The following is a 144,179-nucleotide window of genomic DNA, read 5'->3' on the forward strand; positions in this document are numbered from 1 at the left end:
TTGAGCCCATCAATATTTGGACATAGATGATGAAGTAGTGGGATATAAATGAATGAGACATCAGAATAGAAGAGTAGAAAAGGGGACCACAAGGAAAGAGGAGGGGTACACTAGAATGGGGCGGGGGATGGGGACAAATAAGGATAATGAGAGGGGAGTATGTTCACATTATTGAAGTTCTGAATTAAAAAAAAAAAAAAGAAGAAGCCGGGCGTGGTGGTGCATGCCTTTAATCCCAGCACTTGGGAGGCAGAGGTAGGAGGATTGCCATGAGTTCAAGGCCACCCTGAGATGACAGAGTTAATTCCAGGTCAGCCTGGACCAGAGTGAGACCCCACCTCGAAAAACCAAAAAAAAAAAAAAAATAAATAAATAAATAAATAAATAAAAAATAAGAAAATAAGAAAAGAGAAAAAGTAAATACAAAAGAGGCCAAACTTGGAGGATATGGAAAAGGCAGAGACATGACTGGAGTGGTAAAGCATCATTGTTACTGCCATCAAGAGGAGCCTCAATTCAACGAGACCCTTGGGCAAGCACGATCCCAAACAAGCTTTACCAGGCCATGCCTCTTACAGACCAATTTCAAGAGATTTTCCAAGTCAGAATCTTCTTGACTTTTGTTCCCTGTTCAGATTCACACAGAAAATTTAGGCTTATATTGAGAGAAAGATCATAGGAATAATCATGTAATTTTTAGTAACCACACAAATTCCAACGTTTTGTTAGTATCTGTGTCTTCTGGTATAAGTGATAGGACTGACTCAGTGTAGAAATTTTATGTTGTGTCATATCAGCTGATATTGTGGGACTTCAGAGACCCACCCACCGCAGCATTAGGCCAAGTTCCAAACTCTCAGTTTTATGAATCATTTGTTTATAATAGCTTTGACATTATATTCCCTTTATTTAATTTTAGTTTCAATTTCTCTGGCTTTTTTTTATAATGAGAACATATTCCTATAAAACATTCTGTTCAAAGAAAAGCCATAATATGACATCATTAGAGGTCTTCTAGAATATACTAAAACCATGGTTCATTTGTTCATTTCAAAGAAAGATAGACTGGATGATAAGCCTGCCCTTGCCTCCTAATGTTCGGTTCACCAGCCTTTTCTTTTATGATCATCCAAAGGACTGGCAGATCTGGTCTGCTTCAGTCTTCAGAAAAGCCCAAACCTCTAAGAGAACCCTGGTAACCTTTACCAAACATAGAACAATTTTGTGTTTGGAGAAAACATTTTCAGGATATTTGAAACTTGGCTTCAGTTTTCTTGGCTTCACATATGAATAGGTCAGAAAGTCTCTCCAAATGTGCAGGGCTGTTGACACAATGTCTCCCTGGAAGCAAATGTAATGGAGAAGCCAGAGAACCTGCCTGGAAGGGATTTAGTAGGAGCATGAGAGGAGAGCAGGACACATGAATGAGAGTCTAGGGAAAGCAAATGAAGAAGGGAGAGGTCAATCTTTCCAATTCCTTTTTGCTACTTCATAGCCATTAGCTAACCTATGCCTCACAAATTGTATTTCAGGGTTGCTCATATAAGGCAGTGAAATTTTCAAAGACCCCTGGCAACTCAAGTGAAAGGCATCCCAGGTAAGGAGACTGAAGCCAATACCTACGCCATGGCCATACTCTTGACTGTAAAACATAAAGATACTCTTTCCTGTTATCATAATGTCTTTCCACACAGCAGCAAGCAGATGATGTTCCTAAGTGATAACTATCTGATATGCACCACAAACCTTCAGTTTCTTCATGTGATCAAGAGTTGCCCTGTAGCTCTTTGTTTATCAAATTACAAATACAGAAAGTAGAAAATGAAACTATCCCAAAAGTGGAAGTCATTTCTCCTTGCTGACGTGTTCAGCTGTACTACCAATCATGTCTTCTATAAAAGGATGCTTGGAAGCTCCTCGGAGACTGAGAAGGACTGACTGGTGGAATACACTACAAAAGAGAATCAGAAATCATCCCTTATGGAAGGTTCTGGAAAGATTCCTGCAAAATATCACATAGATGAAGATATGGGCTTTGCTTTGCCACATCCACTGGTAAGAAAGAGCAGTAAAATATGAGCAAATGTATTTTATTCTCATAATTTACTTGGACAAATGAATTTCTACTGAATAGTATTTCAGTACCATAAAATACATATAGATACAATAATGCCAAAATTGGAGGAATTGTCAAAATACATGAATCTTACTGTTATTAAATTTTTGTTTCTAGAAATTTAGTCATATATGCATCTCATACTTAGCAAATATAGAAGTGAAGATTATTGAAATGGGAGAACTACAGAAGGTATTTTGCTTTGCAAAAAAAAACATACTACAATGTTGTTTTTCACAATAGCATTTTCGATGGGCATGTTAAAAAGGCCACAATTCCACAGAACCACAAAACACAGGAAATTCCCTTTCTCTCCTAATATATGTCACATTGTACCAATTAAATGTTCCTGCTTGATTTGGTTTGTGAGCTGACACACCAAATAGCCTTTGTGTTACATGAATAGTATTGGTTTATTGAGCAAAACTCAAGCAAGAGTCTGAAATATCTTTACTGATTTTTATTCAAGTTTTAGCTACAAAGTGCAATGTATGTGGAGAAAATGTTTGTCATAAGAACGAAATGTCTCAGCTGGACATGATAGTAGACACCTGAAATCCCAGGACTGGGGAGGCAGAGGCAGGAGAATGGCAAACTCAAGGCCAATCTGATCTATAGAGCAATCTCCATCCAGGCCAGCCAGGGTTATGTAGCAAGATGCTGTCTCAAAAAACAAAATGAATTAACAACAAGAAAAACCAACAAAAATTACATGTCCTTTAATGCTATTGCAAAGACTGCCAGGTAAATCATTATTATAAAATTATCAAAATGAAAAATAGAAGAAATAGCTGTGACATATAGACAGAAGATAGCCATCTAGAAGTTCAGGTGCTCACCTACCCCCACAAAGAAGCAGAATAACAGCATGTTGACGCTGAGTGACTCTGAAACCATGCCAAGGAGATGGGAGCCTGAAAGATATGGAGTCTTAGGAGAGTGGGATAATGACTCTGAAAATTACAGCTGGTTCCTTGAGGGGCACTCCCAACACTTCCAGGGTTCAAGGTAACCTGGAGCACAGCACCAGAGGCTGGAGTGACAGGGGTCAGAGCTGGGAGGAACCTGCCCTGAGTTGCGGCACTCAGCCTGACTCTTCCTTGGCCTCTGCCTGCAGCCAACCCCACCAGCTCTATCTCTGGCAACTCTAATCCCTACAATTATCACAAGGCAGGCTGTGGAATTTCCAGGGCAGATGTGTCAGTTTGTTCAGACACCCTAGCAGGAACTGACAATGTCCAGTGCACACCCAGAAAGCAGCCCGATGGAGGAGGACCAGGACAGTATAGGAGGTGTGGTTCAGTGGTTTGTACCTCATTTCAGGATGTTGCCCAAGTATTTGGTTTGTGGGATTCCCCTTGACATGTGATTATAGATGCAATGAGATTTAGGGGACTCCTTTATTGAGACTTTATTGCTTGTGTGTTTGTACGTGGGTGTGCGTGCTTGCACAGAAAAGGAGCCTAGGGTGGGGCCACAGTAGACAGGATGCATGCTGCAGTCCATCTTCCGTCCATGGTTTCACTTTTGCTTCTTGATACCGACGGTCAGCCAGTATAAAAATAACATGAGAACTCACAGAAAAGGTAGTTCAGGAGTTTGAAATTGCTTCATTCTAAGTGGTAAAATCTCATGCCACCCCTCTTCATCCCACAAAGGATAATCTCTTTACCCACTGTCCATTTTACATGCCACCTGCTTTTTCACTTTGTGGTGGCCTGGGTGATTAGACCAAAGGTCACAACCATGGTTCATGTGTTCAAGGAACTCTTGTTTTAGGCTCGAAGCATAAGAACAGTGATATCTCTGATAATTCAGAGAAGCCATAAGTTCTCCTTTTAAGAAGCAAATGTTCTTGATTTTGAAAATTTTTTTTTAAAAAACCTATGTTGAGGTTGATAAATTCTATGGTTAGAACCAATCCTCCAGTGACATAGTAAGGGGAAAAAATCAGGCTAGTTCTGCTATCACACCTCAAATTGCAAGTTATGGCCACAGTACATAACTACTGCTTAGCTCAGATGGAAAAGGTATATAATGTCTAGTGATATGCCAGATCTTTATAAAAAAACATTAAACACAATATAATTCTTAAAATCAGATATTGGGATGTGGAAGGAGTATAGAAAATTGAAAAAGTTAGGATATTTGTTGTTATGATAAATACACACAAAATAAATTATATAAACAGGGTTTTGGCTTTTATTTATTTATTTATTTTTTTTTTTAGGTAGCCCAGGCTGACCTGGAACTTTCTCTATAGCTCCAAGTTGACCTTAAACTTTACAGAAATCCTCCTATCCCAGTCTCTTAAGGGTTGGGACTAAAGATGTGTGCCAGCATGGCTGGCTTTTTTTTTTTTTTTTAATTTACGATGTATCAACAACTTCATGGATGATTAAAAAAAATAAAAGATACATGTACATATATATCATTGATATTTCAGTAAGTGCCTAATTTACTAGTGACATTTAATACATCTAAGTTTTCTTCCCATTAATGGAACTTAAGATCTAGCTGGAAATAAAATAAAGTAAGAGATAATAAATTACATTGCAAAGAATGTACAGCCCATAGACATTAAAATAGAGGAGATGGGGGTCCCATGGAGGAGTTAGGAAGATTTTGGTAAAATCTTGAAGTGAATTTTGAAAATGATACTAAGGGATGTGCTTGAAGACAGAGGAGGAGGGTAGCGCAGAGACGGACTTCTGCCTGGGGAATCTGTCAGGTGGTAAAGCAGGGCTGGTGTTTCTAGACAGGTGTTTGTTGAGGCATCAGTGGGAGTTAGAAATGAGAAGACCACCTATGGGGACCCAATCCTGTTTCACAGTAACTTTCACAAGCAAACTGAAGCCCTGTTTTGTGTTCCTGTTCCAGAAAGAGCTACCTCCTGATTATAGTGCCTGGACTGCCATTGCTCGGGATCTGCCAAGGCTTATTGAGACAGGCCAACTCCGAGCAAAAGTTGAGAAGGTTTGAAGTCTCTGTCACATTTGTCTTCCTGTGTTGTTTTCTTACCAGTTGCTCTTGATTTTGAAGCCTAAAACTTCACCAAGATTGATGTTTGCCAAATCCCTCCATTTGCTCTCAGCTGCCATTACTCGACATTGATGACCTTCAAGGGCACAGGTCACAACGCCTGGGACATTTGGCTCTGGGGTACATCACCATGGCATATGTGTGGGATGGAGACAACGGAGATGTCCGAAAGGTTTGGAGACTTTCTGTTATTTTTCATGCATTATGATGTTTTTCATTAACATTAGAGGGAAATTCCACTCATATTTATTGCATAAATTTCAGTGCTTGCCTAGCATGTGGACAGTCATTAGATCTTCAGAACTGGAAAAAAAAAAAACAAAACAGAAAAGGAAAGAAAAACAATTAAATATTATAGCTATATCTTTATTATTTTTATTGTTGGCATTATCATTCAACAAGGGTTGAACCCACAGGGTCTTGCATCTACTCTGTAAGTGCTGTGCCACTGAGGTACATCCTCAGCACATTCTCGAAAGTATGCAAAATAGGGAATAATGAAAGGAAACAAGCATTCACTGGCCAAGCATGACCTGGTACAGTTACTGTGTTTATTGTGTTACTTATGTTGGCACAGCTGCTCTGACCTGCACGTGTTTACTTATATTGTAAATATTTGGGGGTTACTATACAATCATTTGAAGTAATTATAATTTTTCATTGAGTTACTTAGCTTTCGTGAGTGTACTACCTTTAGTACACTCACGAAAGCTAAGTAACTCAATGAAATCTAAGTAACTAAAGGTAGTACACTTACTAAATCTTCTATAGGCAAATGTTACTTTTTTTTAGAATATTCGTTATCTTAGATGACACTGTAGCAAATGGCCTTGGAAGACTCCTAGTGACAAAGTCCTTATATCTGTTAACACTGAAGAATGTTTTGCTGCCACAGGACCCTTTTTCTTCTTTCTTCTTGTGTGTATGGTGTGTGCATGTCTGTATGCATGTTGTAGACCCACATGTGTGAAAATTTGTGGAGGTCAGAGTTTGGTACAGAGGAAACTTGGAATAGAAAGAAAAGATAAACATAAACAGAAATTATAGAAACCACACACATATAGTATCATTGAAAAATTATGAATTTATCAGGTTGGAGGTCTTAATTGTGATAGAAAAGATAAAATGTATTTTAATTATTATGGTCATGTGACTCTTTAATGCTGAGAAGAATCTTATTTTAAGTAAGGAATTTGTTGTAAAGTGTTTGTATTCAACTAAGTGAACAAAATATAAGACAATATTAGGTGCATTTTGCTTGAGGATAGGCAAGAAACTACTGTAAGATTTTCTATAGTAAATATGTATTGGGATGCTTTTCCCAGGTCAGTTTCAAGTTATTTAGCTAACTTTTTGTTTTCTTTTTCTCCTCTGATTCTATTCCTATATGTCATTGAGTGACAAATTTATTTCATTTTGAAACATGTATGGTTTACAGCTAAAATGTTCCAGTGTCTATATGCACAAGTTCTGCAGTAGGAAGCATATATCTCAGTGAAATTTGATGTCTTGGCATTTTGTTCTATTGGCTAAGCTCATCCATGGGCATACTGAGCCTATCCCAAACCATTCACATTTTTAACTGCCATGGAACTTTTGTCTTGGGAACAGCGTCTGAGAGTCACTATGTAGAGTGGGCTGACCTTGAAGTCTCTGTCTTCTTGCCTCAGCAACCAAGTGCTGAGCTTAAAGGTCTGCTTCAACATTCCTGGAGATGACATGAAGAAGCCATGCATAACAAAACACTTTAAAAGTGAAGCAAGCAGGGAGTATTTCTCTCCCCAGTGAGAGCTCCTGTTATTCTGCTTTTGAACACATTGAGTTCAAAGCTCCTAATTACAAAGGCTTTAAGCAACTTTAGGAGAAGTGATTTACCCTTTTGTAAAAATTGCCAGTAGATAACGCTTGTCTTACATAGACAATCTGCCTAACAAATATGTATGGGAAGGATGGTTGAAGGGCAGAATGAAAGTAATTCATTTGAACATTATAAAATAAAGTTTGCAGACCAGCTCCCTTGTTCTTTATCATCTCCATGACCAGATTAAAATCATATCAACCTAAATCCAAAAGACAAACATTTGCCAATCACCAGGGTTACCTTATGAAATGTGGAAGAGGGAAATTGTGCACTTTAGTTTCAACATGCCATTCATTATACAGAGCAGCTCAAGTTTTGACACTGAGGAAGCAGAAGGCAGAGAGAGATGCTCCATGGGTGAAATATAAGTCCTGTGTTTCAATTCAGGTGCTGCCAAGGAATGTAGCTGTTCCATACTGCAAACTCTCAGAGAAGCTGGGGCTGCCTCCCATTCTGGTTTATGCAGACTGTGTCCTGGCAAACTGGAAGAAAAAGGACCCCAATGGGTATGTAAACTGTTCTTAGAATGGAGCTGGAGTGTGTGCTATGTAAATCAAAACGTTCTTACTAACTCTTTTTTTTAATTATTTATTTATTTATTTGAGAGTGACAGACACAGAGAGAAGGACAGATAGAGGGAGAGAGAGAGAATGGGCGCGCCAGGGCTTCCAGCCTCTGCAAACGAACTCCAGATGCGTGCGCCCCCTTGTGCATCTGGCTAACGTGGGACCTGGGGAACCGAGCCTCGAACCGGGGTCCTTAGGCTTCACAGGCAAGCGTTTAACCGCTAAGCCATCTCTCCAGCCCCTTACTAACTTTTGACAGCACAGCCTCCTTGTTGTTGGGTAGTGTCTGGTTAACATGCAGGCACAAACATAGAGATTCGGATATCCAGTCTGGGATTAGAGCAGCAATGGGAGTGCATGTTATTTAAATCAAAATGTATTTATTGGTTAATAAAATGGCCTTGAGTTTGCTCTTCTCCTGCATTAACTCCTGAATGCTGGGATTAAAAGCAGGTTCTACCACTCCTGGATAACTGGTTTTATTATTGAATTTCATATCAATAAAACCAGCAAGTGTGTCCTGTTTTATGTCTGCATTCCTTTGAGTAACATCTTCTTGATATCACACAAATTAGATTTTTAAGTAGCCAGTTACATTTAAGAGTGAGTGCAGTCGGAAGAGGAAGCAGTAACATGAGTTTTAGAGCAGCCTGCTCAGAGCCCAGGTAGTGGTGGGATCTGATGTAATACAGAGAAAAAGGATTGTAGCCGAGTGGCTGCTGGTGTGGACTTGGAAGGAATAGTCTGATCATGGAAACAGCACAAAAGAAAAAAAAAAAAAACTTGATCTAGAAAAATGTCTTAATAGTAACAAATAAATTTTGAATGTGTGTTATTTAAATGTTTTATGTGATTTTAACCCATAAATTAAATGATTCCAGTGCAATCTTAAGAAATTACTTATGCCTTACTAGTAATGGATCAGTAATCTGCAAGCTTGTAGCAAAAGCACAAATTCATTTGATTTTAAATGGGTTTTCTTTCTCTCTTCCAACTGGCCATTTCTTCATGCCTGCCCTTCTAAGGCCCATGACTTATGAGTGAGTATTTGATTATTCTTTAATCCTAATAATTACTATTCACAATTAATTATTAACATATTCCAAATATGTTAATAATTAATTGGATTCAGGCAAAAAGTAATTTTAGTAATTATCTAAAGGGAAAATAATCCCAGTTCTGGATGTCATATATAACTATAATAATATGACTGTGTCTGCCTGCTATTGTAGATCTGGAACCAAACAGAGCTGCTACACACACCTGCGTGTGTGCAATTGTTATGTATAAATATGAAACTTGCATGCACTGATGTGTCTGTGACCCATGGCTTCTGTGGCTAGAACTATTTAATGATGTTACTTAGTAGCCATGTGCCTGGTCTTTTAAATTTAGTTCTTAAGATTTTTAATGTACTAAACCTCACTAAGACTTGGGGAACTAAGAAAAATAACATAGCTATAAGTCTGCCCAGGTGTAGGTAGACCAATGGAGAAGTACAAGAGTATATGAAAACTGTAAAATTTCATGTGACTGAGGAGGGAGCCAAGAAGATAAAATGTTAGGGGCTTTGATCATATAAAATATTTAAAAGGAAAAAAAAAAAAAAAGAAAGGATGGATACCTGAAGCTTGCTTCCAGAAGCCTGATGAAGATTTAACTAGAAGATACATGATGGGCATGTGTATAAACACCATACTCGACTCTATTATAGCAAGTGGGATGTGACATAGATCTTGTGCATTACCTGACCTGAAGGACAGCTAGATATACCATGAATAACGAACAATGGCAATGACACTGGAACAAGAAATAAAGAAATTGATTGGTTTTAAAAAAAGATCATATATGACTTTGCTGATTGTGATTTGGAGTTTAAAGGGTTAAAGAGTAGCTTCAAATAGTGTGGTTTTTGTACAGAAGGATACTACCCTTGGCCCTACTGGCAGAGAACACTAAGTAAGGCAGTGGCAGATGACTTATCTTGCTCAGGTCCACATGGCAAATAAGCTTCTGGGGTAGTCCCGAGAAAGCAAGAATCTAACCCCTCAGAACTCATGTTCATACGGAAACCATGTCTTTGTCTGTGAGAGTAGGGGTGGAGTAAAGTACTGAAGCTGGAACCCAGGGCTTGTGAATACTAGGCAAGGATGCTGCTACTAAGCCCCAGCCCCAGCCACTAATAAGTCAATTCCCTTATTTAGCAGGTAAATCACTGAGAAAGAGATCAGGTAAAACATGATCACTAAATACATTCAAACAAAACTCTCCTACCTCTTATATCTGCCTCCAAGATATCTCTGTCAGCAAATACACACCTGTAAAAAGTCAAAGAAGCAGACCTATTGGGGGAATTTCTAGTTCTAAGTTCTAGCAGTGAATTCCAGACCCTAGCATAACTTATTTATTATATATGGTCTTGGACAATAATGGAGATAGGAGGGTCTAACATCTCTCTGGCATTTTTTGACAATAAAATGGTATAGATAGACATGCTTGTAAAGTATGTTACTCTGTAAATGTATCAAATTCCTAAACTTTTTGCCTACCTTAATTGATTTTCTTAGGAACATGGACATTTTGTTCTCGTTCCCTGGGGGGGACTGCAGTAAAGGATTCTTCCTGATCTCTCTACTGGTGGAAATAGCAGCTTCTCCTGCCATCAAGGTATGTACATACCCACTTGAGTTTTTCCTGTCCATTCACAGAAGCAGAGCAACCACTTACAATGCAAAAATAGAATAAATTGAGTTTATCCTGATTAAATGTAGCATCAGATCATTTAACTGGGGGTGAGGCATACCAGATTATTTATTAGAAATATTTATTTTTGTACAGCCTGAATATAAAATCTTGGAGCAACAAATTTAAGATGAAATTGGAAACTCCATAAGAAACAAATATCTTCAAAGTAGTATATCATGAATACATAATGACAAAAATTTAATTGTTTTTACTTTGAGGTATATAAATAGGAGCATAAATTTAATTTGCAGATTAAGATAAGAGACATTCATTTTATGCCAATGCTCAGTGCTTGCATTTTCTTCTTTTTTTTTTTTCAGGTGATTCCTACAATATTCAGTACAGTGCAACGTCAGGATCAGGAGGCTTTGCAAAGGGCACTGCTCGAAATAGTCTTCTGCCTGAAAGAAGCTCTGAGGGTGTTTCAGAAAATCCATGGCAAGTATCCTTGGCCCCGCAGCATTCTAGACTAATAGTCAAGTGTTTCTGGTTGTCTGAAGTGAAGAGAGGTGTTGAGAAAAGGAAAATGAAAATTAGTTATCACTTATCAAGTGTGTTTTATGGTGTATTTTATCTCATCAAGTCATTGTACTTTCCCTGTGATATGCTAGATCATATTATCTACATTTTGCAGATAAGGGTAATGTGAAGTCAAAGAGATAAGGTGACTTAAGGTTGTAGAGGTAGGATACAGTGAAGCCAGACTTCCAAGCTAGGTCTGCTTCTAAAAATTGTAAAGGGACCTTTTCAATGTGAAGGTAATTTTAAGTGCTGCAAAACAGATCCAATTTTCTGTTAATTTTACTTCTTTACAAGCTCATGAAGGAAAATAGAGAAAAGCCATTGTTCTCAAGATTTGTTGCAAAATTAAAAGGAAAACAAAGAAAAGCCATAACAAAGAAAAGCCACTGTGCTCAAGGGTTGTTGCAAAATTAAGCCTAAAAAGATCTACAAGACCTTTACCCATGCAAACACAGTGGTTTGCAAAGCACAAACTTGGCAAATAGGTTTATCTCTGAGTCTCAGGTTCTTGCTGGTTGCCTCTGGAGGGAAACACCTTTCAAATACAATAGTACTGAGCCTTGATTTTATGGTGAAGCCCAGAGCCTTGCAAATGCTATGCAGCAGTCTACCAATGAACTCTATTTCCAGTCCTGATGTGTTTCCTGGGAGAATTCCGTGTCCATGAGAGATGCTGACAGTTTAACTCACTTGATGACACATGGTTAAGTAGGAAGGAGACCCTAAACACAAGCTCTTTAGCAGCCAAATAGCAGATGCCATTCAGGGACACAAGCAAGGTATTGAGGCCTTCCTGTGGGAGAGGACAGAGGAGTGAAGGCTTTGTCTGAAAACTTGCCTGATGCTATTCCAGTAATCTGTGTTGAACTCTTGACAATTTACAACACCTTTAGTGCACTGTATACTTCGATGCTACTTACTAAACTTGTTCCATCTTTTCAGAGTACGTGGATCCAAGTCTATTTTTCAATGTTCTTCGTATATATCTGTCTGGGTATGTAATCTGATACTTGAATTTACTTTCTCTCAGTTCATATAAAGCACATGCCAAATTTCTAGTGTTGGTCCCTACCACCCCCTGGATTTATATATCAATTTATATCCTAAAATTCATGTTGTAGGGAAGGAGTGGGCCACCTTCTCAGTCACTGCCCTGGAATGGAGGTGGAAAAGAGTGAATGAAGTGCACTAGGGTAAAGGTTGAGCTCTCCTGGGAGATTATTTATGTTAAAGTTGCTCAGAGTTTTTATTCTTTATCATTTTCTTGAATAAAATGTGTGGGGCAAAGGTGGGGGAATGATGGCATTTAACTTGTCATCTTCAATTACTTGCAGTGTAAGATTCCCTATCTGAAAACTGATAGTTCATCAAAAGGATTATTTTTTTTCCTTTCTGTTCTAGCTGGCAAGGCAACCCTCAGCTGCCAGATGGTCTACTCTATGAGGGTGTCTGGGACACCCCCAAAAAGTTTGCAGGGGGCAGTGCTGCCCAAAGCAGCATCTTCCAGTGTTTTGATGTCCTTCTGGGAGTAAAACACGGCAGCAAGGGAGGTAAGTGGGAAAGGCAAATGCAAGTCTTCTCTCCTATAATGTGACCTTAGCTTCAAACCCACTGTTGGTCTTTTAGGTCAGCATCTCCAGAGCCAAGGCTATCTGATGCTTTTAGGAGTATCTGCCAAGTAGGACCTGCATAGCCATCACCCATTTTATGGAGGAGGAATCAGAACGTTTGAAAGGATGTTCCACAGGCCCCTTATTCACCAGCCAAAAAGTGACATAATATAAGCTCCCACACAAGTTCTTTATCTGTCCATTTTGAGGGCCAACCATTCAACCACAGCTTCCTGGAAAGCAGTGTCATGTGCTCTGAGAGTGTGGGATCAAAGGCTAAAAGTCCCCTGCAAGTGGGGCACAACAGTTGAGGCAGAGAGCTCAGTGTCAGGAGAATGCGGGAACTGCCCCTGTGTGCAGTCAGCTATAGGCCTAGCAGCCTGGGTGTGGTCTGCCCTTGAGGTAAAGATGCTTTCAGTACATGTTTCCTAGTGGCTTCACAAGAGAAAAAGAAAATCTTCCTTCTCTTCTGTTTGCTGAAGCTTCCATTCTACAAACAGAATTGATAGCATTGGACTAGGAATTGTTATTTTTTTTTTCTTATTGTAAACCCATTTTTAAAGGATCCCTTAAATTTATTAAGAGTTAAGATTTATCAAGTGAAGATACAACAGAAAACAAGAGCTGTGGGTGGTGGTACACACCTGTAATCATAGCTCTCAGGAGGCTGAGGAAGAAAAATCACAAGTTCAAGGTCAGCCTGGGCTACATAATGAGACCTGGTTTTGTATGAAGAAAGAATTGAGTAAGAAAGCCAAAGAGAAAGGAAGGAAGGAAGGCAGGCAGAAAAGGAGGAAGAAAGGAAGGAAAGAAAGAAGGTGAAGGAAAGGGAAAGTGGAAGGTGAGGGAAGAAAAAGGGAAGGATAGGGAGCAAAAACAATCTTTATTTATTATGAAAAAGTGAATTTTGCTCATTCCATTTTCATACTGATAAGAGTTTTCAATAATAACCACTGCAAGACTCACAGCTATTTAGCCTCCAGGTAGGATGGCCTTCCCTCACAGGGAGCCTCCTACTGTGGTGGTAGATAGGGATCACCTGTGCTGTCGGCCTTTCTTCCCTATCTTAGGGAGGGTTTCAGCCCTCTTATTACTTGTCTTTCTCTTTGTTCTAGGGTTCCTCCAGGAAATGAGAACCTACATGCCACCAGCTCACCAGAGCTTCCTTTGCTCGTTAGAGTCAGGACCATCGCTCCGTGACTTTGTCATTTCAAGCGGCAATGATGACTTAAAGGAAGTGTATAATAAGTGTGTGGAAGGTCTTGTCTCCCTGAGGGATTACCATCTACAAATAGTGACCAAGTACATTCTGATTCCTGCAAGACAGCACTGCAGGAAAGATGAAAAATCAGAGGAGCAGTCAGACCAGGAAAACAGAGGGACCGGTGGCACTAACCTCATGAGTTTCCTAAAGTCTGTGAGAAATGCAACCCAGGAAGCCTTTCTGTAGGGTGATTGTTGGAGCCAGAAGAAGTGCCTTTTATCAGAGTAATAATCTGCATTTACTCCTGTCATTTCTCTTTACATCAGACCCATGAACTAATACCATGTAATACTATACCAGTAACATGCTATAGAAGATTTTGGATCAATTTTTCTTGTAGGAAATAACAAAAGCTAACTGTGAAAGAATACTTTTAAATAATTTTAGAAATATTGTAATCTATCTTTTTTAATTTATAAGTGGGATATAGTAATGAAATACTTTAAATTAAAATTTATGTAAGATGAAATAAATCAAATGCTTGAATACATTTGAGTATTACCAACTATACAATGTGAATAAATAAATAATTTGTACATAAATGACTCTGGGAGTGGTTGAAAGAACACTTGCAAGAGGTAGATAACAAGGGACATAATAACAAAGGCAGGGTGATAAATTAAAGGATATAAAATAAAGCCAGGTATGAAGGGATGGAAAAGTGTTAAAGATTAGCTTTAAGGAAGAGTTCAGTGCTAACTATGTAGTTAGTAGTTAGTATGGCAAGGTGACTTCAAGCATTACAGTGGCTTAAAAACAATGAGAAATGCTAGAACTATTGAGGCAATAGGATTGGCAAGTGTTGTAGTTATCTTTTTGTTGCTGGGACAAAGCACCCAAAAAAATCAGCTGATGGGAGGAAAGGTTTTTAATTTTGTCTTGCAGTCTCAAAAGGAATCTTTATAGTGACAGCAGCCAATATGGCTGGACATCATCTCTGCTACATCAGGTGGAAATAGCAGCAGAGCTGTAAGACCAGCTTGGCTAGGGGCATTGACTGTAACACACATAAATGTACCACCACCAACTTTCCTCATATAGCAAATTGCTGTATCCCAAATTACCACCACCTGGTGACCAAGTATTTAAAACACATCATTTTATGGGGACATCTGATTCAAACCACCCTAGTTCATCCATCCCTGTCTCCTATAAACTGATGACCATCCATGGTATAAAATGCAATGCATTCTGTCCAACTTTAAAAGTCCCCATAATTTTTTTTTAATCAATCCCAACATAGCACAAACATTTCCATAGTCCAAAGATCTCTTAGACTTGAGCCTATAAAACTCCAAACACATAATGGCACAGAGTAACCAGTCACACTACAAAAGATGACATTTAAAGGAAAGATTGACACCAGTGTAAGATCTGAAGCAAACAGGGCAAATATCAAATCCTGTAGCTCCAAGTCGGACATTATCTGTAATCAGTGATGAAATCTCTGGAGCTCCAATTCCACCATCTGGTCTACTCACAGCCCAGGGAACAATTCCTCCTAGGCTGGAAGCTCTCCTTCGAAGCCATTCCCCCATCCTGGCGTTACAATAAAATCCTGGGGTCGTCATGAAACCCACAGCTCAGCCTTGTGTCTCCACTGGGCCTCTATACAGGAACTCCAACAACCCTGCCTTATATTGCCCAGAGGCCATCTGCAACAGACTCCACTGTAAACCTAATGACCATCTTTTTCTTGCATTTGTTATACTCTCAGAGTACCAGGTAGATTATCAAATTGTTAATCTAGTGGGGAATAAAGCCAACTTTGAAGATCAAGACACTCCTTCAGCATTCAGGCCCTACTTGTAAAAGAATCAGCATTCTTTCTTTTGTTCTAATCTTAATGGTGATAGTCTCTCAAACAATTGCAGCTAAAATAGTCTTCAGCCTAAACTTTCATTTTTTTTGTATGTGCCATATAATCCTGCTCATATCAGTCCATTTCTTCTAAATTCAACCTTGATGAAGTTCTATTTACACAGGCAGAACACAGAAAACCTTTGATATAAACTGCCTCTAGCCCAGTCCAGACAAATCTATTTTATTCTCCCATAAGCCGAGCCTCACGGTTCACAGTTCTTACTGAACTCAGGTCTTTCAACATTGACTAGAATGTTCCTAAAAACTCTGCCTGCAGCATTTCAAGACTTCTCTTAGACCAAAGTTTCAAATCTTTCTACCTTCCTCCTGCAAATCAGGTCCAAAAATCCAAAAGCCACAAAATCAGGATCCTAGCATTAATAGCCCACTCCTATGGTATCAATTTTCTTTGAGAGTTACCTGCTTGTTGCTGGGATAAAGAACCCAATCAAAAACAGATATTGGGGTCAAAGGTTTTTTTTTTTTTTTTAATTTGGCTTACAGTCTTGAGTGAAAGCTTCATAATGGTATGGGAAAGCATAGCATGAACACAGGCTGGACATAACCTCTGCCACATCAGGTAGAAAATAGCATCAAGAGAGTGACCCCAACTTTGGCAAGAAGAATCTGGTTATAACTTCCATAAGCCCACCACCAACAACATATTTTCTACAGCAAGACTCTTCCAGCCAAATTGCCACCACCTGGGGACCAAGTATTCAAATAACATGAAGTTATGGAGGACATCTGATTTAGAACATTACAAGAGTGGCATTCTGACCTGCATGTCGCAATGATCTTTACCTGATCTGCTACATAGGCTCTTGTATCTGGAGGGCCTTTTACTGCCTCATAGTCTCCTTCTGGTGTCTGGAATCTTTAATAGCTTGGGCAAGAGAACTTATATCTTATTTCACCATTGACCCTTCCATTGCTGATTCTGAGATATCCCATTCACTAAGATAGGGGATATACAAAGAATTTGGGTTCTTCTCTCTCTTGCTATGAGTGAGACAGTGATAACTTCAGTTTTTATTGGTCACTAGACATAGTGTTTTCTACCTTGGTCCTGCAACTAGTAACTGTGGGCTTTGTGTATTTCCCTTCCCTTACTGGACATCTAATAAATGTTTCACAAGCTGTCATAGTCCACATGAAGTCTCTTTAGAGTATCCAAGAGAGGGTGTCTAGTGGATGGGAAGATATATGGTCTAGGAGATCAGAAGAAATCACACTGCAGACACAAAGTTGCTAGTTACCAGACTATAGAAGACTGCTGTAATCTTTGGATGAGATCCTAGGGAAGGGGATCAGAGGGAGAAGAGAGGAAGGCCAGGCTTGAACTGTGGAAATCAGCAATGGTATAGTCAGAGATAAAAAGAGATAGATGATAGCTAGCTAGCTAGATGACTAAAAAGGGTAGTCATGCCTTTAGTGGCTGGGAATGATGGCTTAATCATATTTTCTGTGCCTTGGTCCTTGTTTTATCACTTTAAAAAGCATTACACATGGCTTTTCTGAGCTATAGTATCCTGCCCTGAATCATGGGAATTATAGCTCAGAGCTCTTGTGAGAGTTAAAAGAGACCCGCTATAGAAGATGTTCGCCATAAGACATAGGATAAGAAAAACCAGTGATGGTTAGGTATTAATTATTGTAACTATCATTGTTTTTCAATGCAATAAGGCAATGAGAGATACATGAAAAGAAGAAAGAAAGCAGCAACATCAAACATAGGCAGTAATGACAGGTTCCTGTACAGTTAGTGAAGGCAAAGGTCTAGAAAGTCCCCACTGCTTAAAGAGCAAAGATGCGATTAATGAGCAGAACAAGAATATGCAGTCCTATGCAGGCTGCTGGTCATTTAGATTTAGAAGTTTATCAGTTTAGAAACTGAAACTAAGTATAGCCAATGGTGTTAGTCATCAGCATACAAATGATATCTTTAAAATTTAGTTTTGAGCATGTTTTCTTCATGTTCTAAATGTTAACTAGTCCATTTCCAAAAGTTCTAAACACTCAGTCTTCAAGAAATGAAATCTTTTTTTATTCACCAATGCTTCTGCTGTCCTCTGGAAAGCCGATGATGGGGGCCAGAGCTCTGAGCTGCCAGCCCTGCCATCAGGAGACTACGTTTCTATACACAAATGTTGACTAACTTCCTCTTGGTAATCAGGAAAGAAGACAAGCAGTGCTTCTTATAGAGTGTTGCCTAAAGGGTGTTGCTTCTCCTGCTAAGTCCTGTGAGCATCTGCTCCAAAGGGTCTAATTGAAGTCTCAAAAGAGCTCTGAGTCAGAAACTGCTATAATTCCCATAATTCAGGGGAGGACACCACAGCTAAGAAAAGTTACATTAAAGCTAGGCATTCTCTACGGGGTAAGCTTTGAGGGCTAGATCTAAAGTGATCCAAAAGGGCTGTGGATGTACTTCAGTGATAAATCACTTGCTTAGCAAATATGAGGCCCTGGGTTTGATGTCTAGCACCACAAAACTAGAAACAAAATGGTGCATTACAGATTAGTATAAAGGTCTGCCTGCTGTGTAGACTCTCATTCTAATATGTGTGAGCTCCATAATGGCCAAAAAGTAATTTGTTTGCTAATAAATGTTTCTTGAGTGACAAACCTGGGGATTACTGCTAAAGGAAAATAATATTCTGGGTTAGAAATATTATGAAAGGAAAGATAGATGAATACATTAGTAATGATCTAATCAGGTGTGGACAGAAGTACAAGCTGATTGTAGAATTTTGCAACAGGAGAGAATATTCCTGAGAAGTGGGTCATAGAAACATTAACATTTGAGATACTTCTTCAAAAATAAGTTGAATTCAGATATGAGACAGGAATTCTCTTGTACACAGGAGAGGCTGTGACTAATGAGAGAAGGGGAAGTAGCCAAGTCTAATTATTGTCTAGTTAATATCTAATTATTGTTATAGAATTAATTATTTAATGAGCAACAAATAATTTTTTGTTGGCTTGCATAGAGCTGAAAGGTATTTGGTAATTAGATGTAGCCACTCTTCATGCCAGATCATGGAAGTTTGAACTTTGTGTCACTACCAGGGAGGAGTTCTTGAAGGTTGCTGTGGCAGACCCTGAGATATTCTCAGACCTCCAAATAGCATGAGTCTGGACCTTGCAGAAAGAAAGATCACCAGTGATGATCAGAGCCTGGAGATAGAATTGATGGTTACAATCAAATGGAAATGTATAAGAATACTAAAGTAGAAAAAGACCTAATAACATTGTAAAACTAAATGTTCAGAGCTGATGTAGCAAAAGCAGTCAGGGAGTGTAAAAATATATATAATATAGTCAGCACAATGGTGAAGACGCTCAGAAGGACATGACTGTGAGAACACATTTCTAGAAAGAAGGGGAAAATATGAGAAAATAGAATATTATATGGTAGGCATTTCACTTTGATTTCTCATTGTCATTACAGAGTCTCTGGAACAAGCAATACATTGTCCTAAAGACGTCAAAACAGAAGTTCAGAATACTAAGCCTTTTGTCAAAAAGCCACACAGATTACAGATGACGGAACAGAGTTTTGTCCCCTGGTCACCCTGTCTGAGATCGCAGTAGGTACACAATCTGTGTCAGGAGGCAGTGAGTAAAGACTGGAGTGAGTTCGAACGCCAGCTCCGGGACAGCACATCAGAGACCAGCACAAAGTTCTACCTGATATGTTCTATCTGAGGCTGTATTGTTCATTCAACAAACATTTGTTGAGCACTGTGGTAACATTTGACAAGTCATTTCCTCTCTATAAAACTTGGGTAACTTACATGCTCGATGACAGTGTTGAAAAACTTTGTTCTACAACTGTCCTTTCCGTTATTTTATTATTTTATGTTTCTATGATGTTTCAGCAGATTCTTGAGTGGTTACAGGGGAAATAGGTGAAAAATAACATAGTCATCTTTTCATGTGGTGTTGAAGGAAAGAACAAGAAAATAGTTAAGCATGTGAAGGTTGAGAAATTCAGTTTAGAATGTAGAATACCTGAACTTCAAGACTGCTTGGATATTGGACTGTGGGTAGTGGATAATTGTGATGGGTCTTAGTTGTCTTATAATGAACCACAAATAATTTAGGATGCTTTTGGTATATAGCCTTTATTTATTTTTTATTTTTTGGGGGGTGGGTTTCAAGGTAGGGTGTCATTCTATCTCAGGCTGACCTGGAATTCACTATGTAATTTCAGGATGGCCTCAAACTCAATGTGACCCTCCTACCTCTGTCTCCCTAGTGCTAGGATTAAAGGCGTGCGCCACCACACCCAGCTGGTATATAGCCTTTAGCCGAGGCACCTCAATGGGTTTCTCAGCTGTTGAGTGAGTTACCACAGAAGTTCGTAGTCTTAAACCTTAAATTTTAGAGAAAAGGGGTTACAATACATACATATTAGTAGCTTCCAAATAAATTCATTTACAACCTGATGACTTCTGTCCAGAGTCCCTTGAGCTAGAGGCAAGGTCTTCAGAATTTCCAAGTGCAGATCTATAATGTGGAAACCATGGTCTTGGCCTCCATGTCAAACTGAATTCAGATTCTACAGAGGCACCCACAGCACCAGCCTCACACCTGGATCCAATGAGCAGATCAATGGATCAGAAGTCAAAACATCTAGGTCCAGTGAGCTGGCGCTGTGTAGGGTGAATAAGGTGAGTGTGTCCTAATCTGTGCAATGAAACCGTAGGACCCACTTCAGAGACAACACACCTTCTCATCATGCCATGTAAAGTCACCTACATTGAGCTAAGGAAATGGCTTCGTAGTTAAGGCATTTGCCTGTGAAGCCTAAGGACCGTGGTTCTCTTTCCCAGGACCCACATAAGCCAGATGCACAAGGGGGCGCATCTGTCTGGAGCTCATTTGCAGTGGCTGTAGGCCCTGGCATGTCCATTCTCTCCCTCTCTCCATCTATCTGTCTCTATCTGCCTCTCTCTCAAAAAAAAAAAAAAAAAAGAAAGAAAAAATTAAACAATATAAAGTGTTGAATTCAATGATGTATTAAGGTTATTTTCATTTTGTTGGTATTTAAAAATACATAAGTTCTTGGTCTAGAGAGATAGCTTCGTGACTAGGGCACTTACCTACAAAGCCTAAGGACACAGAATTGATTCCCCAGTAACCACATAAGCACAAGGTGGCTCATGCATCTGGAATTTGACTGCAGTGGCTGGAGGCCCTGGAACATCCATTTTCTTTGTCTGCCTCTTCCTCTCTCTCTCAATAAAATAAATAAATAAATAAAATATAACACACACACACAAGTTCTGTTTTAATGCAATCAAAGATTCAAGAAACCATTAAGTTAAATTAAAATAAACAGGAATAGTATTTCTCTAGAGCACGTTGTTTAAGACATGTACCAAGCCTTCCCAAGATTCTCACATACCACTGGAGCCTCCGCCCACCACCAGTGCAACTTCTCTTTTAAAAGCTTATTCCCACCCCCAAAATCATAAAAATAAATAATGAATTACAGCTTATTTTTTTTTTTTTTTTTTTTTTTTTTTTAGTAATTTCAGTCACATTGTTAGAGAACATGAGCTAAATTCCTACAAGGGTGTGAATCTGAGCAGCTATAACCAAAAGTCTAGTCCATTTCCCAGAGTTTAAGAATGTGTGTCTGAGTTTAAAACAAATCTCATTGCATGAATGAGGAATAAAGAGGGGTTTTCTTGGGGTCAGTTTTGTTAGCTTGTTTGTTTTAATTGGTCATCTTCAGTTGTTTACTCGGCCTTGTTAAGAAGCCATTTGTGGCAGCATGGAATTCAGCCTCTGGGCAAGGTTCTACTTTCTGCAAAGTCACCAACTTTCTGGCCCGTACAGCAGTGTGGAAGCTTCCATACCTCTTCTATCTATTTGGCCCATTGCTTCTTTGGTGGCCGTATCAGCGCACATACCTATAACAACATTATGGAACCTCAAAGAGAGAATTTGCAGAGAACACTGCCATTGTCCTTGGAAAGATACCACATTTCTGAAGAATATGGATTTCTTCTTCCAAATGCTCTGGTAAGATGAGAGACTAAGCATTCTCGTTTGTTTGCTTGCTTTACTTTACGTGACTATTATGAGAGTCAGTGTAACTGCCCACTTAACCTGAGGAATATTGTAGTGTGATTACCAGCAACAGAGACATAGTGGCTATGGCAGAGGGTAGCACAAATGCGTTACCATGCTATTTCATTAGATAGTTGCTGGTGAAGACAGAAACATGACAGGCAGAGGTGTAGCAAGGGAAAGACTGGGAGGAAGTAAGTTATATGGATTGAGTCTCAGTAATAGCAGCATGGTGCTTCCAGTCTGAATTCTACCTTTATGATGTAAGGTTTTCTGGGACAGAGAAGACATGGAATTTCTCCACTACAGATCCACTCCCATTTGGAGTATGTAGTATGCAATATTTTTAATATATATTATGAGATTTGTAATATGTACTGTAGGAAGATATATTCTTAAACCACTATGGGTTACTACCAAGAGTGTGTTGATTTGAATTAGGCCATCTTATTTGCTGCTGGTTGGAGAAAAAAAAAAAAGAAAGAAAGAAAGAAAGCAGGACACTGAGTGTTTCCTGTGTTGGCAAAAGGGATTAGATGGTATCAGTAACTTCTGAGATGAGGAAGGAACTTTTGAAAACAAACAGTACTTACTAAACATGTGACTTGTAACGCAATTCTTTTATTTTCCAGCTAGTCCTTATCAACAGTTTTTCTCATTAAATTCAATATGAGGTATAGAATTATAAAACTGTAGCTCTTAGAAACCATTTGGATTAGAGGAAATGACACACCCCATGTTATACTAGTGGCAAAACAAAATTAACACTCAAGACATCTTTTCTTTCTTCTTCTTCTTTTTTTTTTTTTTTTTTTAATGAAGTCAGCAAACACTGGGAGGTCCCACTCAGTTGAAACTCTAGACATCCAATGTTGGAGCTAGTATAATTGCATATTAGAGCAAATATCCTGCCCCAATCTAACTGTTCACTAACTTGTGATTATGAAATACCTGGAGGTCAAAGGGCTTTTATTGAATATCTACTGTGATGATTTTTTTTCATTCATTTATAACAAAGTCTGGGCTGGAGAGATGGCTCAGCAGCTAAGGTGCTTGCCTGCAAACCCTAAGGACCTAGGTTTCATTTTCTAGTAGGACCCAGCTTTGATTCCTCCGTACCAATGTAAAGCCAGATACACAAAGTGGTCTATATGTGTGGAGATGCATCTGGAGTAGATGTGCTGTGACTAAAGTTGCTGGCATGCCCATTCTCTCTCTCTCTTTATCTCTCTCTCTCAAGTAAACAAAATATTTTTTAAAACTTTAAAACAACAACAACAAAAAAAACCCACAAAGGCTTACTATGTAGTACAGGCAGGACGGCAGGATCCCTACTTCACCTGTGATCCCATACAAGCAATTTTTTTTTTTTTTCTCAGTGTAACTGAAAGGATTTAATTGAAGATCAGAACCAAGTCATCTATAGAGAATTGCCTGCTGTGAGATTGTAACTGGGCTTGGGGAGTGTTGCAGTCAGGTTCGCATTGCTGGCAGAAATCACCCAACTAAGAACAACTTTTGGGACAAAAGTTTATTTTGGCTTACAGACTTGAGGGGAAGCTCCATGATGGCAGGGGAAAATGATGGCATGAACAGAGAGGGTGGACATCACCCCCTGGCCAACATAAGGTGGACAATAGCAACAGGAGATTGTTTCAAACACTGGCAAGGGGAAACTGGCTATAATACCCAAAATCCCACCCCCAGCAATACACTGACCCCAGAAGGTGTTAATTCCCAAACCTCCATCATCTGGAAACCTAGCATTCAGAACACCTAAGTTGATGGGGGACACCTGCATCAAACCACCACAGGGAGTTTGGGAAAAGTCCTTGGACACTAAGCCTTGGGTTTGTATATATTTTTAACAAAGAATTTAAATAAAGAGACTGAGAATGATAAACTATAAATGATTACATTTATTCAAGGGTGTCAGGGGATTCTGAGAAGTGAAGGAAGGTGCTGGATACACCCACATGGCCTGAAAGCCTATGAAGGAAGCAGAGAATGGGAATGGAGGGAGGTGTAAAAGGGATTTTTCAGGTTTTTTTTTTTTTTTTTTTTTTTTTTTAAAGGACCAGAGCTTAAAAGTAATAAAGAGTAGAGGAAAAAAATCTCTCCCAGGAGCAGAATGGTCTTACTAGTACTGTGATCCCCACGATTCAGGAATGGAGACATGAGCAGAAAAGAAAAAGTGGAAATAGAGTAATCTGCTCCCTAGTAAGTCTCTGTTTATAACTTTATTGTGACAGGCTTTATCCTCAGGCTCAGGTGAGTCCTCTGTTTTGACTCTCCTCTTGTAGATTTACACTGACTTTTAAGACAAGTCTTGGAGTCTCCATGTCCTCCCAGAACAAGAAGATAGGTTACTTACCAGAGGGCCAGTGGAGAACATGTTAGAACTGTCCCATCACCTCTTGTGTTCCTTTTGATCTGGGTACAGAGGCCAAAATGTTGATCTTTCTAGCTCTGATGACTTGAATGGGCTTTGACTTCTATATATGGTTATTAAAACACTTATAGAGATAGCTACACCAGGGCCAGGGGTAGAAACTTACCTAATGTTTGAGCCATCTGGCGCCTGAAAAGTATTTATTACTGCTGTGATCTCTTGGAGACGTTTGTCCTTTCTTTTATCTTTTTCTATATTCCTGTCTTCTCTTTCTGCATCCCTTCTTTCTATTTCTGCTTCCTTTTATTTTTGTAATTCCAGATCGTAAGAAACAGAGGTTGCAGCCTGGAGCAGCTGTTCTAAGACTTTGGTTTGACTACCTATTTTTTTAAACTTTCTATGAATATCAGACACTGATTGGGTTAAACATTTATCCTTAGGGGAATTTCCTCCTGGAAATTCCTCCTGGAGATATGTTAGTATGGTTTCTAACTGCCTCCTTGAGTCTCAAGAGTAAGGCAATGGATAGCTCTTGTACTTCCTGTATTATGATGGTCCTCAGAGTTTACTTTAGGGGCTTTTCTTTGGCTCTCCAAAGCCCCTTTGATATACAGTAAATAAAATAATACTGACAGTTCCATGCCTCCTGTTTGTCATCCTCATTCCAACTGAGATTATGTGTGGGCACAGTGGGAACACTGGAGTCGGAACTCCGGAATGTGCTCTATAGTGTTCATTTCCCACTGATACTGCCCGAGTCTGTATGTCCTTCAGTAGAAGTCAAGGTCTGACCTAATGTTAACATAATATCTCTTCCAGCCAGGTCATACTGTTTCATAAACTGTTACAAAAGCTCGTAGTAGCAGTCAGGATCCTCAGAGTAACTGCCTAGTTCTAAATGTATCTGTCTTATCTCATTCCCATAGAAATGCCAGTGGACGTTTTCCAAATTTCCGTGGGTCTCCTATAGGGGATATAATCCTGTGGAGGGGTCCTGTGGGTGGTTCCATCAATAATACTTTTTGGGCTGGAGAGATGGCTTAGCGGTTAAGCGCTGGCCTGTGAAGCCTAAGGACCCCGGTTCCAGGCTTGGTTCCCCAGGTCCCACGTTAGCCAGATGCACAAGGGGGCGCACGCGTCTGGAGTTCGTTTGCAGTGGCTGGAAGCCCTGGCGCGCCCATTCTCTCTCTCCCTCTATTTGTCTTTCTCTCTGTGTCTGTCGCTCTCAAATAAATAAATAAATAAATAATTTAAAAAAAATTAAAAAAAATAATACTTTTTGGCTCTGACTGATTCTTCTGGAGGTCAGTAGCTAATGGGGGTGGTTCTAGACATAACACTCTAGGAGGCTAAGGGCTCTCAGACTTAGAAGTCTTGACTTGGCATCAGCAGTTACTGGAGGTGGAGGGTCAGAGATTATTAAGCTATAACCAGCACCTGGGGCGATCAGGTCCGGATGAAAGAATAGCTGTATATAAGATACCTCCATCCATTTCCATGTTTTCCTACAGAAAGGGTCTAGTTGGAGTATCACACTCTACTTAAAACTGCCGTGTGGTGGCCATTTTTCTCCATTTTCTTAAGGTTATTGTTGCCAGTTTTTCTGACAATAGAAAAATTAAAGAATTTTTTTTTTTCTGAGGCTCATTGGGTCTAATTGGTCCCAGTTTTTAAGAAGGCACCCTAGCGGTGACTTTGAGGGTGTCTTGGGGGCTGATCATCCCATATGAAATAAATGGAGGAAGAAAAAAGGAAGAACCTAGGGTGAGGACACATCTTCCTTAGGGTATCTTCTTATCAAGGTTTGAGCATGCACCCTAAGGCTAGAGATTTGAGAGAAGACATTAGAGTTTGTTCCCAGCTACTTCCTGCAGAAGCTGGGGACTTAAGTTCCTATTTCCTCCCTCCAACTAAGAGGAACAGTTTTAGTTCCTGTGTTTCCTATAGCAAGAGTGGTCTGTGTAAGGATACCCATTCTCATCCTTGCTCAGCCATCCCCCATGCTCAAGTTCCTCCGACTCCTTCCCCCAGACCAGCAGACTATCTACAACATGACTTATTGATGTCTCAAAGGTTAGTCAGACACAAGTAGGGATTTTCTCCAGCTCAACCTTGTCTTGGTAATCAACCTGCTCCTAAATTTTCAGGGAGGGGGGTGTTTATTGATGTTTCTTTGGGATCTCTTTCCCATCTTCCATCTGTAGGAAGCTGGGACTGGATCATCCCTGATCTATTAATGTTTCAGGATGAGTTTGAGCCACTGATTTTTTTTTTTAATGTCCTAGGTGTTTTATATGGCTTAAATTTAGTAGTTTTAGGATTAAAGAGTCTTTGTTATTGTTTTTTCCTGTCTTTGTTATTCAGAAGTAATCTCTGGGCCTAATCCCTTCACCACTGGAGTGCTGGGATTAAAGGTGTGATGCATCGTAATCACCAGGATCCTGTCATTCTTAATATTTCTCCAACATATCTTGTGCTGGGATTAAAGGTGTAAAACACTACACCCAGTAGAATCTAGTCATTTACAATAATCTTCTAAACCACTTGGAGGTCATAAAACCTGAATTATAAACTTGACAGTAACAGACCTGAATTATGCTTTTTAGATCCCTCTAAAAGGAAATTGAATCCTTTCATCCAACTTTCTCAATACTTCTTTTATCAGTATACCAAGATATTTTATCATATATCTATTATATTCTTTTTAAATTTATTTAAAAAGAGACAGAGAGAGAGAGAGAGAGAGAGAGAGAGAGAGAGAGAGATTGAGAGAGAGAGAATGGGCACTCCAGGGCCTCTAGCCACTGTGAATGAACTTCAGACACATGTGCCACCCTGTGCATTTGTCTTACTTGGGACCTGGAGAAACAAACCTGGGTACTTAGACTTGATAGGTAAGTATCTTAAATACGAAGACATCTCTCCAGCCCATATATTATATTCTTAATGATTATCCCTCCTTAATGCTTTCAAGAAATATTTAACATTTTTAATACTTATTGTCATCCTCTAAGTACCACTGAAAAAATTCATTTTTTTTCATTTTTTAAAAATATCTAATGTATTTACTTGTAAGAAGTGGGGGAGAATATGTATGCAAGGGCCTCTAGTTAAAACAAACAAACTCCAGATGCATGCACCACCTTGTGCATATGGCTTTACGTGGGTACTGGGGAATTGAACCCCAGTCTTTAGGCATTGCATGCAAGCAGCTTAACTGCTGAGCCTCTCCAACCCAAGCATTCTTTCTTATTAACTATTCTATGACATCCAGTATTCACAAATTCATTTTCTTTTTACCATCATTATATAATACCTTAAAGAGAAACCATAAAGTTATAGAGAAACAACATTAAAAAAGGAGAGACCCTGTTTTTCCTTGTTTTTACCTCCTTTAATGGTTTTTGGGATTTATGACCCAAGGAATCTTCTTCTTTAAAAATATTTATTTATTTGCAGATAAAAAGAGGGAGAGAAAGAAAGAGAAAGAAAGAGACAGAGAGACAGAGAGAAAGGAGAATATACTCATGCCAGGGCTCTTGCCACTACAAATAAACTCCAGATACATGCACCACTTTGTGCATCTTGCTCTACGTGGATACTGAGGAATCAAACCCAGTCCATCAGGCTTTGCAAGCAAGCACCTTTAACCACTAAGCCCCTTTCTTTCTTTCTCTCTTTCTTTCTTTCTTTCTTTCTTTCTTTCTTTCTTTCTTTCTTTCTTTCTTTCTTTTTATCTGTCATCTATCAATCAATTCATCTATCTATCTATCTATCTATCTATCTATCTATCTATCATCTAATCTATCATCTCAGAACATAGTAATCTGTGGTGTGGACAGCTGGGCTCCAGCCTCAGCCCATTAGCACTTTAAATGTCGCAGCTTTGGAGCCAAGATGGCAGCACTTTGGTCCTGCCCTGTCTGGCGAGATTTATTCCCATCTGTGTCCCCTGCCTCCCAGCAGCTACAAAGAGCTGGATATCCCAGTATAAAGCATCTTTGGAGAGAAACCATTTTTCGTTACAGCATATCATTCACAAGTTCAGGCTGAAATTCTGTGAAGCCATCCTAGGAAGATCAAGTGGCAGAGCACATCTTGGATTTACCATGTGATCACTAGTGTAGTTAAGGACACATACTTTTACTTTCCAATCAAAGCGGGGGGTGGGAGGAGGCGGGAGGTGGAAACCATTAAATTTTATTCAGAATCTAAGGAAAATACCAGATCACAAGCAAGTCCATGGGTACCCATGTGGTGGAGACCCAAGATTCCAAACGCAGTGCTTTTGGGGAAGCTAGGGGAGAAAGAGAGAGAGAGAGAGAGAGAGAGAACTGGTTGTATGAGACTGGATCAGATACTTTTTCCCAGTTCTTCTGAAGGAGCTGGTATGACATCCTTTTAGTTCCTTCTTTGTGCCTTCCCCTAGCTGCTGACCCGAAAATAAAGCTACCTAGCTAATTCCCTTTCAAGGTCATGCCACAGATCTGGAAGTCTCTTAGGTGCTAGCAGTGGGGACTACAGAGGGTTAGGTGTAGTGGTGGTCCAGCTCTGCAACTGTGCTCACTGCCACCAGGGTGACCTGTGTGTCTATTTGTTTCTGGTTGAATGTATCTCTGAGATGCAACACTTTCTGTGAAGCACCAGGAAAGTCCTGGGAAATCAGATGAGTCAGCTGTTGCGATTCATGTACTTGGAGTGAATTGCACTTATCATCTCACATTCAGCTTTCACATAGCAGGATAGAGGTCTGGTGCCATGTCCAAAGTGCTGCTGTACAATGTGATGTGAACCACTGTAATGAAGCCACACACAGACCAGAAGTCAGCTTTCCTAACCGTATTACAGTATTCTTTAAAATCTCGATCTGGTTCAGATGTGGTGACATTAGTTTCAGACATGGAAGGCTGAGGCAGGAGAATCAAGAGATCAAGAACACCGTGGGGTACATAGTACAACCCTGTCTCTAAAAGAGAGAGACAGACAGAGAAACAGAGAAGGAAAGATGTTTAAAAAAAAGTTAAAGCAGTTAAAGCACTTGCCTGCCAAGTTTAAGGACCCCTGTTTGACCCTCCAGATCCCACATTAGCCAGATGTACAAAGGTGAGGCAAGCGCAGATCACACATGCCCACCAGGTGGCACAAGTGTCTGGACTTCCATTGCAGTGGCTGAGGCCAATTCTCTCTCCCTGTCTCTCACTCTCTCTTTAAAAGAAAAGAAAAAGAAAAGAAAAGCCAAGCAATAGTAACACCCCCAAAATGCACTCCATGCTGTGTCTAGGACTTGATTCAGGAATATTCCTATCCTCCCTGGCTCACAAGTAAAGAAGGACTAATAGGTAGACATGCTCCTGTTATTAAATATGTACACTGAACTGAGGAAAGATAATACTATCAAGTAGTGAAACATTGGGTAGGGCCACAGCTATGGAGCTCTCTTGGCTGTTTCCTTTTTCATTTTTTTTTAAAGTAAATATTAGAACCACATGAGTAACAACATCAACTTCTCCTTTCTTCAGCCAGATAGAATCTGTTGTTGTTTGGTCAATGTGTACCACTTAGAGAAAAAAAATCCCAGTCTTGAATTTACATGAAAAAAAATCCCCTATCCCACCCTTTTATGATTGCATTGCATTTCCCAGATCTCTCAAAATGTGATTCTTCATTTCAGTTTTGATTTTCTTCCATTCATGTGGGGATTTTACACAACTTTTCTGCTAAGAAGTGGAGAAATAACCTTTTTATTAGTCATGGTCTGATTGCCTCGTAGGTCAGCAGAGACAGTCATCAGCCTCACAGGACAGCGGTGTTGCAAGGGGCCACCATTGGGAAACAGCAGGGGCTCAGACCTTTGCTACAGATAGATAGGCTTTGCTGTCCTCAGATCAAGGGCTAGTGTGAGCAAAATTGTCCTTCATGCCAGCTTAACTCAAAGGATTGTCACACTTATTTTTCAGGTAGTGTTTGTGTTTCTTTCCCTACTTGAAAGTCTGTAGAGAAAATATGGTCAATTTAATGAATAAGAAAATATTCTGGCTTTGGGGAAGGAGATAGGCTTGTTTCAAATATAACACCCTACTGCTTCTATAAACTCAGACATTCCCAATTTCGGTGTCTCCATGTGGAAAATTTAAACCTCACAGACTCATATTGATAAAGAGACCACAAGAATCCCTTGCCAGACATCTGTCCCTCTTTGTACGGAAGACAGAGTAAGATTTCCCTTTAGGCCATAAAGACATAAGGAAATTGCTTGGCAGGAATGGAGGCGCCAATATAGAGACAGCAAGAGGCTAGATTGGATCGGAGAGAGGAGACTCATATGCTGGGCTCTTGATTTTGGATGTAGCGCTTTTTCAGCAATGATACAATGCAACCGAAACGTACAAGGCTCTAAAGGTTAGGCTGGCTTAGGGCAGTGGTGCCTGAGCCTTGTGATAAAATGGCAAGGGAAGTTTTAATAAACAAGTCCAATGCCAGAGCTCCACCCTGTTATTTCTTATGATAGGCTCAATGGTCTCAACCCCTGAGCAGTAGGCTGAGAGAACACAAGAGGGAGCCAGCGCAGTGGTCCAGGCGAGAGGTAGGGAACTGCGCCTGCAAGGAAGGTTGGGACATGAGGGTGTTGTGGCCTGCAGAAATTCCACAACGTGCTCACAGATAGCTTAAATAAAGAAAATAAAATAAAAAAACAAACAAAGGAAAAGAGACAATCAGGATTGAGAAAAGGCCGGAGGGAGCTAGCCATGACAATTTTGGGAGCTTATTCTGTATTCTGACAAACATATATGTATATAAACATATACATAGGATCCCGTAGACCTTCAAAACATTTGGTAGATACACGAAGTCCCAGCTGGCTGGAAGAAATAGTAGGAACTTAATTGCTACAGTTGACCACAATTTTCAGAGTAGGAAGCGTTCAGACATCGCACTGAAACGGGACGGAAATGCTGGTGGTCTCTTGGACATGTCTGATCTGTCAGAATGGGTCTCTTGTCAGGGTTGGTTCAGAGACAGAGAGGTCAGACTGCATGACAGCTCACACTGATGAGGTCTGAAACTGCGTTTGAGCACTGGGCTGAGAGGACAAGAGGGAGCCAGCTCAGTGGTCCAGGTGAGAGACGGGGAACCACTGGCGAGCAGTAGCAGGTGTTTGGACTGGGAAGAGTGACTGTAATGAACAAAGCTGGGACTATTCATGCCAATGTAAGCAACCCAAGTGTCTGCATAGAGAAGTCTAGCATAGGCCAAAACAATTCTTTGGAAGCAAAGACTTCTCTTTCGATGTTTAAAACTTATTCACTTTAGGTAGTTAATTTTGTTTTTTTTATGTTTATTATTGTTGCTAGCAAGACGTTTCATATGGATACATCAGGTATTGGTACCCTCTTTTCCCTTATCTCTGCCCCATTCTGTTGGGGACACTCCTCACTGGGGTTTCAGGTATTCCCCATGGGGTTGGAGTTTATACTTTGTGGGAGCAGTAGTCAGGTATGTGTTTTGTGGGGAGGGGAAAGGAATGCCTCTGGGCATGATATCTCAACCTGTGGTTCTTACAGTCTTTATACTCCCTCTTCCACAAAATTCCCTGAGCCATGGAGGGTGAGTTTTAAGTCTAATTCAGTGATGATGAGCTCTTAGGAGCCTCTGGATCTCTACTTTGGGAGTGAGAATTCTAAAGTGAAGCAATGAAAATTTTCCTGTCTAGTCTGTAAAGAAACTTTGTGCACCTGGGGAAAGAGAAGCTGACCTCTCCTGAGAATGGATGAAAACATCAGTCATGGAAAAATGCATGTCTGCTCTGCTCTGTCTTCACAAAGTTCCCAAAATGTATTGGTTTCCCAGGGCAATGTTTACACAGGACCACATAAGACAGTGGTGGATTAAGATATTAGAAACAGGGCTGGAGAGATGGTTAGCAGTTAAAGTACTTGCTTGCAAAGCCAAAGGACCCAGGTTCAATTCCCCAGGACCCATGTAAGCCAGATACACAAGGTAAAACAAGTGTCTGGAGTTCATTTGCAGCAACTGGAGGCCCTGGTGCATACATTCTCTCTTTCTTTCTCCCCCTCTCTCTCTCTGCGTCCTACTTTATCCCTCCCCCTCAAGTAAATAAGAAAAAGTAAAATATTTTGGAAAATAAAATGTTAGAAAGAGGCTTTCAGAATTCTGGAGACCAGAATGTGTCACAAAAGCATTGAAACATTTCCTCCCAACACTCGAACTGAGATCTGATAGTCCTGGCCTCTCCTAGGCTCTCGGGGTAATGGACACTTCCCTACTTAGAGCATCCATGCGTCACTTACTCTATCTTCATATGTGCCGTTTCCTCTTCTACTGCAGAAGAGTCCAGTGTCTCCTCTTATAATCTTAAAGACCATTTTTTCTCAAATAGGTCACAACATATAAAGGTTTGGTGTGTATGGGTGTGTAAATTATGTGTGGTCTATGTGATGGGCATGTGTGTGCATGTGTAAACCCTGTACCCATGCACAGATGCCAAAGGAGCACATTGGTCAGGCGTCCTCCTCTTGGATCATCTGTGTATTTCTTTGAGATGGAGTCTCTCCAGCAGCCCACTGCTTCCATGTTTCCGGTCAGCAAGCCCTGGTGTCTTTCCAGAGTCCTGCCCCCTCTTCAGGCCCTTGTCCAGTCAGAAGGGACTGGTTGACTCTAATGTGAGACAATGCTGTTACACATAATTAGATAGCCCAGGGCTGAATTACAACTACTGTGATCTCTGTCTGTTGCTTGTGACATGTGGCTTAGCTGGAGCCATGCTCCATCTGCAACAGCTCTGGTGGCATAGGCCTATAATTCTAGCCACTTGGGAGCCTGAGATATGATTATAAGTTCAAGGCCAGTCTGGGTAAACTAATGATAACCTGTTCCAAACTAAATAAATAGATAAATAAATAAAATTAGAGGTGATGTCTCATGCCTGTAATCCTAGCCCTTGGGAGACTGAGGCAGGAGGGCTGTGAATTCAAAGTCATCTTGGGCTACATAGCAGAATTATGCCTCAAATAAAGAAAACAAAGCCCCAAAACATAAAAATTAAAAAAAGTAAAGAAAAGAAAAGCCACTTTCAGACTCCAAAACCATGCTCAGTTCTCACCTTCCTATTCCCATCTACTTGTCCATTCTCCAGAGCAGCCAACACAGTCACTTCCAGGTTTTTTTTTTTTTTGAAAATTCTTTTGTGCGTGCATGTGTGTGTGTGTGTTTATGTGTGTGCAAATATGTGCATGTGCACGTGGCAGTTAGAAGACAACCTTGGATGCCATTCCTCAGGCAATTCCCACCTTTTTTTTTTTTGAGGTAGGGTCTCACTCTGGCTCAGGCTGACCTAGAATTCACTATGGAGTCTCAGGGTGGCTTCGAACTCTCAGCGATCCTCCTACCTCTGCCTCCCGAGTGCTGGGATTAAGGGCGTGCACCACCACGCCTGGCTAATGTCCACCTTTTTTGAGACAGAATCTTTCACTGGCCTGAAACTTGTCAGGTGGGTTATACTTGCTGACCACTGAGCCCTAGGCACTTCTGACTAGGCACACCACCCACACAAGGCATTTTTTTTTTCCTATTATTTCTGGGAATTGAACTCAGCTATTCACGATTCAAGACAAATACTTTATTGACCAAGTTATCTGCCGAGGCCTTTCCTTGCAAAATTATTAAGCTTACATGCATATCAGTAATCCAGTGCTGATAGAACTGGTTTTATTTATTGGGGGGGGATTCTCAAGCTTAAACACTCCAGTAAATATATATATATATGAAATACACTGTATTGGGATTCCTATGGCTGTATGTTTCCCACCCTGAGAGTTGATGCAAGCCCAGGAGCTAAGCTCCCGTCATCTGTCTGTCTCTACCATGCAGTCTAGCCTGAGGTCCACCCACCAGTGATTTCTCAATGTTTCTTGAACTGGATTGACTTGAATTTTTCTGGAGTGATTCTCCCGCTACTTCCCAGAGATGTCTAAATTCCCGAGATGTTTCTATTTTATATTCAGAAAGAACTTCCAGACCACTACAGACCTTGGATGGAAATTGCCAGCCGACTCCCTCACTTGATTGAGAGCCACCAGCTTCGAGCCCACGTAGACAAGGTATCTCTTTTTGTTGCTGTCGTTATTCACATTACACCTGCTCCTCTCACTGTTCTTGTTTCTCAGCCTTGTGGACGTAAGACAGTTGGCCGGGAACAGGATCTGATTTGTCAAGAACTCTGTCTCATTCTTCACATGTGGTGACTCCTTCCTGGTTGTGGCTCCTTACAACTTCCACAGCCTGTGCAAGCAACACTTAGAGCATGTCAAGCCCCCATCACACCTTTGTTTAAAAAGTCATCTGGCTGGGAATTGAAAATAACTTCATAGAAAGTGAGAAGGACAAGCACAGAAATTCTCAGGGACCTTTCCCAAGACACATGACCAGTGGCCTGCTGCCTTTGAGTGAGGTACCTTGCCTTTATCATGAGTATAGTAGACTACTTTAATCCACAGTATTTCTGAGTTATGAAGTCAGGGTCAGCTCTGGGTTCTGCAGACATAATCAAGTCTGTTAACATCACATAGGCACTTAAGTATACCATGTACATGATGAACAATATGTGGCCAGAAGAGCAATTTTTCTTAAGAACATGGAAGCAACAGTACAGCTTCTTGGTTTATGGCAAACCAAAATTACTCCACAGAATTCATAAATACTTCAATTAAGGAATTTTCTGTGAAACCTTGAGAGAGCTAATGGCCTCACAGTTTCACTTCTTTCCTTAAAATATGAAGTAGATTCCATTCCTATACTATTGCATGTGACTTTTGAAAGGGGCTCTCATTGTTTCTCCATATAATGGTTTTAAATATCTATTTAGGACTGGAGAGATGGCTTAGTGATTAAGGCATTTGCCTGCAAAGCCAAAGGATTCAGGTCTGATTCCCCAGGACCCATATGGGTCCTATGCACAAGAGGGCACACACATCTGGAGTTCATTTGCAGTGGCACCCATTCTCTCTCTCTCTTGCCCTCTTTCTCTGTCAAATAAATAGATAAAATTAAATTTAAAATATCATTTATTACTTCCCTTTCTCATTTCCCCCTGCCATAATCATGCCATAAGATTTCAGAGGTGAAAGACAGGCTTTCTACCCTTTGGGGTTCTGCTTTGCTGACATGCTTATATTTAACAGTTTATTATAAATTTGCTTCAAAATATTCACTGAGAATTCCTAGTCTATGAACAGCACAGGATTAAAAGGCTGAAAATGGTGAAGAGACTAACTTCAGTGTCTGTAAAGATGGCAAACTAAAACTTGTCATTTTTTTGCCTGTTGCCTAAAAATATCGTTGACTCAACAAAAGAAATAAGCAAGGCATAAGAAAATATCTATGAATTCAAAAAGCATGGCATCAAGGAACAAATTCTAATCAGTTCTCTCGCAACTGTCCAGGTTTCCTCTTACTTCTCTACTTCTGTGAGGCTGGGAAGGAGAGTCCACAGAAGCAACAGTCTTCTGCTGTAGTTGAAGGCCTGGCACGGGGACTACACACTTACTTTGGATCTGATAAACAATTTGCTTACTATGGTCCAGGAGTCTGTAAGTTTTTGTCCTATCATTTATACGTGCCACTGTTGCTGAAATGCCCCTTGCTGCTAAATATATCACCCAGACTTTGGACCATCAGACATCAACCCAATAGCTCACATGGCCCCAAGAGAAGCACAGATGGATAGCTGGTAAAAAAGCAAGTAAGTCCAGGTAGTGATGTCTACATGTGAAGTGGATGCTATGGAGATAAATTATTGTCCTTTCTGTCCTTCTGATGAGGTCACCCACTACATCTTCCAGGAGGGCCAGGCCAGGAGATAAACCAGGAAGACAGGTGCACCATCACCACCTTCATGCAGGTATGCTGGAAGACAGGTGCTCTGCCTAAGATGGTTAAATGACAGACATAAGGACATTGACTTTCACAAGAGGCAATGTCCAGGGTTCAAAATCTGTGGCTCACAGGGTCAAACTGGAAAAGGCCAAGGCCAAGTAATGCATCACTCCACTAAACTATATGCACACTACTAAGTGTCCTGTACATAAATATAACAAAAACTCCACTTACAGGCTTTGGAGCGATGCTACAGCAGCAGAAACTCCTCAGTGCTGGAGAGCGAGAGCAGACCAATGGAAAAGCCACTGTAAAAGACAGCTTGGCAAATCCTCATGAATTGGAGTCTAATATAGACTTCCAATCTAGTGATAGCATCCCTAAATATGTCCTCCAATACATACAAAGTCTGCATTCACAGAAAAATCATATATAAACATTCATAAGAGCTCTGTTGTTCCTTTTGCCACAAGAAAAAAAAATAATAAATCCATCTAAGGGGCATTAAGAACTTAAATAAAAAAGACAAAACATCATATCTATTTTATCATCTAGTTTGAGTGCTGAGGATGGAATTCAGGTCCACCACTGAGGTGCACCCCAACCCTGATCGTCTTTCTTACATATTTCCAAGACTTTATAATTCCAGTATACTAATTTTTTTTGGTAATAAAGATGACATTTGTTCTCAGTTTGTGGTTTGTTCTTATTTTTAATAATATTTTCATATTTTTCATTATGAGAAGATTTAGCACTTTTACATATTTATTTTCATTTATTAATTTGACATAGGAGGAGTGAGAGAGAGAGAGAGAATGGGAAGGCCAGGGCTTCCAGCTACTGCAAATGAACTCCAGATGCTTGCGCCCCCTTATGCATCTGGCTAACCTAGGTCCTAGGGAATCAAACATGGGGCCTTTGGCTTTGTAGGCAAATGCCTTAACCACTAAGTTGTCCCTCCAGCCCTGTAGTTTGTTGTTACATTTTCTTTTGGCCTATCTGATGAAAAAAGTCTTAAGTTAGGGCTGGAGAGATGGCTTAGCGGTTAAGGGCTTGCCTGTGAAGCCTAAGGACTCCGGTTCAAGGCTTGGTTCCCCAGGTCCCACATTAGCCAGATGCACAAGGGTGTGCACGTGTCTGGAGTTTGTTTGCAATGGCTGGAAGCCCTGGCGTGCCCATTCTCTCTTTTTCCCTCTATCTGTCTTTCTCTCTGTGTCTGTTGCTCTCCAATAAATAAATAAAAAGTGAACAAAAAAAATTTAAAAAGTCTTAAGTTAATGGCATCAAATTTATTTTAAAATCTTAATTATAAGTTTTATTTGGAAGCTGTCCAATAATCCCAGTAAATAAATATAGCTCCAGCACTACAAATAATAAATAAATAAGCTATTTGCTTAACAGATAAATGACCAATTGGTATGAAAGATGTTCTTGTAAATAATTAGAAAAATAAAAATTAAAACTATAATGGACTGACACCATAAAACTATAGAATTAAAAACTGTTGAAAACTGTATATTAGCAAGTATTTGAGATCTCCAGTCTCAAAATCTATTTACATTATCCGGGACTGTTATCCAAGGGTTCCATTGTTGTGCCTACACATTCCGTAGCATTTCTCCAGCAGTAATGAACCGTTATGGCGTAAGGTGCCAGCCACAGCGAACATCATGAAATAACTGGGACATGGGTGGACTGCAGCTCATGCAGTGATGTCGATGAACCTCAAAACCAAAATGTTGAATACCAGCCAGGCAAAGTGGTGCAGAGCTGTAAGAGAAGCACTGGGGAGCCCGAGGCAGAAGTCTCACAAGTTTGGGGTCAACCTGAGTGACACGGCGAGTTCAAAGCCAGTATCGATTGCCACGTGAGATCTCATTTCAAAGAGGAAAGCTGTTCAGTAAGGAAAGGTAATCACAGAGTCCATTCAGTGTGAGTCTATTAAGTTTAAAGCCATTCTAACTGAGGAATACATTATAGAGTGTTCATATACAGTTTACGGGACAGGTAAACTGAAAGCCAATAAGAAATCAAGCTATGCAGCTCATGAGAACTCTGGAGGAGTAGGCAGAGTGGTTGTAAGTTTCTGTCAAAGTCTTATTGGATGTGGGTCTTCTTTAAGCTATAAGTAGATATAACATGTGCTCACTTTATATATACGTGAAAGAAATTCACAGAATACTTCTAATATGTAAGAGATAACGGAAAGGTGCTGTGTAGATATGCTGCCCTGAATCAAGCTGTGAGTCTGAAGAGATGTCACACTCTTTCAGGGAGAGCCTTGTACTATGTTGTCACTTTGAAAAGGAAAAACACATACTATTCCCTCTAATCAGAGTCTAGGAGCTAAAAACTAGAAATTACCTAGTTGCATATCAGCAAGGAAGGTGAAGGCTCCATTGGTAGAGGCCTGCCATTGTGATGAAAACCTCCTCAATCCTGTTTCTAGTTGAATCACCTTTATTCCAAATAATGAGATTTTAGTACACAAGAGACAAATAATGGTGTACTCATTTAGAAATAATTGGCTGAGGAATAAAATATGATCAATATTTTTATTCATTTGTGAAAAAGTATTAAAATAACTGACATTTTTTCAATGTGTCTGACCATAATGTGGTACACTTGATGTTAACCAAAAGGCCAAGAAGCGATTCCAATTATGATAGAAATGTTGCCTTTTGGGTCATCCCAGTGGTCACTGCCATATGAAAAGAGAAGCTTCTCCAACCAAAAGTGAGAGTAGCATTAATATATGAATATGAAAATTAAGTGTAATGTTTTCAGGGCAGTTTGGTGAGAATAATATATGCATTTAGCCAGACAAGAGCAGACTTTATACCCCTAAGGCACAGGACCACCCCTGTCATAGTCTTTTGATTAGGTTTTTAGTACCAGGCATGTGTTTCCTCACATAGAGCAGGCCTCCAGTCCAATTAGAGTGCAATTGGATATCCCCAGAGCAGAAATGCCACTGTTGCACTTGTTTGGTCATTTGGCATGTGTGGCCAAACTTGAGGCTTCCAGTGTCCATTGTTTTCACCACTGATGACTTCTTTCTCCCATAGGGCTGCATACAGTGCCACCGTTTCCAGCTTTCAGTTAACTGGTCTACAGGGAGAAGGTTTTCTGCTCATCACAAGTTTGATTTATCAGTGACTTTGCCACTCAGGCATGTGAAGTCTTCAGCAATAGGGTCTTACCATCTCTTTCTCACAGGAAACCAAGGGTCTTGGCAATACCTTATAATGTTTTGGAGGCAACAGAGACCTCCCTGGAAGGTATCCCATCCCTGGCACTGAAAATTTCCTGGTAACAACATTTATTGTCATTTGTTTTCATGATGGTAGCCATTCTGACAGGAGTGAGATGGAATCTCAGAGTAGTATTTACTTGCATTTCCCTTGTGGCTAAGGATGTAGAACACCTTTTTAGATGTTTATATGCCATCTGTATTTATTCCATTGAGAACTCTCTATTTAGTTCCTTAGCCCAGTTTTTAATTGGGGTGTTTGATTTCTTATTGTTTTCTTTTGAATTCTTTGGATATACTGGACATTAATCCTCTTCAGATGTGTGTTTGGCAACTATTTTCTTTCATTCTGTAGGTTGCCTCTTTGCTCTATTTACAGTGTCCTTTGCTGTACAAAAGCTTTATGATTTCAAGAGATCCCAGTGGTTTGTGGTTTTAATTCCTGAGCAATTGAGGTTACATTCAGAAAGTCATTGCCTATGCTAATCTGTTGAAGGGCTTCCCTTACCTTTTTCTCTAGCAATTTCAGAGTTTCAGATCTGATGTTAAGATCCCTGATCTATTTGGACTTATTTCTTGTGCATGGAGAAAGACAAGGATCTATTTTCATCTTTGTACATATAGATATCCAGTTTTCCCAGCACTACTTGTTGAAGAGGCTGTCTTTTCTCCAATGAAATATTTTTGGCATTTTTGTCAAGAATCAGATGGCTGTAGCTGCCTGGCTTATCTTGGTCCTCTATTCTGTTCCATTGATCTACATGTCTATCTTTGTGCAAGTACCATGCTGTTTTTCTTACTATGGCTTTGTAATATAGCTTAATGGCTTTGTAATATAACTTAAAATTAGGTATGGTGATATCACCAGCCCCTCCTTTTTTTGCTAAAATTGTTTTTGCTATTTGAGGTTGTGCTTCCAAATGAATTTTAGTATTTTTTTCTATTTCTGTGAAGAATACCATTAGAATTTTAATGGGAACTGCATTAAATATGTAGATTGTTTTTGGTAAGATTGACATTTTAGAACACTGATTCTTCCAATCCAAGAACATGGGATGTCTTTCCATTTCCTAGTGTCTTCTGCAAATTCTCACTTGAATGCTTTAAAGTTCTGACTGTAGAGATCCTTTACATCCTGTTAGGTTTATTCCAAGTTATTTTTTATTTATTTATTTATTTATTTATTTTGAGGCAATTGTGAATGGAAGAGATTCCCTGATTTCATGTTCCACATGTTTGTTGTTAGTATATATGAAACCTACTGATTTCTGTGCATTTATTTTGTATCCATCCTGTTATCTTACTAAAAGTGCTTATCAGCTCTAACAGTTTGCTGGTAAAATCCTTAGGGTTCTTTATGTATAGACTCATATCATGTGCAAATAATGATAATTTGATCTCTTCATTTCCAATTTATATACTTTTTATGAAGTGTCTTTTGCTTTATTGCTATGGCTAAGGCTTCCAGTACTATATTAAATAAAAGTGGGGAAAGTGGACACCCTTGTCTTGTTCCTGAATTTAGTGGAAAAGCTTCAAAGTTTTCCTCCTTTAGTATTATGTTGGCTGTAGGTTTGTCACAAATAGCCTTTATTATGTTGAGATATGTTCCTTCTATTCCTAGTTTCTGTAGGACTTTTACCATGAAGGGATGTTGGATTTTGTTGAATGCCTTTCTGCATCTATTGGGATGATCATGTGATTCTTTTGTCCTTCAGTCTATTTATATAGTATATTACATTTATCAATTTCCATATGCTAAACTATCTCTACATCTCTGGGATAAAGCTTACTTGGTCATACTGAACAATATTTCTGTTATATTTCTATATTCTGTTTGCCAATATTTTGGTGAGAATTTTTTGCATCTATGTTCATGAGGGAAATTGGTCTGTAATTTTCTTTTGTTGTTCTGTCTCAGTCTGATTTTGGTATCAGAGTGATGCTAGCTTCATAGGAAGAGTTTGGTGGAGTTTCTTTCTTTTCTATTTTATGGAAAAGCTTGAGGAGCAGTGGTGTTAGTTCTTCCATGAACGTCTGGTAAAATTCACCAGTGAATCCTTCTAGGCCTATACATTTTTAGTTGGGAGACTTTTAACTGCTTGGATCTCCATACTTGTAATAGGTCCATTTAACTGGTTTATCTCATCTTGATTTAATTTTGGTAGGCTATATGATTCAAGGAAATCATCAATTTCTCTCAGATTTTCATACTAGGAGGCATATATATATATTCTTAAAGTGTGTCCTTATGACTTTCTAAATTTCTTTGGTATATGTTGTAATGGTGTATTTTTCATATCTAATTTTATTAATATTTTTCTCTTCTTTCTTATGGTTAGATTTGCTAAGGGTTTATAAATTTTGTTTGTCTTCTCAAAGGACTAAATCTTTGTTTCATTGATTCTTTGGATTATTTTTTCCTATTTCATTAATTTCTGTCCTAATCTTTATTATTTCTTCCCATCTACTTATTTTTGGTTTACCTTGTTCTTCTTTTCCCAAGGCATTAAGGTGAAACATTAAATTGTTTACCTGTGAACTCTCTAATTTCTTAATGCAAGCACTTAGAGCTATAAATTTCCCTCTTAGGAATGCCTTTATTGTGTCCTAAAGGTTTTGATATGTTGTATCTTCATCATCATTTGACTCTATGAATTTCTTGATTTCCTTTTGGATTTCTTCAATGACCCATTCATCATTCAAAAGTATACTGTTTAGTTTTGTTTTTTTTTCCCCAGGTAGGATCTCACTCTACTCCAAGCTGACTTGGAATTCACTAAGTAGCCCCAGGCAGCCTCAAACTCATGGTGATCCTCCTATCACTACCTTCTGAATTCTGTGATTACAGGTGTGTGCCACCACACCTGGCTTCTGTGGTTTTTCTTGTTGCTGATTTGTACTTTAATCCCATTGTGGTCAGAGAGAATACAGGGATTATTTCAATTTTCCTGTATTTGTTAATATTTGCTGTAGGTTTTCAGTATATGATGGAGAACCAAATTTCAAAGGGGAAAGTAGGGAGGGAGGGAAGGTATTACCATGGGATATTTTTTATAATCATGGAAAATATTAATAAAAATTGAAAAAAAGAGATTTGCTGTGTGTCCTAATATATGGTCTATTCAGACAATGTTCCATGTGCTGGTGAGAAAAATGTATATTCTAGAGCATTTGGATATAATACTCTCTAGGTAGCTGGTTACATCCATTTGTTCAAAGACATCATTTCATCCAGATTTTTCTTAGTTTTGCCAGGATGACCTGTAAATTGATGAGAGTGGGGTATTGAAATCACCTACTACAGTTGTGTTTGGTGTTATCTGTGACCTTAAGTCCAATAGTACTTGTTTGATAAAATTGGGAGCCCTCTTGTTAGGTGCATATATGTTTAATATTGCAATGTCTTCCTATTGGAGTGTTCCTTTAATCCATATAAACTGACCTTCTTTGTATTTCCTTACTAATGTTGGTTTGAAGTCTATCCTTTCAGATATTAGGATATCAACTTCTGATTGTTTCCTAGGCCCATCTGTTTGAAATACTATTTTCATCCTTTCACCCTAAGATCTTTTATTGAGAGATGAGTTTTCTGGAGGCAACAGATGCAGTAACCTGCCTTTTAACCAAGTCTGCAAGCCTGTGTCTTCTGGTTGGGACAATGAGACCACTGATATTAAGAGTTATTATTGAAAGGTATGTGTTTATTCCCACCATTCTTCTTGGTTTGTAATGCTTCCTGTTTTCACCTTACTCATTTGTTGTAATGGTTATTTGAGTTCAATTTATTTTTTCCTATTTCCTCATGTATGTGTTTTGCTTTCTTTTCAGTGTGAAGAATTTCTTCTAGTACTTTCTGTAGAGTTGGTTTTGTTGCCAGAAATTCTTTTACCCTTTTTTTATGTTGTGGAATGTCCTTATTTCTCCATCAATTTGGATAGATAGCATTGCAGGTTAAATTAATCTTGCTTGACAGTTGTTATCTTTCAGAACTTAGAATACATCATTCTAAGCCCTTCTGGCTTTTAAAGTTTGTGTTGAGTAATCTGCTGTTATTCTGATGGGCTTGCCTTTGCAGGTGACTTGCTTTTTCTCTCTAACTCCTTTCAATGTTTTTTTTTTTTTTTTTTTTTTTTGTTAACGTGTTTAGTACATTAATAATAACATAGCAAGAAGAGGTTCTTTCAAGGTTTTGTCTGTTTGGTGTTCTAAAAGCTTCCTGTATCTGCATTGGAATTTCTTTCCCAATTTTGGGAAAATTTTCTTCTATGATTTTGTTGAAAATGCCTACTATGCCTTTGGAGTGAAATTCTTCTCCTTCTACTATACAATTGTTATGTTTGACCTTTTCGTACTATCTCAGATATCTTGAAATTCCCATTCATAACTTCCTATTAACTTGGATTTCTCTTTATTGGACTGTATTAGATCTGCCACCTGGTCTTCTTGTTTATATATTCTGTTCTCTCCCTCATCAATTTTACTGGTGAGACTCTGTGGAGAGTTTTTATTTGACTGACTATGCTGGTCAGAGCTAGAATTTCTGCCTTGTTTTTTCTTCTGTATTTCTATTTCCTTACTCATGTCTTGTAATAATATCCTTATTTCATTAAGCTGGTTTCCTGTGTTCTCTTGGAATTCCTTCAGGAGTTTCTTTTCTTCTTTAATTACTTTGGTTTCTTTTTTGATTCCTTTGATTTCTTTGAGTACAGGTAAAATCTTTTTTTTTTTTTTTTTTTGAAATCTTAATCAGACATTTCATCTGAAACAGTCTCATTGGAGGCCATTTCTGATGGATTTATAATTTTTGGTGGGATTGTGTTGCCTTGATTGTTTGTGTTTCTTGTATTATAATGTTGTGATTTTTTTTAAATATCCTGAGTTGATTTGATGCTTGAGTCTTCTAATAATCTGTGGCTTTAGATTTGGAAGTCGAACGTTAGGTACTTTCAGAGTAGGAATTTAAGGTGCTGAGTGCAGCTCTTCTACTCCAATACAGCCACAGAAGTCATCCTAGGTGCTGAGTTAGCCTGCTACTCAAGTCTTCTAGTGGGCTGGGTAAGCATTTTATTGGCAATTTCTAAATTCATCTGAGCAATATACAAAACCAATAAAAACCAGCACATAGTATGCAAGTGTGGGGATTGAAACAAAAAGATAACCTTATAAAGCCACAAACCCTAAGGGTGTGTGTTGCTCTGCACCCTTAATCCTGTCAGCTGGGAGGTTGAGATTTCTGTTCTGAAATGAGTTCCAGTTCAGCCTGGGTCTGAATCAGACCCCACCCCCAATAATGACCGAATGAAAAGACAAAGGCCCTAAGAGTCTGAAAGCATTAAAGGCAACAGTAGTCAACCCCCAAATACAGCTTAATTGAGAATAGTAAAACCAACCAAGAATATGTAACCCATAGCCTGCCCTGACATAGAAAGAGAGATTAGCACTTCCAGTGCAGGCCTACATACCTGCTTTTTTTTTTTTTTTTGTCAGTTAGCCTCATTACCTTTTGGGGTGGCTTCAAATCTCACCAATGTTGAGTACCCACCTCAATTCCTCCACGTTGTGCTGTGAATCTGGTGCTCTGATCAGCTGTGCTGGATGCCCTGACCTTGGGAGATGAATGAGTTCTCTGGAGGTTCCTGGTTCTGACGATTGGGAGATGGGACAGTGCAGGAAGCCTGGAGTTGTACTGGAACTGCTCAGCTACTTGTCTTGTCCATGTCCAGCTGTCTCCCTTTCAGATTTCTTGAATTTACAAGGAGGCTGATGAGGCTGGAAAATCCCCTTGTTTGGTCTCTGCTCCTGCAGCTGGGCTCCCAGTAGGCGTGGGGATTTATGCTGGTCCCATAGCTCGGGTCTATAAGCTCCTCAGTGGGATTCTGGATAATTCCCTCCTTTCTGATAGATCTTAGTGTCTCTTTCTTCTCTGCTGTGGCATAAAACAACAACAGCAACAACAACAACAAAACTACACAGATCTTGAGCAGGTAATAATGGCCATTATGAGGTTGTGAATATAATGACCACTTTGTGTGTGGAAGCATTCATCCCAAACCTTTGGCTCATGAACTCTTTCTGTCACCTTTTCCTAAAGGTTTCCTGAGATGTGGAGGGTGTGATCGACAACTGTCACTTTTTCTCGGCACTTTGATGAGTTTTGAGTATCCCTAATTGTCACTGCCAACTGCAAAAAGAAATTTCTCTAACCAAAAGTGAGAGCAGTTCTGTGGTGGTTTGAGTCAGATGCCCCCCATAAACTCATGCGTCCTGAAGGTTTGGTCTTCAGCTGGTGGCAATTTGGGAGATGGAGGCTTTTTGGAGGAAGTATGGTTTGGGGGGTGGGCTTTGGGGTGATATAGCCAACCCCTCTTGCCAGAGCTTAGTGCACTCTCTTGCTGCTGTGGCACAGGTGATGTCTAGCCTCTGTTTGTGCCATCCTTTCCTCCCATCAGGTGCCTTTGGTCACATGTTTTGTCCCAGCAATGCAAAGGTAACTACAACAAATAATAATCTATGAGCATAAACATAAATATTTGGAAGACAATTTGATGGGCTCAACATACGCACTTAGCCAACACCCAGGATTATATTTACCCCTAGGATGTGTGTGGTCTCCTCATTCATAGCAGACATACGATTATTCCACCAGTGGGACGTCTTGCCTGGCTGGTCAGCCTACCAAACCAAACATTTACTGATGTTGTCTAAGGGGTGATAGGAATCCAAATGGAAAACATTTTCTTATAAAGTATGTATATGTATTTGGTATGTATATATCTGTAACTGATAGCTTTGCAGAAACTTTCTATAACATTTTTTAACTTAAAGTGAATACCTTTAAAGAGATCTCATTATTTTATGCAGTTATCCAGTTGGATAATCATAGCTATCAATGAAGACAAGTAACAGTTTGGTCATTCTGACAGGGGGAAAGAAATGAGAACACACTTTGGGGGAGGGAGAACAGGAAAGGGGTAACTAATAAGACCAAACTAATGATATATTATATATATGCATGAGAATGTCAAAATGAAACCCATTCCTTTGTATGTTAAGCAAAAAAAATAATAAATAAAAGAAAATTAAACTACCAAATGCAAAGACAATGTCCCATGCAAATACTGGCTCTTCATCTCGTAGGTAAAGCACCCTCAAAACTTGCACAGAAATTTCAACAAATGTTAAGGAAATTTGGAGAAAGGCAAGCCCACTGCTATATGGAGAAAGGTGGAGAACTGTTTTATGTTAAAATGAGATCAAGATAACTTGTTTATGCAAAATATGTTCTTTTCATCTTAAAAAGAAGCAAACACATGGAATCATACCCACTAAATTCAACTGAAGGGGAAAATCAGTCTATGACATGCCGATTAACCAAATCTTAGGAAAGCAGAAATACATAGACCACAAAGAACTCAACGCTAAATCAGACTGCTGAAAGTCCTTCAGTGGTTTAGAGAACACTGTGGAAGAGGGGGCAGAATGACTGTAAGAGCCACAGAGTGGGTCAGAACCCAGGAGGCACCATCCCCAGCCACTCCACTGAGGAAGGACCTAGGGAAACAGGAACAGGGGAGAAGGAATGAAAGAGTATAACCTATTATAATACATATATATATATATATATATATATATATATATATATATACACACACACACACACACACATACATATATATATGTATGTGTGTGTATAATTATATATGTTGTATACATATATAATTATTTTTTAAAAATCAGTGGGTGACACTCTCTTCGCCATTTCACATTTTCACAGTAGGTCTACCTCCTTTCCCTTAAGGCTGCTCTATAGGCAGCGAGGGGTCTTGAGTAAAGTAAGAGGACACAAATGCGATTTTGAAGACTATGAAGGTATAAGCATAAAATATCTCAAAAGTTTTTCTATTGATTGCATTCTGACATATATTTGGTATTTTGACTTGATATTAAAACTAATTTCACCTCTTCTTTAGAAAAATATCTTCACTTACTTATTTGAAAGTAGATAAAACATGCCAGGGTCCCTTGCCACTGCAAACTTTAGGTGCATGCACCACTTTGGAATCTGGCTTTATTGGGTACTAGGGACTCTAACCCAGGCGGCAGGTTTTGCAAGCAAGTGCCTTTAACCACTGCTCAGCGCTCTCTCTCCAGCCTCTAATTTCACTTCTTATTTTTTTATAATATGACTGTTGGAAAATTTCAAACAAAACTTATGACTCAGTTCTAGTGGGCAGTGCTATGGTCAGCCCAACAATCTTGGTTTTTCCTGGTGCTATGACCCTGAATGTCTCTGAGTCAGTTTCGTCCTTTGGATCTGGGAAAGATACGAATACAAGCGCGTTTTTAGCGTCATGTGTTAGGCACTCTTTAATAAGAGCCTCACAGTCAGCCTTTATGTAACAGCCACCACGTAACTCAGCGTGTTCCAGGCAGAAAGGCCCTTTGTCACATTCTCAGTCTCCGGGCTTATTGCGGGAGATTCTGAGCTTTGCAGAGGCTGCCCCCTAGTGGCCGTGTGGGGGAAGGACACCCACACGCGCGCTCGCTGGCCTGCTGCAGCCCAGAGGAAATCCGAATGCGGCCACCACCCCGCGCGTAAAACAAGATGCCTGCGTAGGACGTCGAGGACGTCGAGATGCTCCTGGGATGGAGTTCACAGACCGATTGACACTCACAGCGCAGGCAGGACAGCTGGCGCAGGACGGGGGAATTGGTGACATTTGTTTCTTCATTGCTGTCACTTCTGCCTGACTTCATGTAGGATATCACTTTCCAGGAGTTTAAATGCCACGATGGGACTGAGCTTACCCCACAGTAATGTGGGGGGTGGGCCGGGAGGAGAGACACTAGGTCAATGGTAGTTTTAACCAAGGGCCGAACAATCATTTGGTCCAGCTCAGCTGCCATTTTGCAGGGATTTAGTTACATTCCTAACTCCACTGAACTCCACTGCATTTCAAGGCTGTTGCAGGGTTAATTTTTAAGTAAGAGGAGACCTTGTAGGGAACAGGTTTGCAAATGTTTTCTGGGGAGACTCCCACGAAGCCAGTTGACTCAGTTCGCAAGTCTCCAATCTGTCAGGTGATGTAGTCCCACGGTGGCAGGAACAAGGCTCAGGCTGGATGAGCTGGGAGCGGGACCGCATCATGAGGGCCACCTGCCCCAACATGGCGTTCCGGGATCTGAGAAGTCCATGTGTGAGGGCACTTAAGTTTTCTTCTCCTCCTCCCTCCCCTCTCCTCCTCCTCCTTTATTCTATCCTATCCTATCCTATCCTATCCTATCCTATCCTATCCTATCCTATCCTATCCTATCCTATCCTATCCTATCCTATCCTATCCTATCCTATTCTTTTTTGGCTTTCTGAGGTAGAGTCTTGCTGTAGCCCAGGCTGATCTGTAAGTAACTATGTAGTGTCAGGGTGGCCTTACACTCACAGAGATCCTACCTACCTCTGCCTCCAGAATGCTGAGATTAAATGCATGAGCTACCACGCTGGCGACATTTAGTTTTTCATTGGAACTTAACCAGCTTTCTTATAAGCAAAAGATCCCCCAAGTCACAGGACCCCTATCTCTGCTCCCTTCTTTGCAGCTGTAATCTTTGGAACATCTCTCAACAGCTCCCCCTGCTGGACTGCCGATTCCTAGAGGGTTACCGTGAGCAGCGCCTGGCCCATCTGGTCCTGGGCGCTATCACCATGGGATACGTCTGGCAGGAAGGAGAGACCCAACCCCGAGGGGTAAGGGGCTGGGAGAGGCCTGTCTTGTCTTCTGTGGGCAGTTCATGGGAAGACGGGGTTGGATCCCTTTCATTGAAGGATTGCCCTTGTTGCTCGTGCTGCAGAGCGAAGGTTTTAGACTGATGGCTGCTTCTCCCCGTTACTTAGCTTTTGAAACTATTTCCTCTGGGGCTCTCTCCTAAGAATGTGTGCAGAGCCTCTTCGATCTTGGAAACTCGTCAGTTGCCTGAGGTCAGTTGTCTGTCTTGCTTTCACCATCACATGACTACTCACAACACACGGTGCCCATTTTACGGACAGTTGAGCCCAGTAAACTCCGTGTCCAGGGGCCGATTGCAAATCCGTGGAAAACCCGGGTCAGAGCCAGAAGCCTCTTTCCCCAGAAAGACATGTTACCACCACCTTCAGCTTTATTTCTTTAGTACTTTTTTCTCCTGCCTAAGCCCATTGTTAGCCATTAGTAACTTATCTCTCACCTTTTCTGACTCTCCCTGGCTTTCTAGTTTCAGCATACAATTTGTGATCCTTGTCCTGTGGAGAAAATAAATGTTCCTTTTTCGTTTTTTCTACCTTTTTTTTTTTTAAGGCAAAATCTTATGATATATCTATCCCATGCTGAACTAGAACTTGCTGTGTAGGCCAGACTGGCCTCAAACTCGTGATCCTTCTACCTCAGTCTCCCAGGTGTGCTGGAATTACAGGCATGCGCCATCCTGTCCACCCCAAACCCCCTGCCTTTCGATGGGCTGGGCCCGAGGGTGGAACCTAGGGCCTGGCAGTGCTAGGCAAGAGCTCTGGCACCGAGCCCCGCCCCACCCGGCTCCGTCCCTCAAAGGTCAGGATGCTGCAGTTCCCAGGGAGCAGGACAATGACAATGACATGACGCGAGACGCGGTCTCTGCTGCGTTTGTCTGGCCGATCCCACATTTTTGTCCTTCCGGTGAACCCCAGAGGTGGAGGGACCAAGGGCCGCGCCGCGCTCCTGCCGATGCTTCACGGGACCGCGAATCCCGTTTTAAAGACTGAGGTGTCTAATGTTGGAAAGCCAGGCAAGTGACCGAGCAGCACAGCGAGCTCCTCGGGGTGGGGCAGCTGCTCCCTGAACCGTCCTCCCAAGTTAGAGAGAGCTAGAGGAAGGGAGGGCGGCGCAGGCCCCGCGGTTCCAGCCCCCAGCGTCACCCCAGCCTCAGGTCACCCCAGCCTTCCTCCCCTGCGTCTCCTTCCTGGTTTCCGGACTGGGCTCCCCTCGCCTTCTGCGGAAGCACACCCGTAGGTTCAATTTCAGAGCTCTCTCCAGGTCTTACTAATTCCCTATCGAAAACACATTTCTGTCCCACATCCATTTAAAACTCTCTGGAGGGAAAGAATGGAAGAGGAAGAGCTTCTTTAGATCTTTCTATCTTCAAAGGAAAAAAAAAAAAAAAGGAGGGGGTGCTGTGGAGCATAGGAATGTTTTTCTCAAACTAGACTAACTTAGACTTTACCATGGCAAGTGCCCCCCGCCCGGTGGACCTGAGTAGCTTTTCTGGACAGATGTGGGACTGTGTGCAAGGGGCTTCCCATAGGTCAGCAGCTGAAAGGTGGAGGTAGGGAGAAGCCCTTGGGACTTGGAGGACCCCTTTGGGTGTAAGCAAGCAGGGTGCAGTGAAAGAGTGATTTTTATGTCCTAAAGCACAGGTTACTCCTGTAAAGGTTATACAAAATCAAAAGACACAAAGGAGCGTGAATGTGGCCTGTCTTCCTGCTGACTGGAAGCGGTCCTGGGGCTTTGCTTGCCAAGTGCTTCACACTAGTGGAGAGTCTTCCTCAGCCCTCTCTGAGTGTTGTGGTCTCTCAGATTCACACGCACACACAACCCTATATACACATATACTTTATTGTCATCTGTATGCATAGGTATCTCTCACTCTATGTATTTATGTATCTACTCATCCATCTAGAAAAAAAGCAACATTTTAAATTGCTAATCTCTTAACCTCCAAGTTTGGTTTAAACATATTGTTATGTGTTCTCATGAATGATATCCACATTGGTCTGCTTACAGGAAGCTGTGTCCGGATGTGGATGATTCAGGAATCTGAGTTTGGTCTCTGTAGGTCATTTATGACAGATTGCAGCTGAAAAGATGGGAACACAGATAGGGGTCCTGTGACTTGGGGCGGTCTGTGAGTGGGGGATCTGGAACAAGGCAAGCTTGGTTTCCCTCTGCCTCCAGAGGGTGTTAATTGTCTGAGTTTATATATTAAAGGTGCTGCCAAGAACTCTGGCCATTCCTTTTGTTGAAGTCTCCAGGGCCTTGGGGCTCCCTCCTATCCTGGTTCACTCAGACTTGGTGCTAACAAACTGGACCAAAAGGAATCCAAAAGGGTAAGTAGGGGCAGTGATGCTCTGAATGTCCACTGACAGACTCAGGAAAGGGAAGTCTAGTGACCACAACTGCCCTCATCAAAAAGGTCCAGGCCTGAAGCTACTTCACAACCAATCACTTCAGAGTTCCAAAGAAAAGGTGAACTTGAATACACATTTAAACACCACAGACCCCAGAAATTTATTCTCAATATCCTCCAAGCATCCTCTCTTCTGCCCTCCACTCAAGTCAGGGTAGTACTGGGGGTGGCAGGAGGTAATAATTATGACCATGGGTAAAAGGTGATGCAGGATTCACAAATAGGTACTCTAAGTGTGCTTGATTTAGAATTTGCTTAAGTGTGCCATCACTTTAAAAGCTATTTCCTTGTGCCATGCTTTCCCAATTATGATGAAACTTTCCCTGAAAATCATACTTTCCTTCCATAAACTGCTACTGATAGGGTATTTTGTCCCTACCAAAGAAGGTAAATGCTACAGCAAAATATTTTAAGACCAAAAGCAAGTATTAACAAATACAGGAAAAATTGAAATGATTTGTGTGTGTGTGTGTGTGTGTGTGTAGGTATGGGTGGGTGTATCCATCGAGTGTATATTTGTGTGCAGACAGATGTACCTTTTTTATTTTAATTTATTTTTTACACATTTTTGGTTCATTTTTATTTATTTGAGAGTGACAGAGAGAGAAAGAGGGAGAGAGAGAGAGAGAATGGGCATGCCAGGGCCTCCAGCCACTGCAAACGAACTCCAGATGCTTGTGCCCCCTTGTGCATCTGGCTAACGTGGGTCCTGGATATCAAGCCTCTAACCAGGGTCTTTAGGCTTCACAGACAAGCGCTTAACCTCTAAGCCATCTCTCCAACCTCAGATGTACCTTTTACACATTCATGTGGAGGCCAGAGGAAAATGCTGGATATACATCTCTCTTTATCACTTATCCATGTTTGTTCTTGAGACAAAATATCTCTCTCAACCCAGAGCTGCAGTCCATCAGCAAGTCCTAGCTATACTCTGGTCTCTGCCCCCTGCCCATGGACTGGGATCACAGACATGCATTCTCATATTCAGATTTTTTATGTGTATTCTGGGGAGTTGAACTTGGAGGTCTCTGGCGTGAGAGGCCCCATCATGCTTAAATAGCAGTGTTTTTAACTACTGAGCCATCTCCAAAGCTCAGTTTCTTGTATCCTATATAATGTAATAAACCCAGAAATAAGCAGCAAGAGAAACTACAGAATGTAGATGAACTTGAAAGAGATCAAGCAATGCACTCTATTTATTGGTAAGTGTGTCTTTGAAAAAAAAAATAAGAAAAAAAAAGTTAGAATCTTAGAATGGAAAGAAAATGAAAATGTAACATACCAAAGCCTGTGGAATACAGCAAAAGGAGCACTAAGGAAGGCTCATAGCTGAGCACCTCCATTAAAAAAGTAGAGGGATCTCAAAGAAGTAATGTTGTGCCTCAGGGCTTTGGAAAAACAAGAACAAATCTCTAAAACAGTAGATAGGAAAAAGTAATTCAGATCATGGCAGAAATAAATGAATTTAAATTAAACAAACCCCAAGGAAAAGGCATCAATATTGTTTTTTTGAAAAAAGGAACAGGATGGAAAAATCTTTAAAGTAACCAAAAGAAAGGGAGAGAAGACCAGAATTAGTAAATTTAGAGATGAAAAGGGAGACATTGCAAAAGATACCACGAGCTTTTGTTAGGGCATGCATTAAAAACATATATTCCTCCAAACTGAAAATTATAAAAGAAATGGAAGAATTTCTAGGCTCATATGACCTACAACAATTAATCCCAAGTAAGAAAAGCAACTTTAAATAGCAATGAGTTTGAAAATTAATAAAAGAAATCTCCCAATTAAAAAAGTCCAGGTCAAGCTGGGTGAGGTGGGGCACACCTTTAATTTAGAAGGCAGAGGTATAAGGATTGCTATGAGTTTGAGGCCAGCCTAGGACTACAGAGTGAATTCTAGGTCAGCTTGGGCTAGTTAGAGACCTTACTAAAAAAAAAAAAAATTAAAAAAATCCAGGTCAGTTGGACTCATTGTTGAATTTGATCAGCCTTTTCAGAAGAATGACAACAATGTTTCTAAAACACACTTACAGAGTAGAAAGGGAAAGAACATTTCCAAACTCCTTCTAAGAAGCCAGTATTACCTTAATATTAAAGCCAGATAAAGACACAACAAGGACAAAAAGAGAAAAAGAAAATTCTAAGCCAATTTCTTTGAATAAACATTCTCAATTAGATACCTGCAAACATAATTCTGGATAACATAAAAAAATTGGAAAATCAAAAGAGTTACCACTAAAGTCAGAAATAAGACACAGGTCTCCACTCTCTTTATTCTTGTTTAAAATAGTGCCTGAAGTTTTAGCTGGAGCAATAAGGCAAGAGAGGGCCATAAAAGTGAAACAGATAGGAAAGAAAGAAGTCAAAATATCCTTATTTGAAAATATCATATTCTATATATGAGGCTCTAAAAAATAGTCACCAGAAAACTTTTAGTTCAATAAACTCTTTTAGAAAAGTGACGCGATACAAAATTAGCAAACAAATCCAGGAGACTTCCTACATACGAATAAAGAGCAACATACTGAGGAAGAAACAAGGGAAATCATCCCATTTGAAATTGCCATTAAAAAATACCTTGGAACAACCCTAGCCATGTAAGTGAAAGACCTCGACAATGAAAACTTAAAAATTTGTGAGAAAGCAATTTAAGATGATGCTAGAAGATGGAAAGACTCCCCATGTCCGTGGGTTGGAAGGATCAGTGTTAAGCCAATGGCTCGCTTACCAAAAGCCATCTACAGAGTGCAAGCTATCCTTATCTAAATTCCAATGCTGTTCTTCACAGACACATAAAAAAAATCTTAAAGCTTTTTTAGAAGCATAAAAGAAATCAGATATTAAAAGCAGTCCTGAACAATAAATAAATAAATAGATAAATAATGCTGGAGGCAGTGCCATGCCAGATTTCTGCAGCACAGAACCATAGTGACAAAAATGGCCTGGTGTTGACACAAAGCTGACACGTAGGTCAGTAAAACAGAACAGAAGATCTGGATATAAACCTATGAAGCTGCAGCCATCTGATATTTGACAAAGATGCCAAACATTCTGGAGAAGAAACAGCCTCTTTAACAAATAGTGCTGGGAAAACACGGTATTACATGGAAAAGCATGCAACTAGATCCTTATCTCTCATTCTGCACAAAAATCAACTCCAAATGTCTGAAAGTCTTAAACATAAAGCTTGAAATACTTAAACTGTCAGAGGAAAGGGTAGAGAGTACAATACAAAATATAGAGTTCTGAGGATTCCAGTTTCTCAGGAAATATGGCCAACAATCAACCAATAAGACACAATGAAAAAAAAAATCTATATAACAAGGAGTTAATTGAGTGAAAATACAGTTTAGAGAATGAGAAAAAAATCTAGTTATGTAACTGTTAGAGGGTTAATATCTAGAATATATAAAGAATCCAAGAAACTTGGGCTGGAGAGATGGCGTAGCGGTTAAGCGCTTGCCTGTGAAGCCTAAGGACCCCGGTTCGAGGCTCGGTTCCCCAGGTCCCACGTTAGCCAGATGCACAAGGGGGCGCACGCGTCTGGAGTTCGTTTGCAGTGGCTGGAGGCCCTGGCGTGCCCATTCTCTCTCTCTTCCTCTATCTGTCTTTCTCTCTGTGTCTGTCGCTCTCAAATAAATAAATAAATTAATTAAAAAAAAAAAAAGAATCCAAGAAACTAAGAAATCAAGGAACCCAATCAATAAATGGGCAAATGAAATAAACAGTCTAAAGATAAAGTACAAATGGCCAATAAACAATGAAAAAAGTTCAATAGCAGGCTGGGAAGATGGCTTAGCTGTTAAGGTACTTGCCTATGAAGCCTAATGACCCAGGTTCAATTCTCCAGGCCCCACATAAGCCAGATGTGCAAGGCGATACGTGTTTCTGGAGTTCATTTGCAGTGGCTAGAGGCCCTGATGTGTCTATTCTCTCTCTCTCTCTCTCTCTCTCTCTCTCTCTCTCTCTCTCTCTCTCTCTCTCTCTCTTTCTGTAAAAATAAAGTACTTTTTCCCTTCTGGAATCTCATGAGTCAAACCTCCACAGTCCACATTTCTCTGAGCCTTCTGACCTTCCAAACTCCCTCCAGAATGGCTCATTAAGATCTGCATAAAGCAATGTCTAGTCCAAAGTCCCACATCTTACATAGTTCTTCCACAAACCAATTCCAAAGTGTAGGAACCACATAGTCCCATTTGTCACAGAAACAACCCCACTCTTGTTACTAGTTTTCTGTAATAGTTACTTTCTTTTTGCTTGGGAAAAATACCTGCTTAGAAGCGATTTATGGAAGAAAACGACTTACTTCAGATTGTATTCCAGTAGGTGGACTCAGTCCATTGTGGCAGGAGAAGCATGACAACAGCAGGAAGCTGGTGTCACATGGTCACATAAGTTGGTAGAGTGTGGTGATAGAGGAATGCTGAATTTTCAGTCACCTTTCTCCTTTTTCAGGAACCCAGTCTATGAGATGGTGCTGCCTACAGTTAGAGTGTGTCTTCCCATCTCAAGTTATCTTATCTAAAATATTTCTTAACAGATATGCCAAGAGATTTGCTTCCTTTGTGATACTAAACCCTGTCAATCTGAGAACCAGAGAGTAACAATCATAGATGAGATGAAATAATAAATACATATATCTGAATTATTCTTGTCATTGCATTGAATGTTGAATAAGCTAAATTTATGATTTAATGAAGAAAAAAATAGAGAAGGGTAGAAGAAAAGAATGGCTGATGACTGTATTGGAATAAGAAAGATGAAGATAGCCACAGACAGATGAGAGGGTGAAGGGTCCAGATCAGAGATGTGAGGGAGGCTCTGGTGCTTTCCACATTGGCTTCTTGTTAACCAGTTCTCAGGCTTCTTATATGTCTAGGCAGAGTTAGTGCTTTGATGAAATGAAAAATAATATATGCAACCACTCCTCAAGTGGTTAAATATTAGGACATAGCATCAAATGATTAATGTCAAAGAGTGACACAAAAAGTTCAGGAAAATGGGAAAGTAAAAATCAGTGAAGGGTGTGGGTGAGAGCAAAAGTTGATCTAAGGCAAATTTGAAAAAGTGGAATGAGTAGAAAAATGATAATTAAGGTGTGGGCTTGAGTTAAGAGGAACAAAGCAATTCATCAACATAACTATAGGATTTATATTTATGTGAGCTGAGCTCTGGCTAATGTGTTGTCACATGGAGGTTTATAGCTCAGTCACAGGCTGAGACGCTCAAGGTGTTTGCTAATAGGAATGTTTGCATGCATATTGCACATGAGTGAGCCTGGGCACTTGCAGCCCAGATAACTGTATGCATACTTGCTCACAACTGAATTGTTCTTTTCTTTTTCTTTTTGTCAATACTGATAACTAAAATCTGACTAGACCATGGGAAATGAGGTAAGCTGTTAAAAATCTTTTATTCTCTTTAGAATTCATGCTAACTTTAAAATCTTACAACAAAACAAAAACGGAAGCTTCCTGGTCTTTATGGATAGCATCATATCACCTGCCTAACAATGCATGAAAAAGGACAAGGGCATGTGCCAAAACTACCAATCCAAAAGTTAGCAACAGTTGTCTCTACCTTGTTGGGATGAAGGGATTGATTTCCTTGGCCGTATGTTCAAATCTGTCCATAATGAAATGTGAGAACCACCAAATCTCTGTCTCATTAGAGCCCAACAGATTCTTGATTCTTGAACTCAGGTTAACGTCTACATAAGGACAAAAGCAGGCAGGTGTTAGCTGCAGAAGCCTTCTCCCTGCCATGTTGACTAGAGCTCTTTCTGAACACTGGAAGGCTCCATCTTTCCTGGAGAGCAAAGGTGACCTCCAAGCTATGGTTGTCTCCACCATTATCCTGCCTCTTCTCTGTTAAACGTGCAGTGTAAGCCTGGAGTTAGGGGTGTGGAGCAGGGAGATAAAGACAACCCCAAGCTCTGCAAGAATAGTGGAAATCCTCACTCCTGCTGCTTCTTTTGGGCTGAATTCTTAGCTTTTCTCATCCATAAAATGTTGGAGACAAACATGTTCTATGGAGTTGACTGTTTCAAACCATACCTTGGATATTCAAATCCATTTATATCATTAGGTCATTTAAAATTAAAAAAAAAAAAAGATCCCTCCATAAGTCTCCTAGTGCCTATGCTGTTGGCCAGCATTTAATCACAGATCAAGAGGAGTACTTTCCAGACATAGTGTCACACACCAGTAATCCCAGCATTTAGGAGCCTGAGGAAAGAGGATTGTGAATTTGAGGCCAGTGTGGTATACATAGGTACAGCCTGTCTCACAAAGCCAAACAAACGAACAACCTTGTCAAAATAAAAGGAAAGAGGACTGGTCAGAGTTACATAAATGCTCTTGACCTGGCTGTGAACAAACAAGCAGTTTACCTTCCAGAGCTATCTAGCCACCATGTCATATCTGCAATAAAGAAGCATGGGGTTTGCTTGGTTCCCTCTAGCACCAAGCCTGCATGGCTACCGACAGGAAAGGTGGGCATCTGAAGGATCAGGTAGATGCCTCTTCCTTAGAACCACCCACCATGTTTCCATGCTCCTTCACTGGCACAAAGTTCTGGGACCATAAAGGCCATTCTAGAGGTTGAGAGTCCCTAAGTCAGGGGAACTTGGCCTTGAAGTGATCTTCCCTCCTCCCTGATGACCTTCTCCTTCCCCAGTAACCTGGAAACCATCATCTCGTTACCTGGGGGAAAGAGCCTGCGTGGCTTTGTGCTGGTGACAGTTCTGGTGGAGAAGGCAGCAGCGCCTGGAGTTAAGGTATCTTCTCCCTCTGCAGCAAGTTCTTACTTTTAGGCAAGAACTCAGTCAGAGCTTTCCTTCCCAACTCCCCTCCCTTGCAGTCAGTTTCTCCACATAGGTAGACATGGGCTTGCCCTGCTTAGTCCAAGACTGAGGGAAGACAAGATCTGAGTTCTTGTCTCTGGTACCATCTCCCTCTTCTCAACATCTGTAGTGTGTGAAATGGACCATGCCTCCATCAACACAAAGGCACCATTTGCAGAGCACACAAAAGGACAGGGTTGTCTTAGCTGGCTTACTTCATGATACGGTGGAAGAAGAGAGATCAGCATGGGGTGAAAAGAGAAAAGCCATGTTTCATGAAAAGAAATAAGAGCTAATCCATATGTAAAGCAAGCAGAGTTCATTGGGTATATGATAGAAAAGCTAAAACCTGAGTGGTGGGGAGGAGAGTGGAAGAAGATGGAGAGGGAGAAAGGGAGAGAGGATGCAACAGCCTATTTCTTTCTTTAAAAAAAAATTATTTATTTGTGTGTGTATGACAGGGAGAGAGAGAGAGAGTGAGAGAGAGAGAGAGAGAGAATGGGTATGCTAGGGCCTCCAGCCACTGCAATCAAACTCCAAATGTGTTCACAATAGTGTGTGTGCGCTTGCATTACCCTGTGTGGCTGGCATACATGGGATCTGGAGATTCAAACCTGGGTCCTTGGGAATCACAGGCAAGTGCCTTAACCACTAAGCCATCTCTCCAGTATTTCTTTTAGTGTGAAACAAGTGCTAGAAAGTCAGGTGTGGACTGGGAGGGTATGTGCCTTATATAAAGCTGAAAGATCAGCATAAACTTATGGCTTTATTTTCCACCTCCTGTGGTGAACATTTATCAAATTCCTACTGTGTTCACAGGAGGGTGTCCAGTCCTGGCATAATTATTGTAGCACCTTCCTTTTCAAAAGTGAAACCAGGGGCTGTAGCTCAGCAGTCAAGGAGATGCTTAGCATGTATAAGAACTGAATTGCATGTAGAGCATGATCACACAAAAGTGAAAGCCAGTTGCCACCCCAGCCTCATCAATTGGTCTACCCCACTGGAAGATGCAGCACCATAGACTGCCCCTCCACATGCTGCCCAGCAGTCCAGTTGAGGGCGAAGGCCAGCGTAAGACAAAGCTGGTTCTCTGGACCAGTGGCCTTGGAGCTGGGATCTTCAGAACTTGTCTGATGTCATGTAAGAGCTTGGAAGTAATCCTGGAGATGCAGAAGTGGAAGTTACAATAATGTGTAACAAATCCAGAAATGAGAAAAAATGTGAGTGTTCAAGTCCTTGAGAGATACAAGAAATGACAGCTGGTGGAAAGATCCAGAAAACCTTATTGCCTTTGTTCTGTCTGGGAGGAGCTGCCACCTGCAGCAGAGGCTTCCCTCCCCTGGGATGTCAAGACCATTGACTTTAAGGGAACACAACTGAGCTCAGGGTCTGTCTCTCGTCCTCAGGCCTTGGTTCAGGGAGTGGAAGCCATTGTACAGTCCAGCCAGGACGCCCTGCTCCAGGCCCTGCAGCAACTGAGACTCTCCATCCAGGACATTACCAGAACCTTGGGACAAATGCACGGTAGGATGCTTTCTTGTCCTAATCCCCATCCTAAGGGTGAGTGGTGAAATGGCCTGGACATTGGACACACCCTAACTGGGTAATGACACATCCTTCCACAAGATGGCGGTGGTGTACTACCTTTGAACATTTTTCAATTGGTTGATTTTTTTTTTTTTCTTCTTTCTTTTTTAATGGATTTGTCTTTCTTTATATTTCCCCGTGATTACGGTACTTTCCCCTCCACAGGGTCCAGATGTGCGCTGGATATTCTGAGTTCTTGTTAAAATTTGGGAGGCTGGATGGCCCACTAGGGAAGTACTGGCCCTCTGTGTTCTGTCTCCCTGCCTTAGGTGGCTGCAGGAAAGGCTATGATGGTGGGCTGTCTGCCCATCACCTTATGCTCCTGTTTTACTTTGTATTGTCTGCTTCCTGAATTTAATATAAAATAATTAAATACATGCTTTTTCCCTTAACCTCTTTCACTGAGAGTCCTCTATATTGGTTGCATAGATGTAGTATTTTTCAATGTCACATAGCATTGTCTTGTCTAACTAGCCCATGTTTCTTTTGGGTTTTAGGGGGAGGATGCCTGCTTATTTACTATTAAAAGAATACCACACTATTAATGTGGGTAGCTCCTATTGCATGCATTTAGGGGGCTTTCTATGATGGGTGCTAAGGAGTGGAGTTGCTCGGGAGGTATGTGGCCTTTTGTTTTACTAGCTAGCTCAAGTTTTCATCAGAGTGCTTGAACTCAGTAGAAATTTTTCTTCAACATCATGTAATACTGTCAGCTCTATTTATACACTAATTCATTCCTTCATTTATTCAGTTCTCTTTTTCATCAGAGTGCTTGAACTCAGTAGAAATTTTTCTTCAACATCATGTAATACTGTCAGCTCTATTTATACACTAATTCATTCCTTCATTTATTCAGTTCTCTGTTTCTTTTTTATTGCCAGTATGCTCAGTGTAAAACTGTGTCTCATAACGATTTTATCTAAAACTTCCATCATTTCTTCTGTAAGAAGATGTGTGCCTGTCTCGCTGTATATGAGTGTACATGCAGGTACACATGTGCTCTCCCCCGTGTCCATTTTGCCTTAAATACATGACTTTGTGCTTGTATTAAACAGCTACGTTGAACTTTTTTTTTTTTTAATTTTTTATTTATTTATTTGAGAGCGACAGACACACGGAGAAAGACAGATAGAAGGAGAGAGAGAGAATGGGCGCGCCAGGGCTTCCAGCCTCTGCAAACGAACTCCAGACGCGTGCGCCCCCTTGTGCATCTGGCTAACGTGGGACCTGGGGAACCGAGCCTTGAACCGGGGTCCTTAGGCTTCACAGGCAAGCGCTTAACCGCTAAGCCATCTCTCCAGCCCTACGTTGAACTTTTTAATGTTTTTGTACACTCTGGTAGCTGTTTTATTCTTATTTATATGTGCTGCAAATATTTTTTTTTTGTAAGCAAAAGATTTTGATTTAAATATGGTCAGACAGGACTAGAGAGATAGCTGAGTAGTTAAAAGTGTTTGCTTGCAAAGCCTGATGGCCCAGTACCCACATAAAGCCAGATGCACAAGTTGGCTCATGCCTGTGGAGTTTGTTTTTTCAGCATCAGGAGGCTCTTGCATGCTTATTTATCCCCTCAAAATAAGAAACTGTTATAAATAAATATAGTCAAGGAATTACTCACTCATAGAAACATTTATCTTAACAAGTTCTTACATGAGAAAATATAAGCACTGGTCATAAATACATTTTCCTCTAAAATTGTTGTTTTTCATGGTTAAGTTCTTAATTTATCAACAATCAGCTCTATGGAATATAAGATAAGAAATAAATTTGATTTCCCTCCTGCAGGTAGTGCTGACAGTCTGGTGCCAGATTTTGTGAATGTGTGGACCTCTTTCCCAGTGATGTTTGGCTCCCTGTGGGTCATCCTGCCCCACCATTCTCTGCTGCTACTTGGCAGCTGTAGCAGACAGCTTCAGGTTTGCTGAGATGAACTTCCAGACCAGGCACAGTTATGGAGGAAGGGATATTTATTGAAGCCTACATATGCAGAAGAAGCTGGCCTGCCTTCACAGGACCAAGCAGAGAGAGAGAAAGAGAGAGAGAGAGAGAGAGAGAGACAGACAGACAGACAGACAGACAGAGACAGACAGAGACAGAGAAGCACAAGCCAGAAGCCACACAGCACAGAACGCTTCAGGAACTCCAGCTAGGTACCCTTTGCATATCTTTAGATTGAAATCTGAAACCCACCATCACACCTTAAGATCCACCCAGTGACACTGCCTCCAGCCATGTGGCTGCAGATGCAAACTACGAACAATAAAGAAATGAATATATTTGGGGCCATCTATTCAAACTACCACATTCAGCCTTTGGCCCCAATGGATTTGTAAACACTACACATTGTAAATTGTACTCAGTTTAATTTCAAAGGTCCTCACAGTGTTGACCAATTTAAGATACTAAGACCTGTAAAATCAAACAAGTTAAACAATTCTAACATATAAAGGCACAGAGTAAACATTTTCAGCTTGTAGAAGGCATAGCAAGGAGAGACTAAAACAGTGCAAACAAACCATCAAGCAAACATCAAACTTTTACTGTTCAAGTTCAACATAACCAGAGACTGACAGTCTCCAGATTTTCCAATTCTGCCCCTCCAGCTGGGCACAGTAGCCGGGAAGCACTTCCATCCCAGGCCAACAATGTGCTCTGTGGTAGCCCTTGCACAGTCCTGGTATATACAAAACATCTTCAGATCTTCATGCAAACCACAGTCCATCTTCTAAAGGCTCTTTCAGCCTATTAGGGCACCATGCCCTGCCTCATGCCACATCTCAGCAGCAGCTCCTGGGACCATGTGAAATTCACGACCACTCTTCACATTTTTCATGCTCCTGAAACCAATACCAGGTGTGTAGGACACAACCATATTCTTAATTCACAGAAAAAATAAATCATAACCTTGAAAAGCAGGTTCCTTCTCCAGTCAATTCTTTCCAAAGGTGTTTGCATTTCTATGATAGTCTTTCCTCAGGCATCCTTTCCATGATAAAGCATTTGGACCATCTTCCTTTAAGATTGCTAATGTGTTTGACAATAGCAGATTCAGTAACCTAAAACCAGTCTCAGTGCCTGTAATTTTAACTTGCTTGAGGTTTTCCAGCTTAAAATCTTAAATCCTCAGTCCAATATATTTAGCCAAGCACATCAGTCCATTACAAATATAACCTTGATCAAACTCTGGGCCTGGACAACAGAACGCAGCCAGCCCTTATGCCAGTAGCTAAGTTCCAACAAAGTCCTCTGCAGTCTTTCCTTCTCCTTAGAAAACTCATAAGCCAAACCTCGAAGTTCAATGCTGTCTGCACTTAGCATTCTCAGACTCTCATCAGAATAGTCCATAAAACTTGGCTTACCACTCCAGAAGACATCTTCAGTTGTAAGCACCAAGTCCATGCCTATTCCTCCAAAACAAAGCTTCCAAAAGATCAACATCCACATAGTGAGGTTCATCTCTGCCCACTCCTCGGTACCAAGTTCTGTAGCAGACAGCTTCAGGTTCACTAAGATGAACTTCCAGACCAGGCACAGTTATGGAGGAAGGGATATTTATTGAAGCCTGCAGATCCAGGGAAAGCTCCATAAATGGCAGAAGAAGCTGTCCTGCCTTCACAGGACCAAGGAGGGGGGGGTAGTGAGGGAGGGAGGGAGAGAGGGAGATGCACAAGCCAAAAGCCACACAGCACAGCACACTTCAGGAACTCCAGCTAGGTACACTTTGCATATCTTTAGATTGAAATCTGAAACCCACCATCACACCTTATGATCCACCCAGTGACACTGCCTCCCGCCAGGTGGCTGCATATGCAAACTACAAACAATAAAGAAATGAATATATTGGGGGCCATCTATCCAAACCACCACAGCAGCTTCTTGTTATCTTCAGATTCTAGTAGAACAAATTTCTCTACTTTCCTTTTCTCCTAGAGGAGGGCCTTTCTTTGCCTTCCTCATGGAATCACTCCACCAAGGGGCATTTAAATATCTGTTGGGATCTTGCTCAAATCTCATTAAATCTGGATTAAGGTATTATGTCTGGTCTTTCTTGCTTATGAACAAGGCTGGTAGAGAGACAAGGAGCAGCATAAAATCCCAATAGATACTTCTTGATGAGCCATTCCAAATGATTTGCTAATGTTTCTGAGTATTGCTCACTTGTCACACACCTGGAACAGATCCCATAGAAAGCTCCTCTCTTCAGTGCACACTCATAATTGGACATGATCCTTGAATCTAGCACCTTGGCAAACACTATTATTAATCCTATTAATTATCTATTTTTTCTCTGTGGAAATTATATTATGTGAGAAGCATGTTTTATATCTTCATTTATAATACTTACAACTTTTATTTCTTTGTTCTTACTAGGAGATCTAATACAGTATTGAGTGGATTTCTGTAGGTTCCTTCAAGTATGTCCCTGCCTATTCATCATTAGCTGAAAAGTTTTCATTTTATTATTTATATTATGGATATATTTAAAAATTTAGTTATTTAATTTATTTTATACACAAATATATTACATCGATCAGAATGATTATTTGGCTTATCCTTTAATAGACTATGTTTAGTAAAGTGTTAGTTCATTGACAGTGATCACTTCTTTAGCAAAACGTTGAATATAGTACTTAGAAATCTGCATGGGGAAAGAGTGCCAAATGAGAAAGACCCCAAATAAAAGCCAGCACATGGAACATTGCCACCTATGGGAGGAGAGAATGTGACCCCACCGAGGAGCACTTGGAAGCTTTGAGCACTGCTGCCTATGTGTGATGGCAGGAAGAGAAATGGGTGATGGGGGCATGTTACTAGAGAGGCGTCATTCAAACGGCACTTCTTTTTCTCTCCCAAAGAGATGTAAGCTGCGATCTGGATGAGATAAATGTCTACCCATTCTCATAACACAGAGGGGCTTCATTAGGTGAAAGAAAGAGAGAGCAACCCTTAAAAGCTGATCAAAGAAATGTAACATGAATACTGAGGATGTGTTTTCTTACACAGAAGCTGGTAGGAAGTAGGATCCATCCTCCCTCCCCAAGCATAGGCACAGACTCCAAAGTGGTTGTCCCTCCTGCCGGATGTAGCTGGGCACTGAATGAGCTGTGTCTGCCCAGTCACGGCAGAATATGGGCAAGACACCTGTGCCCTTCTCTAACTTGGGGTCATGCCATGACCACACTGATGGGCTTGTGTTCCTCTCTGTGAAGTGGGGTGACCTCTTGGCTTTCTTTTTTTCCCCCATTTTCCACATTCTTTTACATGTCCTGTCTGTTGAAAATAGTACTTTTCGAAAGATGGCCTTCATTTCCTTTTGTTGTTGTGATTAAGTACAGAAAAGAGAAGTCCCACAAATAGAGGAGGCTAGCATATGGAATGGCTTAACAGCTCCATGCAGGCCCAGGGGAGTGAACCCAAAGGAGACATTCCATCTGCTCTGCCTCTGTTTCACTCTGGTCTCTGAACAGATCAGATAGGGGAGGGAGCCCCCAGAGAGCAGTGGAGCCCAGGCACATGCAACCAATTGCTTTTTTCCTGTAGTAAAGTTCACATTTGATTTCTTTCCCAGATTATGTAGACCCAGACATATTTTATGCAGCCATTCGGATCTTTCTCTCTGGGTAAGTACAGTTGGATTTCGTTCCTGTGTGTGGTCTCTGCAACATTGCCTGGATTTGTGAGAGGAGTAACAGACAGTAACTTCCTAGCATATGAAGTTGCCCAGGTGACCCAAGCTGGCAAAGTCATCACCTACATCCACTGTGGGATGAAAGAACCCACACGCCATCTGCATGACAAATGTTAATTAAGGGATGATTATTTAAACTCAGAGGGATTGTCTTTAGGTCATTATATTAACTCAATTTTAGTCTTTTTCTTAGAATCATACCCTGATGTTAGAGGAATGAACAGAACAAAAGAAAGGAAAAGAAGGAGGGGGGAGGAGAGAGAAGATAGACCAGTATGTCTACCCTGGTCTGCCACTTATATGCATGCATCTCTCCCCTTGTTATGGGAGCCGTGGAGGGTAGACAGTAACAAAAACATCCTTCTGAAGTTTCTGGAAGAACTACTTTTTAAATATCTGTGCCCCTTTCATTTTTTTAAAAAATCTTATTACCAAGGTCCTGGTATTGGAAGTCTGGGTCTCTGGGGCCTAACTATGTCATGAAGGCACCGCCCTTACAAATTGTGTTAATGTGGTTAGACAAGGTCTGTAAATAGTTAAGGATGTAGCTCAGATGTATACCACTTGAGCAGCTTGGGTGACACCTGGGTTTCATTCCTAGCATTTTGATAAAGAAATGTTTCAGAAAAGTACAAAATGCCTGAAGAGAAATAGCTTGGCTTTTCACTACTCACCCAACTTTGCCCTTCCCCTTGAAACTTCAAAGACCTCTCTGGGACTTCACCATACTGAGGTGCCAATACCCTACCTTAGAATTCCTCCAGAACTGTGAGGAATGCATTCCACTGTGTCTTCTGCTGTGCAGCAGCAGGAAGACCAAGCCTACATTGTGCCATTCCTCCTGTCATCACATGGATATGTGTTTCTCCAGATGGACAACTCTGCTCTTAGATACGCATCTCTCTGCCACTCCATCTCTCCCTCTCTCTCTCCCCTTCTCACATGCACACATTTCTCCTCTCAACCATTCCTACCTTGAAATGTTTTAATTAGCTTGTCGTTAACTGACAACATTAATTATTTTAATATCTAAGTAGTGAAGAGTGAAAGGTGGAGGCAGTGGATGACTGAGGTGTAAAGTGTGAAGTGGCTGTCATCTCATTTCTCATCTAGTTAACTTAGAGATGTCTGGAACACCGTCAGGAGAAAGAGTCTGAGTTGTTCCTGGACACAACAAAAGACATGTGAAATACTCAATTTCTATTGTTGATCCAGCCTGTTGGTATGAAAATGGTGGGGGCAGCATATATGAAGTATTTCCTCCAGAACAGGTGGAATGTGAGATACTTGACACAGAGTCCAGCGTTGGTGTGGGTACTATCATAGGGGTACAGAATGGAAATGTGGTTTGTGAAAAGTGATGGATATATGACTTGTGGAGGAAAAATGGAAGGGAGCTTTGAGGTTTGGATCATAAATGTACCCCAAAGTGTTACACCCTTGGTTGCCAGCAGGTGGTACTTTTGGAAGGACCTTTAATAGGTGGATCCTAATGAGAGGAAGTTCGATACTCAAGGGCATGCTCTTGAAGGGGACTGTGGGTCCTCAGCCCTTCTCTCTCACTTCCCAGCTGCACTGAGACCGTCAGCTTTGCTCCATCACGTGCTCCCCACCAAGGCCTCCTGTCTGGCCAAGGGCCCAAAAGGATGGAGACAAAGGACAACTGGATTGAAACCAGGAGCCAGAATCAACCTTTTCCTCTTTATAAATTGAAGGCTTCAGCACTTAAATCTGTATTATATGGTAGGAGTGTGTCTGCATGGAGTTGGAATTTGGTAGGGTTTTGTCTGTTTCCAAGCTCATGGCACTGTATGGCAAGTTTACACTGGATCAGAAATAGGTGAAGAATAGACTGAGATTGAGTAATAACATCATTCTAGAATGTCTTTGCATTTCACTTTTCTTTTTTTAGTTGGTTTTTTTATTATGAATATACTTTATATGGACATATCATGTATTGGTACCATCATTTACCTCCTTTCTTCCCCATTCTGCTAAGGCCCTCCTTAGTGATGTTGCTGGTATTATCTATGGGTTGTGAGTTATGTGCTGTCGGATCAGCAGTCCCACATTGGGGAGGAGGCAATACCATCCCAGCCTGTGGTTGTTTCAATCTTTCTGCCCCCTCTTCTGCAAAATTCCCTGAGCCATGGTGGGTGTGTTTTTAATCTACTTCAGTGATTAGCACTCAGAAACTTCTGGCTTTCTGCTTTGATATGTGTTGAGTATCCTCTGCATCTGTTTCCTTCACCCCAGCACTGATTGGCAGGTTTGCCATGGAAGCAGCACTCTTGTTCATCACACCAATTCCTCTGTGGTCTCACCTGCACCTTGACTGAATTGTGAGGGGTGGTTTATCTCTTCAGGTCTCATTACCTTCTGAGGAAGAAAACCAGATTCTCCAATGGAGCATGATGTCAGCGAAAGTGAAATAGGATAAGCATTGTTAATCCAGGCAGATTTTGATGGGTGTAGCCCCTCTTTTGGCCAAAGAGCAGTGGGAACTTTTTGTTAGAAACCATAATCTTTGTCTCCAGAAAATTCTGACCTGGTTCCCAGTTCCAACCATGGGTCCCTTTCCACTGAGCAGATCTCTTAGCCAATCAGAAAGCCACTGGTTACCCATCAAGGCTATGTGCCACTACTGCACTGCTGTGTACAACATGTTAGGCTGGTTTCTTCTGAGTATCTTTGACCCCTGTTAACTCACACCATTGTTGATATTTTCCCTTGGTAGTTCAAAATATGCTTTCACTAAATGGGTAACCATTTGGGGACTGGTTTCCATCAGAATTCCAGCCAAATCTCTCCATGTTCTGTGTCAGCAGCATATGGTGACTTCAGCTATAGGTCTTGCCTTTTACCCCCAGTGGGTATTTAGTGCATTGATAGAAGCCTGTCTTGTTTTGGGGAACTCATAGGTCTCTGCTTAATTTACTAACCTATTTCTGGTACTAGGAATTATAGGCCAGAGCTAAATGATCCAAGATTAGGCTTCAACTCACCCTCTCCAGGGTCCTTATTTTCAGACAATCCCCCATATACCTGTTTAGGGTTAAATCTTTTATTTTGCCTTCAAGGAGAAAGGTTTCTGTGGTAACAATTTATCTAGGGTTTGGTTTTATGTTTGTTTTCTCCGACCTCCTCTTTCTGTCCCCCCAAACCCTTCCCTCCCTATTGTCTGGATATCAAGTTGCCTGTCACTCAAGAGCAGGCATTGATGGTCTATATCTCAATTTGATAAAAGGCTGTATACAAAGCACCCAAAGCCCAAATAATGCATGCTGGGGAAAGGCCCAAGTAGTTCCCATTGAGGGAGAGAACAAGACAGGGCTGCCCACTCTCACTGCTGCTCCTCAACATGGTACTAACAGTCCTAGCCCAAGCAATAAGACAGGAGAAAGATATAAAGAGGATTCAAATTGCAAAGAAAGAAGTCAAATTAGCTCTATTTGCAGATGACATGATCCTATGCATAAATAACCTGAAAGACTCTATCTAAAGGTGATTAACTCTTTCATCAATGTGGCAAGATACAAAATGAACACACAAAAAATACTAGCCTTTCTATATGCATAGGGCAAATAAATGGAGAAAGAAATCAGTGAGGCTCTCCCATTTTCAATAGCTGCCAAAAAAAGAAAAAAAAATCAATTACCTTGGAATAACATGGATAAAGGATATGAAAGATCTATGTAATGAAAATGTAAAACCACTCAAGAAAGAAATTGAAGAGGACTTGAGAAGATGGAAAGGCCTCTTATGCTGCTGGATAGGTATAATTAATATTGTGAAAATGGCAACTCCTCCAAAAGCAATATATAGATTTAACACAATACCAATAAAAATACTGGCATCATTCTTCACAGAGATTGAGGAAAAATCATTTCAAAATTCATATGGAATGGCAGCAGGCTTCAGATATCCAAACATATTCTTAGGAAAGAAGAAAGAGAGAGAGAGAGAGGGGGGGGGAGGGAGGGAGAGAGAGAAAGAGAGAGAGAGAGAGAAACAAAGAAACAAAGAAACAAAAGAAAACACCTCTGGAGGTGTCACCATACCCCATTTAAAGCTATACTACAAATCCATAGTAACAAAAAGACAACATGGTACTGGCATAAAAAAAGACATATGGAACTGAATTGAAGACCTAGCCTTTAGGTCAAGTAACTACAGGTTCTTGAATGTTGACAAAGGAGTCAGCAATGTACACTGGAGAAAAGGCAGCTTCTTCAACAAATGATGCTGGATTAATTGGATAACAATGTGTATAAAATGAAACTAGATCCAGTCATTGCACCATCCATAAAAACAAACTCCATATGGATTAGAGACCTCAATATAAAACCTGAAATTATTAAACTACTGGAAGAAAAAAAATAGAGGGAACTCTCCATAAAATAGAAGAGTGGGAGAAGACTTCCTGAACAATACCCCAGTAGCCCAGAAAATTGAACAACCATTTAACCAAAGGGACTTCATGAAGCTAAAAAGCTTCTGTGCAGACAAACATACCATAATTGGTGTCAATAGACTACCCACAGAATGGGGAAAAAATCATTACCAGCTATACCACTGACAGAGGCCTAATATCTAGAATCTACAAAGAGCTCAAAAAAGTAAATATTAAAAACTCAAGGGCTGGAGAGACAGCTTAGCAGTTAAGCACTTGCCAGTGAAGCCTAAGGTCCCCGGTTCAAGGCTTGGTTCCCTAGGACCCACGTTAGTCAGATGCACAATGGGGAGCACACATCTGGAGTTCGTTTGCAGTGGCTGGAAGCCCTGGAGAGCCCATTCTCTTTCTCTCTCTCTCTCTCTACCTGCCTCTTTCTCTCTCTGTCTGTTGCTCTCAAATAAATAAGTTAAAAAAAAAAAACCTCATACAAATGAAAATACTTAGTAGCAGAGGCCAGTAAGTTAAAAAGGAGACATAAAGGGAACAGAAAGGAAGGGAGGAGGGTACTTAATAGGTTGATATTGTATATATGTAAGTACAATGATTGTGATGGAGAGGTAATATGATGGAGAATGGAATTACAAAGGAGAAAGTGTGTGTGTGGAGAGGGAGGGAATTAACACGGGATTTTTTTATAATCATGGAAAATGCTAATAATTTTTTTTTTAAAAAAAAACCTCAAACAACCCACTCAAAAATAAATGGGGCAGAGAACTGAATAGAGTTCTCAGAAGAAGAAATATAAATGGCTAAAACACACTTAGGGAAATATTGAACATTCTTAACCATCAGGGAAATGCAAATTAAAACAACTATGGGATTCCACCTTACTCCAGTCAGGATGACAATCATTAAAAAATTGAAATGACAATAAATGTTGGTGAGGATTGTAGGAAGAGGAACCCTCATTCACTGTTGGTGGGCATGCCAACTTGCACAACCTCTATGACAATCCATATGGAGACTTATGAAAAGGATGAAAATAGAACTACAAACAGACCCAGTTATTCCCCTACTGGGCATCTACTCTAAAGGCTCCATGCTTCACTGCAGAGCAATTGTCTCAATCATGTTTATTTATAGTTTCTCAATTCATAACAGCTAAAAACAGGAATCAATTCAGGAGTCCATTATTAGAAGAATGGATAATGAAGATGTGGTGCATTTACACAATGGAATTCTACTCAACTGTAGGAAAGAATGGCACAATGAAATCTGTAGGAAAACAGATAGACTAACAGATCATACTCAGTGAAGTCATGCAATAACAGAAAGACAAACTTCACTCATTGCTAAGTCTATACTGAATTTCTGTTGAAGCATAACAAACTTGCAGAGACATAATCCTTCTGCAATGTATTTCTAAACTTCCACTTCTGAAGGTCTAAAGTCCAGAGACCTTAGTGGGCTCTCTGTTAAGGTTTTCATAGGTTGAAATCAATGGTAATTGGCACAGTCGGCTCTTATAAGAGTGTTGAGGTAGGGCCTTACTATGTGCCTGGACTGGCCTTGAACAGGTTATACCTCTGCCTCAGCCATCCTTTCAGGATAGTGCCAACATGCCCGGCTTATGTGGGCTATTAACTGTGACTATGGGATAAACTTTGCTCCTAAATTCATGTAGGTTCCTGACAAAACCCAGTTGCATGTGTGCCTGTGTGCATGTTTCTTAAGCTGAGATTTCCACTAATTTAAAGTTTTCCTGACAGATGCTGCTCTGGGTTCCTAGAGATCTTCTTTATTCCTTATGTGGTTCTCTCTAGTCAAGCAGTTGACATTTGTAATCATTCTAGAACCACAAATCTTTCTGTTTCCTCTTACGGCCACCAGCCTGGGAAATGATGCTTCTGTAAGGTGTCATGGATTCAGCTTATCTAGGTGATTCAGAGAAACTCCTCCTACTAAGATCAATGATCTTAGTTACATCTGCAAAGTTCTCCTGCCTTGACATTAAATATGTCATATAGAGAGGAATGTTCCATGATATTAATAGTCCTCAAAATTTGGCTGGTAATCTTGGAGAACTATTTTTAGAATTCTAAATACCAGTGTTCTTCAAGGGGATAAATTAACTTTATTTCCTTATGTCAGATAAGATGATAAATAGTAACAAGAGAATGGCTCTCTTTATCAAAAGAAGTTCTGAATTTTTATCAAAATAAGTTCTGAATCAATGACACATTTTATCTGTGATCCATATAAAGGCTTTCCTTCTGTGTCTAACTTTCAGAATATTTCCTCTGTGGTTATGTAACTAATACCTAAATGTTGTGGATACTGAAAAACACCTGGGTTGGTGAGAATTACCAACAGACTTGCTTTTAAATGTGTTATTTTTATCCTTTGTTTTTGATTTGTCCTGTGTTCTGATTCATAGCCTGCATAGCACCTTCCAGCACGATGACAGCTAGCCAGCATAAGAAACTTTCAGCCTCATGCTTCTTTCTTTCTTTTTGTTTAAAGTATTTTTGTTTGTTTATTTGAGACGGGGGGGGGGGATGGATATGGTGCTAGGGCCTCTCCTGAACCTGCAAAGAACTACACACACACATATGCCACTCTGTGCATCTGGCTTTAAATAGGTACTTTGGAATTGAACCCAGGCTATCATGCTTTGCAAACAAGTACCTGTGACTGCTGAGCCATCTCTCCAGCCGTAATCTTTGTTTCTTTAAAAACATTTTTATTTAGGATGGGGATGGAGAGACGGCTCAATGGCTAAAGGCACTTGCTTACAAAACCTGATGGCCTGGGTTTTATTCCCCAGTACTCATGTAAAGCAAGATACCCAAAGTGGTACATGTATCTGGAGTTTGTTTGCAGTGGCCATAGGTCCTGGCACTCCCATTCTGTCTCTGTCTCTCTCCTTGCAAATATGTAATCAATAAAATAGTTGGAGGTTTTTTGAGGTAGGGTCTCACTCTAGCCCAGGCTCACCTGAAATTCACTGTGTTGTCTCAGGGTGGCCTCGAACTCACAGCAATCCTACCTCTGCTTCCTGAGTGCTGGGATTAAAGTGTGTGCCATCATGCCCGACAATAACAATATTTCTTAACTAAACATTTTTATTGAGGAGAACTGAAGGATTTCATTGTAAATGAAACATATACCTTTTAGTTCCCACTGATTTAATTTATCAGGGAAGTTATTAGCCCTTCTGGAAAATATGTCACTTCATTTTTTTGTTGTCTTAAACTTCCCCTTTTCTTGAGGCTGCTAGAAATACACCATGAGAAACACTAAAAATAGCCTTACTACAGAGACTGGAAAGGAAATAATGAGGAAACTAGTTTCTGTCATTCACATCTGTCTGGTCTGGGAGTGCCTGAGAGAGTCTCAGCTACGTAGAGAATGATTTCCCTTCCTCAGAGAAGTCTTTCTAAGCTGGAGAGCATGGGGCTTGAAAGCAGATGCACTTCTGTCATCCTGTGGCTGTCACACTGGCACTTCCTGTGTCACCTTCTATAGCTTCCCTCGGTGTGGACTACAGGAAGATAGATCAATATCTTGACCACTGACATACCTAATAGTTTCCTTAAGCTGGCCTGCTCCTTTCAAGGATACATTTATGTTCATGTATTTTGGAAACATAACACTGACTTGTAGAATCCTAAGTTTTTCCATTCATTCATGCATTGACCAAATCTATAGTGAGTGCTCAGCACAGGGCAGGCAGGGTTGGGCGTGCTGGGGACATGGTACTAAGGCCAAGCAAGCACATGGTCCTTAATGTAGCTTGTGTTTTCAGGAGGAGGGATAGATGCTGAATAAATAAACATATGGACCCAATAAAGGCAAGCATACTAAAATATGTGATATGCTAAGAGACTGCCTGGAGATACAAAGTAAGGTATAGAGCATTAAGAATGGAGTGGTAGGTATAGATGCTTAAGTTTCTTGTTTACTTATTGGTATTTTGAGAATGCCACATCACAAATGGCATTTGAACATATACCTAGGGACAACGAGGGAATAATCCATTCATATTCCCATTCCCAGTGACGTCTCATGTTGAAAAGGAAGAAAAACAGGGCTCCAATGTGCAAGGGAGCAAGAAATTTTGTGGAGCCCTGTTAACATGGGTAAAGCTGGGTTCCTTTTTGAGAGCAATGGCTGTCTGAGAAGAATAAGGGCACTATCTTTGGCATTGAATTAGCAGAATATCTGCCAAGTGGAAAGTAGACTGAGAAAAGGGTGTAAAGGAGAAAGGCATTTGAGAAACCATCAGTACAATTTGGGGAGGTGGCTCGGATCATGATGGTAGGGAACCTGTGCAGATATGGCCATGTTCTGCTTTGTACTGAAGTAAAAATTCAGTTTGCTATTGGGGCTACACATGGAATTAAAGGGTGATACTAAGAATTTTTATTGATTTCTCAGGGCAGCTCAGTCCTCTAGAAGGTTAATCACATTCAACTCTAGAGAAAAATTGTAGGAGGAGCAGATTAAGGAGGAATTGGGAGATCTGTTTAGGTCTGTTTCCTCTGTGGAAACACCAAGGAGGCAGTTGGATGTATTAGTCCAGAGCATGAGTAGAGAGAAATGATAGAATGGAGTTGGCTTTTGGATAAGATTAGTTATCATCACTCGGGATGTAAGGAGTAAGACTTCCAAGAACTGATCAGGATAATCTGGGAGTTAGAATATCCCAAGATGGGAATAAATGAAGGAGTTTAAAAGACATGGTCGGTCATGCAGACCACAGACAGGAATCAGGGTGTGTGTGTTTGCAAGTGAAGTAGTGCTGTTTATCCTCCACAGCAATCATAGCTCTCACGTTTCTTTCCCACAAAATATTCCTTCACAATTTTACTAGGCCAAGATCCTGATGTTTGACAGGTAACAAGTCTCTCTGGAGGTCCCTTTAATTCTTCCAACAGTTACAGTACAAACTGGGGGAGCAGAAAGTTTTGTACAAAGTCACCACATAATGAAAAGGACAGCAGGGTTTTCCAAAGATAATGACAACAAGTGAACGTTGTTGACTATTTAATTATCTGCAGGCACTACACTAAGGTTGCTTGAATTAGCTTTTACACTGATAAGATAAATATTGATGCTGACACAAAGCACAGCTCTCATCTCAAAGCAATAGGAGAGTTTGTGTCCTTGAAGCATAGATTCAGGTTGCCTCCAGAAGGACATGTTTCAATGTAGAAATGAATTTTTGAGGCTTTTTATGGTTATAGAATGAAAGAAAATCCCCAGCCAAGGCATTTTCCAAATACATTGGTGGGGACCTCTGGTAGGTGCATTGAAGTACAAAGAGTAAATCTCTAAGTACTGGATAACATCTCTGACATTCTTGGGTTTCTTTTGTGGAAGCTAGCGGTCTGCTCCCAAAAGATTTTAACCTGATAGTTACAAGGATGTTATCACATAGAGTTGAGCAATGAATGGTTAGTAAGGGGGCTAAAGATGACCCAAGACTATTTGTCTGGGGATCTTAAAGATTCCAACTTCCACAATTATAGTGTTCTCTTCAGTCAGCACACACATGCCTGTTTTGTCAGGAAACTCAGGCTCACATTAACATGCCTCATTTGAGGAAAGGACAGCTAAGAGAGGTTAATGGGCCCTGCCAAGGCTCACGGTGAGGGCACGGCAGAGAAGACATTACATTTCTTACCTGCTCCTGCAGCGGGCTCTCTTCCTGCTCTTTTCATGCATCCTCCCTTCTGTACCTGGTCTCTTTCCAGAATACAATAGCTCCTATTGCTAACCATTGAAATTCACTGAAAAATCAACCCAAACAAGCCCCCCGCCTTTCTCCTTGCCATATTTGCAAGCTCCGGGCAGAGAAAAGGACTAGTACAGGCAAGGTGGGTGCATTCGGGTTTACATGCTGGCACCATGTGTCCCTTCTCTTGAAAACAACTTATATCTACAAAAATTAGAGACATCATTATAAATCTCTGTGATGATTCACACTGATTGTCAACTTTACAGGACCTAGAATCACTTTTTTTTAATCTGGATCAAGTTAGTCTCTAGGCATGTCTGTGAGGGGTTGTCTTGATTATGTTAATTGAAATGGAAGACATACTATTGTGATTTGAAAGCAAAATGCTCTCCATAGCCTAAGGTGTGTGTGGCTGTTCCTCAAGCTTGGTTCTGACCTAGTGGAGTCTTTGTGAGGCCTTACTAAAGGAGGTGTGGCCATCGCAGGAGGCCTTGGACTTTTATAATCTCTCTTTTCTGCCCAGTACTAGCTAATTCATTCTTGGTGTTTCCTGTGTGTGCCAATACGTGATGATATGAGTCTCTTTCCTTCTCAGAAATGCTTTTCTGCCATGTCAAAACTTCTCCTTTAAACTGTAAATCAGAAATAAATCTTTTTCTTTCATAAGCTGCTTTTGGTCGGGTGTTTTGTCGCCAGCAATGAGATACTAACTTCTACAGAAAGTTAATAGCAGTAAGTGGAGCTATTGTTATTCTGAACCTTACCATGTGATTTTTAGCTTACCTGGTTTTCAGGAGGAATAGGGAAAGATTTTTAACATTGCAGTAGTAAAGCAAAGCTTAGTAGACTATCCTGGTGTGAGTTTGAAAACAAATGCAAAGATGGTGTCTCACCTTGGAACTGTCATGATACTTGTGACTGCTCAGACTAGGAAAAATTGCACATGAAAATAATAGGTGGAAGTGTAAGAGAGGGAATCAGGGACAAAAGAAAAAATGAGGAAGGGAATGAGGAAAAAGGATTGGAAGAGATAGGAGAGGAGGGGAGACGAGAGATTAGTGTGACCACGAGCCGCAGGTTCTCCCAGCTGCTGTCTGTGGTTTCTGTTAGCTACAGCGCTGTTTCGTGTCTTCCTTGTTGCTGTGCTTGTTCGCCATGCTTGTCACCAGTGATGCCTACTGAGACAACGCTTTTGAGAAGGTGCTCTCATGGATGGCTAGAGCTGATAGCTCTGCAGCTGATACCTATGAATACCATAGTAATCAGTGTTTTGGGACAGGAGGTGTGTGTGTGTGTGTGTGTGTGTGTGTGTGTGTGTGTGTGAGAGAGAGAGAGAGAGAGAGAGAGAGAGAGAGAGAGAGAGAGAGAGAGCATGCAAGTGCATACACTTGTGAAGCTGTACCTGTAGGGTTGCAAGTATCAGGTTACTGAATTTCAGGAGAGCAGAATAAGTGGATACCTTCTAGATTATTATGTTCAGCATGGATTAAGTCATTGCAATGGCACATTTTAATTTTTATTTATTTATTTATTGACAACTTCCATGATTGTAAACAATATCCCATGGTAATTCCCTTTGCCCCCACACTTTCCCCTTTGAAACTCCACTCTCCATCATAACCCCTTCCCATCTCAATTAGTTTCTCTTTTATTTTGATGTCATGCTGTTTTCCTCCTATTATGATGGTCTTGTGTAGGTAGTGTCAGACACTGTGAGGTCATGGATATCTAGGCCATTTTGTGTCTGGAGGAGCATGTTGTAAGGAGTCTTACCCTTCCTTTGGCTCTTACATTCTTTCTGCCACCTCTTCTGCAATGGACCCTGAGCTTTGGAAGGTGTGATAGAGATATTTCAGTGCTGAACATTCCTTTGTCACTTCTTTCCAGTACCATAGTGCCTTCTGAGTCATCCAAAGGTCACTGCCATCTGAAAAGAGAAGGTTCTCTAACCAAAAATGAGGGTAGCATTAATATAAGGGTATGAACATTAAGAGAAGTGCTTACTGGGCAGTTTGATGAGCATAGTACATACATTTAGCCAGACAGCAGCAACATTACACTCCATAGCAGATGAGCCACTATTTCCCATTGGCTCATTTGGCCTGGCTGGCCAAATATAAGGAGTGCAATGTCCACTGTTGAGTATCTTTACTGGTGATTTCTCTCCCATCTAACTGCATGCAGCATGGCTTTTTCTAGCTTTCTGTCAGCTGGTCTACATGGAGGAGGTTTTCAGCTCAGGTCCAACAGGATTTCTCAGTGGCCTTGCAGCCCAAGTATGTGGAGTCTCCTGCAATAGGGTCTTACCATCTATTCCTGGTGGGAAACCAAGGGCCTCAGCAATGGCCTGTAATGTTTTGGGAGCATTAGGGACCTCCCTGGCCAACAATTCACTGTAAGGTATCCTGGCACTGAATTTTTTTTTCTCAATTTTTATTAACATTTTCCATGATTATAAAAAATATTCACCCCCCCCCCACTTTCCCCTTTGAAATTCCATTCTCCATCATATCTCCTCCCCATCTCAGTCAGTCTCTCTTTTATTTTGATGTCATGCTCTTTTCCTCCTCTTATGATGGTCTTGTGTAGGTAGTGTCAGGCACTGTGAGGTCATGGATAGCCAGGTCATTTTATGTCTGGAGGAGCATGTTGTAAGGAGTCCAACCCTTCCTTTGGCTCTTACGTTCTTTCTGCCACCTCTTCTGCATTAGACTCTGAACCTTGGAAGGTGTGACCGAGATGTTACTCAGTACTCCATTTTCTTCTTTCCAGTGCTACGGTACCTTCTGAGTCATTCCAAGGTCACTGCCATCTGAAAAGAGAAGATTCTCTACCCAAAGTGAGAGTAGTGTTAATATAACGGTATAAATATTAAGAGAAACCTGGCACTGAAAATTTTCTAGTAACAATCTGTGGCTCCTGAGTGTTCCATTGTTCAAAAAAAGTAGGTCTCCCTATGACTTAGTTATATTTTCTTAGATTTTGATTATCTCTCACTCCATCTTTCCTTTACTCAATCTCTTCCCCTGACCTCATTTAGGCCTTTTCTCCCCCATTAATCTGTTCTTCTACTTACATATATACAATACCATTCTATTAAATTCTCCCACCCTGCCTTCCTATTCCCTTTATATCTCCTGTCTAGATTACTGGCTAGTCCAGGCTGACCTGGATGGAATTCACTATGTAGTCTCAGGCTGGTCTTGAACTGCTACCTCTGCCTCTTGAGTGCTGGGATTAAAGGCATGTGCCACCATGCCCAACCAATGGCACTTTTTCAACAACTATGTGGTTGGACAATTCCAAAGATTCCTTTCTAAGCAGCCATTACTTCTGTGGAAGAATTCTTTATATATGGAAAAGAAGAATTGTGATAATCATGCATGTTATGAGGTCAAGGTAACACTTCCTTTTGTTCCTTCAAAGAGTGGCCGACCCTTCATGGGCTACTGCTGGCATCACGCCCCTTCCTTGCTGGCTGTTTCTACATGAAAGAAGATACTGATGGCTCCAGCTCAGAGGTCCCCTTCATCTCTTGACATTTGCTCCTGCTTAGGTGGAAGGACAACCCTGCAATGCCCACGGGGCTGATCTATGAGGGCGTGTCCACGGAGCCCCTGTGGTACTCTGGAGGGAGCGCAGCCCAGAGCTCAGTGCTTCATGCCTTCGATGAGTTCCTGGGCATTCGTCATTGCAAGGAAAGTGGTAAGCCAGGAAGTTTCACTTGCTTTTTATTTACTTTTTTCTCAAGAAGAGAGATGGGCCGAATAGGGAGGCATGTTTGCTAGTTGATAAAACCAAGACTGAAAGAAAATGTGACAGTCTGTACATCTCTATACCAGCCAAAGCTGTCCTGCCAATTGCACCGCGTCACATAAGTTAATATTTGAATACCATACCTCAGCAGAATCCTGTGTAAGTCCAAGATTAAAACACTATGGTCCCTGCTTCTACTCTCTGTGACTGGGTGATGTGGGATTAGGCCATATATATATTCTACAATGGGGGGTGGATCTGGAATTCTAAGGCTATGAGGTTGTGTGGCTGAGTCCCAAGCCCGTGGGCCTGGACTTCCCCCTGTCCCACAAAATGCTAAAAATTACAGCCTTTCTATTTAGTACAGAAATGTCAGGTATGTATTATGTTGGAACCTTGAAACCAGTTACTGCTTTGCCTGTGTATTTTGATAGCTATAAAAAGTTAGTCCTGGGCTGGAGAGATGGCTTAGCGGTTAAGCGCTTGCCTGTGAAGCCTAAGGACCCCGGTTCAAGGCTCGGTTCCCCAGGTCCCACGTTAGCCAGATGCACAAGGGGGCGCACGCGTCTGGAGTTCATTTGCAGTGGCTGGAAGCCCTGGCGCGCTCATTTTCTCTCTCTCCCTCTATCTGTCTTTCTCTCTATGTCTGTCGCTCTCAAATAAATAAAAAAAAAATGAACAACAACAAAAAAAGTTAGTTCATAGCATTAAAAAAAAATGACAAAAGCTGTCTGATCTCACCCACAAATGCCAGTTCTCGGGCTGGAAAGTTGGCTTAGTGGTTGAGGTACGTACCTGCAAAGACTAAGGACCCAGGTTTGATTCTACAGGTCCTATGTAAACCACATGCACCTGTGTCTGGAGTTTGCTTGCAATGATTGGAGACCCTGGTGCATCCATTCTCTCTTTCTCCCTTTCTCTGTCTTTAATAAATAAATAAAAACAAATATTTAAAACATTTTGAAAAGTCAGTTCTCTAGAATTGTCATGACTTCAAAGAGTTCTGCATCTGATGAGGCTAACCATTGATCTAATACACATCATGTTAATTAAGCAGTGATCACTAAAACAATTCCACATTCTTTATCTTTTGCCCTGCACACACACTGTTTTTCTTTCCTTGCTCCCTACCAGCAAAAGAAGAATTTAAGAAACAAAATGCATTATAGTATTTAGCTAGTATTTAGTATTTAGAGTTGAAAGGCTTGTGTGCTGATTGTAGCCATCCCTCAGCACCGATCAGGAAACCGTTCACGTATATACCTTGACTAGTAGATTTATTTCCAGCTCAGTTATCTGAATATGTTCATTTCCTTTTCTCTTCCCCATCCTCGTCGATAGCCAGAAATACACATTTGAGTATATGGCATCTAACAAGCAAAGGAATTGGTGGTAGACTGGGTTAGGTTCCATCTGCAGTTTCTAGTCTAACCCTTGTGTCGGGAATAGTGAGCAAACTCTCCTGTGTCCTCATGTGGGGCTAAAATGTTACACTGGCTTGTTTCTTTCAGCAGACTTTCTGCACAGAATGAGGGACTACATGCCTCCTTCCCACAAGGCCTTCATTGAAGACATCCGCTCAGCTCCTGCACTGAGGGGCCGTGTCCTGGCCTGCGGCCCTGGGCCTTGCCTGACCGCCTATAACCAGTGTTTGCAGGCCCTGGCGGAACTGCGCCGCTATCACATCACAGTTGTGGCCAGATATCTTGTGACAGCTGCAGCCAGAGCCAGGAGCAGGAGCCAGGGGGATCTCCTGAGGCCGCCCAAGGCCCTGGAAGACAGGGGCACAGGGGGTACCCCAGTGCTGAGCTTCCTGAAGAGCGTACGGGAGGCAACCTTGGATGCCATCATATGTCCTCGTGCCTAGAAAACCACTTTTGTTCCAGCAGGGCAGAGCCCTCATGTGAACAGGAACGGAGAGTTTGGGTCAGTGCTCTGCCAGGAACCACCCAAAGTGACCTCAGCCCTGTGTCTCTTCTCCACAGAAAACAATATTCACTTTTGTTGATATTCCTGATCCTCCTGTAGCTTCTCAGAATGTTTACCTAGCCAGAGCTAGCCCCCAGTCACTGCCACCCAGGAAAGACTGGTGACCTGTTTCTATTCAGGACCCCACAGACATGATGTGCCCTGCTCACTGTGCCAAATCAGAGAAAGCCAAACTCTGTTTAAAAACCAAATCAAGATCTCCTGGGCATGGTGGTGCATGCCTTTAATCCCAGCACTTGGGATGATAGAGGCTACCCTGAGACTACATAGTGGATTCCAGGTCAGCCTAAGCTACAGTGAAACCCTACCTCAAAAAAAACAGAAAAAAAAAAAAAAATCAAACTGGTGTGGAGATACATGCTTTTAATCACAACACTCAGGAGGCAGATATAGGAGGATTGCCATGACTACAAAGCCAGCCTGAGATGATATAATAAATTCTAGGTCAGCCTGGTCTAGAATGAGACCCTACTTTGAAATAAACAATAAAAACCTAATAAAGCTGCACAAGGACATATTACCTTATCATTTTGTCCCTCCTTCCTCCTCTATCTACTTTCTTCCTCCCTTATTCCCTTCCTCCCTTCTCCCTCTTTTCTTCCTTTTCTTATGTTTAAAGACAAGAGACAAGTTATCACTACATGGCTAGGTTATGCTGGAATTTATAATCATCTTGCCTCAGCTTCCTCAGTATTGGGGTTACAGGTGTGTGCCATCATGCGGCTTAATTAATTTTTTTTCTTTTGTTGTACTGAGAATTGTACCTAAGGCATTACATATGTCAGGCAAATACCTTACTACTCAGCTGTATCCTAAGCTCTTTTTGTGCTTTTAACTTGGAAACAGAATTTCACCAAGTTGCCCAGTCAGATCTTGAACTTGCAATCCTCCTGCCTCAGCCTCCTAAGTAGTTGGAATGATAGCTGTGAGCCACTGGGACCTGCTGCTGACTTCCTCTGCTCTTCTTCACTCCTCCTTCTCTCTGTCCTCCTGTTTGACTTTTGTGGGGAGCATTTTTTGAAACTGGGTCTTGCTTTGCAGCCCAGGCTGTCTTGAATTCTTGCCTAGGCTTTCCCGGTGCTGGGGTTATAAACAAATTCGTTTAAGAATTCATTAAGTTCCTGTTATGCTCTTGAACAGAGATTAGCACAGATCTTTCTAGTGCCCTGAACCAACTTCCCACCCTCTCCCTGCATACAGAGAACTTTGCATGGCTGCCGAGAATTCTTCCGTGGAGACCTGTGAAGAGGTTGGTGACAGGCAAACTCAGAAGTCACCAGGATGAGAACAAACAGCTTATGATATGAAACAGATAAGACTTTCCCAAAAGAAGATTTTATTTTCCTTAGGACACTAGAAAACAGTACCTGGAAATTTAACAAGTTGACCATTTGGAAATGAGCCAAACAGGAATAAATAGTAAATCCACATGTTTAGTGCACAGATAAGTGTTAGTTTCTACCTCAAAGTCTCTCCCCTTGAAAGCAGAAAACTAGAATCTCTGTCATTTAAAATAAATTCCACTAGTTTAGGGTTTTACTTTGCTTTGCGTGGTTATGTGGGCATGTGCACACATGCATACTGGGATAGGATCTGATTCCAGGAGCCTATCTTGGGTTCTGGCATCTTGAGGGCCTGAGCATTGGCAGGTTTCTTCCAAGTCTTGTCCCCGTGTGGACTCTGGGGACAGGCAACACACAGACTCCCCTTGGCTTCACAGTCCTGTCAGGCCACTTTGAGGACAGCTGCCTCCTCCCCACAGGCCCCAGGACCAGCCCCCACAGACTCTTCTCCACTCTGTGCTGTCTGTGACAGAGAGAGAATGGTGTGCTCTGCCTGTCTGCCAATCCTGTAAGAAGATGTAAACAGCTCCTGCACCTGGGCACTGGGCTGCCTTCCTGTCCTGTATCACCTGGGTTCTGTCTGGTGAGGACTGCAGGTGTAAGTGCACGGCTTAGTTCTTAGAGACACTCACCATTGTTACGGCTCCTCTTTCTGGTCCTTGTGGCCAAGTGCAGGACCTGACAGTGCCCTGTCGGCCTGAGAGCTGCTCCGTTCAGACCCTCAGCCCCAAAGGCTCATCCTGTGATGCCTTCACCTGCTGCCCTTGCTGTGCATTTAAAAAAAAGTCTCTTTTGAGTCTCAAAATATGAGCATGGATATTCCTTTTTCTTTGATTTGCTTTGGGGTGGAGAAGCCCAGACGGTCCACTTCCTAGTGGCTTGGGGGAGAAATAGAGCGACCTACTCTCCACCCCTCTGTTGTGTTCACATGCAAAGAATGGGACCATTAGGGTAAGACCTGGGTTCTAGTTCTGATTTTTCTTATACTTAAATCAATGTGGTTTTCAATTTCAGGAAGCCTGATCCTATTCTCTATTTTGTAGAAAAATCAATGTAATTATTTCTCAGTGTAGACATAAATTACAGAAAGATATAAATATTGTGCAGGAGCAGAATAGGAAAATGATCAATACAAGCTTAGTTTATTTGGAAACAAGGCTCAGAGTGTGGTACCGGCACCCCTTTGGGAGAATGCGTATTCCTCAGGTGTGTGCGCATAGGCTGCGGAACCATCTGCCATTGTCAGGATCTGGAAAACAGGATCTGTCAAAAGCTTCATTGGATGGGATGAAGCCTGGATTTGGATTCCAGCATTCGGTCACATGTTATATTAACAATCACAATTGACTCCATTACAGAAGAAGGAATGTTTATAATTACTGTATGGTGCTCAGACACATGGTCTATGACCTTCACACTGCTTAAGTTTCTCAGCCTAGCAACATAGTCCCATGGAGAATCATCTGTCTCCCCTCATGGTCATGGGCTGAGGAACTTGCAGTGTGTCGCCAAGCTGGGAAATAGCATGAGAGCGTGGTTCCTCTAGATGCACATTTGCAGTCACACAACTGTAAAAACAGAAAGTCCTAAGTGGACCGTTTGTGCCCAGGGATGGTTGTGGTGCTGCAGTCTGTATGTACATATTCTTGAGCTGGAGAGAACATGTCTGGGTCTTCCTGCCAGCCAGAAGCGAAGGAGCTGGAAGTCACCCCCCAGTATGCAATAAAGTAAAGGAGTAATGGTGCCGCAACAGCCACAACATGAGCCAAAGACTCATGGCCAGCCATCAAGAGGACATTTGACTTTGAGAAAGAATGTCAGCCTGATGTGGTGGCACATCCTGTAACGCTAGCACCCAGGAAGTGGAGGCAGGAGAGCAGAAGTTCAAGGCCAGATTGGGCTACATGAGAGAGGCTGTGTCACAGAAAAACTAAAATAAAGGAAGGACGGAATGGAGGAAGGGATGGCAGAATGAAGGAACAAAGGATGGAAGGTAGATTACAATCACTTTGGATTCCCAGTCTAAGCCAGACCCTCGACATGACAGTGTTAACATGAAGAACCATCCTCACCATTTTTTTTTTTTCCTGGCAGCAGACCCAGGTCTACTCAAAGAGACCCCAGAGCTTGACATAGTTTCTATCAGTGTGGAAACTGCAGTGATGACAGGGGCAGGAGGAAGTGCGTGTGCGGGTGTCTGTCGAAGCCCAGTGCGTTTTGTTTGTCACTGTCAAGTCTGATACGCAGGGTGAAAGCAAGCACAAACAAGCCTGTTATGTTCGTTTGCCGGTGAACATCCATGGATGAGTGATCCTCATTCACGTGTCATGGCAGAGTCCTTGGGGTGGATAGTCCCACTTGTAACTTCCTGCCTAGAAGTGAAGATGCAGTTTTCAAGACTTCATGGAAAAAAGGTCCACATGTCAGGGAAGATGGCTTCCTAAGGGTACGTGGTGATGCCCTGTAGGCCCGTGGACATGGCAGTAGGGATGGTCCTCAGCAAGACCAGTCTACGAGTTTACTTACAATAATGCTGTTTAATTTGCTAACATCTCTTCCTTGCTCAGGTGCCCAGGTTAGACCCATCCTTGTAAGACAAAATTAAACCTTTCCTCCCATCAGCTGCTTTAGGTTGGGTGCTTTGTCCCAGCAATGAGAAGATAACTACAACAATTATTATAAAAAGTCAGTCTGCAAGTGGCTGGGATAAGTATCATTTATGTGTGTGATTTATATTTCATCGAATTTATGCTCACATTATAGATCACTCCTTCAATGAACTTTGTGAATAAGTGAGATTCTTTAATGACAGTCCTGTATTCATCAGTCAGGGTGTTCATAAAACAGAAATAATAGAGCATATGTTGTGAAAGAGAAAGGAGGAGAGCACAGATCCAGAATCTACAAGGCTTCCTGGACAGCTGGAGACCCAGGGAAGAGTTGATGAAGTTTTCGTCCTAAGGCCATCTCATTCCGTTTTGCTGCAGGGCGAACAGTCTTTGCTCTATTAAGATGTTCAGCTGATTGGAAGAGGGACATCTACATAATGGAAGGCAATTTGCTTCACTCTAAGTTTATCAACTTCAATGTCAATATCATCCCAACAAAACTCGGAAGCACACACAGACACAGAGAGAAACATGTTTCACCAAATGTCTGAATGCTGTGGCTCAGCCAAATTAATAAAATTTTCCATTGCAAGTCTCCTTAAGAAGGATGTGAAAGGGCTAAGTTAAGGCATCTGACATGCACTCCCTGTGCACTTCCCATGTCAGTAGTATGAATGGCAGCAAGTGCAGCTGTTCCCTAAGGAATCTCACGAGGACTGTGCAGGGGGTGGTGGAAGCTACTGAGAGAAAGATGGAGACATCATCCAGGCAAACTTGACTTAGCTCATAACTAAAGGCTCTGAGATAGCTGATCCATGTAGAATGAGAAAGTCTTCCTTTGCAAAAAAATCTTTAAAATCTTTTTAGGGGTTGGGGAGGTGGCTCAGAAGTTAAAGGCACTTGATTGCACAGCCTGTCGACCCTGGTTCAATTCCCTAGCATCCAGGTAAAGCCAGATACAAAAAAAAAGTAACACAGCATCTGGGGTTCATTTGCAGCAGCAAGAGACCCTACCCTACCCATACACATACATGCAAATAAATAAAATATTTGAAAGATTAAAATGTTCGTAATTTTAGGGTTTAAGACTAAGGAATTTAGCATGCTAGAAAAGTGTGCTAAAACTGAGGTACATCCTAGCCCATGAAAATATTGACTCTTAACAAAATAAAAACTCAGTTCCATAAAACTAAGGATGAAGGGTAGATCCTCCCTGGGCAATGGGGATTGAGGTCCTGTACCTCTCACATACGACTTGACCTAGCCTGAGCCACCTGTCACCAGTGTGGATGATGTGTAGACACTGGGTTCTGGGAAGGTGGAACCCAGGTCCACCTGGGGTTAGTTTTGTTAATTGTAAGAAGACTCCAGTAGAAACTTAAGATGATTTCCTAATAAAGAAACAGCCAGGTCACTGAACAAGTAACATACATGGTGGTTCTACAGGCGTTATTCTGGTCCACTTCTGAGTTCATGCTGAGTGGCCTGCAGAGGGACACAAAGCTCTTTCTACAGTCCCAAACAAGTTGTTTGTTTATTCACCTGTGACTGACCTGTCTTTTGTTTCCAAACCAATGTTAAAATTGAAGTCAAACTAACCCCATTAAAAAAAAAAAAAAGAAAGAAAGGAAGGAAGAAGAAGGATGAAAGACATGGACAGAGGGAAAGAGGAGGGAGGGGAGTTTCTTAAAAACTGTGAGAATCCTATTCAATTTAAGATCTGGAATATAAAATTTTCTATACCCACAGTCAATTATTGTTTCCACAACAATGAATTCCTCCCACCAGATTTTCATCTCACAGTTTCCTGTGCACAGATGTTCTATTTGCTTTGCTAATGAAAGAAATGCTCTTCTCTCTCTTTGCCCGCCTAACAGTAAACTTAATAAAGAAGTTGGATAAGATTGCTTTCTGAGGCGCAATGGCCAATGTTTGCAGCTTAACATCTGCTTGCCAGGAACATTAAAAACTGTGTTCCTGAGTGTAAATGTCATCAAAAAAGAAATGAATTTTTTGCAAGGTCATTTATTTCCTTTACAAACTCACAAATCTTTGAGACCACATGCCTCTGTGGCAGCTGTATAGATGTGTCAAACAAAACCCCATTGCACATTTACCTGTAATTGTTCATAAATGGTTTTGTTCTCCCCCTGTAGACACTGCTGGGTAATATTACCTGAACTCCATGGGAAGCGTCTGCTGGAGCCCTGGGCTCCCTTCCCTCCTCTTGCAGCTGTGGTTCCTCACAAGGCAAGGAATCCTGGGAGATAGACTTTGCCTCAGAATAACTTTTTAAAGAAACAGCAGGAGAAGCAACCATTCTAGACCAATTTTTTAAAAGTAATCAGTAATTATGTAGATGAACATTATTATTTTATCATTAAAACATGTAAAATTCACATCTACCTGAAATGATGTTAATCATTCCTTACTCTTCTATTGTATGAAGGCCTCTATTTAAACCTAACAATTTGTCAGTTAACACTGTCAATCAGTTACAGTTAACAGTGGAATTAAGTAAACAAATACGTATACAGTTTTTCATGTTTGAGTTAGTAAACTTACAGAAAGGGTTCTGAAAACATGATCACATCCTTCACAGCATGACAAATTCCATGTGCTCTACCTCAGTGCAGCACAGAAGTTAATTCTCCGGGAAAGTGAAAGCCAGGTTGTCCATGCCCCCAGTCAACGTGTGCAGAAGTTGCACATTCCAGTCACCTCACGCAGCAAACAACGCTGGGAACCACAAATCACAGCTGCCAACCTCATGATCAGGGGAGGAAAACAGGGACAAAAGCCTCAGAGATGGATAATCTGTGCATATCCATTCGTCACTCCCATCCCTCATTTGGAGCTGTGCCCTTCTTTACTCTTTCAGTGTTTCCCAGGGTGTGAGGCTTTCCTTGCTCACCCAAGGGGAGGTCTAAACAAATGAGCTCATACACTCTAATCATTTCTGAAATGCCTACATCACTCCATCCTCCTCCACTTCCAGTCTGTGCTGCGGATAAGTGGAAGCTCAGAGGAAGCTCAGAGTTTTTGTTTTTTTAATGTGGTTTACTTGTGTATCCACATGTGTGTACCTGTCAGCTTTTCTTGCTGCTGCAAACAAATGCCCATCCAGCTTTGTATGAACATTTGGGGAATTGAACCTGGGGTGACAGACTTTGAAAGCAAGCACCTTTAACCACTGACCATCTCTCTGGCCCCCAAGAAGCCCAGAACTCCTAATAACAATGATTTCAATGTGGCTGCTGAAATTTTCATAGTCTCCCTGGGCTTACTCCTGACTGTATCATTGGTGTCGATTGCTAATGAGTACAGGAGGAGAAGTGCTTTGCAGGGGTGCAGATGCAGGGTGGCAAGGCAGGCCGGGAGATCCATGGGCATTAAGGGGCATCCCCCATGCAGCGAAGCAGAATGGGGAAGCAGGAAGCCAGGGCAGAGGCCAATGGTATCCTTGTCTCCACACTTGGTGAGAAGTTCTAAGATGTCTGAATTTTTATGTTTTTATTTTTTTAATATATTTTTTATGAAAGACAGAGACACAGGGGAAGAGGTGGGGGGGGAAGAGAGAAAGAGAGAGAGAGAGAGAGAGAGAGAAAGAGAGAGGGAGAGAGAGAAAGAGAAAGAGAGGGAGAATGAACATTAGCAGGGCCTACGGTCACTGCATGAGCCACTGCGTGCATGTGGCTTTACTTGGGTACTGGGGAATTGATCCTGGGCCATCAGGCTTTGCAAGTAAGTGCCTTAGCAGCTGAACAAACTCAACAGCTCATATATATATATATTTGTAATACTCAGGATGGAACCCAGGACTGTGCCCATGCTAAGTGAGCATGGTACTCCCCCAGCTCGGACCATTATAGTTGAAGTTACTTTTCGGTGCTGGGACAAACACCCAACCAAAAGCAGCTAATGGGAGGGAAGAGTTTATTTCAGTTTATGGAATCCAGGGGCCACGCCATCGATGATGGTAGAAGCTGGCTCACTTCCAAAGATGCATAGCAGAGAGACACCATCAAGCAGCCAGAAAGAGGAACAGCCAGAAATTAAACTGTTCTGAACATGCCTTAGGTATGGACTACAAGATCCATTCCCAGTGACACCTCTTCCATCAAAATGTAAGCTTGGTCAAAAATACCTCAGGCTATGTCAGGGTAGGGCGGGAGAGCAAACATTCACATTCAAACTACCATATTTGTGTTATTTTGTTCCACTATTTTTATCATTTTTTTTTTCTGTCATTTTGTGTTGCTGAGGATTATACCCAGGGCCCAGGCATGCTAAGCAGTCATTCTGAGTCAATTACCTTCTCAGCCTGTGGTCTGAGAGTTTAATCTGAATGTGAGCGTGTGGGTCATGGTGAGTGTGAAATAACAGGCAATCTGCTCTTTGGCGGCTTTCTACCTTGCTTTGCAGCTGCGGAGGATGTGGAGGATTGAATGCCAAGGTCCCTTTGTACTCTGACCCCAAGCCTAGCAAACGCTGGGGAGTAGGGACTGGTTCTTTTGTCTTCCCTTGTTGGTCTCGTTGCTGACCACTAGAAGGCAGTATCAACCTATAAATCTCCATGGCGCTCAAAAAATGCCTACAAATTCCTGGCTCATCTCAGAGGAGAAGGAGTTTCATAATTTTTAGAAACCTCTCTCCATGGGAGCAATAGGGAAGACCTTGAGGAGTTACTGCATCCAGGACCCTGCCTTAAGGCAGAATCACATGAAGTCAGTACAGGTGATTCTGTCTGGGTTCAAGAGCAAATGGCACTTTATATGTAGAAGATAATACAACTGTGGAAAACTTGTATTCTTTACAGTAATATATGCTATTGTACATAATAAATAAATAACCAAATAAATAAATATAGTGGGATTTTTAAATTAGAAAGCATTTTTTTTTTTCATTCTGCCTCCCTGAGCAGTGTCATGGGAAGATCTTGCAGTCAAAGAAGCTGAAATGGAGATAAAACGGTGAAATCAGTAACAAGGCTCATGTTCTGAAAAGAAAGACCCATAAATAGTCACACTGGAAGACCACACCACCACTGGCAGATTAGTTTGGTTTTTGCCTGCCAGACAAATTTGTTTTTGAAATAAAGTCTTCTCCTCATCCCCCACCCCACCCGTACTGCCTGACGTGAGACTTATGAGAACCAGCTACCGTGTAAGAGGCCACTGCTGTGTCCCACCTGTCCCCCTAAAGCTGACTTGTTACGACATTGGCTGAGTCCTGTTCCAGCCCTAACTGAGGCACAGGATAGTCCAAGAGTCACATGATGGTTACCCAGTCTGCTTAATATCACAGTGTCCAAAGTTCTTTTAAAATAACAATACAAGTATAAAAGAAAACAAACCTCTGTGCTGTGTGTGTGCACATGCAGGCTAAGATCAAACCCTGCCAAGCACCTGCTCCTTAGCCCGTAGTGCTCCTGCCCATCCAAATCCAGTGGTTAGTAAGAATGCAGTTAGGGGATTCAAAGTTCTTGTAAGAAACTAATGGAAACCACATAGCTAGACCCTACACTGCTCAGTGTCCTTGAGCCGTGTGACTTCAGCTGAACACGGTATGAAGGCCACCCAGGTCTCCTCTCAACAGCTTACCTTTCTGCATCACTAACCATGTCATGAATTCTCACTCCTCCCCTCAACATCCTAGAACACATCTGAATGTCAACTTTAGGATAACACTGTCAGCTCTGCAGGACATGGTGGATCTGTGAGCTATACAGGTCAAGCACTCACATCAGTGTATAGCAAATGTGGTGTGACTGATATTGTTGTTTAAGTTGCTAGGGATTGTTAGGCAGGGTGTTGAACAAAGGAGAAGGAAAACAGCTTGCTTTGTAACCCCAAGTCACAGTGATGGAGGAGCTCCCTGAATTTTTATCATCTCAGGCTTTCCTGGTAGACAAGCTGTGAGATCAACACCTCGAAGGAACCTTGGGAAAGCTAAGAGCTGCTTATTATGCCACAGTCTCGTCTTTTTAGGGCAATATTTGTCTGACATGTTTGGTTACTGCTCATTATAGACATGATGTTCTGATTCCATGTTGAGGATATAAATTATTTACCTTTAATCTCAACCTACAATTATCTCAGTTTTGTTTGGGACAGTACAGTATTCTTTGATGGAATTGGGGTGTGGCTTGGGGCCGTGGCTTTGCTTAGTGTGCATGAGCCCTGGTTCTATCACCGGTAACATGGTATAGAGTTTACAAAAACACAACTGTGGTTCTGGAGCACTGGTGAGATGAGCTGAGTCTCATGGTGAAGGAATGTGATGTCTTTGTGCTTATCAGGAGGGCTCAACTGCAGGACATGGGATGCCTGTCTCACTGCTAGCCTCCCCTTTGCCGTGCTCACCTCCCCCTGCTCCTTCCCCCACTTCGTTGGTGACATCTCTTTCTATCAGAGCAGTGTTATATTTGTACAATTACAAAAATAATACCAAGAACAGCAGTTTGTTTCTCTCGCCTTTAAGACTATCCAGTCCAGAGCAATGGCTCCCAGTGTCCTCCTTAACACCCAAGCTGCTCCCTGCCTGACTCACTGTGACCACCTTATGCTAGAGGAAGGCTACAAAAGCTCCACCTTTCATCTCTGCTTCCCAGACAGTGGGGGAAGCAGGAGAAAAGGCAACTTCTGCCTTTTCAGAAAGACTTCCAAGACTTCTCCTACTTATCACTGGCTTTCTCTTGGCTGTATCTTATTTGTTTCCTCTTCTTTCATCTCTATCTCTTTTGCCACTTCATTCCCCTTCCTTGGTCTTCTCCTACTCTTAGTCCTGCCCGCCTCTTTCTTGTCTACATGACTGACAAGATCTCTCTATGTAGCCCAGGCTGGCCTCAAACTTTCAATCCTTCTGCCTGGGCCTCTTGTGTGTTGGGATTATAGGCCATGCATTAACACACTCAGCTCTATATCTTTCTTGTGTAGTTAGATTTTTCTCAGTGTCCTTCATCTTCTTCAACCCTCTTCTTCAGAAAGGAACCTCAACAACAACCACAAAAAAAAAAAAAACACTGTTGTATAATGAACTGACATAGGTGGAAACATTAAGTTTACTTAATGGATTTACATTTGAATAGGATCAAAATGTAAGTGTAGCTGTTATACTCTACTAACACAATGTCAGGGAAATGGGGAGGGAAAGGGAGCAATGAGAAACTGGGTGGTGTGAAACCCGGCCCTTCCATTTGTCTCTGGGTACTCAGAGCTTCGGACTGATTCTGCCTTCCACCTGCAGCCTGCCTGGGTAGAGTGGTTGCCTTTGGAAGGGAGGCTTGCTTGTTCCCAATGATTCAGGAATGACCTCCTTAAAGACTTCCCTGAGTTAACTTCTATACCACTTTGACAAAATTCTTGACAGAAACAAGGGGAAAGGGGCTGGTTTTGATCCACAGTGGCAGAAGGTCTCAGTCCCTTGTGGTAGGGCCAGCATGGCCTTGTTGATGGCAGCTGAAGCACATGGCAAGTGCTCGCCTACACTGTGGTGCAATAGCAAGAGGAGAGCAGAAAGAATCAGGGCCCAGCTGCAGCCTTCCGAGGGCCACCCCTACCCCTTCTTCCACCAGCAAAGCCCCATCTCTTGAAGGCTCCACAGCCCCTCACAATAGCACCCCCGATGGAGACCAAGCGCTCAGAGCACGAGCCGTAGGGGACAGCTGAGATTCTAAGTATAGCAGGCTCATCATGCTCATTTGCAGCAGTTCTTCTTAGACCTTGACCCTAAACCACCCACAGATGCTGTGGTGACCCTCAGAGGTCCACATTCAGTGGTAGAAAGTTTAACCTGAGAACCTGTTCTTTTGACAAGTTCCCAGGTGATGTCATTACAAGCTCAAGTTTGAGGAAGAGTGCTTAGAATGCATCTCACATTTACCTAAGAGTTTTGCCTTCTGAAAGGAGAAGCTGAGGGTTTTTGTTGAATATAAGACATGGATTGTTTAGAGAGGGCTCATGTTCCTTCCTCTGTCCAAAAGTAAGTAAATTATGTTTGTGTATGTTATAAAGAGAAGTGCCTCATTTTGATGATACTTAATTTTTCATTGATTTTTAATACTATATTTAAGATATAGAAAAAAAGTTCATGGGCCATAGATGTAGTTCATTGGTAAAGTAGTAACCAAATATGCCAGAGGCCCTTGGTTCTATCTTCAACATGAAAAAGAAAGAAAGAAATTCAAGTTATAGGGGGAAAAAAGCAATATAGGTAAACAAAGGACATACGTAGTAAAAGTTCAAGAAATGCAATACAGATTGAAAAATAAAAGGAAAGTAAATAGATGAATTTCTCAAAATGGGATGATTCCAAATCAATGTCAACTCTGATGACCCCCCAAAAGGACTGTCTGGGATTTAAATGCAAAATAGCTTGGTGTGCCATTGGCTGATGATAAAGTTAATGGGTACAATATCCTTTTATAAAGCTAATAAGCAATAGATCTGGAAAATGCTTCATAAAATCAGGGTTCTTTGCAAATAAACAGAAATTGTGCAATTTAATTGTTACATTGCTCCTCTTTCCCTACCCATCTGTGGCAGCATTCTGTTGTAACATACTGAGCCCTGGCTTCATCTGTGAACATTCTGGATTCTCATTTTCCAAGACTCATTGGCTCATTTGTGAGTGTGCCAAGGATGCTCATGGTTCAGGCACACCAGAGTTGGTTGAAATTGTAACATCACTGTTAGTTATTCTAAGCCCCGGCCAGTCCTTGTCTTGTGAGGTTATATTCCGCATGTTTATTAAACACAGATAATGTTCGTGACAAGGAAAATCTTGCCTTAACAAAGAAATTTGCCCATAGAGCATGGCACCCCCATTACTTAAAGCTCATATCAATGCCCTGACCAAGCCTTCACTGAAGCATGACTTCTTGCCTTTTCCAGACAATAGCACAGATATTTGGAATGGCCATTTTCTTTTAAGATTATGTTATTGTTATTCCTCAAAGTGTATGATCATTAACTAAGTGTAGCCCACATAGGATGATCCTAGAACACCTCAGGACCCTCTCTGTATATTCCTGTTAACTTCTACAGATCCCTGAAGACTCACTCCACTAATATGAGGAGTCAGTTCCGGGAGGCCCTTTGGACCTCATACCATTCCCCTGCCTCTATTGCTGCATTCATTTTCTAATTATCTACTTATGACTGTTTCTTCCACTCATTGTGAATCGCATGAAAGTACTACAACATCCCCTGTGTCTTCCATAGGCAGATCTCTTCTTGGAATGAAAAAAGACAAGAGTACACTGGCCAGAGTCCATCAGAAATCTAGCTGACAATGTAAACATTCAAACTCCTGATATAAGTATGAAGGTAGGAGTGGGATGAGGACCACTTTACCAAGAAAAAGGAGGGGGTGTCTGCTAATCTGTGGCAAATCTTCAGCCTGGGAAATGACTTCGCTGATGTTTTTCTCAATCTATTTTTATACCCAGAATGTATTATTTACATTTGTATGATGCAAAGCTCTGAGTACTGAGGCCTGAGGCATATGTGTCAGGCCCAGCTGAAATGTATTCAGGGTAAATCAATCCAGATTGTTAGCTCACAAGCAGTGTTCTCATGACAATGTTCCATCACAACATGACTGCCAAAGGGGTAGGAACTCCAAAGCCTAACACTTGTTGTCTGATAGGGACAAGACAGCTTACCTCAGTCCCTTATAAGGAGCATAGCTCAGGTCTCCAGTTCTACAGCCCCATCTTATCAGAGTTTTCCTCCTGGTAGTGTTTCATCTCTGATCACTGCTCCACACAAACAGGAGAAACCTCAAGAGGCAGGAAGCCTTGATGGTCCCCACTGGTCACTCTACAATGATGGTGTTTTACAGAGAGCTCCTCTACAATGAATCACCCTTCTGTGGCCAGTGAGTCAGGCCACTTAACTTTTTCAAAATATTTAATTCAACTCATATTCATAACAGTTCCATTTACTTCAGAAGTCTTTAATTGAAAAGCTAAGGTTAGTGGCAATAGCCATTCCAAGAAATTCCCTCATGGAGAACAGGAGAGTCGATCATGACAGCAAATGTCTTTGTGCATTCTCAATAGAAACCACTGCAAGCATCACACCATCTTTTCCATCCCAACTGTGAGAGTCACCTTCAGGGCTCCTCAAGGGAGTAAGAGGAAGACTTGCAAAGGGTATTTGCAAGTTGTCCTCCTGCCTCTTCTGTGAACTCCGATTGAGGTGAGGATAACCATGAGCCTTTACTGTGGCATGGAAAGAGGAAGTGAATTTTAAAGATGCTCCCTGTCACAGAGAAAGCAGATCAGGATTGGGTTTGTGACTTCTGTAGTGCCAATCTCTGAAGCCCAAACAATGTCAAATGTCAATCAGCCCTATAAGTGCATTGCCATTCTGTCCAAGAGGAAAGGAGGGTTTGACTTTCTGTTTGAGGCACAGAAGAAAATATCCTAAAGTGAAATTCTCTGCAACACTGGGAGAGTTGGTGCCGCTTACAACTCAGACTGAGCCAGTGACCAGCTAGTCTTTTATTTGTAGCACAGTGTAATAATTTAGTGAGTTTACAAAGGAGTAACAAAAAAAGAAGAAACTATATGCTATGATTCCAAATCACTTCAGATGCTGTAGCCTAAGAGGCTGTGCCTCTAAACCATCAGGAGAGACTCTTTGGACTGCCTTCTCCATGGAGGGCACAAAGAAGCACACATATATTCGTATATACACTTTTTTCTTCTTTTTGTTTTTTTGAGGTAAGGTCTCACTCTAGCCCAGGCTGACCTGGAATTCACTGTGGAGTCTCAGGGTGGCCTCAAACTCACAGCGATCTTCCTACCTCTGCCTCCCGAGTGCTGGGATTAAAGGTGTGTGCCACCATGCCCGGCACCACACTTCTTTATGTGTATGCACAAGTATTCTATGCATATTTAACACACAGTCTCAATGAGTGTCCCCCAAGAACTGTAAGCCTATTTAGAAAAATCAGACAGCCAAACTAATGTTCTTAGTGTGACAGGGCACTGTTCTAAACAGAACCTATCCACTAGGTATAAATCACAAGCCTTAAGTCTAAAACAATGTACCAGCGTTTGCTGCTACCAGGTCAAACGTTCTAAAATGCCACTCACTCCATATGTAGGAAGCTTATAAAGGGACTTGATGTATTTATACATGTTCAAGTGTTATTTCACTCTTGGTTTGAAGGGTACAAGCCATTTCAGAGTCCAAGATCTCCAGTTTCTTTTTTTGTTTCCTTCTACAAGCATGGCACAAAATGATGAGGTTCATTATGATATTTTAATGCATGCATGTCATGGACACTCACTCCTCACTATCTTTTCTTATCTCTCTCCCTCTCACTTTTTTTGTTTATTTATTTATTTTTTTATTAATTAGTTTTGTACTCAGTGAATACACTCAAGTTGATACCATTGTTAGGCTCATCCATGTCCTACCCCCTCCCCCTGGCCCCTCCTTGTTGAGGTAAATGGGTCATGCATTGTAGAGTTAGCCCATAGTTATGGATAGGAGGAAATGTCTCTGCATATCATAACCCAACGTGTGGCTCTGACATTCTTTCCGCCCCCTATTCTGCAAAATTTCCCTGAGCCCTGTTGGGTTCATTTTTGGGTCTGCATCATGTGATGAGGTGTTGGGAGCCTCAGTGTCTCTGGATATCTTGTTTGGTAGGAGTTGAGTGTTCTCTGTATCTATATCTTTCACCCTTGTGCTGGTACCAAGTTCACCAAGAAAACAGCACCCTTGCTTGTTTCGCCTATTACTCTTTCTCTTTATTTTTCCTGATATTCCCCTTTCTATTTTCATGTCACATTTACATATAATATCATATGTGTGTGTGTGTGTGTGTGTATTTTTGTAAATATAAGTACACATGCATAGCCGTGTAACTTTTCCTGGGGAGATCTATTTACACTAGACAGGGCATAGATGATAGATCAAAGTAATTCTTCCACCAAGGTCCAACTTGATTTATTGGGATTACTCATTAGGAGCATGAGTCAGGAATTACTTTCAGGAGTATGGGCAAGGCGATATTTGTAGGAGTATGGGTGAGGGGTTACTTACAAGAGTATGGGCGAGCGAGTACTTCCAGGAATATGGATGAGGAATTATTTTCAGAAGTATGGGTGCAGGGTTACTTACAGAAGTATGGGTTATGGGTTACTTACAGAAGTATGGTAAGAGGTTACTTATAGAAGTATAGGTGATGGGTTACTGACAGGAGCATAGATGAGGGGTTACTTGTGGGAGTATGAATGTAGGGTTATTTACAGGAGTATGGATGAGGGTTTACTTACAAGAGCATGGGTGAGGGATTACTTAAAGGAGTAAGGATGAGGGGTTACTGTCAGGAAGGTGAGTGAGGGATTACTTATAGGAGTATGGGTGAGGGGTTTTAATGGGACTATGAGTGAAGGGTTACTCACAGAAGTATGGATTATGGGTTACTTATAGGGCTATGGGTGAGGAGCTAATTATGGGAGAATTGACCACTCAAAGGAAGCTGTGTACTCCAAAAGCTTACCCAGCATGAGTGATGACTCAGGAAAGCTGCATCCCTGGATCTCCCTGCAGGAGTTGCAGGCAGCTTGGTTGTCTGAAGATTTTCCTGCCCAGCAACTTTCACTGCTTATATAACTTTGGAGAGGGGCCTTATGAATCTTGTAAGTTTGATGAGCTTCCTAAGAGGTGAGCTTTTTTCAGTTTCTTATTTTTATGAGCCTCAATTGGTCACTCTCTAAGATAATGTTTCAATTCAAAGGACATTGCTATAACACACACACACGCATGCACGCATGCATGCACGCACACACACACACACACACACACACATCCTGTATGTGAACAAAAGGAATCATTCAATATTTGTCTTTCTTAGTCTAATTTATTTTATTGAGAATAAGGATTTGTAGCCCTATCCATTTTCCTGCAAAGGATATAATTGTGTTTGTCTTTTTGGCTGAATAAAACTCCACTGTGTATATATACCACATTTTCTTTTTCCATTCCACCTATTGGCAGACATTTATGACTATTCCACAAGCTGGCTAGTGGGAATAGTGCAGCAATAAACATGCACATACAAGTGTCTCTGTGATATGTTGAATTAAAGTCCTTTGGCTATATATCCAAGAGTGGCAAAGCTGAGTCATATGGTAGTTTTATTTTAAGGTTTTTGAGAAGCCTTCATATTGATTTCCATAGTAGATGCATCAGTTTACATTCCCACTAGTTGTGAATAAACGTTTCTTCCTGCACCTGCCCCATGTGTGGTTTAAGGAGGATGTACAGGTTGTCCTCCCACAACCTGTTCTTCATCTCTTCCTGAGCGATGAAGAGTCTCATTCCAGTAAGCAAACTCTTAGAGTAATTGTGAAGTTCAGAGCCAGCTCAGGGCAGTTAATGGGGGTTTAGACCTCCTGTTTTCCTTAATGGTCTTTCACATAGCTGGGTTGATTTGGCTTCTTGCAGTGCAGGTTTTTGTTTGTGTGTATCCTTCCATGTCCCTTTCTTGATAAGTTGCTGAAGATTGCCCCCCATTCCGCAGACATCCTAATGCATTGCACCCATCTCCCTGTGTGTCACAAATCTGGTTCTGCTTTAGCTTTGGCCACCCACCCACTCCATACAGAATGGACATGAAGATGGCTTTGGTCCACTTGACATATTTCTGGAGTGGGGGCGATCCTATTTGATTCTCTTGTCTATATGTGAGCACATAACCTGACCCCATTTGAATGGAGTGATCCATCACCTACAGCCCAGAGATCATTATAGGGCTGGGCATGGGGATCTTCTTCCAGTCATCTGAGGACTGAGAAAGATTTCAGAAAAGACAGTGTCTGAGAACAAAGTTGAGAAACAGGGAAGCTGAGCACAGAGGGTGACAGAGAGGGGAGGGAGGCACAGACAACTTAGAGGATGTTTGCCAAATTACTCTTGCCTTTGGACTCACCAGTTCCCTAAGCCAATCTGTTATATCACCTTTGAAAACATAGCCTAGACACAATAGAGTGCTGTCCACATTTGTCCTCACTGTGTCCCTTTTCTGGTATCTGTGCCTTCCTTCCTTGTTTATCTCTGCCTGGTGTGACCTCAGTGTCGTTAAGTCCTTTGCACTTATAGTTTCCTGGATTTTATAATCCTCCTGATGCAAAGTATGTTTCTTATGCTAGTCACACCCTTGGCTCTTTTCACTTGATTAATAGTACCTTTGAGAATCTCCATCCTTATCGTCTGTCTTATTTTCTCTTACCCTATCCCTGGTGTTCTAAATTTATCTTACCGGCTCTCAAAGCACAGGGCAGCTCTCTCTACGGGGGCACAGCTGACACTGAACACTCAGGCAACACAGCAGGCGCTTTTTGGAAGGAAGTAGATTCAGTGAGGCCTGCACCATGTGGGTGCTTTTCCCTTCCTGGAAATCCAACTTGTGCTAACTGAAAAGGAGTGCTGGTGTGATCTCCAGAGAGGCTGAATCAAGTCAGTGAATATAGTTTCATTAGTTCCTGCTCTTCACAAATTCTTTTCTAAGAAAATTTGCTCTGTCTTGGCTGCCTAATGAAATATAGTCTGCATGCCTAGCCAACCTTGGGCTGTGAGGTAATGTTGAACACTACAGAACTCCTAACAAAGCCCAGGGGAGTGAGCCATCCAGGGTCAAAAAATGTTTGAAGATCCACAAAGTTTCTCTTTTCATGACATGTAAGAAGTAAAATGCTCAGCTCTGCCCCTAGTGCTTGACCCAGTTAAATGGCTCCCTGCCACTGGCTACCAACCAAATAAAATCACACAGCCTGTGACCTCATGAGTTTAACTTTTTTTTTTATTTTATTTTCTCTGAGCACAGTGTCCTGGAGGCCCCTGGGAGCCGTGAAGTGTCAATAGCTCATTTCTTCAGATTTCTGAGTAGTGTGCCATGCTGCTGAGGTCCCAGATTGTTTAACTATCCACCTACTGTGGGCATGCTCTTTGTTCCCAGTTTGGGGCTTTTACAAATGGAGCTGTTAGGGAAAATCAATGTGTGGATTTCTGTGTGAGCATAGTTTTCAGTTCTCTGGGATAAATGCCTGGGAATATTATGACTAGGAAAGGTAAATGTATGCTTGTTTTTTTTAGAAATTGCCCAAGTATTTTCTATGATGAGTCTATCATTTTTTCTAGCTATTAATGATTACAAAAGGTTCCCTGCATCCTGTTTAGCATCTGATATTGTAACAATTTTTTTTTAAATGAACTCCAGATACCTGTGCCACCATGTGCATCTGGCTTTGTGGGTTCTGGGAAGTTAAGAATGGGTCCTTAGGCTTTGCAAGAAAACACCTTGATCAATGTCATCTCTCTGGCTTAGAGATTAAGTGCTTGCCTGTGAAGCCTAAGGACCCCGGTTTGAGGCTTGATTCCTCAGGACTCACGTTAGCCAGATGCACAAGGAGGCCCATGCATCTGGAGTTCGTTTGCAGTGGCTGGAAGCCCTGGCGTGCCCATTCTCTCTCTCTCTCTCACTCTCTCTCTCTGCCTCTTTCATTCTTGATCTCTCTCATATAAATAAATAAATAAACTAAAAAAATTAAAAAATAAGCCATCTCTCCAGCCTTGTAATAATTTTTAATTTTAGTTATTCTGACAGGTAAACTCTGATATCCCCCAGTGGCTTAGTTTTGCTAATGTCCAGTGGTATTGATTATACTTTCACATGGTTACTCACCACATATGGGCTTTATTAAGCTGGACTAAGTGATGTACTTTGAATAGATTATCCAAGATATCCAGCCAAAGAAGGAGACTGCTATCTATGTATTAAATAAGTCATTTTAAAACCTTCAAAAGATTGTAATCTCTCCACTTTGCATTTAAATTATTATTTATTTTGAATTAATTAATTTATTTATTTGAGAGCGACAGACAGAGAGAAAAAGAGGCAGATAGATAGATAGAGAATGGACATGCCAGGGCCGCTAGCCACTGCAAAGAAACTCCAGATGTGTGTGCCCCTTGTGCATCTGGCTAATGTGGGTCCTGGGGAATCGAGCCTCCATCCAGCATCCTTAGGCTTGACAGGCAAGAGCTTAACCGCTAAGCCATCTCTCCAGTCCTTGAGTTAGTTTTTATACGAGGTGTAAAATTTAGCTAGAAGGACTTTTTCCTTTAGGAATTCATTTATTCCCTCCTCTTTGCATACTTCCCTTCACATTATCTCATTATTCCAGCATTATGTATGAAAAGAATTATCTTTCTGCCAATGAATTGCTCTTATGGCTTTGTTAAACAAAGATAATCATCTGGAGTGCTTGATCCTGCCCTGGAAGTGGGTGATCGGGAATCCAGGAGTGGCTAGAAGGAACCACAGTGGCTCCCAGGGACGTTGAAGGTGCCCAGGCCATGCACACTTCTCCCCCATCCCTGTTCCTTGGCCGGAGCTCCACCTCCCTGGAGGCCCAGAGGGCTTCAGTCCTGGCTTTGCCCCTGATGGATGCAGGGCCTGCCTGCAGCCAGAAGATCCTGAAATCCAAGGACGTCCCAGTGTTCAAGAATCTCAGGATTCCCAGGAATCCTCCGGGAGCACTACCTCCGCAGCCAGCTGGCCATGGTGGGGCTCCCAGTGAACTTCACGTTACATGAGGGCTTGCACGTAACTGCCCACCTTGGAGCCACAGACCTGGATGGGGCTAACTTCCACGTGTCACAGCTGCAGACTCGCACAGGTGTGCAGGCCGAGGCGCTAGTCCTGTGCAGCGACAACATCTCATACACTTTCATGCTGTGAAGACAAGACATTCTGACATTCACCCTTCTGCTCAACTACAGTATCCCAGGTCTCCAAATATTCCTGGGGCTAGCAACTCTGGGCTCCATAGAGCCCCTTGGAATTCCAAAGCATACTTCAGGAAGCTCTGGAATTCTTTGAAAAACTCCAAGCCAGGGTTGGTGGCAGGGGTATCCTAAGTTCAAGGCCAGCCTGGGCTCCACAGACTGTCTCAAAACATACACAAACAATAGGAAAAACTACCACCGCAGGGAATTCTAAGGGTCCTTGAAAGGACTGTTCCACCCCACAGAACTCTGGCATCTACGGGAATGGGGGTCTGTTGGCAGTTCTGGAGATGAGTGTGGGGTGAGGGCTTGAAGGAGGCAAAGTGGGGAGGTCCTGAAGAGTTCCCTAAGTTGAGCCACCCTGAACATTCTTCCTGGCACTGCTGCTGCCAAAAAAATACTAATCCTGGAAAACAAACAAAAAATAATCATTTGGTCCACTTCTATGTTCTACATTCTGTTATGCTTTTCCACTGATTTTTGCAGTGATCTCTCTGAATGCCATGCCTCCTTGACTGGGATACCCTGGTGGTAGCTCTGGATGTGGGGCAGTTGCTCCTCTCCCTCTGTAGTACTGTGCATTTGCTACCTTATTTGTTTGGTTTTCCTGAGAAAGGTCTCACTGTATAGGGTCTCCCTGACTTTGAACTCACTATGTCTCTTAGGCTAGACTTGAACTTGGGATACTCCTGCCTCAGCCAAATGAGTACTGGGATTCTAGACATGTGTCATCATTCCTGGATCCACTCCATAGGTCACGGAAAATTGCTTTTGTAAAATTTTTCAGAGTAGTAATTTTTATAATACTGTAATTTTATCACTTACAAATAGAGTGAATTATATTGATTTTGAATATATAATTAATTCTATATAACTAGCCTTAAAGACTGACTTTGAGCCAAAGTCTACATTTTTTTTTTTTTTGGTATATTGTTACATTCTACTTACTCAAGTTTTAAAAGAAAGCTTGCACCTATTTTCCTGAAGGATATTGATGTATAATTTTGAGGTTTTGTTTTTGCACTGCTTTGGCTTTGACTTCAGCTTAGTTCTGGCTTTATTAAAAATAAGTGGGGGCTGGAGAGATGGCTTAGCAAGTAAGTGCTTGCCTGTGAAGCCTAAGGAACCTGGTTCGAGGCTCAACTCCTCAGGACCCACGTAAGCCAGATGCACAAGGGGGCACATGCATCTAGAGTTCCTTTGTAGTGGCTGGAGGCCCTGGGGCACCCATTCTCTCTCTCTCTCTCTCTCTCTCTCTCTCTCTCTCTCTTTCTCTGTGTCTTTCTCTCAAAAGACTCATTGAATCACCAAAACTGGTTTTGGTGTGATTGTGCTTTGTTCTGTGGTCTGGGCCCTTCCTGGGGTAAATAGTTGTGTGTTTGCATCTCCCCAGGAGGACGCTTTTTTTTTTTTTTAATTTTATCACACAATGTAAGTCTTCTGCTTGAGGCATAAACAATTAGTATAGCCCAGTCTTTTTGGAGGATTGGTCCTTTGATCATTTACTATCTCTCCATATCTGACTATTTTCTATGCTCTGAAGTTGATTTAGTTTTATATAGCCACATACTTTTTCATTCTTCAGATTGAGTCTGTCTGTATTGTTACACAGATAGTGAGCTTCTGTGTGGAGGACAGGGTTAGATGATTTTTTAAATCAACTTAATTTTTAATTTATATGTTTAGAAAATTTGCATTTAATATCACTATTGACACAATAAGGCTATGCCTACTATTAATTTTTGTTTTCTCTCAATCAGTTTTTTCTTTCCTCGTGGTTTCACTTTTCCTGTCTTCTTGTGGGTTGTATGAGAATTTTAAATAAAAGCTCCAATATTCACAATCTGTCAGGATTGTGAAGTTGCTAGTGCTAGGATAAGTAAACTTCAAATGTTAATGTTCACAACAAAAGCAAGGGTATTGCATTAGGGAAAGAAAACAATCCTCTAAGTGCCTTTTCCAGTGGAATTAGGTATCTCTCACCTGCGTAACAGAAGGGTCTGACTGGAAGCAATGCTGGCAGTGTCAGAGTTCATTCTGCTCTGGGTACTGGCAAACAGTGCTCTCGTAGGTAGTCATGACTGGTCAGGTGCAGCATCAAGCTTGGCAAGGCTACATGTGTGGCTAAGCCCATGTGTAGCATTCCTTGCACCAGTAGTTCTTTGCTCATGAAATGATTGAGCAAACTAGGAGTGACTAGCAAGGGAGTTTATGAAGACCCCACAGCAACCCAAGACACATGGTCACAGAGATCCCTCTTCACAGTGGCAGACTATTGGTGAGAACTTGGAGTGTTGGGATGTAGCTCAGTGGCAGAACACTTTCCCAATAGACATGAGGATTTAAGTTCCATCCCCAACATGAATAAATAAATCATGTGGACTACATTACTACTTTTATTTGGGGTATTAAATCATCTAGCTAAAGCCTCACACTTTTCAGACCCCATTATAGTCATGTGATTAACTGGTTAAAAGAAGTAGACTTAGCTGGAAGGCAACCCTGTTTTGATGATTCTGCCCTCCTTTTTTTTTTTTTTTCTGATACTTCAGAGGGTAACTGTAGAGTGTTCGGCCATACTTTTTTTTTTATTTTAAACTATCATTATCATTGTTATTATTATTATTATTAACATACTTCATGAAGAGATTCTGGAGGAGTTATTTCAATTTCTGATACTTGAAAACAGAACAATCTTGTATGCTGCTAGGCTGCTATTTCCTCTTGTGATAACTCGAACTATTCCTAACTAATATGGGATGATATCCCTTTTTCAAGATCCAGTCATGTTTCAACTCAAACTGTCCTTATTACCAATTGTCTTACTGTTAACTGCATCTAGGTTCTTCAGTTTTTAAGCAGGTAATAAGTTTATAATTAAGGGAGTGTCTCATCTTAGAAAATCTCTTCTCACAGCACGAATGAGATATGTGTTTTGAAATTCCATCCATGGAAAGGCTTACTTTATTCATGATGCTTGAGCACCATTCCTGAGGGAGATAACAGTGATGTGGGAATCAGTAAAATGATCTCATGGCAGGAATAGTTGTTGAGAAAGAAATGAGGTTGCTGAATTCAAGCACGGTTTCATTGCTTATACAAGTCCCTCTAAGGTGAAGTTCCTGCAGAGAGGCACACAAATTGTCATGTTTATGTCATATGTCCACAGGAGTTGACACAGGTGGAATCTACTTTCTTTTGCAAGACAGGTGCATAGATTCACTACTCCAGTAGTTCTAGAAACAATAAGGAGAACCAGGAGAATCAAATTTCTCCTTCTCCCATAAATGTTGATAAGAAGAGAGACCTTGATAAGAAGATATTGATAAAAAGGAAGAGTTGATGCTATACAAACAATGGTGGTTTTTACTAGACTTTGGTATTTCCATCATATTGAAAACTAGAATGCTGCACATAAAGTTTTAGCCCCATGTGCACCACATAATTACTGATCATCTATGTAAAATCAGGATGTCTTTTCCTAGATTTTCACATCTGAACAAGGTGTAAATTGGACATACATTAAAACATACACAGTGTAAATATTAAGTGAGATACTTTGTATAACATACTTAATATCACATTGAATGGTGGCTGCTATCATTGCAGTTCTTACTTCTTAAACTATGATCCTAACTTTAACATTCGTCCAGATGTCCTTGCCTGCATGCTAGTATAATAATTAACACCAAAAGATTTTGTGTGAAACAGACTCAAGTTTTAAACTCTTTTCTCCCTTTTACAGCAGATCCCATGATGTTGACAAAATTATTTCACTTTGTAAGTATATTTCAGCCTGTATAACTGAAGCTAATAATATATTCTTATATATATATATATATATATATATATATAATATATATATATATATACATATAATATATTCTTATATATATATATAGCTTAATCTAAAGACTAAATAATAGTATGTAGGTAAAGCATTTGGTAGAGTCCATCACACAGTAAAGGCTCATAAATTTTTAACATTGTCATTATTAAATATTATAAATTTATACTATAGATATACTTTTACATACACAATATTCTGGAAATATTTAATGGTACATGAAAATAGAAACCAATGCTTCAGTTCTATAATATCATTTTAAACTGAAAGAAACCGTATTTGATATTGCGCTCTGAAACTGCTTGCAATGGGTAAAGATAATGAATGATTGTACCTATTGGTGTATTATGGGCTAATAAGATGTATTGCATGCTCATAGTGCATTACAAATAAAATAGTACCTTCTCTCAGAGACTAGTTACATGCACTTGATACTATAGGAAGACTCTTATTCAAATAAGGGATCGTTCTGAAACCTACTTATAGCCCTGGTTCTTCCCCAATATCTCACCCTGAAAAGATGCCACAACAAAACTAATGCAAAACAGTGCATGGGAAAGTGCATGTGCTGAATCTGTGACATCACACCCATGACAGCAGTGCTGCAAATCACAAGACTCACTTACGTGAGGCTATAATCACCATGGTACAGGCATCATCCTACCAGCAGCAAGGTGGGAGCTTAGTCATAAGCTTTTTGTACTGGTGTACCCTCTTCCAAACCATTTCAGGGGCATTATTGATCGACTAACTCACATTTATTGAGCACCCACTTTGCATAGAGCTAAGTAGTCAAGAAATATATTCAATCCTTCAAGCTGGAAGAATTGTACATATATTCATTAATTCTTCCATGCATGTATTCAAGGATTCAACAAATATTTAATTTAACAAATGTTAAAGTCAAGCACCAGACAGTTGACTTAAGAATGAAATGTGAAGATAAACAATACAAGAGTCACTGAAGTGCCTCAAATATGGCCACTAGTGAGATGCAATTGCCTCTCAGCACCTGTGATTTCTGCTGGAAATATAGAGTGCTTGGGTGTGGTGGAGCAGTTATCAGGCTGAAGCAGGTGGTGGTGGTGAAGAAAAATGCAAGGTGGTGGCCAGATGGTGCCAATATGGTCGTCTCCCATGCCCAGGGAGAGGTAGAAGAAAGACAGAGTCAGAAGTGCACCTTTTGTGGTGGAGGTGGAACTGGCACAAATCAAAGAGCCTGACCTTTGGATTATAGAGAAATGCCTCTTGCACAAACAGACATTTCACCAAGGCTGGAAAAACTGGTTTCAGAAGCCTCTTGGGCAAGAGCTGCTGTAGGCCCTTCGGTGCTGCTTCTAGTTGGCATTCTGCTGCGTGGGTATGCTTTCTCCCTGCTTGCCCCACCTTTCTCACGAATGTCTAAAATTAAATGTGTATGTCTGGAAGTTAATTCTGTGTTGTGCTGTGGGCTCTGTTGGCCTCAGCTAAAAGAGTGTAGGCAGCTACGGTTGTTTGCAACTTCTGTACACCCCCCCCCACTTGAGACATGCTGGTCAGTAATTTCAGTGAGTTCTGATAAACAAAGGGCAGAGAGAACTGGAACAGGGGTTGGAAACTGCTCACCCAGTGCCAGTGGGCAGCATGGCATAAGTAACTTCCGTGAAAAAGCAGACAGTGGAAGCCCACACAGGAAAGGATACTTACCTCCAAGCTTGGCATTTGGTGAAAAGAATAGGGGATTCTGGTGAGGGGAATTGGGAGCATGGTGGAGTGTGCCTTAGGGATACTTAACAGAAGGGAGATAGCCCTGTTCTTTGTTTCAGTCTCTCTTACGTGTTACGTGCTTTTCTTTCCCAGTGACTTGGGGAGAGAGAATTCACAATGAAAAGGTATTCTTGCATGAGCTAGCAGGCAGAGATCAATCCCAGCAGAGATGCCCAAAGAGACTTTGGCAGAGGGAGCACATCAGAACCCATGCCATTGATCCAGAGACAGCCATTCTCATTGGTTTGGGGTTGCTCCCAAGGGCATTAAATTAATTGGAATGTTAGATAGCTCTGACCACATACCCAAGGAAAACACTGTGAAGAGAGATTTACTTGGGCTCACAAGTTCAGTCTATCATGGTGGGGAGGGAATGACAAAGAACAGTTCACTTCATGACAGCTGAGAAGCAGAGAGTGGGAAATACTTGAAGGGGCTATGGTGAGATGTAGTGCATGTAGCCCCAAGCTCCATTCCCCCCAGCGACCTACTAACTAGGCTGCCTCCGACTCTTCCTCACCAATGATGAACCCATTACGGGATTAATCCAGTCAGGATTCAATCACTTTCCTCATCCATGGGTCTATGGTGTATTTCTTATTCAAAGCACAACAGGCATGATTCATCCCTCCAGCCCACACATACTCACTTCTGGGTTGTGCCAGTATGCCAAGAACAAACTTCCAAAGTCCTGGGGGGGTGGAAGGGCAGAAACTAAGACAAAAAGAAAAAGAAACGCAGATTCTTGGGGTGGGAAGTTTCAACCATCTGAAAACTGTTTGAGCCATTGCTATGTGAATTTCTGCTGGAGAAACATAAAGGTCTGCTCCCCCCAGATGGGGCACTGATGACAGACCAAAGCAAGAGCCCACTAAACTCTAACTTGGTAAGCCAATGAGTGTAATGGGCTTACTTACAGAGCATGGGTTACTATACAGGAGGATGTTTGACCCAAAGCAGCCGTATCACTGGAAAATCTCACTCAGGCATGGCTGACAACTTCTGATGACCCTGTCCGCTACCGCTTATGAGGGAGCACTAACAGGACCAGTCTCGAGGGTCTCTCATGAGTAGTCACAGCTGCTTCTGATGAAGATGCCACTGGCTTCTTGGCTCGGAGGGCCACGCTTCTCAGCTGCTACAGAGGAGGACGGGAAGGATGAAGATCTGGAAGACCAGTAGACCTGTGACAGTTGGCAGAAGGAAGCTATAGCACATGCACACATTTGGTGCTTGGGGAGAGGGAAAGAAAAGGAAAGAAGCCTAGGGAAGAAGAATCTGCTTTGTGGGAATTGGAGCCAACATAGGAGACAATATGACCCAAGCACAGGCCATAACAACTGGAGGACTCCACTTCTGACCAACGCCACTCTGCCTGGCTGCCTCAACTCTTAGGTTTGAACTTCCACTTCCGGAGAATGACGCTTTCATCTGCTTGTTCTCGCTCGCCATTTTAAAGGAGATACATAAGAAATATTTCTGTGTAGATATTTACATAAAGCCCAATATTATTTACCTATTCAACCAATATTATTAAATGTTAGACTAATATCTGTCAGACACTGGGTTATGTAGTGCATTAGGCCAAGAAAGTCTCATTTTCACTAAGTTGATAGACTTTTGTAGTATATGAGTAAGTAAGCCAACACCAAGAAAGCTAGGCTGTTCAATAAAATATATCCGATGATGCGGGAAAGGCAGGACTGCTTATGGAATGCACACGAGAGTTCACTTTTTCTTATGGGGCAAAGCAAAGCTACCTGGAGAGAGCAAAGACTAAGTTGAGTCCTACAGGATCACACTTTTGAAATTGTGAAGTGAAATTATGTAGCATGAACTTTCCCTTCTGAATCATTGTACGGGTGCAGGGGCATCAAGCACATTCACATTCCTATGCAAGCATCACCACTGTGCACTCAGAGAATTATTTTAGTGCCTTAAAATTAAAATTCTGGGGCTAGAATTTGCTCATTTGGTAGAATGCAGACATGCTGGAGATGGAACCCAGGGCTTGGTGCATGCCAAGTAAGCTTTGTACCAACCAAACTACCCCTCCAGCCCCAGAGCAGATTCTGGAACTAACATGGAGTTCTAATTCTAATTATTTTATTGATTAGCTGGGAAAAATGAAATAGAACAGTTTTCTTCTTTATGTCTCAGTTCACTTTTCTCTAAAATGGGAAGCACAGAGCTAACTCTGAAGATGATCTTATACATACCAATAATTATTATTTAATTACTGGTAGTTATAATATGATACATCACTAAAGCAATTTTGGGATACTACAGGTAAAAAGCAATCTTTGAGCTGGGTGTGGTGGAATATACCTTTAATCCCAGCACTCGAGCGACAGAGGTAGGAGAATCATTGTGAGTTCAAGGCCACCCTGAGACTCCATAATGAGTTCCATGTCATCAGGTCAGCCTGGGCTACAGTAAAACCCTACCTGGAAAAAAAAAAAAAAAGAAGCAATCTTTGAAACATGGTGATATGTTGTTTATGGCAGCCTTTTGTTTATTATTAGTTTTGTACTCAGTGAGTCCAGTCAAGTTGGTACGTTTGGTGCACTGTGGAGTTAGCCATCAGTTATGGGCAGGAGAAAATGTCTCTGTGTATCATACCCCAGCGTGTGGCTCTGACATTCTTTCTGCTTGCTCTTCTGCAAATTTCCCTGAGCCATGTTGGGTTCATTTTAGGTCTGCTGCAGTGATGAGGTCTTGAGAGCTTCTGTGTCTCTGATTATCTGATTTGGTAGGAGTTGAGTGTTCTCTGTTTCTATCTCCTTCACCCTTGTGCTGGTACCAGGTTCACCAAGAAAATAGCACTCTTGCTTGTTTCCCCAATTATTGTTAGTTTCACCTGGGTCCCTTTTGAGGTATGTTGGGGTGGTTCTCCCCTTAGGATCTGCCTCTACCTGAAAAAGAGAAGCAGATTCTCTAATGGGGAGTAAAGTTAGTACCAGATAAATTTATAGTCTTTATTTTTTTCAGAGAGAATTTAATAGGTATAGGCCCTCTTTTAGGGATTGGTGGGAGCTTGATAATGGAGAACAGGATCATTTTTGGATATGGCTATGACTTGTTTCCAAGCTCCAACTATGGGTTCTATTCCACTGAGCAGATCAGTTAGCCAAATTAAGAGCAGGTGGTTTCCCACCATGGCTGTGCACCACTATTTCACTTGTGTGAGCATCACATCAGGGTGTTTGCTGCTAAGTAGTTTAGACCACAAGTTACTTGGACAGATATTGGTCATTTCCCCCCAGTCACTCATGTAGCACCTTCTGGCACTTGATGGGCTAACTGTCTGGGGACTGACTCTCTTCCAGTTTCCAGCCATGTCACTCCATGTTACTTATCAATAGCATATGGTGTCTTCAGCAGTGGGGTCTTACCACTAACCTTTTGTGGGTCATCAAATGCTCTGACGGAAATTTGTCTTCTTTGGGGAAACCTTCTAGGTCTCTGTAATCAAAAGCTCATTGTGGATAATAGCCAACCACTGATACTGGTAGTTACAGGTCAGCACCCAAGAAGAAAGGGAAGAAAAAGATAAGTAATATAAAAGAGATAGAGATAGATAGAGACAGACCCAGAGAGAGAGAGAGAAACAGAAAAAGGAGAAGATGCACAGACCCATAGTCACATAATCCAAGCAGAAGGATCATAAAATTAGTGCCAATCTAGGCCAGTAAGACCTTGTCTCAAACAATGGTGATTATTTGTAACAGCAAAGACACAGAACCAAGGTAAGAACAGATTGATAATAGAAATGTGTTTTAGATACACATAATGGAGTTTTATTTGGTATTAAAGAACAATGAAATTCTGCCACTTGCAAGCAAAACAGATGGGACTGGAGGACATTGTGTTGAGAGAAATTAACCAGTCACAGGGAGAAGTGCCACATGTTCTCTCTCAAGCGTGGGAAACAAACAAACAGCAAACCTGAATGCAAAATAGTGATGAGTAGAAACAGCAGAGGATTAGTTGGGGGGCGGATGGCTAAAGGGAGGCTAGAATGGTAAGTTCACACTCACTCTGTTCAGCTTGGCTGCCAAAACATAAAATGTATTGCTGCGTAGAAGATGGGTACCCTGCGAGCTAGCACCTTTACAGGCATAGATAAAGAAATTTCCTGAAAATTTCAGAGGCAAGAAACCTGATGAGGGGACAGTGTACCACACAAAAAAAGAAGAAAACCTTGCAAAGCAGAAACATTTGGCCACTTTATCACTCAGACACTTCAACATAAAAAAAAAAAGAAAAAAAATCACCGCCCTTAGCCCAGCCAACTAAGATCTGTAACCCGTCATTAGAGAGTGATTAGTCCCAGGCATGCCTTCCTCAGTTTCCGGGACAGTCTCTAAAACAAACAGAGAAGGTTCCTGCTTATAAAGGCACTTGTCTACCAGGCATTTCCATTTGGAAAGTGTTCATCAGTGACTCAGCCTTGGTGACTCTCTGCACTAATGTACCTGTCCTTTCAGGAAGTGCAAGGTCTATGATAAGTTCTGAGAAGCCTGGCAATTAAGACAGAGGTGGAGCTGCAGTCAGTTCATGTGGTCTGGAAGATGTCTTTTCACTTTTGTAATGTGTTGTCCACCTATCTGCTGTGGAACCTCAGAATTGGGAAATCATCTGGTAGCTTTCTCTAGGGTTTGCCTCCGAGATAAAGTAATGCAGAGGAGTAACAACAGTGAGAATTATTTATGGTTCACACATCTCAGAGAATCATCAGGGGTCAGGGGCCAGAGTCCAAAGTGAACATGGTAGGAAGAAATCATGATTCTCAGGAAAGAAGCCACCCCAGTGTTCGGGCTCTATCTGATTGAAGTCTTTAGTCAATTTACTTTGACTTATATCATTTCACTCATTAGGAATAAGGTCTACTTTGCATGTGTGTATATATATATATATATATATATATATATATATATATATATATATATCTTAGTATTTATTGTACTAAGTGCCATGACATGGGGACCCAGGAAAGAGAACAGGGGTAGGTAGGCATGGTGTCTCTGAAGAAGTTCTGTTACAGCTGAGTGGGACGGGTCTGTGGGAGTTACCCAGGCAAGGAGAAGGGAAAAATGACTTTGAAGGGGAGGAGGTCACATGATGAGGATCTGACATTAAAGATCAATAAGAAGTCAACTTTGCTCCTTTTTTTTTCCCCTCAGCTTTCTTTCTTCCTCTCTACTCATTTTCCTTTGTTTTTATCTTTTTTTTTTCCTTCTTAGGTCTTTCTCCTTTTCTTCCTATATTCACCTTTTCTTTCTTTCTTTTAGTTTTTGATTTTTAATGCTTGTTATTATTATTTTTTTTAATTTTTTTTGTTCATTTTATATTTATTTATTTGAGAGTGACAGACACAGAGAGAAAGACAGATAGAGGGAGAGAGAGAGAATGGGCGCGCCAGGGCTTCCAGCCTCTGCAAACGAACTCCAGACGCGTGCGCCCCCTTGTGCATCTGGCTAACGTGGGACCTGGGGAACCGAGCCTCGAACCGGGGTCCATAGGCTTCACAGGCGAGCGCTTAACCGCTAAGCCATCTTTCCAGCCCTAATGCTTGTTATTATTAAGGAGATATTTTGTATGGATACATCATGTGTTGGTACCCTCTTTTCATTTGTCCCAGCCCCCATTTCTTTGGGGATGCTCCTCAGTAGGGGTTGAGGTATTCCCCATAGGATTGTTGTTTATACATTGTGGGAGTAGTGGTCAGTTACTTTTTGGGTGGAGGGAATGCCTCAGGGCACATTGTCTCAATCTGTGACTCTTACAATATTTCCAGCCCCTCATCTTCAAAATTCCCTGAGCCATGGTGGGTGAGTTTTAAGGCTACTCCAGTGATGAACTCTTCAGAACCTCTGGCTCTCTACTTTGGTAGGTGTTGACTATCCTCAGGGTCTGTCTCCTTTACCCTGGCTCTGGATATCAGGAATAGCATGGAAGCAGCTCTGGTGTCTTCTCATTCTTCTGTGGATTCAGCTGTGGCTTGGCTGAAGTGTGAGGGGCAGTTTATCTCCTACAGTCTCTCTACTTTTTGAAAAAAAAAAAAACAGATTCTCCGACAGAAAGTGAAGTCAATATAGTTTAATTATATAAGCATTATTAATTTAGGGAGAATCTGATGTACAGAACCTCTATTTTAGCCAAAGACTAGAGAAAGCTTACCATGGGAGAACATAATCTTTGTCTCCATAGGATTCTGATCTGGTTCCTACTTCCAGATATGGGTTCCTTTACACTGAGTGGCTCTCTTAGCCAATCAGAAAGCCATTGATTACCCACTAAGGCTGTGTGCCACTATTGCCCTGGCGTGTACATCCTGTCATGGTGTGTGCTTCTGAGTAGCTTAGACATCTGGTTGCTCAGACCATTGTTGGCCATTTTCCCCCAGTAGCTCATGTAGCACTTTCCAGCACTAGACCGGCTAAGTGTCTGGGGACTGGCTGTCTTCTGAATCCCAGCAAGGTCTTTCTTTGCTCTTTGTTAGAAGTATATGGTGTCTTTAGCAATATCACCTTTCCTTTTTTTTTTTTAACCACCCTTTCCTTTGGTTTTCTTCCTTTTAATTCCTTTTCTTTCATGTCCTTTCTCCTGTTTTGTTTTATGTTCTGAAACATTCCAGTTGGTCTACCAGTAAGTGGATCAAGCAAAGCAGACATCTGAGCCAGGGAGGGGAAAGCCACAGGACGCAGAGGAGCATGTCAGAGGCCAAGCAGGGCAGGGTGATGCCCACAGTGGAGCTTTGAGGGCAAAAGAATAAAGAGCCCCCGATGGGGAAGGAAAGTGTCCAGATGGGGAGGCAAATGTGAGCCTTGAAAGCTGGGCAGAGTAAAGGGCATGTGTGCCCATGAGATGCGGAAGCTGGCTTGAAAGTGGTCCCACTGACAAGTAAAGAACAATTTGGACACCTAAGTGAACATTTATTAAAATTTATTGATAGCAATAAATTGCAAGACACTGAACAAAGCAAGAGCCCATTAGCTCTACTCTAACATAAATAAGTAAATAAATTACATATAAAGGCTGACATGTATTGACTGTTCAATACATTAGAAAACTTTTATTATCAACAGGTGTGGTAATTGTAACTCAGGCTTTGTAAGCTTCCTGATATGAAGCCTATATCAGTTTGATCTTGTCCTGAATGTCTAATGAGAAATGGAATGAACTTCCCACAACTTACTTTTTTTTTTTTTTTTTTTTTTTTTTTGGTTTTTGAGGTAGGGTCTCACTCTGGTCCAGGCTGACCTGGAATTAACTATGTAGTCTCAAGGTGGCTTTGAACTCACAGCAATCCTCCTACTACTGCCTCCCAAGTGCTGGGATTAAAGGAGTGTGCCACCATGCCCGGCCCACAGTTTACATTTTTACTACAAATAGGAAAAGAGTAAATTTAGGATGAAAAATCCTGACAGAAACCAACCCCAGTGCATGTTTTTATATAGTCTCGACTGTCCCTCTGCCTATCCTCTCTTGAATGTACTTAATATATTTACATACTAACACTCTTTGGAAGCCATTTCCTCCAGTCTCATAAAGATCACTATGTCATCAGATTTCTGGTTCAGTTCTTAGTAATCTTGTTACCTCTTAAGTGGTTTTCCAAGGGCCACTCATACATTAGGACATTGTTGAGAATGACAACTGTACTGCCACATTCTCCTTTTCTCTTTCCATCACAGCGACGCCTTTCTTACTCCCAGTGAAGGTTATATTCCCTCTTCTTTCTAACTCGTAGATGTTGGAGTCTTCCAAGGCTCTTTGTGAAGCCTGGTTTCTTCTAAATCTATTCTCACTTGATAGGCATCCTCAAATAGTACACTATTAGTTCCCAAATATATGCAAATGCTTACATACACAAGCATATATGTGTATGTGTGTAATATATACTAGCTACATACAAATATGTATACATTCATGCATATACATTTGCTTCATATATATTCATTCCTCTGTCAGTTTATGACCCATTTAAGCAATGAGCTCTTCAATATCCACCATGTTCACTTAACTTACATGGATCCTGGGGAACTGAACTGAGGTCCTTTGGTTTTGCCGGCAAGTGCCTTAATTGCTAAGCCATCTCTCCAGCCCAGACTATGATTTTTTTATCTGTTTTATTTTAGGTCTGTGTGGATTTGGGGGATGGACACAAGGCTCTGCATGCACTAAGCAGTGACTGAGCCATTGATTATATCTATCTATCAACACTATGGCCTTAACCATCTCTCTATACTACTCAAAGTACAATAAAGACTTCTAATTTAGCATCTTTCATTTACACTTTGTCCTCTGCTATAAATCCTCTATTATTTTTCTATGAAAAATTAAGAGTTAGGACATGATGGTTTTGATTAGACTGAATTTGGAATCATCTATGGCACAAATGAGCATGTCTGAGGAGGGAAGATTCATCATGAATGTGGGTGAACCATGCCATGGACTGAGGTCCCAGACTAAATAAAAAGGGGGAAATTTGAAGCCAGCTGAGTACCAGCATTCATTTCTCTGCTTCTCTTGCTGTGGGTGTGATGTAGCCAGCTGCCTCATTCTCCTGCACAGTCCAACTAGAGCTGCTCTCATGGCTTTCCTTCTCCACTGTGTTAGGCCCCACCCTAAAACTGCGAGCCGAGATAATCCCTGCCTCCCTTAAGTTGTTTCCTGTTCAGTATTTGGTCTCTGCAACTAGACAGTTAATAATTCAACAAGTGTTGTTTTGGTCGAAGCTATGAAATGAAAGAAATCCTCCCACTTTATTATTTCGATATATATTAGTGCAACCATCATAGCTAGCAGTATTGGAGAATCTTCAAAGGACTAAAACTACAATCAGCATATGACCCAGTTCCAGTTGCTTATATATACTCAAAGGAAATCTAATCATCATCTCAAAGAGATATCTGCACTCCATGCTCAATGAAGTTTTATTCACAGCAGTCAAGGTATAACATGAATGTGGGTATTCATGGATCAATAAGAAAACAAAGAAACTGTAGTTCTGTAGATGTTCAATGAGAGATTATTAAACCATAAAAGAAAGAAATCCACCCACTCTCAGCAGCATGGATTAACCTGCAGGACATTAGGCTCAGTGAAAATAAGTCAGACACTATCTATGACTGTGACGTCATTCTGTCTGGGGTTGGAATCCAGCCATGCTAGCATGACTACAGCACCCTATTGGTTTAACAATGTCGTCTTCTACCTCTAACACTTTCAGGGCGTAGGCCAAGAGTGTGTCTTTCAAAGGTGAGGAAATTCAAGCATGTAGTTTTGTGACCATTTAGCTCTTCAGAGTCCAAGTACTCACTACCCATGCCATTGCAAAGGCAATAAAGTGTATGACTCTCCCTGAACTTTACTTCCAATCTGACATTAAACTTAAGAGCAGTGCGGCTTACTAATATTGACAATGTTCTTCAGGTCCTATTTGCAGTTCTTCCTATCACCACATTCTCTGTTTGCTTATAAGAACCTCCAGGAAGAGAAACAAAAAGTTGGATACTAGGGTTGGAGAGATTGTTCAGCGGTTAAGGTGCTTGCTGGCAGAGTCAAAGGACCCAGGTTTGATTCCCCAGTACCCACATAAGCCAGATGCACAAAGTGGTACATGTGTCTGGAGTTCAGTTACAGTGGCTAGAGGCCCTGAGGTGCCTATTCTCTCTCTCTCTTTCTCAAATAAATAAATAATTATTTTTTTAAGTTGGATACAAGACTTTTCTGGAAAATACAAACATCTGTTTTATTCATGCTGAAAGGTAGGATTTGACAAATTCATAATTTATCTTTTTTTCCTAAGCAATTATTCTTCTCAATCTACCTTGAAATTTAAAGCTATAGCCCTTGATGATGTCATCAGTGGCACAGCCCTCAAAATCCTCAGAGAATCTGAACAAAATTGCCTTTTCTTTCAGGTTAGCAGGGCCTGATATGTGGAGTGTTTTCATGAGAGCTAACCAAGAGCAGGTATCAGAAGTTATAGGACAGTGGTTTCTGGGCTGAATGTGAGGTCCCAAAAGACAGGCTACCAAAGGCCACTCAGAAGCAGAATGTTTCTGTTACTGCTGGTTTTGTGTGGGGGGTGCTGGGTAATGTGAAATATGGGGTCCAAGGTAGGAGCATTCCCACTCCCTCTCCAAGCATGGACCTGGCCCATGGGCAGCTCACAGACGGGTCCTTCCCTCTCAGGATGCTGCCAGAGAAAATTTGCATGACTACTATCAAAGTGCTGAGCTTGTTGGATTCCTGCACTCCTGTAGAAATTTTCTAGGAAGTTTGCACTGTCTGACACTCTTTGGTGCTTTAAAGTGTTTTTTGTTTGTTTGGTTGGTTGTTTATTTATTTGAGAGTGACAGGCAGATAGAGAGAGAGAAAGAGAGAGAGAATGGGCGCGCCAGGGTCTCCAGCCATTGCAAACAAACTCCAGATGCATGCGCCCCCTTGTGCATCTGGCTAACGTGGGTCCTGGGGAATTGAACCTGGGTCCTTTGGCTTTGCAGGCAATCACTCTAACTGCTAAGCCATCTCTCCAGCCCAAGTATTTGTTTCCTGATATGCACCTTCTCTACTGGGAGCACCGAGCCCACTAACCTTGTTCTGAGTTTCAATTAAATCCTCTCATTTGGTTACTTTGTCCCAAACCTTCAACCTCTCACTATTTCAGCCAAGATATTTGTCACAAAGTCAAAAGACCATTTTTCCAACTGATGTATGCTTTACTGGGCTGCTCAAGTCTCTAATATTTTCTTTTTTCTCCAGCAAGTAGTATGTGGCGTCCTCAGCTTTACAAAGCCCTGAATTTCCTTCAGTGTCTGTCTTTGGCATTTTATATTATTTGCTTTAAGAATAATTCATATGCTAAGATTACTAAATTATTAACTACAAATTTGACCTCGTTAATAATAAATATTATCAGAGAAAAGAGAAAATTCATAATTTTACAAGATACTTAGAAAGTAACTTAAAAGCTAATATATATACATATATGTATATGTATGTGTGTATGTATGTATATATATATATATATATATATATGGGAAAGAGAGACAGAATGAATGAATGAATGAATGAATGATTAGACAGAGAAAGAGGAAGAGAGAGAGAGAATGGGCATGCCAGGACCTCCAGCCACTGCAAACAAATTCCAGATGAAAGAGAAAATTCATGATTTTTACAAGATACTTAGAAAGTAACTTAACAAATTAATACACACACACACATGAGCATGCCAGGGCTTCTAGCTAGTGCAAAGGAATTCCGGATGCATGTACTACTTTTTGTATCTGACTTTGTATGGGTACTAGGGAATTGAACCAGGACCAGCAGGCTTTGTGAGCAAACTCTTTTAGCTGCTGATACATCTTTCCATCCCTTAGTCATTAACTTTTGATAAAATCTAATCTTTATGAGAGAATTCTCAAATTAAGCTAGAAGCAAAATCCACCTCATAGAACTTTTGTTATAAAACTTACATCGTGATCCTGCTGGTGAAATAAGAAGAAACTTCCTTTAAATGTTAGAACAATGAAATATGTGTATGCTGTGTGGACATCTGAGGCAGGATAGAAAGAGAGGGGGCATTTGTAGTGACGTAAGAAGAAACACACAGGCTGTCTGTAGTATTTGATCTCTCACTGCTGAGTACAGATAGGGGCTTCTGGCTTCAGATGACTTCAAACTTCAGTCACCACTAACAGAGGCCAAATTTCCACAGCAATACAAGTTTCTATCTTTCCACTCTTCTCTAATTCCTAGGCCTGAGACAGAACACACCATAAACTGCTGAAACAAATCCTTACACTTTTAACCTTGTTACAAATTACACTCTTTCAACCATGTTAAAATGTGGGCGGGGGGAATTTCTTTCCTAGCAACTTTTTGGGATATAACCACAGAGCCACCAAAATGGTGTACATGGCTAATGCTAAATCATGTAAACAAGACTCTCCTTTGAGGTGTTATACCAAGACTCTGGTGTATCTTTTATGTTCTCTGGGTGACTCTCTCAGGGAAGGCATGCTCTTGGGTTCTTTTATTCCCTTTTAAAACCTCTCTCCTGCTCCTTACCATTTGGAATAAACCTATATTAAAGTGTGTTTTTAGGAGGATCACTGTGAATTCAAGGCCAGCCTGGGACTACATAGTGAATTCCAGGTCAGCCTGGATTAGAATGAGACTCTGCCTCAAAAAATTATTTTTGATATTTTATTTATTTTGAGAGAAAGAGAAAGAATGGGCATGCCAGGGTCTCTGTCCATTGCAAACAACCTCCAGAGGCATGCACCACCATATGTACCTGCCTTTACGTGGGCACTGGAGAATCAAACATAGGAACTTTGGCTTTGCAGCCACCTTAACCACTAAGCCACGTCTGCAGCCCTAATATATTTTTAACATAAAACTATGCTTCATCATTTAGTTCTCCCTAGAATTCATTCTACCATAGGTCCCATGCACTCTGAAATTTCACCTGGATGGAGGTCTCTGAGAGGGGCCTCCTTAGGCTTCCTAGAGAGGGATGGTAGTTTGAGGCCAGTAGTAACTGGGAGTGTAATTTCTGTACTGCTCTTGACACTTCTGGCCAACGTTACATTGGGAGAAGAGAAAGGCTAAGGAATGAAACATAGGATGACTGTGAAATAAAGTGAAGAATAGTTACATAATAGTTACATGGAATAATATGAACTCTTATGTAGAATATTTGGAAAGATCTGGAGATACATTATTAGAATATGAAGGTTTATAACAGTTGACCACTGAACAATGTAAAATAACAAATTGTATACCACAGAAATGAACATTTAAAAATTAGAAGATATAAAAATTTAGGAAATAAGTCTTAAGCAGTATTATTCATGAAACATCAAAAATCTAACAAACGTGTAAGTTTTTTTTGGAGAAATTATGCAGCAGCAAATCTTTCTGAGAGGCATTTAAAATAAATAAAAAGTAATATAGCCAATTGAAGTCTTGGAAAGTGGAGCATTAATTGATTCAATCTCATAACAATAAAGGATCCAGCAATTGTTCTATTAGTTTTCCTTTAGGCTATTAAAATTTTACTGTAAAATAAAATCTGGACATGTAACTGTCAACTAAAGCTAAGACACTCTTAGAGAAATATCTTTTCAGAAATTTCTCTACCTGATTTCAAGTCTCATTATAGGAAATACTGCTTTATTTTTATCCTGGGGCATGCAATGCAAGTGAATGGAAGCCATGAGACATGACCATGGAGATATAAGCAGGTACTATTACACAAATATATAACTTTAAGATATGTGGCTTCAAGTCAATAGGGTTCCATGTGGACAAAAGAAATTTAACTCTTGTTACATAACACACACACACACACACACATACTATCAATTTTAGAATGATCAATAGCCTTAATGTGAAATGTAAAAATGGGAAAACCACGACTCATAAAAAGAGCATATTTACTACCCATAAATATAGGGATATTTATTATATGAGAGTTTAAAAAGAAGTTATTGAGAAACTGAGCCACTTTGAGGTTAACTAGTCCCATTAACTAGAAGAGAACATTTAAAAGATGAGCAAGTAAGGAACAAAGCATCAGGTAATACTTGTGACTCACATAGCTGGTTGGTGGGGAGTTACAATCCAAGTTATATGAACATCCTCCTTCAGGGAGCTGTGAGTCATTTACCTCACAAAAACGGAAGTCAAAATACTGAATAAGCATTTGAAAACATGCTCAACTTCATAATAGTCAAGAAAATGCTTACCAACCAACTGAGCAGCAAAGAGGTTTCACTTTGGCAGAACACTTAAGTCTTGCATTTAAGATGTTCAGTTTGCATTCCAGAGCCTCAAAAACAAGCAAATCCACACTGACAAACTATTTTGAATCAATGTGACTAAATCTAATATCTAATATGTTGTTACTAAAGCTGTAGAGAACATATTTAATTAAATGCTATATAGTATTTCTTGGAGTATCACTTGATACAAACAGAATGGGATAATTTTTATAATATTTTCAAAAGTCAAATACATGTATACTAAGTAACTTCACCATTTTATGTATATTTCAGAAAAAATGTGAAAATGTTGTTTTATCAGAATATTATATAGCAGAATTATAACATGATCAGTGCATTTGAAAAAAAATTAATACAGACCAACATTAAATTAAATCAAAGTAGGCTGCCAAAGGGTAGGATAAATAGATATATCTGCCTGTGGTAAAAATCAAAATACACTATTACCTATTTTTGCATGATCAATGATAAATTAATGATATGGTCTAAATCTGATGTCATACTTGGGTGATAAATTTCAACTCCAAATGGCCTCTATATGTACTTAACACAACCTTGTTTGACATATAACCCAACCCAAGAATATTTCCTTGTCGTGCAACTCTGCTTCAGTCAGTCATGCCACCCAGTCACCCAGCCAATCACAGTATACCCCAAAATGGTGACTGCACAATTGCACTTACTGGTGATCTCTGCTCCCAATGTTATGTCAATAGTGGCGTTCTGACCTATGTTCAGCCCAGAAGGCTGGCTTGTTCTGACACCTTCTCTCTCTAGAAAATTTGACTAAATTTATCTCGTTTTAGGTTTTCTTTTGACATCCATAGCATAAGAAGATTTTTAAACATTGTTACGGCTTTAGGAATAAAACCAGAAGACTATGTCAGAGAATGCAAATAGCCTGCAGAGACAAAATATTTACTACTTGATACTTCCTTGGAAAAGTTTGCCAACCCCTGACATTAACATATGTTAAAAACATACTGTTGATCAAAGTAAGTAAGATATAGGAACGAACACAGAATTATATCAGCCATATAAAGTCAAAGTCAAGGGAAAATAAATATTTGCTTCTATATTAATATAGAGGGTAAATCTATCACAAAAGCATGAAAATGCCTGTTACAGAAGTCAGATTATAGTTACTGCTAAGAAAGATGACTGTTTTGATTGAATGAGGTACCAGAACTGGTGTTTACTAAACATACACACACACAAACATGCACTTGTACACACACCTTCTTGTATCAATGCTTATTTCGCAGTCATTTTTTAAAGACTAAGTTGGACTTTTTGTTCTTACAGGACATATTGAGCTATGCTTCTACATTTCTTGTACAAGCACATAGAAATATTTGCAGTTATGTGAGCAAAAATATGTTAACATATATATATATATATATGTATGTGACCTAAAAAAAAAGAAGGTAAAATTCCTAGAGGCCAGAAACCATGGAGAACGTAAAGCCAGAGGGAAAGGTGATGTGTGGTGGCCTGGGGCCTGGGGGGCTGTGGTGGGAAGGCTGGATTCTGATAAGGCTCTTTACTGCTAGGGTGAGACAGCACATGCCTGGGGAGAGATGGCAGTCATGCATGAGGTGTCTTCTAAGTGATTATATGTGGTCTGGATTTCTGAATGACGTCCGTAGCCAGGCAGGATTGTGCACTGTGGGAGGGAAAACTGAAGCATCCCTACCCACTAACTCAAGGGAAAGGCAAAGATCTTGCCTTCTTCCTGTAGATAAAAGTAAGAATAAATCACTCAATGGGGGACAAAGTTCCACCTATGCTATGGCCAAGTAGGAAGAAAAATAGTGTTAATGTTAGTTCCTAGTGTAGATCGTCTGAATATTCTGACTTATTAAATGAAAAGAGAAAAAGTCGAGGAATTTGACTTACTAGGAGAGCATATGCCCCATATATACATATGGGGACATACATGCCTCTTCTGCTGAATAAAAGAACCCATGCAAATTAAAATCACACAACAAAATACCCTGAAGGCATTGGAGATGTGTTAGCACCACAGAAGCACAGAGTGTCTGGGGACAGATCCATTTGAACACTCCATAAAAAGCACCCTTTTACTGTGCTGGTAAATAAAAGCCTTAGAACTTTTTTTTAAAGTACATGACATTCAAGTAGGCTGGGAGTAATTAGAGCTGCCCTATGCTCTCTGATGTCTGCACCAAGGCAGCGCTGCTCACTAGGAAATGAAGAGGCTGGGGGAGGGGTCCAGGGAGAAGGATTCAGCCTGGAAGAGCCTCTGAGTGGGGAAAAGGGTATTTTTATTGCCCTCCTCTGAAAGTCTGTGTGATGGTCAAGTTCTGTTGTCAACACGATCAGATCAGGAATCAAGTAAGAGATATTTCTTTTAGGTGGGTCTGTGAAGGTACTTTCAGGAAGAACTGCTGGAGGGAGTAAGTCTTCTCGAGTGGATGACCCTTCTAGTATGGAATACATAGATAAAGAAACTACAAGAAGGGCTGGAGGGAAGGCTTAATTTATGGTTCTTGCCTGTAAAGCTAAAGGACCCGGGTTCGATTCCCCAGGACCTACCTTAGCCAGATGTACAAGGAGGCACACACATCTGAAGTTTGTTTGCAGTGGCTAGATGCCCTGACACACCCATTCTCTCTCTCTGTGTGTCAAATAAATAAATAAATAAATATAAAATATATTTAAAAAACTATAAGAAAACACGAGACCTTTTGCCTATCTTCCTATGCTACTCACTGTTGAACACATCTACACTGTTTCAGTTATCCTTTGTGGACATTAGAGCCCAGCTCAGTCAGCCTTCCAGTGTGGATTGAAGACCAATGGCTCCTCAGGAATCCTCAAGACCTTCAGTGCCAGATTGGGACTACTGAAGCATGAAACCTTGTGAACGGAGCAGCTACTGAAGTCTCAGACTTCATAGCCTACAGACAAGTGTTGTTGGGCTGCCAAGCCCATAGTCTGTAAGCCTTATCAATCAATGCCCTTCTGTTGCAGTCCGGTCCGCATTGCTGGTAGAAATCACCCAACCAAGAGCAGCTTCTGGGAAAAAGAGATTTATTTTGGTTTACAGGCTTGAGGGGAAGCTCCACGATGGCAGGGGAAAAGGATGGCATGAGCAGAGGGTGGACATCAGCCCCTGGCCAACTTAAGGTGGAACACAGCAACAGGAGGGCGTGCCAAACACTGGCATGGGGAAACTGGCTATAAAGCCCATAAGCCCACTCCCAACAATACACTCCCTCCAGGAGGCATTAATTCCCAAATATCCATCAGCTGGGAATCTAGCATTCAGAACACCTAAGTTTATGGGGGACACCTGACTCAAACCACTGCACCTTCATAGCACATATTTCTTACTTGGTTCTGTTGCTCTAGAAATCCTAATGCACTCTGACTCTCTCATGTATCGCTTTCTCTACCCTCCATGGCAGATAGATGACTGATGATGAAAATGAGGGGCAACCAGTGACTTCCCATTCTTGTTAAGCATCTTGGTCATCAGGTATGGGCTTGGGTCAAGTGCACCAAAGAAACCTTCCTTTGCCATAGCTTTTACCACACAGACCAGATGTATTTGTGGGTTTCTTTCAACCATTTTTATTTGTGAACTATGATTTCTACGAAGCATGTTTGACAGCATACATCCTGAATTGCAGCTGCTCAGGAACATGCCTGCTCTGAGTTACTGTCCCTGCACAAATATGTATACGTCTGACAAATAAATGCCTCTTCCTTCTTCGTTTGAGGAGGGCATGCTACTATGGAATTGTGCTCTCCTCTTGACAGGCTATATGTATACGTAATCCTTCACTCTGTGTACTTCCTCTGCTTTGGCCTTGACTCACTGAGAAGTGAACCCACTCTGCTGAACTAGAGATGGTCACTAGGGGCACAGGCGCTGCCATGCTTGTCATTTCCTTCAGGGAAGAGTATGACCAGTTCCATGGATAATGCAGGGCTGCTGCCTTCGGGCAGGGTGGAGAGAGCAATGCTGCCGCAACAGGTATGAGGTCGAGTCCACTGCTAACTTTGGGGAGACTAATTTAAATTTCTTGGGCAAAATAAATCCATTAGAATCTGAGAGTTCAGTACTCTCAGCCTCCTGGGGACTTCCATTCCAAGTTACAGGATCTCACTTTTCCAACAAATGCCCTAGCTTTAACAACACCATCCTTTAAAGCTGGGATTTGAACTTGAGGTGCAATTTAGCCAATCTATGTGATGGTTTGGCTTGGCCATTCTAAGTGGGGTAGGATGGAATATCAATGTAATTTTGAGATGCATGTCTCTGATAAATAGTGATGTTGAACACATTTAATATGTTTATTAGAAAAATTGTACTTCATTCTTTGAGAACTATCTCAATTTTATTAGCCCATTTATTACCTAGGTTATTTTATTTCATGGCAGTTTTTTGAGTGTTGTATATCAACTCTGTATATAAAGTTATATAGCAGTTGTACTATTTAAGTTAACGATTTTGCAGTGTTCAAGTGGGACTAGGTTGAAGTAAGGTTGAGGTATTATTCCTCCTCAGTAGACTAGGAGTGTCATTCAATGGCTAAATTTTCAGTTCTTATGTTCCATGAACAAGTCACAATACCATTAAAAAAAAAGAAAAGAAAATTGGGACTAGGGAGATGTCTCAATGGATAAAGTGCTCCCAGTTCAAACTGGGGTATCCATGTTCGATCCAAGACCCTACATAAAAAGCCAGAAGTTATGGCAAGCTTCCATACTGCTAGCACTCAGATGGCCAAGTGAGAGGTGGAAGATTTAGAACATGCAGCAAAGAAAACAACGGCAGAGCAATAATTGAGAGAGAGGAATCCTACTGTAAGTGACTTGAAATGCTAGGGACCAACCCAAGGGTTATACTCTGACTTCTACACATACTGTGATAATGCACACCCACCCAGAAACACAGACACAGACACACTGACAGCTCTTTAAAAAAATACAAGTTGACATTGATGAAGGAAAAATACCACAACTGCTATATAGGTAAAAATGAAAATTTTATAAGATCCAGTTTAAAATGATCATTGATTTAGCTTTAATAACTATCGTGGCATAAAGGAACAAGGATAATATAGGGTGAATGAAAATTTGTTACTAACGTTAGGAATCATAGGAAAATAGAATGATTAAGGATGAGATCTACTAGTGGTATATAACCTAAGAAAAAATGTGAGCTGAAAGTGAATGTAAATTGGAATTTGGTATATTGTTAGTATCAACAGATTTTTAAAGATTATTAAAGTTATAATGTAGAAGTAAAATGAAGGGACCTGGTGTGGTGGTACAGACAGCACTCAGGTGGCAGAGGTTGGAGGATAGTTGTGAATTTAAGGTCAGCCTAGAACTGCAGATTGAGTTCCAGCTCAGCCTGGACTAGAGTGAGAGCCTACCTAAAAAATAAATAAATAAATAAATAGGAGTAAAATGAGAGTGCTGGCGAGATGACTCAGTAGGTAAAGTGTTTGCTTCTCAAGCCTAGTTCCCAAATTTGGATCTACATCTTATGGACTAGCCAGAAGTCTTGGCAAAACTTCTGTAATCCCAATATGCTGATGCCAAAATAAAAGTTAAAGACAGGGGAATTTCCTTGTAGCCCATGGACCAGCCAATCTGGTGAATGTAGGAGTGAATAACAAGAATAATAAAGAGAGAGAGAGAAAAAAAAAAAAGAGAGGAGCAGAGATTGACACCAAACATCATGTTCTGGCCTTCAAGTATGTGTCAGGCATGTGCCTGCACTGACACAAAGACATGCATACACACTTATACATGCACAAGTTTTAAAAACATTTTTAAAATTTATTTATTTATTTGAGAGAGAGAAAGAGGGGGAGAGAGAGAGAGAATGAAGATGCCAGGGCCTCCAGCTACTGCAAACCAACTCCAGATGCTTACACCCCCTTAAGCATCTGGCTTACGTGGGTCCTGGAGAGTCGAAACAATATCCTTTGGCTTTGCAGGCAAATACGTTAACTGCTGAGCTATCTCGCCAGCCCAAATACGCAATTATTTTTTAAAAAGAAGTAACAAGAGGGTGGGATTGGAGAGAGAGTGGAAATGAGGCGGGGACAAGAGAGGAAGTACATGGGTTACACACAGGAAAAACAACGTAGGACAACCAGAGTGCGCATCAGAATGCGCACAGGCACCCAGAACAATCCCCAAAATCTAACTAAGCCACAGAAAACTATAGTAAGACCATTTAGAGATATTTATACATGGGTGATGAGGTTTTTCAAAACAAAATAAAATATAAATAAAACAGATTAGAAGCTATGATAGCATCAGCCAGTATTTCTTCCAGGTGGGATTAGCAGTCCTCTTCTGAGATCTTCCTGTGACAAACTGCTGATTGGGGAGGTGCAATTTGCAGCTCCAGACTGAACTATAAAACCAGCTTTGTGGAATGCAGTGTCCGCATGGTATTCAAACAAATTACTTTTGAAGTGGAGTTTATGTCCCATAAACAGTATGTGTCAGGTATGTGTGGTGTTTTTCCAAATCCACGGCATGGAGTGTTGTTTTGGGGAAACTTACATCCATTAGCGTTCCACACTTGCTGGATGACCACACTGTACATGTACTGGTCTCTAAGCCCAAGGAGTGACCACACCCACACTATTGCCTATATTTGTGGCAGGAAGTGCTCTCTTTAGGAGGGCCTCTGCTGCCTCTGTCATCCTCCTCCCTCAGTTTCCAAGCTGTTTCAAGTCAGGCCAGTTCTGTGGTGATTAGATGGTTGTGGCACAAGTGTGCTTATTCCACACTGTACTTCATAGTTCCTGCTGCTTTCCTTCACCTAGACAGCCATGTGGAGACTCCCAGCCCCAGACACCCCTCACACCTCAGCCTCCATCACCTGCACTTAAGTCTCTGCCCATGGTATGTGCAGCCCCTGGTTGCATCTCTGCAACTATACATACCTTTCTAAAGCTAGCTGTGTGGTGGGACACACCTCCCTGGAAGTTTCTGCTCGCTTCTGATGAGTGGTACTTGACCACTCCTGCCTGCTTCTCTAGTATCATTTTCAGTTATTGGCTCTAGTAGGGATAGAGACTGTTCATTATCCTGACAGCTGTCTTTCATTGGGTCACACACTAAGGGAATTTCTATTCCACCATCTTACCTGGAAGGCATGAATACTAATTTTAAAAATGGAAGAAAAATAGAGAAGGCAAAGTCCAATCTAAACTAAGTTGTTAAATGTTAAGTTATTATTACCATGAGCTAATTACACTTGAAGAAATAAAGATATGGTAATAATAATGGTAAGCATAGAGATCAAAATATTTGGGGCTGGAGAGATTGCTCAGTGGTGAAGGCATTTGCCTGCAAAGCCCAGTGATCTGGGTCCAATTTCCCAGTACCCATGTAAAGCCAGATGCACAAAGAGGCACATGTGTCTGGAGTTTGTATGCAGTGTCTGCAAACCCATGGTGCCCATTCTCTCTTTCTCTGTTGTAAATAAATAAATAAATAATCCCTTAGAACAAGAAAATATTATTAACCTATCTAACTTTAACAGCATAAAGCAAGAAATAAGAGACCAAACTATTAAAAAATTAATCAAATATCATCACAACCAAAGATTTAGCTCACCTGTTAGAAATAGGATTGACAAAGAGAATAAAAGAGTCATCAAATAATACACTGAATAAATTTGCTCATACCATCATATAAAACCTTGTTCAATAGTTAAGAAGGTCATTGGTTTATCATGGGCAAGGAATGCTGAAAAGTTTCACCATTTTTATAGAATTGTCAGAATTTGACATAGTAGTAACAACTTTAAAAACAAATTCCAAAACATACTTTTAAATCACCTAAACAACTTGTATGGTCACTTGCAAGTATTAAAATCTAAATATTTCCTATTCAGTTTGGTGGTGGAGGACGTAAAGGTGCAGGAGTCCATAGAGAGGCACACTTGACCCTCTTTCAGACAAACAAATATGAGGAGAAAGGGTGCAGAGGTGTGGCTTGATCTATGAGGAGAAAGGGTGCAGGGGTGTGGCTTGATCTATGAGGAGAAAGGGTGCAGGGGTGTGGCTGGACATATGAGGAGAAATGGTGCAGGGATGCAGCTGAATCTATGCAGAGAAAGGGTGCAGGGCTGTGTTTGGGCTTATGAGTCTCTTCCTAGTAACATATGAGGATCTGAGTTCTAAAATTTTGCAAGTTTGTGAGGAGTCAGAATGGAAGACAGAATATCAGGCTATGAGAGCCGGTTAATAAATCTGCAAAAGTTTAATTGAAGGTTCAACAAGTTCGCTGATCCTTCTACAGATCTTTGTGTGACCTTCAAATATATTACTGTATTTTTGGATGAAGTTTATTATCTCTACACAAGACCCTCATAATAGGAGAAAAGGATGATGCCATCAAGTTAAAAGAGAGACTAATGGAGAGAGGGAGGGGATATGATGGAGAGCAGAGTTGTGAATGGGAATGTGGGGGAGGGGAGGGAAATATCATGGTTCATTGTAAGTCTAGAAGTTGTCAATAAAAAAATGCAAAAAAAAAAAAAAAAAAAACCCACACACGAGTTTCCTGGACATCTGAGGAGAACAGGTCTCTGTGACAGAAAACTGCTCTAGAAAAGTGTGTGGCTGGTAAATCCTTTAGAATGAGGATTTTTCCTCCTCAGAGGAGTTTTGAGTGGCCCATGCCTCTGTGTGAATTAGGCATTGACCTTGAATTAGCCTCATTGGGTTAGGTTAAATATATCGAGAGGAGCTTTATTTTTGGTAGGTCAGAGAGAGGAGCACAGGCTCAGAATGAGCCTGCCAGTTTTGGGCGGAAGGGTGAGGGAGACTTCCACACACTCCTAGAAGGAAGAAGAACAAGGAAGTAAAGAGAACAGAGGGTTGCCCCTGATTACCATCTTGGTGAGTCATGGTTATATTCTGACTGAAGTTGTCTTCTCATCTCTGCAGGCAGGGTGATGTTCATGTTCCTTTGCATCAGTGTCCCTGACTACCTACAGTATGCAACTTTGCTCCTAATCTCTACTACTTCAACAGAAAAACAAACCTAAACACTCCAAAAGATAGGATGGGGAGATGACTCAGCAGTTAAAGACACTTGCTCACAAAGCCTGCTGGCCAAGGTTCAATTCCCAAGTACCCATGTCAAGCCAGATGCATAAAGTGGTGCATGCATCTGGAGTTCATTTGTAGTGGCAGGAGGCCCTGGTGCACCCATGTTCTCTCTCCTACTTCAAAGAGGAAGGGCTGGGGTACAAATCAGAGCTCCTGGGTTTTATCCCCAGCAGTTCAAAACCAGGCACAAGACAACAACAAGAAGTAATTTCATGACCTATAATGCTAGAGTGGGAAGATAGTTCTACACACATATTTGGTAAGTTTAGCAATATGAATATAAATGTCATAAAACAACTAGAAATGATGGTTATTTCTTATAAAAAGAAGGGATAAAGTAAGGCATGGAAATTTTATGATTTGATGTGGTATTTTTTTAAATAACCTGACAGATATGATAGATGGTAGTTATTTGATCTAATTGGTGAATGGATTATACCTCTTTCATCTTTCCTTATATTTAATATTTCATAAACATCTGCATGTTAAAAATAAATGCAGGGCTAGAGAGATGGCTTAGCTGTTAAGCTCTTGCTTGTAAAGCCTAAGGACCCAGGTTCAAGGCTCGATTTCCCAGGACCCATGTTAGCCAGATGCACAAAGGGGCGCATGCATCTGGAGTTCATCTGAAGTGGCTGGAGGCCCTGGCGCAACCATTCTCTCTCTCTCTGCCTCTTTCTTTCTCTGTCTGTCACTCTCAAATAAATAAAAAAAAATCAAAAAATTTTAAAAAATGCAAATAAGGATGAGGCCCATGAGTATGGCCCTCCCCTCAGGCCTCTCCTTGGGTTCATGAGGCTACAGAAGCTTATGAACAACAGTCCACTAACAACTCTTTTTCATCTTCCCAATAAACACTAATGTAGTGAAGTGACCCACAGCAGTCCATTTTCAGACCTTGCCATCATATGCTGGTTATCCATGGTATGGGGCTTTGACTCCCTGTGATGAGAAGTCCTTAATAAACAGTGCTGACTGGAACATTTACAGTGTGGCATTAAACCATGTTAATTTAAAAAAAATACTTAACAGGTTCATGGTTAAGTACAAAATTGATTTCCTGACTACAGAGTTAGATAAAGGCTCATGGCCATGATGCAACTTTTCTTTAGGGTCAGTAAAGGACATGACGAAGTTTGTGTGAATGTAGTTTCAAATCTTCCCTGCTCACACACCAGGTTAATATCTCTCTCTGTTAGACTGACTTACCTAACCATGGATGTCCTTTCTCTCTGTTTAGAATTCCTCTGAAATGCTTTCTGCTTCAAGTGCAACCCCTCCCCCTTTCTCCTGACATTTCTCACATCCTCCATTCACACTGTGTCTCCTCCTGATGGTGTCAGTGTTTGCTGATCTTGGTCTCCAGTTATTCCACAGTCCCTGGACAGACTGTGAGAAACAGAAACTCAGACTTGTTCCTGCTCAGGCTGCTTTGTTTTTAGATTCATAATTATTTGAAATGGAACTAGGAAGAAACCCTTGGGTTCTAAATAGTTCTCATTTCTCATTTTTGCCAGAACCAGGTCATTATGGGTGCTGGTGTGGCTGTGTTTGCAGAGAATTGTGTACAGGGGAGTTCTGACATAGGGTTCACACTCCCCTGCTCTTGGGTACTTTTCTAGTGCTGTTAGCCTGTCCTTCCTTATGCATAGGCAGTCTGGCTTAATTCCCTGATGATGATTAGCAATCAAGCATGCATGCAGGTGCGTGCGTGCGTGTGTGTGTGTGTGTGTGTGTGTGTGTGTGTATTCCTGACATGTTCCATGGGGTTCTTTTGTCATCCTCAAGTCCTTTGTTAATGTGTTGATGTCATTTGTTTTGTTTTATGAGGCAGCGTCACTACTCCACATTTACCTTACACTCACAAGGATCTTCTTATCTCAGCCTCCACAGTCTGGGCTTAAAGGTGTGAAGCACCATGCCTAGCTTTGGTAAATGTTTTTATCTAAATAATCTTTGCTTCAAGGCAGATACTATCCTATCCTTCTCAGCACTTATAACTAGTCTTTATTTTCAACTTGTTACATGGGAATTACTTTCCACTTGAATCTGTTTTTGAGTCTTTTTGCCACCTATGGCACAGTTACACCCTTATATAGGCAGCCATGAAGCCTGTGTTGTTTACCAAGATGTAATTATAAAACCAAATCAAAGACTGGATAGATGGCTCAGTTGGCAAAGTGCATCTGTGGTTGTTTGAATGTACGTCCCTGATAGAAATAGATATTTTATTAAAGCTAGCAACTTGTATTTCCAGCCCTAAGTGTGGTTTAGGGATTGATTTGGATTTCAACCAAAAGGTATACAGAGCAGTCTGAGCTCTGGAGGGTCCCTGCTTCTTGCTTGCTGGTTTGTGCCTGCTGTTTTTGCATTTTGTATTTGGTACTTAGTTTTCTTCTTTATCTCTGCTTGGATGTATGGAAGCAGCTTCTCCTGCCATTGATGAAACTCCTTCCTGAATCTGTATGCTTGAAATAAATCACTTCCTTCCATGAACTGTGCTTGGTTTAGATGTCAATCCTAGCAATGTGAAGCTGGCTACAGTAGAAACTTGGTGACAATAAGTGAGGTATTGTGGCTGAGATGAATCTGACCGTGTGGATTTTAGTCTTTTAAAATTTGCATGATGTAGAAGGAATAGGTATGACCTTGGAACTTGTGACTATGGGAGCCGCATACATATACGTACACATTGTAACAATGTGGTAAGTCAAAATTTATGGGCTATTCTGATGACAGTTTGAAAATGCTAAATGAAGAGAGAATTGTATTTGAGGCTTTGCTCATGAAATTTCATAAGGGAAGGAAAGGCAGAAGATAACTTAGTTGGAATTGAGCTACTGGCATAAGGGCTAGCTGCATTCTTCCACCCAAGTCCTAAAAATTTTATCAAGGGTGATTTTGAAATATAAGGAACTGATTTAAATGATTTAAAGTTGGAAAAATTCAAACAAATTTAAAATTACGAGCATAGAAACAGGTTTCAAGCTACTGAAACTGCTATTATTAAGGATGGGCAACTGCTTTACATATAAACAGTGGAAAGGATGTCTGAAGTGATTTTTCCCAGGAAAGACTGAAAGGTAAAAATACAAAGGAAGGATCCTATTCTTCAAGGACATGATTTATCTTGTCCTTGGATTAACAACATGATGTGCCCTGATATCAATTTTGGAAACATCAAAAATGTATGGAAGAGCGTCATAATGTGCACACCGTTCAGTTGCCACTGCTGAGATTCAGCATATCTGGCATGGTGTGATGTCCCTGATAGAAAGTATGATGAGGCCATTGTCTGAAATTAAATATGAACATCTGCTGAGATAAGGCATGGAAAATAGGATATTCCTGCTTTAAGGGCTTGAAAGGCCTGCATATGGAGTTTAAGATAGATTGTGGTTTGCAATGGAGACACAAAGATGCTTTGGATTTACCTGGAGTGTGCAAGGGCTACCATGTAATGCTGTTGGCTTGGGATAGAAGATTTGCCTAGCAACTCAGCCCAGCTGGAGGAGTGGAATTGGACAAAACATAGATTTTTGCCAGTGGTTTAGATTTCATATTTGAACTACAGATGTTTGATGTCTACTTGATGGTTGTTGATCTTATAGTGATCCAGTCTCTCCTTGTTATATCTAATAACAATGGAAATGTTTACTCGATTCAATTATATATTGGAAGTATGTAATTTGCTTTGATTTTACAGGATTCACTGCTAAGAGACAGTCTTAATTCTCAGGTGATACTTGGACTTTTGAATAGTCTTAATGTCACTAAAGACAATGGAGACTTTTAAAGGTGGATTGAATACAGTTTACAATGTTTGATGGTTATATATCTATTGGGGACCAGGAATGCAATGTGATAGTTTGGATCTATATCCCCCATAGAATCAGGTGTTTTATTAAAGCTTATAACTTGGGCTGGAGAGGTGGTCCAGTAGTTAAGGAGCTTACCTGCAAAGCCTAATGACCCAGGTTTGATTCCCCAGCACTCATGTAAAGCCAGTTGCACAAAGTGGTGCATGTGTCTGGAGTTCATTTGTAGTGGCCACAAGCCCTGGTGTATCCATTTTCTCTCTCTCTCTCTCTCTCTCTCTCTCTCTCTCTCTCTCTCTCTCTCTTTCTCATTGAAAATTAATAAATAAGTAATTTTTTAAATAAAGCTTGTAACCTGGATTTCCCCCCTAAGATGTGTTTGGGGCTGGATCTGAATTCTAGCTGAAAGGTATGCAGAGCTGTCTGTGCTCTGGCAGGTTTCCTGCTGCTTGCTTGCCACTTTGTGCTTGCTGCTAGTGGTTTTTGCTGGCTATTTATTTGGATGTTTCTCTTTGCTTAAGTGTATGGAAGCAGCTTTTCCTATCATTGTCAAAACATCCCTCCTGGATCTGTGAGCATGAAATAAATCCCTTCCTCCCATAAACTGTGCTGGTTTTGGATGTTCATCCCAGCAATGCAAAACTGAGTAAAACAGCTTCTCTCCTGGTGTTTGTAAGCTAGCTAGTTTAGCTGAATTGGCAATCTCTGTGTTCAAAGAGAGAGACGCTATATCAAAAACCAAGGTGGAAAGTAATTGAGGAGGTATCTCATGTTGACTTCAGGCCTCTACATGATGCATGTGACCACATGTGCATGGATACCCACACACATATATGCCCACATACATATAGAAAACATATACATCCATACTACCCATGCATGTGCATTCAACAAAAACATTTTTAAAACATCAAATAAGAATGCCCCATTATTTTCACTCTATAACCTCCATGTCTTTTCATCTCTACTATATGTGTATGATTTTTCTTCCAGTATTTGAGAACATAAGCACTATTTCTATAAAACATTGTCTCCATATTAATTGAACATTACAATATTTATATGCATTCATTTTGAAATTTCTCTTTCTTTTTCACACATACACACACACACACACACACACACCTCTGACAGAGAATTTTGTTCTTTGTCTTCACCTGATCCCCACTTTCTTTCCCAACTGCCTGATTAGTCTCCAGTCTTATCACTATAGAGAGCAATGGTATCATATGGAAAATTATAAGATGAATAAATAGATTCTAATTTCCAAGAACTCTTAGAATATTTAAGGAAAGAGCTAAATAGCAATTAACTATAATAAAGTAAATTCTTCAATAGTGTGCAAAATCATTGTATCACAGCTACCTCAAGATGCCAGGGAAGTTCCAGTGTGCACAGGTAAGTTTGATCTAAGTCAATAACCAGCTAATGGACTTTGTAGTTCAACAGGCCTTGGTTTCACTTGGCTTCTCAAATCTATTAGTTGTATAAACTCAGGCAACTTAAACTCTAAACGTCAGCAGTTTCTTCATTGTCCAGTTGTTTTAAAGACAGTGTCTCAGAATTAAATCAAAGGCTTCTGTCTGGCACATGATTGACACTAATAGACAGTAACTGTGGTGGTTTGATTCAGGTGTCCCCCATAAACTTAGGTGTTGTGAATGCTAGCTCCCCAGCTGATGGATATTTGGGAATTAATGTCTCCTGGAGGGGGGTATATTGTTGGGGGTGGGCTAATGGGCTTTATAGCCAGTTTCCCCATGCCAGTGTTTGGCACACCCTACTGTTGCTGTGGTCCATCTTATGTTGGCCAGGGGGTGATGTCCACCTTCTGCTCATGCCATCATTTTCCCCTGCCATCGTGAAGCTTCCCCTCGAGCCTATAAGCCAAAATAAATCTCTTTTTCCCAGAAGCTACTCTTGGTTGGGTGATTTCTACCAGCAATGTGAACCGGACTGCAACAGTAACCAAATGTTTTGGTCTTTTTTTTTAATATTTTTGTTTTTGTTTTTAATGTGGGTGCCTGGGATTGAACTTGCAAAGTAAACACCTTACCAGCTGAACTATCTCTCTAGCCTGGTCTTTTGCTATATGTAGAAGGTCTTCAGCAAGCAGGAAATATTTGCTAAAGGACAGCTTTACACTGAAATGTTTCTTGAACAGTGATAATCCCAAGGAGAAGACTGAAAGCTGAATGATGCAGGTAACATAGTTCACAGCAGAGAGTGAGTGAAAAATCCAAGTAGAGACAGGTGGGATTCTTTAGTAGTTCTGTGTGATCTCAGCCCTGGGCAGAGGCTGGGGACTCCAACTTTAAGGTCAGTCTAGACTATATAAGCAAGCCCCTCTTACTATATACCTTGATACACTGCTGACTGTAGTCATACATTTTCTTCTATCAGGGAAGCAACATGCCCTGCTTCTCATTCAGAAGGCCCTGTGTAGATGGACCATTAACACAAAAGATGAGAAAGCTTTTTTTCCAATCAACAACTGTAGCAGTGGTCCACATAACAGACATGAAGTTCCAAATATAGCCATCAGAATTGGAGAAAGGTGGAAGTTATGAGATCTTTAATAAAAAAAAAATGAGCATACTTCAGAAAGAGCTAAACATAGTGTGGATGTAACATGAAAAATGGTATTACATCCTCCTGTCCTTTGCTACCAAAACTGTGCTCTACATATTAAAAATGTCCTGCTGTCAGCTCAAGTCACTGATAGTGGGTTTATTCAGTTGAACATTAATACGTCCTTTTTCCATTACTTAATTTTATATTAACTAGACATTGCAGCACATGGCTATAATCCCAGTCTTCAGGAGGCCAAGGCAGGAGGATCCTGAGTTCCAGGCAGTCTAAGCTATATAGCAAGTCTGCCTAATGAAAAAATAAAATAAAAATCATTGAGAGCCATCATATAAAAACCTAGAGATGAAAAAAAAATTTACTCATACCACACAGAAGTTTTTGCTGAATGGTACAGAGAAAAGAGACATGTCTATATTATTGTTATTTAAAGATTTTAAGGACAAAATGCTACGAAGTTAAAAATGTCCAAAAATCTAAGTGTTGTTATTGTGAGAGTTAGATGGTGTTTTGCTTCCCATCTTTGCAGCTTAGTGTATTATATGAAGTCCTATTTTATATGACCTCCTGTACTGAGGGCTATATTTATTTTTGTATAACCATAAAAATTCTACAGAGTGACTTGGGTTAAGTACAATGTTACTAGTTCCTTATCTAGAAAATTGACTCACACAAAGAAAACAAAAGAAATGCACAAGGTGGCACATTTCTGGAGTTCATTTGCAATCACTAGAGGCCCGGGTATGCCCATTCTTCTCCATCATCTATCTATCTATCTATCTATCTATCTATCTATCTATCTATCTATCTATCTACTTCTGTATCTCACAAATGAATGAATGAATAAATAAATAAAATATTAGGAAGAAAAGAAAGAAAACAGAAATTATCTACATTTTCTTCTAATTCACTCCTATACATTGCCCAGATCTCTCCTTGCTGCTACTAAAAATGTAACTATGCAGGTAATATTTAATTAATATTTACCTTATTACAAAAATGTAATTATTAAAATAGTAGAGGTTAGGGTATGCTTCACTAATAAACAATACCAAAATATATCTAGTCCATCAGTATATATTTCCTCTTAATATGGGCCCACCAAATGCCATAATGGGTTCTGTTTGTTTTGCCTCATTCCATACTCCAGAATGAACAAAACACATTCTACAGCAATAGGTGTTGTTAGTCAGCTTTCTTTTACTCTGACAAAATGGTAAGGACTATAAGCTTAGAAGAGGGAAGCTGATTCTATCTCAGTTTCAGAACTTTTGTTCCGTGGTCAGTTGAGCCCATTGCTTCACAGTCTGTAGGATTCAGAACATCATGGCGGAGCAAGCTCCTCATTCATGAAGTCCCTGAAGCAAAAGGGAGAAAGAGGAAGGGGAGGAGGAGGAGAACAACAAGGAGGAGGATGACCACAATACCAGGAAGGCCAGGACCAGAGTTCCACAGTCTGCTTCAAGAACACTCTTTCCAATGATGTAACCTCCTTTTACTAATTCCATCTCTCAAAAGGCTCCACCATTTCCACATACCTCTATGGGCTGGGGTCCAAGCCTTTAACAAAGGGACCTTAAGGGGATATTGATCCTATCTATAGCAGGCAGCGACATGCAGAAAGAAAAAGCACACTGGGAATAATGCACTGAGCCTTAAAGCTGCCTAGGGAGGAAGGCAGAGTCCAGCTTCCCCTTTTATCAGTCATTACAGGCCACTGGGACATATTGACAAGAATGGGAGCAGTGTGAAGAACTTGTTCCTATTCTGCCTAGGTACTAGCCTTAGTGCCTCATTACACTTTTTTCTTTTTCTTTTTCTCTTTTTAGTAAACTCTGCCCATTCTCTTTTTCACTTTCAGATGTTATCCCTCCAACCGAGACAACAGCCAAAAATCTAGTCATGGAATCAAGCTTAGAGTCTAGGATTTGTGGATGAGGATGAGAAAAAAAAAATTGTCATAGTCTACCACCCTCCCTCCAGACCCTCTTCATACAGAGACTTGCGATGAAGAACATAGTCAGCTGCCAACACACACACAGCTAATTGGCAAAACCAGAAGAGGATGGGTGACTCTAGCAAGCTGTTCTTCAGCAGTTCCTACATCCCACTGTTGAGAAATGTGGATGGCCTCCTATGGTGGGGTGTGGGATGTTCTTTGACTTGACTCTTAGTCTTCTCCTGAGAAGGAGTTTGTGCTTCTTGGCCCATCTTTCTCCATCAGACTCCAGAAGATTTTTTTTTTTTTTTTTTTAAATCTTGTCTTTCTGAGCTATGCTGAGAAGCATGCTCTCCGTAGGAACTGAGAATCCATCTTTTTCATGCTTGCTTGGGAAGAAGAAAGACACAAGTTCACTTAAAATTTGCATGAATGCAGTCTCCTTTATGCTACACAAATGGTTCTTTTGACAATAAAATTTAACAGAAATTATTTAAAAACTTAGTTGACTTTTGGACTTTCAGAATATTGGCCGCAGAAGTCTATTAAATATGAACATCTAATTCTGCCTGTGTAGGTATTGGCACACAGAGCTGACTGGAATAATTAGGTAAAATGATGAGGTGTGAAATAAGTTATTCCTTGAATATGGGTCAGAACTCTTCCGCTTATGTCAAATATCATATTCCTATGTGTTTTTCTGAATAAATACCCAAACCTCTCAACATATGGATAATGCCTTAGTCACCATGACTGGTCTTACTTTCTGATCGTATATGTAGTTCCACTGAATCAACTGTCTATGGGACCACAGGCAAGAACATACATTTGTTTTAGCTGTGACAGTTTTGAGATGAGGGCTTGCTATTATAACCCAGGTTGTCCTTGAGTTTATAGAAATCCTGCCTGAGCCTTCGTGTGAACCACCGTTGCCCAGCTTAGCTGTTAGGTTTCTGGCAACCTTGTGAATTCCAAACTTCCTAGGAATTTGTGAATGTTGGTAGAACATTGGGGAGCCTGTGCCAATGATACCGTGGGCTAAGGTGCCGTCTGCTGTTTGTGGGCACCTCACGTGCTCACTTGTTCTGGAATGTACCTCTTAGTAAATGGTAGAGGTCAGATTTCAACAAGATTGTGGTCTGTTTTCAAATGTGTTCTGTTTTTCAAAATGATAGCTATAATTTCTACACCTTTGAGCAATTCCTTTGATTTCTTAGTTCCAAGTCCCCCATCTTTCTTTAATTAAAGCTACATTAGCATTTGATGGGAAACCTATTATTTAGTGTCCTTTCCATTTGAACTATCCACTTGATATTATACCTTTACATAAACCTTTATTCTAATATACCTTCATCTATCCAGTCACTCTAATACTTTGCACAGCATACTTGAAATGTTTTCTATATAGTCATACTCTTTTGTAGTATAAAATTTGTATCTTTTGTCTACTTTTTGACAGATCATTCTACATTTCATTTCAGACTTTTTTCTACTACACATTATGCCTCAGAGATATATTATATACCTGACAACCATTTCACAGGACTTGATAGTAATTCCCATACAGATAGATGTTTCTAATATTCTTTATGCCAAATAAATCTGCAATTGATATTGCTGTGTGTGCTGTTTGGAATGTTGTAAGTGGTTCTCCAGAGCAGATACTAGAAGCTGAGCTGCTGAGACATGAAGTATGCAATTTTCCTTTTAATGAAAACTATTACATTTCAAATGAGATAATTATGCCAATTAATATTTCCAACTACAATAACCAGTTTCCATGTGTTTGTTCACATTTCTATGATCAAACTTCTAAGTTGCCTGTCTCCTGAGTGAAAGGATTAATTTCTTATCTTTATTGGCATTCTCCTTGATCACTAGAGACTAAATATTCTTATTTTATATATTTAATGATTTTATGTTTTTGTCTTAAAACAAAACAACATTCTATTTCTTGTTTATTATTTGAACACTTTGTTTTTAAAAAAGTTTTTTTATTTGCACACGTACACACACACACACACACAGACAGAGAGAGAGAGAGAGAATATGGACATGTCAGGGGCCCCTTGCCACTGCAAACAGACTCCAGAGGCATGTGCCAGTTTGTGCATCAGACTTTACAAGGGTACTGAGGAATCAAATCCAGGCTAAAAGGCTTTGCAATCAAATCCCTTTAACTGATGAACCATCCATGCCAGCCCTGTTTATTTTTAAAGATTTTTAAAATTAATTAATTTATTTATTTATTTGAGAGCAAAAAAGAGGGAAAAAGAGTGACAGACAGAGAGAAATTGGTGCGCTAGGGCCTCCAGCTGCTGCAAAAGAATTCTAGACGCACATGCCACTTTGTGCACCTGGCTTACATGAGACCTAGGGAATCAAACCTGGTTCCCTTGGATTTGCAGGCAAAGCCTTAACCACTAAGCAATCTTTCCAGCTCCTGTATACTTTTTTTGTTTGTTTGTTTGTTTGTTTTTCGAGGTAGGGCCCAGGCTGACCTGGAATTCACTATGTAGTCCCAGGGTGGCCTCTAACTCACGGCGATCCTCCTACCTCTGCCTCCTGAGTGCTGGGATTAAAGGTGTCTGCTACCACGCCCGGCTTCCTATTTACTTTTTTGTATTGACTTTGTGAACACAATTTTAGTACAAGTGTTATCCACTCTTTTCTACTATCTATGACAAGTTTTACTTTTATATCTTGAATTTTGTCTTATAGAATTTTAAAGCCTGTTGAATTTATCATATGCAGCCTGATTTTCTGGTGCCATCTAATATGTCAGAATTTCTTTTCAATAAAAAATTCTAATCATATAGGAATTTCCCATATGAATATGGGTTCTGCTTTTGAGCTCTGATCTGTTTTATGGTCATTCATGTTTGTTCTATTTCCTAGTTGCTTTGATATTTTAAAGTTCATAGCATGTATTCACATTGAATAGGACAAGAGTTCCATCTTTTTATAGTTGTCTTGGCTATTCTTGAACAGTAATTTTCCACTTGAATTTTAAAAATAGTTTACAAGGTCCACAAAAAATTCCTCCTTTGCCCATGATAAATCTTCATTATAATTGCTGAAAATGTATTTGTGTTACTTACCTAAAAATTACATTTTTTTCTGGCTATAGAATTATAAACCAATTTTGTTCTTCTCCAGTAACTTCATTTTCTCTTAACCAATTAAATCATTTCTCTAGTATGCTATCAAATATCATTTATTTTTCTACTTGATGTGTTGAAATGATTCTAAATGCAAATGGAATAGGATTTTTTAAAGTTTATTTATTTTTTGGACATAATAAACTGCTTCATTTTCAGAGCTAAATTTTTGAATTGGACTTGAGGGTATGCACATAGAATTTCAAATACATATATATTTTTTATGTATACAAACAAATACATACACAGGTACTTTCCTTGACTCTGCCCACTGACAAATAGTAATACTATCCCATATGCCCAGATCTTGGGATTTAAGTAACATTTTCCAACAAAAATGATTAGGATCCATCAATTTTAAAGCAGGGGCTGCCAGTGTACAAAGTAATTTTAGAATATGGTTTTATGTATGATGTCAACAAAATATAACAAAATGTCTGAGAAAAAAACAAATTAAAGGAGTCAAAGTTTATTTTATTTTTATTTGTTATTTAAAATTTTTTTTTGATATAGGATTTTGCTCTAGTACAGGCTGACCTGGAATTTACTATGTAGTCTCAGGCTGGTCTTGAACTCATAGAGAGCCTCCCACCTCTGCCTCCCAAGTACTGTGATTAAAGGTATCACCATCATGCCCAGCTCAAGGTTTATTTTGATGCATGGTTTCTGAGCAATGGCTGGGCTACACTGCTGTGGGGCTGTGTGAGGCTGAACATAATGGAGACAAGAGTGTGTGGAAGAATGAAGTTGTTCTACTTTGTCATGGTAGCTGGGAAGGGGAGAGAGAAAAAGCGAGGGGGGGCGGGGAAGATTGAGCCAGAGACAAGACACTCTTTAAATGCAAGTCCCCAGTGGCCTATATATTTGACTTGGCCCTGCCTACTAATAGTTTATTCAGCTGCGAACTCATCAGTGAATTAATCCACTGACGAAGTTAGTGGTCACATAATCCAATCACCTTTCCATAGTGTCATCACCTCAAACATTCAAATCATAACGTACCTCAAAGTAAGGAAATCCTCAAAGAATGATGAGATATGTCAAAAATTAACAAAAATCAAGTTGAACATGTCCTTTTTGGGCAAATTTAAGGTAATTTGCATTTCAAAATAAATAATTGTTTTTAACCCATAAGTAAGGATGATGAAAACCCATAGATAAGGTGGCAAAGCTTCTAAATATGAACATGGGAGAATGAATGAATAAATGGTAAAGTTCTTGTTTGCAGTAGAATATATACAATGATTTTGGATGGCATGGTATGTTCAGAAAACGACCATGTGACAGCCACTATAATATGAATGGCATGGTATGTTTAGAAAATGACTATTTGACAACCACTATAATAACTTGCAGTCAAGAATCAACAATGGTGAAAGTTTGATGAGAAATCTTAGAAAGGTGAGCGAGGTCAATGTCATCATTAATAAAACATACATCATGCTGCTCTTGACATGTGTGATAAATACCAGCATTGCTTCTGGGATTTGCCTGCCAAAAATGCATTCTGAGCATCATGCCACAACGAGGCTGCAGGAAACCCCATACCGACTGAACTTCTGTAAGACAAGTGAGCACTGCTCTTTAGAAATGTAAGGATCATGAAAGACAAAGGAAGAGTGCAGAGTTATTCTAATCAATAAAGTCCAAAAAATCCCAGTGGCAGTATGAAACCTTGCTGGATCCTGAATTAGACAATAGTGAGAAAGAACTTGAACGTATGTACAAGAAATTAGAAATCTAGGGCTGAGAATTGTTAGTAGCAGAGCTTTTGCCTAGCTTGTGAGAGGGTATGGGTTTGAGCCCCAGAACAACCAACAATAAATAGAACTCTGTTATGTAAATTTCCTGATATTGAGGTGCCTCATAAGCACAGTGGGTGGCATGTCAATCTCATAAATTTCCTGATATTGGTCACTGTGTTCTGGTTTTACAAGGAGGCATTGTTAGTGTTAGGAAATTTATACCCACATAA

The 144,179-nt window shown here is 40.8% G+C and overlaps 2 protein-coding genes and 1 pseudogene across 4 annotated transcripts; all 3 read left to right on the forward strand.

The window, feature by feature from the left end:
- The first annotated feature begins 1,980 nt into the window (after nt 1-1,980).
- On the forward strand, nt 1,981-14,009 carry Ido1 (indoleamine 2,3-dioxygenase 1). The gene is made up of 10 exons (XM_004668979.2): nt 1,981-2,055; nt 4,997-5,092; nt 5,211-5,330; nt 7,407-7,525; nt 8,611-8,625; nt 10,153-10,252; nt 10,651-10,768; nt 11,795-11,846; nt 12,254-12,402; nt 13,578-14,009. Exons 1-10 carry the CDS (start codon nt 1,981-1,983, stop codon nt 13,910-13,912), a joined length of 1,179 nt encoding a protein of 392 aa, XP_004669036.1. The 3' UTR covers nt 13,913-14,009.
- A 7,417-nt stretch (nt 14,010-21,426) lies between these two features.
- Nucleotides 21,427-81,725, forward strand: Ido2 (indoleamine 2,3-dioxygenase 2). 3 transcript variants are annotated; one of them, XM_004668980.2, is made up of 10 exons: nt 21,427-21,625; nt 34,088-34,183; nt 48,836-48,955; nt 51,204-51,322; nt 56,783-56,797; nt 58,083-58,182; nt 59,655-59,772; nt 65,405-65,456; nt 79,220-79,368; nt 80,931-81,725. In XM_004668980.2, the coding sequence occupies exons 1-10, from the start codon at nt 21,527-21,529 to the stop codon at nt 81,284-81,286; spliced, it is 1,224 nt and encodes a 407-aa protein (XP_004669037.2). In that variant the 5' UTR covers nt 21,427-21,526; the 3' UTR covers nt 81,287-81,725. The 3 variants fall into 3 exon arrangements, with proteins under 3 accessions (XP_004669037.2, XP_044987372.1, XP_044987373.1); XM_045131437.1 differs by lacking the exon at nt 56,783-56,797; XM_045131438.1 differs by lacking the exons at nt 21,427-21,625; nt 34,088-34,183 and adding an exon at nt 48,279-48,410.
- An 11,104-nt stretch (nt 81,726-92,829) lies between these two features.
- Nucleotides 92,830-102,127, forward strand: LOC101602848 (annotated as a pseudogene).
- The last annotated feature ends 42,052 nt before the right edge of the window (nt 102,128-144,179 follow it).

This window comes from Jaculus jaculus, chromosome 12, assembly GCF_020740685.1.
Source record: "Jaculus jaculus isolate mJacJac1 chromosome 12, mJacJac1.mat.Y.cur, whole genome shotgun sequence".
In the NCBI taxonomy this organism is placed as follows: domain Eukaryota; kingdom Metazoa; phylum Chordata; class Mammalia; order Rodentia; family Dipodidae; genus Jaculus; species Jaculus jaculus.

Bases quoted from the DNA above. Each gene is read 5' to 3' on its own strand.
- Ido2 (XM_004668980.2), top strand. From the start codon at position 21,527: ATGGAACCTCAAAGAGAGAATTTGCAGAGAACACTGCCATTGTCCTTG. The intron at 48,956-51,203 runs GTAAGGGGCTGG...TATATATTAAAG, and splicing joins GAGAGACCCAACCCCGAGGG to GTGCTGCCAAGAACTCTGGC. The intron at 59,773-65,404 runs GTAGGATGCTTT...TTTCTTTCCCAG, and splicing joins AACCTTGGGACAAATGCACG to ATTATGTAGACCCAGACATA.
- Ido1 (XM_004668979.2), top strand. From the start codon at position 1,981: ATGGAAGGTTCTGGAAAGATTCCTGCAAAATATCACATAGATGAAGAT. The intron at 5,331-7,406 runs GTTTGGAGACTT...GTTTCAATTCAG, and splicing joins ACAACGGAGATGTCCGAAAG to GTGCTGCCAAGGAATGTAGC. The intron at 11,847-12,253 runs GTATGTAATCTG...TTTCTGTTCTAG, and splicing joins CTTCGTATATATCTGTCTGG to CTGGCAAGGCAACCCTCAGC.